This window comes from Pipra filicauda, unplaced genomic scaffold (genome assembly GCF_003945595.2).
Source record: "Pipra filicauda isolate LSUMZ 115617 unplaced genomic scaffold, ASM394559v2 scaffold168_size1973030_pilon, whole genome shotgun sequence".
In the NCBI taxonomy this organism is placed as follows: Eukaryota; Metazoa; Chordata; class Aves; order Passeriformes; family Pipridae; genus Pipra; species Pipra filicauda.
The window spans coordinates 1,205,897-1,324,563 of NW_024104195.1; the positions used below are offsets into that span (position 1 = coordinate 1,205,897).

At 38.6% G+C, this 118,667-nt stretch overlaps 1 protein-coding gene across 3 annotated transcripts; it reads right to left on the reverse strand.

Moving 5' to 3' along the window:
- Nucleotides 1–4,399: 4,399 nt before the first annotated feature.
- On the reverse strand, nucleotides 4,400–64,160 carry SLC12A2 (solute carrier family 12 member 2). 3 transcript variants are annotated; one of them, XM_027712559.2, is made up of 27 exons: nucleotides 63,296–64,160; nucleotides 44,379–44,498; nucleotides 42,569–42,644; nucleotides 41,871–41,966; nucleotides 40,230–40,369; nucleotides 39,477–39,587; nucleotides 37,152–37,260; nucleotides 36,571–36,698; nucleotides 36,398–36,482; nucleotides 32,233–32,381; nucleotides 27,627–27,734; nucleotides 26,901–27,024; nucleotides 25,618–25,719; nucleotides 24,237–24,392; nucleotides 23,156–23,255; nucleotides 20,372–20,483; nucleotides 17,861–18,001; nucleotides 17,555–17,661; nucleotides 15,789–15,868; nucleotides 14,331–14,468; nucleotides 13,613–13,660; nucleotides 12,147–12,269; nucleotides 11,877–11,988; nucleotides 11,312–11,398; nucleotides 9,231–9,366; nucleotides 8,116–8,183; nucleotides 4,400–7,402 (listed from the first exon to the last, which is right to left on the reverse strand). In XM_027712559.2, the coding sequence occupies exons 1-27, from the start codon at nucleotides 63,794–63,796 to the stop codon at nucleotides 7,267–7,269; spliced, it is 3,393 nt and encodes a 1,130-aa protein (XP_027568360.1). In that variant the 5' UTR covers nucleotides 63,797–64,160; the 3' UTR covers nucleotides 4,400–7,266. The 3 variants fall into 3 exon arrangements, with proteins under 3 accessions (XP_027568360.1, XP_027568359.1, XP_027568361.1); XM_027712558.2 differs by having other exon boundaries at nucleotides 14,331–14,471; nucleotides 63,296–64,159; XM_027712560.2 differs by lacking the exon at nucleotides 13,613–13,660 and having other exon boundaries at nucleotides 14,331–14,471; nucleotides 63,296–64,159.
- Between the last annotated feature and the right edge of the window lie 54,507 nt (nucleotides 64,161–118,667).

A 118,667-nucleotide genomic window follows, 5' to 3' on the forward strand; every position in this document is an offset into this window, starting at 1 on the left:
AACCCAGCTGATTCTATGAGTCTATGATTCTATGATTCTATTGTTCTTTATTTAATGACTGACTACATATAGTCAAAGCTACAGTAGGAGATGTTTTTTTATTTTTAAGCTTGCCTAATCCTGGGAAAGTGATAATTTCTTGACTGCGATGCATTTGGAGTGGTGGCACATGGATACATTTGCAAAGACAGACTCCAAACCATAAATTAATACTGGAATGTTTTGTGTCTGGACAGAATGAGTTTCCTGCAATGACTGAAGGGCTTCAGAGTTGGCCAATAGTATAGGATGGAAGAAGTCAGATCTGCTTTATGGCTAGAGGATGCTCAGTTCCCAGGGTTGGCAAGGAATCATAACTTTTTTTTTTTAATCTGTTGGAATTATTTGCAGTTCCAAGTCTCAACTGGGAATAAAGCCTTGTTTTTCAAAGTATTTACACATGTGGCAAGAACATGAAAGCAGGAAGTCCCAAACCCCACAATATAATTAATATAAAAATATCAGGGATAAAAAAGTGCTCAGCAAGGTTTGGCATGTTGAGCTTTCCTGATAAATCCTACCATGCCTGAATCACTATTACTATTAGTTGAAGGAGACAGAAATATTTAAATGAGAACAAAGACTCTTTAAATTAACAATGCTCCAGAAAATGAAGTCTGTGTGAGGTTAGCCAAAATCCCATATGGAAGCCCACAGTATTCTGTGGTTAGCTTTGATTTAATGTGTTAATACCATGAAAGGCTGTCCTTGGTTGACTCTGTAGTCATTTGCTCCCCTTGGCAGCCACTGTGCTTTGACCTGCCAAGATTTCTGGGTTACCTGTGATTAACCTACAAGCAGCAGTGCTTAATTTTTGTGCTTATAGTTTTGCACTTTACATCTGTTTTGATTCCATTTTTATTTACCCCCACTGCTCATCAGAGATGAGTCATATTAAATCGACCCCAATGTTTATGAAACACATTGGATTATCTGGCATATTCTTTTGTACATGTATTTTACCCCCTGCTTTATACATACTTTTTATCTTTACTACTACTCTAAATGTTAGTCTATGCAATCAGTCACAGTAGTACAACATTCAAGAGTCCCTATAATTTGCAACACTGTGGTTAAACCACCCAGACAAGCAGCTTGATCTGAAAAAATGATTAATTTCACAGGCCTGGGAGTGAGGATATTTCAAGGCTAATCCCAGCTCTCTTAATTTTCAGCCAGAGCCTGTGGAAATCCTTTGCTTGTGACTCTATTTTGCCATCTGTTTTGCAGAGATGAATCTAACTGCAGAGAGATGTTCCAAGATTTAGTAGTTGTAATACACTTCAACAGTGATAAAGTTATTTTCAAGCTTAATAAATTTGAAAATGCCTAATGCTACATTATTCAGTTTCCTGCTGAAGAAATATCTTGTTGGAATGTTATGGATCACTTTGAAATCAGATGGGACATGCCAATCTGTTTTGTTTTCTAATGTCTCTTCTCTCTTTGCCTGCAGCATTTCTCCTTCTGCTAAGGTTCACACAGCTGGAAATAGCCACTGAGAAGAGCCTCACACAGTGTGTTATGAAAAGGTGGTTACTCAGTGGTAAAAAGGCTGTTTGATCTCAACAGGCAGCACTTGTTTGGGAGATTTCTGCATCCCTTTGGAACAACCAGAGTATTTTTTCCCACTGCGGGAGGCAGAATTAGATTAAACTTTTCTCCAATCCACAGTCAAAATTATGAAAAAAATTAATGGGAAAGAATATTATCATGCTGATATGTGCTGTTTAGTCAAATTGTTCAGTCATTTAGTCCACGAAACCAAAGAAACAGTGCAAGAAGAGTGTATTCAGCAGTGCAGTTTCAGGCATCACCTGAAATGCTGAAAGACAGTAGTGCCACCTGGTGATACTATTTTAGTTTGAACTCCTAAAAAACTAATGGGATAGTATTTCCTTCACTAAAAATAATGTTCAATTAGCAGGATTTTGTTATTATTGCTGTGGAGGGGACTGAGGGACTATAAATATGAGATACCTAGAACCTCACACTGGAATTTGTTTTGGCTACACCTCACCAGGCTCAGTTTACCCCGGGTCCCCCAGGTGTGGGAGCAGGATTGTGGGGCACTTCTCTCACATCCAGGTGCTACTGTGACTGGATTCCTGTGAACCAGGGGCAAGGGGGTTGCAAAGGGCATAAAACAGAGTGTTTTGGAGAAGGATGGTTAAAAAGTTAAATTCAGCATTTCCTGACATTTTAAATCCTGAATGATCCCCTTTCTACTCTCCCTATTACATTGTGAGGTGCAGGCAGGGAAGAGAGGCAGGCCTGTCAGAGGGCAGGGTGAAGGTTCCTGGGGCTACAAAACCGGTGTTTTCTGGAAGAGACAGTTGGCAGATCAAGGGTGACAAAGAAACTGTTCTCAGGTTCCTTCTCCTGCTTCTTAATTCAGTCAGAATGGGGATATAAGAAGTCAGCAAGGTCTTGACTTGCATCTGGTCACACAGGTAGCCTCTGGTGGTGCATGTCAGCAAATCCAGCTGTCTGTCAGCATGAGATGGACCGCTGGATGCAGGAGGCTATCTATGTTTCCAGAGAAATGTCTTCCCTGCTTCTGTTTGGAGAAGGCGCTTGCTACTGCTTCTGCATTTACTCCTTCCACATTAATTCTCAAAACTTTGCACCAGCTTGCATCTCTCTTTCCTGAATGTGGCCTTCATCAACCTAATCCACAGTCCGGACTCTGGAAACCTGTGCACACCACACTGTCAAAAGGCAGAATAGCAAGAAGGATTTGATGATGCATTGTACCACCTCTCACTGCCTCTGTGGTCTCCCACTCCAGCTGGACACAAACCAGGTTTTAGTATTTACAAGATCACATAGCAGTGTTATTGTTTACTTTGGATGAACACCAAGTATCTCCTGGGCCTGCGCCCAGTGCCTCCAGAGGGAAGGGGAGGGAGAAGGGGGGAAAAGAAGGGAAAGAAGGAAAAATACCCCACAGAACTGAAGCTGCTAAGAAAGGGTGTTTATATTTACATAAAGAGGGAAGATATTATAAATACTAAATGCGCAGAGAAGAACCAAAAATAAGGATACTTCCCCACAACCGATGCTCTTGTCCCCCAAAGGAACTGCCCAACTGCTCCGCTCAGCTGCCTGGAAGAGAAGGGCCACTTGCTTCCTTCCCGTCTGTCTTATATCTGAGCTGACGTAACATGGTATGGAATACCTTTATTGGTAAAATACACATCAAATGACCTACGCTATTTCCGTTTTCTTCTCAGGGAGAGTAACGAACCCACTACAAGCCGCTACACAAGAAGCGTAACTGGACTGGTGAAGAACATGTACCATGGTGAAGGTAGTCCTGCTTCACTGTTTCAAAACAAAACCAAAGCACATTACTGTGCTGTATGAGCCTGTTTCTCTTAAATTCACTGCTGTTTCTGCATTTAAGTGATGAGATCAACCTTGGTCCAATTCTCATTTTTTTGCTTTGAAGTCACTTATCTATGAATTCAGCATATAGTAGTGTCATTATTTAGATCAAACACTTCTCCAGCACACATGAGGATCTAGAAAAAACTGCTACATACCTTCTCCTCTGCCTCTTCACAGAGTAAAACAGGTTACAGTCAACGCCACAGAAACTGGTAGTGTACTTTTAACAAGCTTTCCCTTCCAGTGGCCTTCACACCTCACTCTTAAGGCCTCGATTTAAACTAACAATGGATACACAGTAGAGCTCTGAATGAGGTTAAAAAATTCTTCAGTGGTTCTAAGTATGATTTTAATATGAGAAAAGAACTTGCCCTTTCTTACCATTATGCTTTTAAACTTTTGTTTTTCAACTAGTTTTTAGTTGAATGTACATTAGTGAAGTTAAGGCCAAACATGTCTTGCTTACAAGCAACTATGCAAAAGTCTTACCAGTTATTTTTCCCAACATATTTCCTCATGTCCCACGAGGGAACTATTTTAAGGTAGAAAGAGGAGTTAAAACAGCCCTTTACTGTATTCTGAGTCAAAACAAATTGCAACAGGTTTTCAGATACCAGTGTTGCAGCTTAAACACACCATGTGCTGAGGATGGGTCCATGCTGTCTGGCAAGTCATGACAAATTCTAGAGGGTAAAACAAGGTTTATTTGTTATGCTACCACTGCTGTTCCTAACCCAGCAGAGGCAAACCTTCCCCCCCCAGAAAAACCAACACACTTGTGTTCTTATACCAGACACATGAAGTGCTAAAGTTCTACTGGTCCTATCCAAATTCCACTGTAAAGCTAATTATCAGATGCATGCAATGAGCATACTCACAAATCAAACTATATTCAGCATTAATCTGTTGAACTATGGACTTTATTCCCTTCCCACCACCAAAAAAAAAGCTTTGTTAGACAAGACAGTTGTATTGAATTCACTTCCTTTTATTGCAGTGACATCCCCCAGTACAAAGTTTTAACTGCAATAATTACGTTAAAACATTAGAAAAGCATTTGTGTGACAGTTACAGTACAGTGTCAAATCTTACATCTTCAAACCAAGTGGGCCATGACCCACTGAACGCTCAAATCCTTTAAATTATTTTCAGTTATTTTTAAATATGCAATGTCAGAAAAAGCATATAAAAAGAATGTATGTAAAAGGAAACCTAAATACAGTGAGCAAATAAATAATTGATTTTTGCCAGCTATTACTATCTTTCTAAACCCATACCAAGGAACCTAATCTACAGAAGGTATGAATTGCCATGTGTAAGCGATTTGATTTTCCACGTAATTAATGATGATTGGAACATAAGTAAATTTGGCGTCAAAATCAAAGCAGAAGTTGGAGTGACTGCCGCTAACTGATATCTGTTGCAAATAATTACCATTAATTGTTCAAATTTTAGTGAGCAAATGATCTTGAAAAACTTGGCCTCCTGCCCAGCATTAGTGACTCCTGAGAGTGCATGTGAAAAGCATTCTATCTTATTTTGCAGACATTACCTTAACTATCCCCATATGCATATTTAGATATATTTTATATAATTTTATACACATATATGCATGTACACACACACACTTCATTTGGTTTCTGTGTTGTGTTACAGATCACAAGCAATGGTTTCGTGAATGGGCAAATAAACACCTTAAATAAGTGTACCTGTGCACGTTTGTTTTTTAAGATAGCAGCACTAAGTCCATGCCATACTGTCCATCTGTTCAAAAGAATGTTTCCCACAAACCAACAAGAAACATGGCAATGATTCCATATGCACAATGTGACAACCTCATCTCCTAAAAAAACACTGTAAAACCTGTGACAGATATGTTGGTAAATTTGATCCAAACTCCATCACCTGGAAGGAAACACCACTTTTACTGCAAACTGTCTTTGTCTTACAATGTTTATCATAACAAGCTGGGTTCATGCTGGCATCAGTTATCTCACACTTAGCAGCAAAACATGCATGTTTGTTTTTCTTAAGTTTTTCAAAGTGAAATGATTCCATAGTCTCAAATCCAAATGACAGAAACAGCAACAAAACCCCAATAAACAAAAAGCCAAACCAAACCAACCAAACAAAAGAGACTTTTTGCAGTTCACCAAGAACTTGACAACAGTGTATACTGCACAGTGTAGAATATTTTAATCTTTAATCACAAGTTGAAGCTCTACCTTGCCACACAATGATTATGCTTTGTCCTTCAAAAGGAACAGTTACATTTCAATCTGATCCTGCATTTAGCAAAACAAACAAACAAAAAACCCACAAAACACCTTTTCTGTGCATCCTTAAATGAAAGTCACTCACCCACTGGTAAACTGATCCAGTAGCATGTCCAATAATAATATCAAAAACTTGTGAAATGTTTTTAGGCAATCCTTTCTATCCAAAATATATTAGGAATTTAAAAAACAGTTCACATTACTAACCTTTATATAAAGGCTCAAGTGAAATTTCTTTTGCAGGTGTTCATAGTAGACTAAATTATGAAGTTTTCAAAATATACAATGAAAGGGCACACAAGACTGGCAGTTTTTTTAGTGAACATAGAAAATGTATAAAGTAAGATGTATGGAATAGATCAAAATAGCTGGACAATCAAACCTGAGTATTATTTAATAAGACTAAATGTATTTTCTGACAACTGAACAAATTGACCTAAAACATCTCCCCTAATAACTAGTGGTCCTTTTAACCATTTGTTGAAAAATGCGAGAGAACTGCAGCTTTTACATTTCATATTGGATAGCACAATTCCACATAGTGTTTACTGTTTTCTGTTAGATAGCATCACATTGCTTCTATTATCCCCATTCAAGCCTTAAGTTGAGTTTTGTTTCAAAAATAAGTTGAAAGTGACACTAAAACGTAACAGGCCAACAACTAGGACAGGTCTTTTAATTTTCTTCTAATTTGTGGTTAAGATAAAAAGCCTCAGCCAGCAAGATGAATTTCATTTTGTAGTAGAGCTAAGACTGACCAGTATTCTCTGCCAAAGTAGCTAATTTTAGTTCTCTGTCTCAAACTAGTGCCCAAGTAGTACACAATTGTCAAATTTGAGAAAAGGATGCTCTCTGCAAATAACATTAGTTTTATTTTCACAGTTACAAAACTTAGTAGAATGAAGTCTTGACAATAACATCAGGGATTTGCTTTAGTTCAGCTGACCTGCCCCAATTCTCACCTTTAAATCTAACAGATATAATAATAAAAAAAACTAAAAACTTTCTGACGATAGAAAACATACAGTGCTAAGAACTAATAGCTCAATGGAAGACTGAAAAGCAGCATTCATTTTTATTGTAATATGGAAGAGACTAGAAACTAAAGGAAGTCTGATCTAAACTCTTAGTTGAAGGCAGATTTTGACATTCTATATAAATTTAAAAAATAGGATGTATGGGTGAGATTTGGTTAATTTCAGAAGGCACCTCAAGGCTAAAAGGCTTTTATAAATCTATAATCCTTTCATTGATCAAAAATACAACATTTTATTGCTGCTACTCAAATAGCAAACAAAAAAGCTTGTCTTGTTCTTCAGTCTAAGAAGGAATCCTCCCCCATTAAGCAAGATTAAATTACAGAAAATATCGAATAAAACTGAAGATGTCACAACTTTAGAAATACAGTGACTTTCCTTGTGTGCTTTCAAGTCAGTGAAATAGTAAAAGAAGAGTCACTTTTTGCCTTTGTGATGTTAATGAACTACAGACCACGTCAGTCACTCTCCCCTGGTCACTGAAGTACCATTTCATCACAGCTGAGCCACGTGCAGTATTCTTAGGAATAGAAGGTGAGAACACTCTGATGATTCCCACGAACAAGAAGAACTGGTGGCAGATCTTTAGAAAGGGCTTCTAACCAGGCCATGTACAGTGCACTAGAAACTGCACCTTTTCGTGCAACCGGCAAACTCCTGCAATTCACAAGGAAAATAATGTTCAACAATCAGAAAAACATGGTGAAGTACAAGTCTGAGCATAATAAATATGAAACTATGATTCTGCAAAGAAGTCAAATTTGGTCAAATTTCTTAACCTTTTTAATTTATTATTTTTCCTTCAGAATTCAGTCAATGAGTTGAGATTTTGCATCTCAAGCATCACAGGCCTTAATACCTATTTACCCCTCACTTTTGGTCTGTTACCACCATTTTCTATTCAGGCAGCTTCATGAACAACTGAAGAGTCTCTTGAAAGACTCTTTCAAGATTTTAAAATACAGCACTTAAGAAACCTACAATCCACATCCTGTTCGTTTACACCAAAAGCATTTCTATGAAAATCTGTGACCAACTTCATCATGAGAGATCTCCTAGAAAAACAGACTGAAAGAACTGGAAAAAAAGGGAACAGGTGGCATTCAGGAGGCATGTGCGAATCCTGAACTGCACTGCAAATGTGGAGGTGATCAACTAAAACAGCACATCAAAAGCACATAACTCCACAGGAAATTTTTTCATTAGTATAGCAGGTCCATGCTTCTAATAAATAAATACAGTCAACATTGAAATCTCCTTGAGTATTTCTACACTTCAGTGACAAGGCACAGGGTAGTTCCTGATCTCTATTTACATCTTTGTATATTTCAAATTACAATTCCATATTGACACAAACTGAAGTAACTTACATGACAATTATGTTAGCTGTACTTGAATGTTCTTTCAGCAACTCATTTAGCCTAATCTGTCGGTAAGTCTGTAAATAAAATGAAACTTGTTAGGAAGATATTTTATTTAAAAACTTTATTTATTCAAGAAAAATGAAAAACAACTATGATCAATTGGTATAAGTAATTTATAAAAAGCATATATTTTCACCTCAGTGTGGGAACTTTTCCCCTTTCCAAAAAAAAAGAAAGAAAAAGGTTGCAAGGCTGGGAGAAAAGAAAGCAGTAAAGTGTGCAAATAAGTCAAGTACTATAACAGATAAATTTAAGATAGTTCCTCTTACAATACCACCATCCTCCACAGCTCCTGGAAGTGAAAGTCCCTTATCACAGGATCATAGAATGGTTTGCATTGGAAATGACCTTAAAAAGATCCTCTAGTTCCAACCGCCCCCCCCCCCCCCCCCCCCCCCCCCCCCCCCCCCCCCCCCCCCCCCCCCCCCCCCCCCCCCGCACATCCTCACAGAAGTTGTAAAAATCCAAACAGGAAAAAAGATAAGGGTGGAATAAACTCAGGACCATCTTGAAGAGCTTCAGATCAACGCAACTTTACCTAATCTTTCTTTAGGTATGTGTCTGTATCTGCATCCTATTATAGATGACATTTATTGTTCTCCCCCATAGAAGCACTTGAGAAGAAGCACTTCTGATGTCTCTGTAGTGCACAATAGCTTGGAAAAAGATATCAAACCTTTAACTGCTCCTTTACATCACAATTAGATGTGCTATGTTGCTTGGTTTTGGTTTCTGGTGGGGTTTTTCAAAAATAGCCAAGCAAAAAAACATTAGTTTGGTCAAAAGGGAAAAAAAAAAAGGAAGCAAATGCCTGAATACAAACTATATTATTCTAAACTAACTGCTGAAATACTGTAGGAAAAGTTTGGCCCCTGCTCATACTCAAGTGCAAAGCTTCTTTTTTCTTTTGTGAACCATCTAAATGGTTTTAGATGTTGCTTTCATCAGCCACACATAAAAACAGCTACAAGAGAGAATAACAAGAACTCATCAATATCACTCCCACAAATACCGTAGGAGAAAAAAGGATATCTAAGGTAACGCTCTAAAGAAAACAGTACCTTTGTTTTGTAAAGCTCAAGTTCATTATCTGTTATCCTCCATGGTTCATCCTCCTTCATTTTATCTGCAACTTCTTGCTCTTTATCATCCTCATGAAGTCGGAAGGGCTCTATCATTTCCTCAAAAGCTGCAATGCTTGAAGGATTAAGTGAACAGACATATTAAAACTGATGTGAGTCTGTATGTCAGCAATTACTTTTGTGGTGTCAGAAACTAATATTACTATATAAAAATAAAGTGAACTGAAGTTTTTTTCCCTGCCTGGTGCAGTTAGAACATCAGATCAGCTGTTTGCATTACAAAGACACTGTAATTCAGCAAACAATCTGTGGCAGCTGTAAGGAGCTTTCACTGTTCATTACCCAATTCAAGTTCTACCAAAAAACAAACAACCCCCACCTCAACTTTTCCTAGAGTTTCACTCTAATTTTGAAAGCTGAAGAGTACTACCCTTAGAAAACAGCCAGTAACTAACAGCAGCTTCTTCCGAACTGAATTTGAAAGAGGGGGAATTTACACGTCACACTCAAAAAACCCCAGCTATCAAGTCTCATGCTACTGCCATTACAATTTTGGCTTTGGTATTTTTATTTTTCTTCTTTTTAGTCTTACCAGTACACCCCAAGAGTCATATTCAAATGCAAAAAACCAGACACCTTATTTAGTCTTCCCGTTGCACTTGTTAGAGTAAGAACATTCTGAATTCACTAGAAAACCTTCTGAAGATCAAAGAGGCGTAAATACCTAGTAGCAAGAACAACTCGCATTACCCTACTTTTCTACTCACATTTCCTCCAGGAAATGCCCACATTACTACTAATACAATTTTTTATCTATCCTTGGTATTTTTTACTGTAGTTGACACAATGACTTCACCTTAATCAAAAGGAAGAAAACAAATTTGATCTGCTACATTTTGGCTGGACAAAAAGGAGAATTATTAACAATTTTATACTAAACATCACAGCAACTGTTAAAAATAAATCTTCCTGCGCTTGGTTTTCAGCTTCTACTAGTGCCAAATGGTATCTCAGAAAGGTTTTGGATATATTATGGGGAATGTATTCACACAAAGAAGAAAAAAATGCTCTCAGAAGAAATAACTCAGATCACTTCTATAAAACAGAACTATTTCCATGTAATTCTACCACCTCAAGTCTGATGCACAAACGGGCGCTACCTCAAAGTTTACATCTTTCACAGTGGCAGAATCCTGGGAGCAAAGACATCAGTGTGCCATAAGTACTATAATGTTTTAGTTGCTTGATGTATTCTATATAATGAAGAAAAGGTGATTAAAAAGCAGGGTATAAAAGAATGTGTATTAGTATTTAGCATTTGCCTGACTTGTAAAACAACCCTTCCCAATTTGCATGGCATGTCAAGTCTTTCAGATACGTGCATATCCATGTAAAAGACATTTTTACAACTTCAGCATACTCAAGAAGAATTGAAAGGAAGGAGGATAGTTTTTTAAATTGTACACATTCTGTTACAAATTTTTACTGAAAGTCATCTACAACTAATATTTTTTGAACTTGAAATGGAGAAGTATCAGATCTATGATCACTCCTGATTAAATTAAAAGTCCAAGCAATTTAAAAAAAAAGGAAAAACAAACAAAAAAAACCCAAAACCAAACCAACAATGAAACCAAACCAAACCCAAAAAAAACCAAACCCCAAACAAACAAAACCCAACCAAACAACAAAACCCAGATAAGGCTGTATTTCGAGACAGAGCTCTGTTGCATTAAACTAGGATTCCAAATAAGATTCAGACCATTTCAGTTTTTGTGAGCATTTCTCTTTATAAACAAGATTGCTCCAGACATCATGGATTTTTTTCTCTGTATTTGTCTCAGTTCAGTATTACAGTCAAAGGCCCACAGATCTAAAAAAATCATGATTTCTATATTCTTGGAGGTTATTAATTAATTTCCTCCATTTCTGTCAAACGATGAATGTCACAGAAATTAGCTGTGCCATAAATGCTATGTAGAAAAGAATGACGTGTTCTAAATTAATGAAACACATCATGAATTCAAATAACAAACACAATGTGGTTTTTCGAGACTTACTTTTCTTTCTTTGGCTTAGTATTGATATCCCCAAGAACCATAATATCTGAGAAGTCTATCCGAAACTTGCTCAGCAAAGTAGCCATCCTGTATCAGAAAAACAAGCCTTTATATATTATCATATTTTTAATTATTTCACAGGGTAAACAGTAGATGTTTGGTAATAAAAACACTGGTCTAAGAAATGAAACAAAAAAAGGCATCTTAAATGTAAGGAGGGGGAATCAACAGAACTGACGTATGATTATAAATCAACATCACGCTTTTGGAAAAAACTCAAAACAGTTTTATGGTTTTAAATAAGACAAACTCAGAAAATATTTGAAAAAGAAAATGTTAGCATCAGACAATACTGCAGAAAACTTAGTTTGAGGTATCTCACCCAAAACCACCCGGGGGAAACAAAACCTTTTCTGGATCAAGGGAATAGAATATGATAACACCTCAACCAAAGAACAACTGAAATAAAGCTACTAAGGAAGAGATAGTAATCCAACGAATAACATGCTCTTGAATGTATGTAACATTCAAGTAACATGCACTTGAATTTTTAAGGGAAACTTACGCTCTTCTGTCATGATCAATCCTGTTTATTTTCCCACCAATGAACACTCTGATCTTACAGTCTTTCCACTTCTTCTTGGTTGTGATAAGATATGGAATCAACAGTGTCAAACCTGTGTTTAGATCAGAATTTGAGACTGACTGAGAAAACAGCATCTTGCTAAACAGTACAGATTTTATATGAACTGACTGAAAAGTATCTATTGACAATTAATGCAAAATCACTTCAATGATTTTTTAATCCAGTTTTTTAAACTATAAAGTACATTACCTCCATCATCAAAGAGCCACCAGACATCAATATTGCTTTTGCCTTGTTTCTTCTGAAACTGAGAACTGGCATCAAGAAGTCTTTGGTCAGTCATATTTAAAGGAGAAGATGAGCTCTTTGAATCTGGAAAAAATTATGATAACACCCTGTTTTTGAACTGTTTTGCTTAATCACCTTGGAATTCATCAAATATAACTTCTTAATATTTTGTGGTACCTATAATTTTGAATAAAAACTGTTCCCCCCCACCCCCACCTCCCAATTCCAGATTTTCATTGACTGGATATAAACTGAGCTATCTGTATTTAGGGAGTCTAACTCACAATTTCAGCAGATGAAGTAGTTTAGCAGGCATCTGACAAATAAAGGATGTGTGAGATCTTTATATTGACATTTGCCTGGACAATTTAACTGACCTTGCTTCAGAGCATTAGGCTATGCACTGTTTTTACCTGTTGTAAATAACGAAACTTCCCTAAAATAGGTAGATAACTAATTTTACAAGTAAATACCACATCCTAAGCACTTCTTTTCCTTAAATCTGATTTTTAAGCAGGTGGTGAAAATAAAAGCTACTTATGCCCATTGGAATCCTGTCTTCTACAAATATCTTTCTGCAAGTACAAGACTCTAAAGCACAATACAGACTGTTCTGCATAACAAAATTATTTGATTTGCTGAGAAGAAAACAATGATGGCGTTTTCAATTAGAACAATACAGGTAATTTTGTTTTTCAGTATAGGAAAAAACCCTAACCTCTTCCTCTTAATTAGAATCTCAGACTGAACAAGAGCCAGGAGTTTGCCTTTTCTCTGTCCTTATTTTATTAGGAATTTTTAAATTTAGAGCACATCTGTGACTGATTCACATTAAATACTACTTTACTGCATACTGGACTTCTTCCAAACTGCCATCTTGTGCTTCAAGATGTAATCTCACTTTCCATTATTAAAACACAAAAGCTTCTAGCTGCTGAAATCATGAAGAAAATATCAAAACAGTGAGATGAGCTGTAGTAAAGGCAAAAATACCTGATTTAACTCAGAAGAAGTCTGAAATAAACCAAGAAGTAAAAACTGCTTAGTTCGTCTCTCAAATTGCTATGATTTGAACAACTACTTCAGGTTATTTCAGATGTTCACCTCACTCAGAAAGCTCCTGAACACATTTCAAATATTACTTAAAAACAAAAGGGTTGTTTGTTTTTTTTTTAAATTCCAACATTTATGCACAATCCTTTCTTAGTAGTAACTTGTTCTGGGAATTTCCATAATGCTGCTTTTTTTTTTCATAGCCTAATCCCTAAAGATGAAGCCCATTTTAAAGCAGATATGAAGTAACAAATTAACATTGCATGGTTGATATTTCCCTCTCCGGTACTAAGGTGTAGAAAGAAGTACAAAAGGAAAACTGAAATTAACAATGTGAAAGAATGATTTAACACAAAAAGGTGGAAAATGCCTGCCTTTTTTTAACAGTGGTTGTGCTGAAGTCTTTCCATCCTCGTCCTCCTCTGGAAGGTTTTTAAAGATACAAAATAAAAATGTTAATTTCCTTTGTGATATTAATGAAAACAATACAAGTGTATATATAAAAAAATTAGAAAATAAGATGTAGAATGAAGTGGATTTTCACACAAAGGAAAGCACACAATGCAGTCTACCAAATCCTGAGATTCATTTGTACTTTAAAAAGCACTCTACTCCCATTGCTCACTTAACTATTAGGCTCTTTTGCTTTATAAGAGAAGAGGAAAGTTGGTTATTGTCAAAGTATCTTGGATGATCTGTGTCTGCTAACATGCACAGAATATTTTAGTCCAGGATGAAAAAGCCTTCAGATATTTAGCAGCCTTCCAATCACATGTGGGGCACAATTCTCAAGCCCTTTTTAATGCCTGTCAAACTCAATAACAAAGAAAATCCCATTGTAGGTAATTGTCTACCACCTGTTTTATTTAGGCGACTAGAATCAAAAGATTCATTTCACATACAGGTAAGCTCTAAACCTAATCACTTAAATGATTAGACATCAACATCTGGAAAAGCATGACAGACTTCTGTTTCACAGATACAGAGATCCCATAAATAACCCCTTGGTGAAGGGAGAGAGGAACTGAAGAGGGAATGAGAGAGAGAGAGAAAGAGTGAGAACTCAAGTTTCACTACTAACTAGCAAGTTACCTTTACGTGGAGTGGGAGTTCTTTCACTAGATGATGGAGCAAAAGCTATAGAAGTGTCTGTCTCAGACTTCTTGCTATAATCCACTTTTACTATGACATCCTTGGTGCACGGAGATTTTTCTTGGGATGACAGTAACTCTTCTTTGAAAAAGCAGAGAAACACACTATAAACCACTTAATTGTTTCAAATGGTATCAACAGAGGTACGTGACTACAGTGTGCTGGTTCACAATTAATTAAACTCTACAGGAACTGCTATGCTTTGGCAAAGAGGGGGGGAAAAACCAGCACAAATGTCTTGTATGAACTGCTTCAGAGTACAAGGAGGCTCCTCCTTTGAGCAGAGCTGTAATTCTTTGCTACTTCCCCACATTGTGGTTATTGAATGCACTCCCACAAGCTAAACATAATAAAGCAGAGCTAGTTAACGCTGTGGAAGCACAACTAGGAGGAAAAAAAATTAGCTGGTGAAGTGTTTTCCATTTCCACTCCAACTCCAAAAGGAAGGTAAGCCTTAGACAAGGCACAGACCAAGTATGTCTCACAGCCAAATCTTTTTTTCCAAATTTGGCTTCTGTGGAGCTACTTGGCAGCTGTCAGAGTTAAAGCAAACTCACAGTCCTCAGTGGGCACTAAGATTCTTCTGACACCTCTGTGTTACACTGCCAGTTTTCTCAGCAGTGTTGTTTTCACAACTTGTCATCTTTCATACTCCTCTGCCCTCCTGCATGCAGTGTCAGGCTCTCTCTCTCTCCAAATTCTAAGACATTCACATGTTTCCAGTGAAGGAGCAACCCTCTCCTCTTCCAGGAGGGTGCCCCTCCTACCTAATTTGTGTCACAAGGATTCCTCCTCGCTGCAGCAGCTCTGTATGGAGCAAGCTACAAACAAATTACACATTATCAACTCAGCAGACAGTTGTCACCAAAGCTCACAGGCTTCTTTCATTATTGTGCTTGATGCTGAATTAAAATGATACCATTCATCTTAAGAACACTACCCACAAAGCACAACCACGCCTTCTACGAGGAAAACAGAAGACCTTTCCAAATTTGAGACAGACTACTCAAAAGCTCTAAACTAGTGTGTGTAGGGGTTGGCATCCCACACCAGACTCATGATATTCTTGCATCATTTGTTGTGATTTTCACAATTTCTAGGCTTGAGTCCCAGATACTTGATACCAACTTATCTTTAATTTGTTCCAGTAAAATAGTAAATCTTTGGGAAACAACTATATACAGCTTACAAATACAGAAAGCTGAAACACAAAAAACCAAGATCTATTGCTGAGTTATTCTTATTTTACAGTTCTGACTTGCTAATTTCAGTGAATTTTATTCCATAAGAAGGGTGGTGTTTTATTTTTTTAATAATTTTTCCTTTAGTATTTTTAGAAAGCAATATTAAAAGGGAATTAGAACAGCTATTCACCAGATAGAAAAAAATAAGTCTTACCTTGGCCCTGAAGATGAGAAATGTCCAGGCCCTCCTGTAGGCGAATGACAACCACACCATACTGAACATCAAAGGCATCACTAAACAAAAGGGACAAAACCAAATTATTGTACAGCTTTTTCCTTTCCAAAGGACCTACCTTATGCACCCTCCTTGAATAAATTCCAGTGATTAAACACTGCCATTGGAAGTCCCAAATAATAAATTTGCATTACAATTTCAGTTTTGATTCCAAAACATTAACTGTATCAGTAAACTGAACAGCAAATCCTGAAAAGTGATGTCTAAAGAGGATACCTATTCCCTCTTCTTCTCCCATCTACGTAAAAAGTGATTACACAAAAGCAACATGAACAGGTCAGTCAAGTTCTGCACAGATAAGATACACTAAGAAAATTGTATTTTTATCTCCCTCAATCAACAAAGAGATTTACTTTGTGTAGATCTTGAACTGAGAACTAAAACATTCTGACATCTTTTCAAAACATTTGGAGTATTAAAAACACCTATGATGTTGTAATTTAGAATCAAATTATCTATAGGTAAGCTATAGTGCTCCTAGTTCCATTACATCTGATGAGGTAGGAACTCACTCCATTCAAAAACAGAGGGAAAAACTTCATTATTGTAAAAACAACCAGAGAGCCTGAATAAATTGGTAAGTAAAACTGTAGTAAAATTAGTAACAATTTCCTCCCCTCCGAGATACAAGATATGAAAAACATGAGCTTAACGATATCATAGTTTGCATTAGCCACTAATCATCCTTTACTACATATAAATACCTCATTAAATCAGAGAACTCCCTCCCATATCCTTTCCACAGACAGAAATTTCTCAAGATTTCACTCAATAAACACTTCTTTTTGGAAGCACTAAGACTCGATTAGAAATGTTTGAAGTATCAATATATTCTATAGTAAGTGCAAGAAGAATTGGAGTTGATTTAAGAGGAAAACGTTTTGTGCATTAGTGAACATTTTAATTTAATTGTTCAATGTGCTAGATTTATACAGATTAGATGTGTTTCTATTCTGTGCTTCGGAAATTTTTAATTTTCCAGAAATATGCTTAACCTACAGTTATTACCTCCTGAGGTTTCTTTAGGGATGTGGAGAATCACATGACTTGTGGTTGAGAACCACAGGAGTTGACAGATCTTCCAGCAAAAGCCATCCCGAAACAAAATACGAAAAAAAAGAAAAACTAAGAACTAACTGATGTGTTTCCTTATTTTTCACTTCATTTGGTGCCCCTGCTTTTCTCTTAAGGACCTGGGTGTGACTTTTTTCCCCCTTTTCTAATTTCTGCCTGTAAACCCCCATCCTCTCTTTCTTTTAGAAGCTCAGTAAACAAGAAATATAAAGCACAAATGAAGAGGGTTAAGGGGCACTTGCGCTCAACAAAAAAATCTCTGTGCAAGCGAAATATGGAGGTTTTTTCCTTAAGTGTTTGTGTAGCACAAGTTATTTGTATTTTTCAGCCAGAACTGGTCTGCTTTTCAGTGCTGTCAAATTACACTGGGATTTCCTTTCTTATCCCCTTTATGGCTACTATTATTATCTTAGGGGTCAGTGCTGTGTTTTGTAATCTACTAAAGACTTCTTAGTTTCCACATCAGGAAAAAAACAAGGTATTGAAGACTGCCGAATCAGTCATATGGAAAATCTATACCTGTAGAAGACTCTGTGCAACTAAGATCTTGACTTACTACTAAACATACCGAAATGGAACACAGGACCTACAGCTCCACATTTTCTACTTACTGGAATAAGTTGATATAGGTTTCAACCTCTCTCATATCACCTTGCCTCCAGTTTTTCTTAAATCCAACAACAAGGGTGTTAGGTCTCATTCTACCCAGACCAGCAGCCTAAGAGGAACAAAAAGTATATTATAAAATAATATGTTATTGAAACAACTAAAGGTTCTATTATTCTCTTAAGCAAAAAACAAAGTACTTTTCATCAAAGCTATAATATTGCAAACGGAACATATTTCAAAGAATAAAGCCACTTCCAATTTTGATGTGTATCTTCACCACTTTAAAACGAAAATTGAAAGAGATGTACCTGCATTAAATATTGTCCTCCATCCCTTAAGTCCTCTGCATGCACTGGTGCATAGAAAGCTTTCATCTTGTTTTTAATTAGCCATCGCTGATACCTAGCCAAATCAGTCGTCAATTCCTTCATGGCTTGCCTCCGAGGACCCTTTCAAAATAAGGAAATAATAAGAGAAGAGTGAACAACAATTAGGAATATAAGTAGTGGGAGTAAAAAAGCCCCCCCACCCCACCTTTTTTTTTTAAATTTCACTGCTACAATACAAGTCAGACTCAGAGGACCTCAAAAAAAGCTTGCACCCTACCAAAAACACCCAAACCCCACAAAATACCGGGCATTATCAGCAGCAAAGGCTGAAAAATGTTATCATCTTTAGGAAGCTCAAGCTTTAACAAACTTGTCCCTGCAGAGCACAACACTTTTCCCCAGAGGGTGGCACAAGCTTGTCCTCCAAAGCATATCTGGGAATATCTGTTTCAAGCTGTACAAGTGTGCCTCCATGTGTACCAATCCTAATCAGAAAGCCTCTGTCACAGCAGTGTCACTTCTGCAGTTTTATCTTGCAGCCAAAGTCACTTCCTCTTTAAATACTTCCTTTATTATTACTTCCATCAGGATGAATCTTTTGTGTTCCTCCTAGACATCAAAATGCAGAATACAGGACAAGGTATAACCAAGAACACAGCAGCCCAGTTTTTGCAAAAGGACACAGACTCTGACCAAATATTCAGAGTTAGTGAAGAATGAGGTAGTGTCACCCTTCCTGCAGGAAAGGCATTTTAAATACAGATAGGATACTTCTCCCAAATAATATCTAATCAGAATTGCCTTCCTACAAGGATAACACCACCTTATTCTTTTCAGTACAGCCCTATTTTTTTCAAGGAGGATATTCCATCTATGATGGAATATCTATTACTCAGTTTCTGTCCTTTCACACTCATTGAAATATAAAGTTTGTATAGACAGAAACTGGAAGTTTCTGAAGACAAAATATGTACTGTGGATTGCATTAACTCAGTTTGCTCTATCTGTTCATCAGATCAGAAGCAAGTTATATTTAGTAAGCATAGTATATTCAAACCTGTTGTAGAGTATTTAAAGTTACAGAATCATAGAATGGTTATAGTTAGAAGTGACCTGCCAACCCCTGCCATGGGCAGAGACGCCTTTCACTATCTCAGGTTGTTCCAAGCCCCTTCCAACCTGGCCTTGGATACTCCCAGGGATGGGGCAGCCACAAGCTTCTCTGGGCAACCTCTGCCAGGGCCTCACCATGCTCTGAATAAATAATTTCTTCCTAACATATAATCTAAACCTGCCCTTTCAAAAAACATTGCCCCTTGTCCTGACACCCACCTGCCTGTACAAAATGTCCCTCTCCCTCCTTTTTATAAGCCCCCTTTTGGTACCGGATGGTGCTCTAAGGTCTTCCCAGAGCTTCTCTTCTCCAGGCTGCACAACCCCAGTTCTCTCAGCCTGTCTTTGTAGGAGAGCTGGCCCAGTTCTCTGAACATCTTCATGGCCCTCCTTTAGACTCCTTCTAACAGGTCCATGTCTTTCTTGTGCTGAGGTGACATATGTCAATTATATTTACACTTGCCTAAATGTTCTCAGTGATGTGACAAAGTCTGGCCTGAAGATATGAAACTAAACTACACAATCCCAACATGCTAATGTTTATCAGAGATGCCATGGCCTCTCTGTAGCTAGCTTAAGTTCTGGTAAAGATCGCAGTGTGACAGCCACCCTACATCTCAGCTAACACAACTGAGCATGATTCTGAGGAGTAATTACTTGAAGTTTGCTTCCTTCTCACCACCATGAAACCACCCTATAAGTATGCCATAAAAGACACTTTAGGTAGTAAGATCTGTTAAAATTATGTCCTTGCAGAACCACTCTCACAACACACCCCAGCGCAAAAACACCCACATTTCACATTATGATTAAAAAAACCAGAGATACTTAGTGAAATAGTAGGGGCTGGACAGAAAGGAAACAGGAAATACCTGTTCACATTACTGTTGCAGCTGCCAATGAAATGAACCTGATAATTGAAGAAATAAAAAACCTACTTGGGAGGTTAAGAGCAATTTTTAACTACTAGCTAAACTGCTATTGACTTCCCTGCTCAAGAAGGTTTATTTTCTCTCAGGTTTTGTAAGAGCTCTACATAGTAATCAGTCTCTCTGAAATAGTCACATTGAGAGGAAATTTAGCTCTGTACTGCAGATTCAAAGCATGAGACAGTATATGAGAGTGTATGATGCAGAAACAGAAAGAGGCCCAGGCTGTAATCCAGTATTAACTTTATTCCTAGAAAGGTTCTTCAGCATTTAGATGTCAAATGATCTAAAGTACTAACTTTGGGAAAAAAACCAAAACCCCTACATTTAAACAAAAAAGAGAAACAAAAAGCAAACAGGTTAAAAAAAAAACAAAAACAAATCCCAAACTAGACAGAAAAAAAAAACTCAACAAGGTAATTTTGAAGTAAAGACAGAATACACTTACCATATGCACATGGCCACAGATCATCAAGCCCACATTCTTGGTGAAAGCGTGGACAAGGTGAAGCAAAGCTGGACGTGCATTTGGAGCTCCTGTCATAATTAAGCACTGAGGTCTAGAATTATGAAGAGATGGGGGGAAAAATGGGAATTAATCTGGAGTTCTGGGGTGTTTTTATAAACACAAATGTTTCTTCTAAATATTAGCCATAACAACGTAATCATCACTGAAAATTATCTACTATTACAAAACTAGGTTAAATTGAGTAAAGATCAATTGTTCCAGAACTGTCAGTGGATCTATGACTAATTGGATAAAAATTTAGTACTCCCATTAAATCTAAAAATTTATACATTTAAAAAGTTCAAGAACAGATTTTAGACAAGACCAGGTCAGAGGGATGAATTTCCTCCCCCATTTTAAGTTCCATCCCTTTGCATTTTCTAGCTTAGATTCTTCTGTGTCCAACAAAAAAATTGGAATCATATGCTCTTTTTAAAATTACTATCATTCAGAAGGCAGAACCAAATTACTGCAAGTAAGTTATTAAAGACTACTTTCTCATCAATTTTAAAAGATGATGTGTCCAGACTTCAGAATTCATTTCAGATGAAAATTTTCCATATCATAAGAATCACCTAAAGTAATCTGTCTCAACCTCTGTAGCAGCTCCAGTTCATTTTTTGATGTTAGAATCATAGAACAGAATCAGAGTTATTAGGCTGGAAAAGACCCTTAAGATTACTGAGTCCAACCATAAACTTTACACTACTAAATCCACCACTAAACCTTGTGTTCCTGCCACGTTCTTCATAACCTCAGAGAATGTCACCTGTATTAAGAATCTCTCCCTTAACTAATTTCTTATTAAATTCTGCCCTAAGAATGCAAAGATAGAGATTTGCTAGACTAATTGCCAAGATTATAAATCCTGCGCTGGGCAAAGGCAGCATGTAGGAGGTAATGACAGGTCCATAGAATATCCAACTTTGGAAATACACAACACTTGACTGGATACGGCCCTGAGCAACCTGGTGCAACATCAGAGTTTGATCTAACTTTGCAATTGGACCTATGGTGAGTCAGTTGAGTCGGGGACTGGACAAGACCAGATGGAAAAGTTGCGTTCAAGGGAAAATGATCCGTCTCAATCTATAATTCCACTTATTTGGATGGATTAGTTTAAATCAATACTTTTTGTTAAATTTATTTGAAGCATCTTTCTTTTACAACAGCTTATCCCAGATAAGTGGCATAATTATTAATAGGACAGAAGACTGCCTCTTTGAGTAGGACCTTTCCTGGGGAGCCATGCTGATAGACAACAAATCAGTTCTGTTCCTCAGCTTCGTGAAGAACACCCATCCAGCCTGTTTGCCATTACTGAACTGCAATGAGAGATTTCTGAACCGAAACAGATGGTGTTGAGTACAACATCCACAGATACATATCTTCAGGATTTAAGGTTACATCAGATTCATCCCAAGTGAAGTGAATGCTTGTTAGCACTTTGGAGCATATCTTCCAACTCAAAGAGGAATACAAATCACAGTTCATGATGCAGACCACAAGACATCTAACAGCAAGCAGGCATCGTCCACAGCCTTGCTTCTGAAGTGCAAACTCTAACCACAAACAAAATGCTCACACAAGTATGTTCAGGGCATGTCCACAGTGAAGAAATTCAAAGCTGATATAAATCACAGGAGATGAACATGTACACGACAGACTAAATGTTAATGGTTAATGGCTCAGACAACTGGCCATTTGCAAAAGCAGTAGATGCTTTGCTGAGGATGTGCAAAGTAACAGCCCAGGTGCAGTGAAGGAGAGGATGACCATGACAAAACAACTTTTGTTTGGCAACAAGCTGGGTTTTGAGCCAGACCAGGAAAGAGTTCAATAAGAAACAGATCCTGTGAGATGGGACAGTGCTTTTTATCGTGGTAATGTCTTTCCTTACACAACTGGCTCAGGTGTAAAAATTCCCCTGCAAGGAGATACTGAGACATTCAAACCTAGGCCTGACGGTGTTCATCCCTTCTGATAGGGCAAAACTAGCTAAAACATGCTGATGTGAGAGGCAGCTGCCATCTTAGAAGGTGTCCTAAACCATCAAAGACTCACAAAGAGCCTCCAGACTCATTTCTGGGGCTTTCCACCAGGGGACTGCACATGATCCACAGTGTTGCAACAGTGCTGAACTCCCCGCTCAGCAGAAGAATCTGGGTGTTCCCACCTGAACCTAAACAGTCATTAACCAATGAACTTTGTGCCTTGTGGGCTTTCCCCAGCCCTGACAGACCAAGACTGTGACCATCAGACATCAAAACTGCAACGACACTTGTCACTTGATCCATGAGTGGTGATATCTTTCTACTGTTATCCTTTCTTTCTCCTAACTGCTCAAAATATATTGTAAACCAGTCTAAAAATTCCAGTCAATGCCTCAGTAAGTGCCTTCTTGTGTCCAGGTAAATTAAAGTTGGCTAAGTTTAAGCTTGCTAAGTTACAGTCTGTAAAGTGCTTTACTTTGTCTGGATGTTGTTTTAAAATCTGCCAAGTACCTTTTTCTACCTTAATGTTCTAAAGTTTGCAAGTGAAAGTTTGTTATTGAACCTCCTGAGGATTTTGTTGTTTCTCCTGTGCATGGCCCAGAGTGAATCAAACAACCTGCCGAGCAGGATAGGGTGTAACAGTGCATTTAATGGAAGCCACAACAGCAAACATTGTGACAGTGCTCTACTGAACACTGAATTTCCTATTTTTAATATTAACTAAAGTTACCTGAAATTCTTCACGTGATCTTCCACTCCTGAGAGCCGGATAGAATGCTGAAGTGCATTCAAGTAAGTCAAGGCTTGTGTAGAGGATCCCCAGTTCACATCTGTTGAAAAATTTGAAGTTCCAATATATTATTTATACATAAAACTACATAATCACAACATGAATGTTGCATACCAACTGAAAACAAGAAATTCAAGCTATACCTCTATACATTCTACACAATGTATACACAAACCCTACAGCTAAACAGGCAACTCTATTAAAGATAACTTCAGTAAAAACGCTGTGTTTTCTTATATCACAACAAAACCACTATTTTATTTCAAAGCATTTCCTATATAGTCAAGATATTTGCAGTGAAAAACTGCTAGATTAAGCAAATCCTTTTAGATTATTATTTTTATGAGGAAAAGAAAGATCCCACTATCCTCTCTTTTTGTTCCAATACACATCTTCTGATGGCTACAATGAATTATCACAGAGTCAAAGAATATCCCACAAGGATCATCGAGTCTAACCCTTTTCATCCAAGTACTTCATAGATATTCATAGACCCAGATGTAGAGTTTTCCTCATTTCCAACTTCAGAAACACCTTTTGGCTCAGTTTTGCTCCATCTTGCATTTACGACATACAGAGCTCTTAGAAGCACTAATAAATCGCTCATAGCACTAGGAATGGTTTACAGAAAAAGCATCCACCACTCAAATCCCTTTTCAATTAAGAACGGTAGAGAAGCATCCTCTCTCACTTCCCATCAAGATATCACATTCTTTCCCAGTGCCTTTTTTGCTGCAACCTGAGCTCTTTCCATATCACCCTTTTCCTCAAATTTTTATTCAGATACTTATATCTAAGTGAAAGGCACGCATCTTCATAATTTGGGAGGAGGGGAAACAGCACTGACTACACAGGCATAATTACATTCCTTTACAACTAAAAAGCCTGAAACAGAAATTTGAACTAGTTGCCCAAACAGAAAGAAATTGTTGGGTGTCTTCTCCCCACAAAGGCCACCACTTTTTCCCTTCTGCAACCCTCTTTCCCACTCACCACAACCAAAAGAAGTCCCTATACATACCTGGTTTCTTGTAAGTGACATAAATGTAAAGCCCAAGGACTATTACATATGTTAGAAGTGCTGCCCACCAATTAATGACAAACATTACAATGCAGCACAGAATAGCTCCAACAAGAGAAATCCACATATTGTAGTATTTGAAAGCAGGGCGCCAACCTAGTAAAAATATGATTTGGAGGACAGAAAAGAAGGGGAAAATTAATTTTAGCACTACTCCAAGAGAAGGAATCACTGTCTGTTTTTCCCTTCCCTAGTGTTCTGCATCACATTTCATGTGAATGTGTCGTTTTCAGTGATGTACAAAATAGAGATTGGCACATTTATGCTTTCAATTATCCAACACCTTTCAAATGAATTTGCATCTTTCTTAGACAGATATGTAAATGCTCCTAATTTTGCCCTCTAAAAGCATAGCTTAAAAGGAAAGTTCAAAGATGCTTGTGCTAGTATGCCTATTAAATCAGGCCACAGAAATCTTTTACAATGGCTTGTCTGACAACTGATTTTTGCAGTAAAAGGCAGTATAACATGAATCATTGGCTCATGACTTGGTCTCCTATATACTACTAACTGTTTTTAGTTGTGCATTTTTACTATTTTCAGATGGTCGTAAATTTTCACCACGTGAAAAGGACAGATATATCCAAGTAGAACTTGAGTATGTCAAAGTACTGGACTGTCACCGTTTTACAGCCTTATTTGCCTCAAGTTTATCCCAAATCAAGTAAATACACGTGCACACGTACACCCCCACAAACACATCCAAGATTAACAAGTGTATTAAACACAGAACTGTTGTGTAAACTCTGGAAAAAAAATTCTCCAACTATCTTTCAGTTCAGTAACTTAAGAAGCTTTTAAGGGTGTTATTTCAGTACAAATGCATGTGGACTAGGTATGATATACATCTGTTTTGCTAGTACTGGGTTTTGGCTTATTCCTATAAATTAACTAACCTCCCACAATACAGACTACAAACATGTGGCAATACCACCCGCAATTCCTGTTTCTTCTGGACTGGAAGATGGAATATATTAAGAGAAATGCAAAGACAACAAAAGGGTGGTTTGCCAACACCAAATTCTGAATAAGTAAGAAAGCTTTCTTGAGTAGTTTCTGAATAGACTCTGAATTATCTTGTGTTCCCTCAGTGAAGATGACAAAATTAGTAGCTCCCAAGCTCTACTGGATCACTCATTTCTCAAAATTTCAGAAGACCCAGGTACACAAGATATTACTCTTTTAATTCAAATGTGCCATGAGAATCAAGTATGTTTTCAGTAATTAAAGTAAACCTTAATTTATATTAATACTTTTAAAACTGCATTTATGCATAAAGGAATTGCAGGCTAAACTCCCACTCCCAAAATGTAGTTCCTACCTGGAGATTTTGCAAGAGAAGCATGGAATACAGAGAAGTTAATCAAGGCATATGAGGCCAAGAAGAAATTAGAAATAATTGGAGCAATGACATTCAGTTCAGCTGCAAAATGAAAAACAAAGCAGGCTGTTATCAAGAAATCATCCAACGGCTTTGTAGACTGTAAAGTAAAAATTCTGCTACAAACCATGTTACTCTGTAATATACTCTCACGAGATGCAGTTTAGTGCACCAATAAACTGGGTTCTGAAGAATTCCAGCAGAAATAGATAGAGCACTAATACATCTGCAGTACATCTCCAGGTCAATTCTCAAACAGCAAAGAACAAGACACTTCTAACTTTCAGACTTAACTACAGTGAATAGCAACAGTTGACAAAGTTAATGTGAGCAATATGATAAACATGTTCATCTGCCTGCATTTTAAACTGAAAGTTGTATCAATGGTACCAGTACAGAGCATTATTACACACCAACATCATTACAACAGTGATGCCTAAATCCTTTTTAGCGAGAGGAAAGAACCTGATGCCCTCCTTTCCTCGAGGCAGCATGGTACGAAACATTTATATGTGTACTCTCACCATCAAAAAACCCCCAAAGTACAGAATGTGCCATGCTAGCCTACAAGTTTCTACTTGTTGCAATTAAGCTTCTGTCAACATGGTCAGTAGGAACCTCATGGGTATACCTCTGCCTTAAGCAGACTTGGAGGAAAGAGCAAACTGGGCAAAGAAGTTCAAAAGCACTGGCACAGAACTCATGGGTGGACACAGCACAACTAGTTTGCCATCTACATAGAACACATGTAATTCTACCTAAATTAATCTTTATCTTTAGAAACAGCAGCATCAGCACTCATCTTTATTATTTGTAACTTAATATAAAAACACATTTTAAAAAATATTGCTCAGGCAAGTTTGTCCTTTACAGAAGCTTTTATAATTATTAAAAATCTGAAATAAACTTTTATATTTACAAGATGTAACATCTCTCTACTCAAGCAAAAGCTGTATTTTTATTGACTGATAGTAACTGAAGACAGATATCTGCAGTTATTAAGAAAGGTGCAGTATTCCTACAGTTAAAATTTACTGCAGTTCTAGACAGAGTTATATCTAGAAGATAGTAAAAATTAATCCTCCAAATAAACAGATTTAGAATGCTAGCTCAGAATTAAGCTTTGCATTAGATCCCTGTCATGAAGTCACAATTTGGACTTGGACTTGAATGCGTTCTAAAGGACAAAACGGTCCTGAGATTTATTACAATTTCCAACTAACCAATTAGTATGAATCCAAGAGCAATTAAAAATGTTAAAATATATCCTCTCAGTGGTTCATTGTTCTTCCCGTAGCCTTTAGCAAACATCTGAAATCCTGGGTAAATGCTGTCTTTGCACAAAGCCTAAGAAAAAAAATGAAAATCAAAAGTCAGTATGCATTTTGTTCAAAATATTTCCCTACTAATGCCATCTTCCATTGCAAATTACCTTCCTGAACAAAGGTTTATAACCATCATGTACTAATTCTATTTTCAATTGTTGTTCCATCTTGACATTTTGCATTTCCAACATATCCTTCAGTAATGTCTATTTATACGAATAGCAGCTCTGCTCTCCTGTAACTAACTGACTATTCTTTCTTTAGGGACTGTTTTCTCAGAAAGCAGAAAGTTGCCCAATACATACACTAGTACTTGTGTTTCTATTGTGCAACAAAATCCTTTCTACAACTGACTCCTACTGATTTTTTTTTAACCCAATTAAAGACAAATTTTAAGACAAAGGAGGAGACTAAGTAGTTAAAAGAAGGTAAAGCAAAATAACACAGAAACATCAAACAGTAACATACTGTTCTCCCATTCTAAACAAAAGGTTAATATTAACACAGTCTACTGATTTCAACTGGTATGAATCATGATGGCAGTATGTCAGGAGTCCCCTTCCAAGAATCATGACTCAAAATTAATTATTCTTTAAAATATTATGGTTCTGTTCCCCTACTTACCTGGAAGATCTTAGGTGCACTCACAAGAGATGCCAAAGCAGAAGACAGGGTGGCTGAAAAAATACCTGCAGAAATCAATGGTGCAAATCCTGATACCATGCTCATTACCTGAAAGAAAAATAATTTTTTTTAAAGAATGTGAAAAAGTATTCCACACAAACTGATGACATCATTAACTACACAAACAAAAAAAAATACTATGTACTCGCCACTTAAAAGCTGTTTGAATATCATGCATTCATATAAACGAATGAACTAGAGACAAATCAGGGGATATAAATGGACCCTATTTTTAGAACAAGAGAAGGTGGCTTTTCACACAATATATCGTCAAACCATGTAATCCTCAGATCAGATAATCAATGCCACAAGTCTTCATGGGCTCATAAGAGGTATAAAAAATGGTAATGGAAGACAAATATATTGGAATTTGTTTCATATTTTGACTAGCCTATCACTGACCCAGACACAAGTACAGACGAGGAGAAGAATTCACTGAGAGTTGCCCGGCTGAGGAGGACGGGCTTGTAGTGAAAACCTGCACAATTAAGATACAAAACTATGTATTTAAAAATATTCAGGGCTTAATAGAGCACTTCTCTTTATAAAACAAAAGCCTAAGTTGCTTTAAGACAGCCAATGCTTAAGAATTTTATACCATGCTTTTAGTCAACCGTCCAAACTCTAGTTCTCCATTATTTGCACTACTTACTTGCCTTTCATCCTGGCAAACTCAGCTAGATTAGCAAGAAAGTAACTGATGGAAGGCAAGAAAGATCATGCAGAAGTGTCCCATTTTAAAGTTATTGTCACCTGAAGTTGTAGAATCTAGCTGTTTAAAGCAATCTTACTAGGCAGGACATGTTCTCAGACACAATATATAGGTGACTGATGAAGTTTTGTTCACATTCCTAGGGCCAACTTCATGATGAAATTTAGTGGTTTTCCCCAGACCAAGCTAACAAAGACTGCTGGGCCTCTCCAACAGGCAACTGGAAGTCTACACTATATCAGCCTTCACTGGTCAATACAAGGTATGCCTTGCCTAAAAAGAGAAATTAAATAATTGCAGGTTGCAATATGTGACAGTGAAGTTACTGTCACAGTACTGTAATGAAAGGACAGAATTTCCTGAAGCCTATTTATAGTTTATAAAAAAAGGTATGCCAGGCCTTTAATCATAGATGAACAAAACTAACAACACATTTTTTAAGTTATGCCTCCTATGCCTGGGTTTAAGCTAGTTTTATGAGCAACAGAAAAAGTTACAGTTCTAAATGCCAATTTCTAATAATCCTACACTATATTATAGAAGAAAGCTTAAGGGTGTTAATGTTTTGCTGTTATTTTAGAAAGAAACTTTTGCTACAGCAACATAATAAACAAGCAGAGAATATCTTTTATAGAAGCAGCACAAAAGTTTTCTTCCCTGCAAGGATGACAGTCAATCTTCCCTGGTTACAGACAGAATTTATGTACGAATCTCCATCACTTTACTACACTTGCATCAACTTCTTACCATCTACTCATATTTTACATTCTCTTTCCAGGCTCTGTCCAATGCCTCCAATTATTTATGCTATGTACTTTTGATTATTACACCCTTTCACAGAAATAAAATATATAAAATTGAGAGATATCTGAGCAATATGTATGCAAATAACATTTGGCATTTTAAAAGCTAGCAAGTTATGCCTTAGGTTACTAATGTAAGAGACTTTAGGAAGAAGCTTTTGGAGGAATACAGGGGAAACCAGTTCCAGCAGAACCAGTATGCCATGGTGTTAAACACCCCTCCCTCCCACCTCCAGCACAGACCCTATAAAATCCAGACCTCATGACCATAACCAGGTAGTGCACACACTGCAGTTGGCTACAGAACCGAAATTTTCATCCCTGAAAGAACATGTAGAATTGGAAGGGCAGAATGGCCCTGTAACCAGTGGTGTGGTAACACAGATATACAGCTCCTGCTGATAAGGGCCTCATTATGTTTGCTTGGCATTTGCAGTTTAGGCAGTTTCTTAAATTCCAAACGTTTGGGATAATGAAATACCATATTTTGACTATAGTTTTAGTTCTTTGGTCCAGCCACTGTGAAGCAGAAAAAAATGCTGTATCAAAACAATGGTGTTTCATGCTACTTTCAACTTTCATCCAAAGTTGACCAGATTCTGCGTTTAAGTTACCCAAAGCTGTAACAATTTCTACAGAAGTCCTAGGGTGAGACTATAGAGCCCAATTACTCTTCTGCCAGGTGACAGACAGCCTGTGCACAGAATAACCACTGACACTGATCAGAGAAATGTCTGAAACCTGTCAGGAGGACTGTAATTCACTGGCACTGACTACAGCAGCAACTAAAGATGGTCTTCTAATGCACGTTTGACTAAGCCAGTCTGACCAACTGTCCTCATTTTAAGTTTCTCATCTAAGATTTCCATAAGCCATGCATTTGCTGTCCAAACACACTCAAAACCTGAGCTGCCTGAGCAGGAACTTCAGATCAGTTCTTTGCCAGAAGAACTTAATGCAGTACAGAGTGTACTGAAGCGATAAAAAGTCATCAGGCTGTGCACACAAACTGGCACTTTCAGCCTCAGAACCTGTATGTTTACAAGCTGTAAGACAAATACAACACTCTTAGCTCACCTGAGGGATTAATTTCAGTTTCTGAAGAATTTGTTCTCAAGTTATTTAAAGTAACAGAAAGAAGTTATGTTTGTATGAAGAGCTTGAGAGGTATACAAGCTCGGAGCCCCTGTGCCCACACACACTGTGCCCTGCATATGGAAAACAAAAAAAGTATCTCCTTACAGCTACCATACACACAGATCTAAAGTTGAGGGCGGTTCTTCTAGAAAATGGTCAAGAGTTTCTCATTAGGTAAACAGCCTCTCACACAACTTCCTTCTGACATCCTCTGAGAAGGCAGAATCATACTCTTCTCACAGATAAACAGCAAAAGCTATGAGGATGAGAGAAAAAAGAGCAAGGGAAAGTCCCACTGAGTATTAGGAAAACAAAATTCCAGAGAGAAGGTGGCTAAGCACTGCAGCAGGTTGCCCAGAGATGCTGTGCGGTCTCCATGACAAAGTTTTCAAAACCCCAACAAAGCAGGGGGGTGTGAGGAGCACTGCATTCTCTGTGCTGCCTCTGGCCTTGGAAGTGAGTTTTCCTATTTGGCACTCACTTGTTTTCCCAGAGAGAAGCAGGAACAATTTGGAAGACAGAAATACTCTATTGAAAGTACAAGCAACATTTATGGTAAGCAAAAGTTATGACTTAAAAAGACATATCAGAGGAAACCAGTTACATGCTATTTGCAGCTGTACATCTGACAATATGGTGGCTCTTCTGAGCTTAAACAGATGAGGAAAATCACCCGATTTTGCAGAATTATCATTCCCACCACAAGAGCAATTCTGACTTTCTCTAAACAAGAACAAAGTAACATTACACGAAATACTCAAATCATTCCACTATAAAAATGTATTTTATTGTAAAAGAATGGTCTGCACTGCAATGTTATTTCAGCACATATGAAACAGGTTTTCCAACAGTGCTTTGCAGATAAGGCTGTCAGCCTAACGTGCCAGCACATGTAAGGAGTACATGCACCACATACACTTCTCATCAAATCAATATCTTTTCCAGTAGTGGATTTCAGCTTAATCTCTAGTCAACGTTTTTTACACCTACTGGAAAGATTTAGGGCAAAGATGGGCTACCACAAACCAAGCTGAAAATCAACTGGCAGTAAGTACATTTTCCTTGGGTTCTTTCAAACACTTGCCAATAGTTCATGGACAGCACTATTACCTGTGAAATGTGTATTGAAGACTATGAATTACCCTGTAACTCTTCGAGGAGTTTTAAATACAGTAACATCAGCTTTAATGGAAATTCATGAGACTCCTACCATTAAAGGGGATACTGTGATAAAGATGTAAAACATTCTTAAGAAGTCAGCATATTTTCTAAGGTACTTATAAAATTAACAAACAAGTTATTGACAGAGGCTACCTATGATTACTATGCATCACTATTGAAAAAAAAAAAAGAATACATCTATCCCCATCAGTGAATGATGACATTCAAGGACCTAAAGAGAGCTGCAGTACCAGCTAACCAGTTTACTCAGAAGAAAAGTAAATATTTATACCACTTGTGTATAAACACCCAGAAGTTTGATATGCATACACTCTTCTTCTACATACCAGCTAGAGTGCACTACTTCACTATTCCAGATAAACTTTGTCTTTTTGGAGATGGGCATATTTAGCCTATGATTTTTCTTAATATGCAAGTAAAAAAAAAAAACAAACTAAACCCCAAACACCACAAAACCAAACCAACAGAAAACAAAAACAAAACAAAAAGCGAATACAAAACAAAAACAAACAACAAAACAAAAACAAACCAAACAAAAACCACACAAAACCCAAACAACAACAAACACAACCCAAACCCTCCAAACCCAAAACAAACAAAATCTCAAAACCAAACCAACCAAACAAGACCATCCAAAACCAAAAAACAAACCAACCAAACAAAAAAACCCCACCCAAAAGCCAAAGAACAGAATTAGGAGAAAGTTTTATACCTGGAAATTGTTCATCAGCCCATAGGGACACCCTGTCTGACAGGATGAGAAATCATAGTTTAATTTGCAGGCTGCAGCAGTGCAGTTTGTCAGCTCGGTGACAATGGTGTCATTAATGTTCCCTGTGGCATCTCGCACAACACAGGAACCTACAGTGGACACAACAATAAAAAAGGCATTAACAAACTGAACCTGAACTTAAGGACGTGTGTCAAGTTCAATTCTCTTTTTATGTAAACACTATCTCACAGAGCAAGTTTAAAATGCAGTGTTATTTTTAACACATTTCAGTACTAAGCACATCTTTACCATGAAGAAAACATACCAAAAAGCAAACTAACTGCTCTCTTGCCTGAGAAGACCTTCAGTTTTTTAATAAATCTGAGTCAATAAGAAAAGTTTCAGCACAGAAAAAACAATGTCAGACTTGCAAAAATTTAATGGCACAATTTCAGCTTAATATACTATTTCTTTGAAAAATGAGTTTCCACACAGCTCTTGAATTGAAGTGAGTATTATGCACCAACACTTAATTTGACAGGATTGGCACAGGTTGCCCAGAGAAGCTGTGGCTGCCCCAACCCTGAAAGGCCAGGTTGGATGGGGCTTGAAGCAACCTGGCATAGTGGAAAGTGTCCCTGCCCATGGCAGGGGGTTGGAATGAGGTGATCTTTAAGATCCTCTTCCAACCCAGGCCATTCTATGGGAGTGCATGTTTGTTTTGTACCTATAGATGTATGCAGACAGGTGTACAGAGTGCTGCAGTTACTTTTTTCCCCAGTCAATATGGCTCAGAAATTTTAAAAAAATTGAACAGTTTGTCATGAAGTCTGTTGCAAGTCATTTCCCAGCATTTAAACAAGCCATCTCCCATGTGACCATGGTATTTTGAGTTGGTTTCCTGGTGAAAAACAAAGCCACACAGTACCATTCCTTCCACATTTTTAAAATAATTATCACCTTAATTGCTATCTACAGTTCATCTATGATTATTTATAATTTCTGCTGGTCAAGAGAATGGTGAAGACACATTATTTCAGCCTGTAAATACTAAGAAAAATAACTAAAGGTACTAAAAGGTCATAAGCCTTCTACATCAAGGTTTCTTGTCTCATACAGGATAAAAATTAGAGCAGACTAAGTATTATTTAATATTTTATGGTTTAATAGTTGAGGCAGTCAAACATTTGTTTGGACACAGCAAATACTTCCAAGAACAGGAATTAAACAAGGAATTGGGAAGAAAAAGTCTATATAGTAACAGTCAATAAAATTCTCTTACTTTGATCTTTTAGCAACTTGAATGACAAGGAGGTTCTGGCAACCAGTACACCTGAGGACCTAAACTATTTACTTGCAAAATGGGAAGGGCACAGATGTGCTGCAAGTTTAACTTTCTCCAGTCATATTCCTAGATATCTATGTAAATTACCTCTCTTCCATTGGGAAAATTAATTCCTAATTACCTATACCATATTCAGGTTGCTTCTCAGCCATTAGAACTTGCTTAACAGTCCACAGTAAAACCTGGTCCCATTAGACAGATATTACTTAATCCTTCCACTCCTCAGATTTCTTTTTTAGTTACTTAATTAGGCTCAATTGGTTAAATTACAGTACAAAATTCTTATATTCATCACCTGTCTTATGCTTTTTGTAAGCATGTGGAGGGGTTGGTTTTTTTTTTGTCTTTTTCTGTTTTAAATGGAATTAAAAGCTCTGTAAAAGGAAAATGTTTCTTCTCCTCCACCACGCAAGTATTTGCCCCAGACACTCAAGCAGTATATAATGGGTGAGACAATACAGTTCCCAGCTGAACTATTTGTAGGTAACATTTTGTTGGTGACAGATTGCAGTGGCAGGCCCAGTAAGTTGAGCAACCTTTTAAATACCTACCACACACTATCACAACCCTCCTCTGCCTCATTTTTTCATAGTTCAGATCCAACTGGTTAGCAGGACTTTCAGACACAGATTCAAAGTGTGACAGAAAGGAATAATGGCACTAGGAATTAATGTGGGCCTTACTATGAAAGGATGTGGAACATAAGCCAGCTGGGCTGGCTCTGTTCTCAGCAGAAGACACTTAAATATAAGTAACAATCTGGACACTATAGTTAATGCTTTTTCAGAAAAGTTTTACTGATTTATACAGTTCTGGCAATATTTTCCATGAGAACCTCTAGGTCTTCTTTCCGGCAAAAAACAGTATTTCCCCTTTTCACAGGCATTTATAAGCACGTTCCTGCCAAAGTCAAATAAAGTTTTGCCATGCTATAAGTCTGAGAAGGTTAAAAGACCATCTATATCACATATTTCCTTAACTACATGAATTCCAGAGGTACCATCCTGAGTCCCTTAGAGTGTAGTTCAGAATTTTAAACTTCACCACAGCTACAAGCATCTACAGTTAGGCTCTTGTTAATTAGTTTTACTTTCCAAAGTACAGGAAGCACGTCTTAAGCCTACTCAGAACTTTGGCTTATTTTTTATTAGTGCTTCCCTCCCTTTTAAAGCAATTAATGTTGTTCTTTGAAATTGATCTTTCAAGAATTCTGATGCCAAATTTGCCTATGACATCTGCCTCCTGCCACTTGCCTGTTTGCACTAGTCCTTTGCTAAAATATGAAACTGCATACCTTCTCCTCACAGCTATTATCTTCTTGAAATAGCTGCCTAGTTCTATCAGGCAGGACTAGCAATTTTCCTTTTTTCAAGCCTTTTCTATTCAGTTTAAACCTCATACTTGCTACAGAGCATAAAAATACTGAGCTAAGTTCAGAACATCATCTTCTTCAGCTATGACTGCTCAGCAACCTCAGCCCCTTCAAAGTTTATGACTTGCTTACCACTACTCTGGAAAAGGGAGAGAAGTATTTGTATTTGTCCAATATGCCTAATTCAATGCCTTGAAAAAAAGCCAAATTTCACTTATAATCGCTGACTTCTGCTGCCCTTTTCTAGCGAGCATCCAACAATTCCACATTCAGTTGGTTTTGCAAACTGCTTTTTTTGTCACTCTTTTATATTGCATTTTTCATGCTTGGAAGATGATCAAAGTATTCCATTAACAAGTGAGTATTAACAAGCATTTTATTCTCATGTGGGTTGAAGTTCCAAAGTATTCAAATTTGGTAGCAGAGGTCTATGCAGTCAATCTAATTAGGCAATAAGTGTAGGCCATTATTGCTGCATAAAACACAATCACCACAGAGCAACTATTTGGCAGAGCTACACTCCAGTGTTAGCCAACAAAGGCAGGCTAGCAAGATTGGTATCTTAAAAAAGGAAATCTCATTAGTGGTAAGATCAGTGGTACTCTTATAAATGAGAATTTCATTCATAAGGCAGCACAGCTATGATAGAACAAGGTCTTTCATATAAGAAAACTGATTATTGCTGCCAGAAAGTAGTTTATACGATACAAATGAAAACATTTCCAACCACAGGCAAGAATCTTAAGGTTACTAGAATTACTTTTATGGATGGTTAACCACTGCTGCTCTAGAGTAAAACTGGTATCCAACTCCAACGCAACTTCTACAGAGAATTTCAACCCATTTTGGGGAGAGGAACACTGGGAAGAGAAACTGTACAAGACTCAGATTAGTCTATTACTGTTCCTCCTCTTTCCCCATGAAAATAAAACCACAGAACACGTTTCTGAACATGATGTTTCTGACAGTGGATGACTAAGGCATTAGTCTCCTCCCTCAGCTGGGGAACTACTGCTCAAGCATCCTCACGAAAGTGCTTCCTTCACTCCAAGGAAGTGGCTGACTACTACCATCCTCAAACCAATACAGGTGTTAGTTCAGTGAGTATTTCCTGAAAATACACTTTTTAACCCAGGGATTATTCCATTGCTAAACTGTAAATCCTTTAACATAAATAACTGCAACAAATGAGGAAACATCCATATGGAGTCTTTTGTTATCTTTAGTCTGAAGCAGTCACCAGTCTTAGGAAAATATTTCAGGAAATTATAAAACCAGCTGAAAACTGAATTTCCAACAGTAAAAATTAGAAACCTTTGGCTATTACTTTCCTGTGCAGGGAAGTCAATTACATAATGGCTTTATGTAATAAATTACATACAACCACATCAAAATACATCCTCAGAATGAACGTGAAAGGATAAAAGTTAAAAACATTCTCTATTTACCTACAGATACTGCAATTCCTACGTAAACCAATGTAGTGATTAAGATGGCCAACAGCGTTCCTTTAGGTATGGCTGACTGAGGATCCTGAAAGAAAAATGTCAGTGGACAGTGATGACAGAGATAAATGCACACTCCAGTGGTCGTGAACAGTGTTTGCTCATCCACTACTCACCGCAAGGTCCCCCGAGATATTTGCACCAGCAAGTATGCCAGTTGCAGCAGGGAAGAAAATAGCAAATACAGAAAAGAAAGTTTCATCCTCTCGGAAATCTGGTCCAAAATTCTCCATAAATATTTCGGCTGTAGGGAAAGATTTAAGTCTATCACTATTTTTATAGAAGTTACAGTATTAAACCATTCCAGCCATTATTAGACTCATGAAAAAAATGAAAGTCACAGCTCTATGACCTTCTTAAAAGTAAGTGCAGAACAGTTGAGCCCTTATTTATCACTTCGACTCAAAGTAAAATTAACACAGTAAACTTAAAGAGCTTTTATAACCAGAAAAAGTACTTACAGTATCATACAGTTTTTTTAAATTTAATATATTCAATATTAAGCAGTCAGGACCAAGTTTTGGCCCAACAGCTTTAAAGGACAAAACTGCAAAACTTTGAAAGAATCAGGAAACAAAAAAAACTCTATAGTAAATGGGACTATAACCTATATTAGATATTTAACTTAATTTTAACAGCCTATTTCTTTTTTGCAAAAAAGGTATTGTTTGCAATACTGTAAACTGTTCCAGCATACCTTTATAACCGAAGAATCCTTTGGGCTTCTTGCTATCCAAAGGAATAAATGTTCCTATGACGAAGTCTCCAATAGCAAGTATGAGGATCACCAGCAGGACTATCTGTGCCTGAAACATAATGATTGCAGTCACCCAGAAGAAACTGTTCTCTTCACAGTATCAAATGTTGTGCTCTAAAATGTAAATGTTTGCTTGATTCCAAATTCAGCTTAGTCTTATCAGCATGTTTTCCACAAATAAATAAGGAAAGCTGGAGAGAACTGGCACAAAGATTTTTAATGAACAAATAGGAATAATTTCCAAGTTTAATATCTAATCAAAAGTTCATTTTTACCAAATCCCTCGAAGTCATACATCTAAAAAATAGAATGCTTAAATAAATGAACTATTTTCTCTATATATAGGCCTTCCAGAACAAATTTGGCTATGAAAATAGCCAAATGCAACACAAATGCTACTACTGCCTTATAAACCGTGATCATAATACTTTGCCTTATACTTCAGTATGTGATATTTACTAAAAATTTTATTACATCTGGAATCAAACAGCTTTGGTTCCCTACTTTATGCAATGAACTAGGTTATTTTGCTACATTCTTATGTTGCCAACAGTTATTTATGGAATTGCAGACTACGACAAGTAGTTGTTAATTTCTAGTTTTCTTGAGGCTTCTTTGATCACAACCTAGATTTTTAGTCACTCTTCCACAGAACCCTACAAATGGGAAAAAAAGCACTTTAAACTATCCAACACCTCCAAAGTGTGAATAAAGATAAATACAGACATTGAAGAGATACTTCAGGTTCTACATTTAAGTAAGCAACCACACTGCTCTGTTATCTTCTGAGTTATTTTGATTCCTTGAGGCAGAAACCAAGACAAGCTTTGACTTCTGAACTGAGCACTGGATTTTGGAAAGCTACCCATTCCCTAGTAAGGATGGCACTGTAGTGATACCACAATTCGGGTTTGATATAAAAACACTAAACAGGGGTATTTCCATGCAAGCAATTGTTATATAATTGCTCATGGTATACAGCAAAAGCAAGATATTTCCTGTGACTTGAAGTTGTGCAGCGGCCACAGCGTTAAATAACAGCTAATTCGTTAAAAGGAAAAACTACACAGTTCAGAGTAAGGAGGTCAGCATTGTTCAAAGCTGGGTGTATAAAGACACCATTACAAATTCAAGGTTACAGACAGCGAAGGACTACTTGAGAAATGTAAACAGTTTTTACAGAAGTTCAGTTTAAAAGTACATGCCAAAGTCAATTCCTGCAAGTTTCTTTTCTACCTGTAGTAGATCTTCACTCACTTCTACGACTCCTATTTCTAGGGCTGGAAGTAACCATGACAAAAAACTCTCATTTGGTTATGAATATCATTATCTTCTTGATGCAGGAGCATAAGAAACTTTTAACACTTCATGAAGAAGTTCCTTCAGTGCAGAAAATAAGGGTTATAGTGACACAAGTATCAGTTGGGAAGGGAGACCCTGTGAGAGGCTCTTCTCAATTATTTTTGAGCACACTATGGACAGATACTCAGAAAAAGCCCACCAGGTGCAGGAAACAAAGCAAACTACACTGCCTAATAATGCCAAGAAGAAAAAAATCAGGCAACCTCTATATTAAGGTATTCTAAGATCTCTTAACTGTTTGTTTTCATGAACAGTTGACCAACAAAGAATTGACCTAAGACACTACAGCCACTGCAGCCACAGCAAGATGAAGGAAGTAGGTTTACCCTCCTACACATTCATCACCAAAAACATTCAAAACGTCTCTCATTGCTGGGCCCAGTGAATGCATCTCCCCGTCTGGCTGTTTCCAAGTAAAAAACAAACCAGGAGAGAATGGAAGAGAATGGAAGAACACTGGTTTTAAGTCAGCAGAAACTACATAGCTTTAGACTGGCTTCCTGTACTTTTCATCCATAGAACTCACCTGAAGTCTGTAGTAGGAGAAAATTCCCATGCTAAAGTTCTTACCTTTTCTTCTTGTGCTGTAGTTGCCCAGAAGAGGGTAATACCTTTAACTTACTTAGCAGTGTCATTAAGAGTAGGTCATGATAGATTTTAGGTTCTCATAGATGCTTAAGCTTCCAATGAAGGGAAGTGGTCTAAGAACTGAAATGCTGTCCAGACCTGCACATGCCAGTGCCAAACCAGAAGCTATTACATAAAAAGCAACTGACTGACTTCTAACATACCACCATGCAGTACCGAATACACTAAATATATTAAATATAAGTCAAATAACCGAGGTACAAAAATGGAATCATTATGAAGCAGAGAATAAAAGAAAAAGACGGGGTTCCTTACTTTTGCTTCCCATTCCATTCCTGCAATGGAAATACCCAGCAGTATAACCACTGTAATAGCCCCTATGATTCTGATATCATTCATTTCATCAATCATCAATGTTCCATTTTCCTAATGAAACAAACAAACAAAAAACCCACAGTCATATACTTCATCAGGTAATTATCTTCACATCTATAGAATAGCATTTTATTTACTATCATTTATTAGTAGCTAATCTCTATACCACAAATTCACTAATTTTAAATTCCCTTTAAGGTTACAAGTAAATAGCTTTTTTGCCTTGTGTTTACATCAATGCATCTTCTAAATGGAAATGATTGGGGTTGTTGGGGTCCTTCAGACTGGAGAAAAGAAAGCTCCAGCAATATTTAAAGGGGGCTTATAAGAAAGGTGGGGACAGAATTCTGGACAGGGCTTGTAGTAAGTGATAGGACATGAAGGAATGGTTTTGGACTAAAAGAGGGCAGATTTAGACTAGACAAAAGGAAGAAACATTTCACAGCAAGAGTGGTCAAACATTAGGACAGGTTGTCCAGGGAGGCTGTAGATGTCCCATTCCTGAAAGTTGGATCCAAGGCCAGGTTGGATGGGGTTTGGAGAAACCTGGTCTAGTAGAAGGTGTCCCTGCCCATGGAAGGGGGTTTAATGGGATGAGCTTTAAGGTCCCTCCCAACCTCAACCATTCTGGGATTAGATCACAGCTCAAACTTGCATAAAGTGTAATCAATACAAGTACTATCATCCGTGTACCTTGAGTAGCTCCACAACTGTCTCTGCAAAGCCAACAACATACATTGCTACTGCTACAGCATTGGCAAATGCAAAAATCAGACCTATAGCACCACCAAACTCTGGCCCCAGACTTCGTGAAATTAAGTAATATGCTCCCCCTGAAAAAAAGAAAAACAAAAGACAAAAAACCCCACATGACAGAGCCAAAGAACAGTCAGTCATCAGCAATTTAATGTTTACATGAACCAGAATCTACTTATTCTTGTACCTTCCCTGATGTATTAGAAAACAGCCCTAAACTCAGTATTTTAGGGACAGACATGCTTAAGTGTCAGAAATATATCTGAACCACAGTTTATGCACCACATCATATTATTCAGCTATGTAACCAGTTCTCTGGGTAAAAAAACAAATTGTAAAACAAACAGCAGTATTATTGGGTTTTTTGCTTCAAACTGCTGAAAGCCCTTCAGTGTACAGTTCTGCTACTAAACATCTTCTTTAGTTATAGATCAAGAAACTGGCAAAGCCAACTGTAATAAGGCCACTAAAGTCCCAAACCTCCAAGATCTGTTTCTTAAAGCTCTGTTGTGTTAAAGGAGTTTTCTGCATTAGAAAATGTAGCAAAGGCATATTCCTCAAATTTAGAGCTAAGCTTTCTAGAAGCAGCAAAGTCCTCCAGCTTCAGTCTGAAGTAATTGAGTGAGGAAATCATTAATTTCACTGCCTTACACTTCTTGTGCAAATCGTATGTATGTAGCCAGCCTGGCCACACTCTGAATGCCTTATGTAACATAAAAAAAAAAAATCTTACTGCAGTATAAGATTTTTATAGAAACAATTGTGATTTTATTCTACAGTGCTGCCCATTCAGCACTTCAAATTTTCCAATGAAGTACTTTATTTCAAGAGAGACTAAAAAAAGGCTCCCATAGGAATGGGAAAATCTGATATGCATAATACAATTAAAAAAGTAGAAAGGGCATTTAGAAACTAAGCTTGACATAATGTTAACACTCATCGCTGCTCTTTCCCATTATATCTGCTTACTCTGTGATACTGAGGCTTGTTCTCTTCATTCTTAACCTTAATGAAGACAGTTTTATAAGTTTCTATTTTAATTCCACCACATTTTCTACTAGTACCAGTCTTGTATGTTATGAAGCAGTCTGACCATGTTAGACCAACCACTTACAAAAATATTTATACGAATTGCTGACAACAGCACATAAACCATGAAAGAGAATGAAAACCATCAATCTCAGGGAAGCTGGAGGCAACCAAGCGTTTGAAGAGTTACTTGTGTGTAGATTTATTTTAAGACATGAACATATACAAGCATATGTGCACAGTGCAGATGCAGGAGACTATTAAGACCCCATTATTCCTGGATATGTATCCCTAAAAATCTTTGTATCCTAAAAGTTAAGAATAATGTTTCTTTCACAGTGGAAAAGAAGCCACTAGTCAGATCAAATTAGCAGGCTAACTATTGATTTTTTTGTTAGCATGACTGTTTATTTACGTGACTGTTTGGCTGATAAATAAACATTTATATGACTGTTTAGTCAAATACAGAAAGACTCTTCTCCTCGGCAACCTTTAAGTGTGCACTTCATGGTGAGGAAAGCTTTAAAAACTTTATGAAAGTTGGGTTACCTCCTCTCACAAACCCATTTGTGGCTATTGCTGAAGTAGAGAGTCCTGTAATAGTTGTCACAACAGTGGCCATTCCAATCACCAAGACAGACAGACCTTTTGGAAAAAGGGGGGGAGAAACAGTGTAAGCCCAATGGTATTAAAGAATACAGACTTTCAACTTAACTCCATTTAAATACCTGATCTTCCAAAAACAACACAAATTTACTGTGCATGATTCTACACATTCAGGTAAATGGCTTCTCCTCTCCCCTTTTGTAAAGAGAAGTTTCCAGGATACAAATAAAACTGGGTTAATGTTCTCTTAAATCAGCAAGGTAAGAGCTGCATCCCCGAGCTTCAAGAAAACATAATCCTTTTGCAGATCAGAGATTTTGTGCAGTCCAATACTGAGGCAAGTCTTTGAAAAGAACTGTTTATATGCTACATGGTCTATACTCAAATTTCAATAACCAGAGATCAAAAGTTTATCTCTACAGTTCACTGAAGAATTAAAAATGCCCATCCCATTTTAAATTACATGCCTTATACCTAAATGAAAAAGTCTAAGTGCGTGCCTCTAGTTTTGATAAGGGTAAATTACCATAAAAATAGGCAATATCAAGGTCATTTTCTACTCCTTTTGGAGTGTAAGCTCAGGATCTTTTGGATCACATTTAAAAGTCAGTGAAATAAAATAACAGCATTAGTACACGTACCTATCCCAGCTTGTCCTACAATCCATGATAGTCTGATGAAGAGCATCACCCCCCAAATATTTAACATGCATCGTACCTAATAGAAAACAGAAATTTTACAATGGTTAGGTCTTACATCTGCAGTCATTTTCACTAGGTTTTCATTTCAGTTTTTAACATTCTTGAAATTATCTTGCTGTCTTTCCTCACCACTTTTTAAATTATTTCACAAGAATAGACTCTGTTATTAGACAAGTTAACATCTGATTAAAAAAAAGGAACCTAAATAAAATTTAGAAGTTACTACCTTGAACACAGATAAAGTTAATTCAATATCTGACACTTGCAGTATGTCTTCACCAAACAATAAAAATAATTTATACCCCAACCTTCAGGATCCAAAATGCATACTACAGAACACATAATTAAAAACAAGACACAGGTCTACTATGACTGTGAGGTCTACAATCCCAGTTCAGATCTCCCACAAAACTCTCTCAAAAAGAAATGCACTAAAGCAATATCCTTAAACAACCGCTACAACTTCTCACTCCTAAAACTTATGTGTCTTACAACACAGCTGCGCAATAACAAGATGGAGGGTTGCATGTTGTTTTAATCCTTGCATTTAAAACTCTTAGCTCCCAATAAAAGTAGAGTTTGCACTGTGTAGATTTTAGACAGGAAAATAAAAACAAATCTTGGGTCTCTCTCTTACCTAAACAACAGGATATCAATCCTGCGAAGAGAAGGGAGACCTTCTCCAAACCACAGAAGTTTTCAAATCTTTTGCTAAATGCAGATCACCTGAGCTGAAAATATTCATCCAAGCAGCCTATGCTTATTAGGAAATATTAGCTATAACTTCCAAACCATTAAAAATGAGATCATCCATCTAGAAAATTTTAAACTGACTTCGGAAGAAACCTTCAGCAACATTTACCCTGTAACTCTTTAATATCAGAACATTGCTTACGAGAATAGTCCTATACAGAATTTGAGTTTCACAGCTACCACAGACACTCTCCTTCTTTCAAGGCAGGGAATGTAGCTACTTCAAGACTTGTTAGGAAGTTGCTAATGCACAGTGGAAATTAGCTGAACTAAAGTTAGGTATTCTGAATGCTTGAGTTCAGCATGTTTTAACCAACTGCCTTGTTTGCAGCCAGCACTATAAATTCTTAGAGCTTTGGAGAATACATATTAACCATGGTTTCTCTTTGCCAAAATACTAAAAATATATTAATATGTACTTGTAATAAAAAACTCCCATGCAACCCATAATTTTTCACCACTCCAAATCAGTTTTTTTCACTATTACTACATTGTATTTAGTGTCAAAGACTTCTACAGCTTAGAAGATGATTTTTTTGTAACATGCTCAACAAAATTTAAATATTTAACCCTGGTCAAGTTTTGTTATATACAGACAGGTATTCTCCTCAAAACATTATTTTTTGTTTCACGCAGTCCCAATTCAAAGTGGACACACATTAAGTGTATTCTCTCCATTTACATTTGTCACTTAAAATTCATAAATTTTTTTTTACTACATATGAATACTTAACATGATCTTTTTCCTTCTTGGAAATTATGCAACTTAAACTCTAAAATGTGCTAAGAAACCATAATCCCCTAAAAACTTGAAGTCCTGAAGTACTTACTTCCTTAAAATTCAGTAAAGTTGGAGCAACCCTTCCTAAAATTATTTTCACATCTCTCATACATATAATCTTTTGTTTATACTGCACTATCACAACACCTCTCAAAAAAGATGATTATTAGAAAGATTATATCTGTAAGAAACTTAAGTATAATACATCAAACTTACCAATACACCTTTTATCCATCCAAATTTGACCACCCCTTTGCTATCAGGTGTGTAAGTGACAGCTGCTTCCCCGGCTGCGGTGCCTTCTTCACCATTTGCATAGCCATCTTCAAAAGGCTCCTTGGAAAACAAACAAACAAAAAGTTAATATATTATGTGATTGAAAGAGCGGAGTGCGCATGTGATACTTATGCTGTAAAAAAAAAAAACCAACCCATCTACTTGTATAAATAGAAAAATTAAAGAATGACGCAGCTGAAGTTTTGAGCTGTTCCTTTATGTTCTTTGCACAACGCACATCTCGGATTTCAAAGAATGTAACAAACTTACAAGAGCAAACTGTTAGAAGCCACCGTAATAAGTATTTTCAAGAACCAGTTCTACATCCCCTAAAAAAACCAAACACTTAGTCTCTTAGAAAAATGGTTAGAAGATTTCAAATGCAGTGACTTCTACAGCACAAGAGGTTTTACTTCTTAATCTGGAAGCATTTACTGTTCTACCACAAGTTACTGATGTCAGCTGTAGCGTTTCCTGTAGTTCAGACCTACCTGTCATTTGATCAAATTTTCAGGAAATATATTATTCACTTCTCTGTAAACTATTCTACTATTCATTGTAAGGTGACTCTGGTGGGAAGAAGGGTGGGAGATTGGCTTTTCAGGGAAAAGGAGGGAAGAGAAATCTCTTCCCACTTTTCCCGGTTTAAATGGGAAGGATGATAGATGCAGAAAACATCAGTCCCATGGACAAACTCAGGGCTTTTCTTTACAATTTTACTCCCAACCTCACAATGCAGAAATATTAACTGATATATATTAAAAATTATGTCTATATACACTTGAAAGGCAGTTTTGTTTTGCCAAGCCAAGCAAACACCTGAGCATTTAAAGTCAAATGACTTTATACATTTGCTGTAAGAACCACTCTAAGCAAAGTATGTTAATTATCCAAGGCAACAAGTATTAAGAATGGATACCCTAGAAAGACTCTGAATACCATTTAACAAACCAGCTCAAGCAGTGTATTATGAAGCTGGATGCAAACCAGAGAGCTTAGAAAACATTTAAACCATTAGAGGTTCAATCCCAATGAGGTAAAGGGCAGAACCTACATTTGCTAAATAAAACACAAAATAGAGTGGACCCAAACAATGCTTTCAAGAAGTATGTGCCATGCTGAAGAAAAATTAGGGTAAAGTATTTAATAAATTATTTATATTCCTGATGCATTAATACCAAATATACTCTAAGTACAGAATCAAGAGAAAATATTTCTAAACCTGTCTATTATGAAGGATGCCACCTATAGCCCCTTATAACCAGCAGTAAACACACAAAACAGATCTAAAAAAAAAATCGGATTATGTCAACCTTATCCACTGACATATTCATGTCAGTGCTTCTCTCACTGACTCTGAATTATGAAATTCTCATAAAGCCATGTGTACCTGCAACACATCTGGAGATCCTGTAAGGCATCAGCTTTCCACCACTAGGCAGAATCACGATCGGTTTCCAGATCATTACCTTTAACAGTGAGTTTTCTCGAAGAGCACATTTTATCGACTCCAGAAGGGATTTTTAAAAAATAGACATATAAGTGTTTTATATATATGTGCGTGTATATACACTGTATTACATATATTAAACACATGACAAAAAGAAAAATAACCACTGGGAGTTATACAGTTTGCTGAACTGCAGCTCTTCTGGGCAAAAGAGAACTAACTAATGGCTGTAATTCTCTGGAGATTTGCACTGCCTTTGACCAGATTAATCTATTGATTTGCTGATTATTTGCATTCAGGCACTCAAGCCAAATCAAGTAGTGGTAGATTTAGATCCATTAGAGTGGTAGAAGAACAGTGAGGACCAAAAAAAAAAAGACAATTACCATGCTGCTACATTTCAGATACGCTGACCTGCCTAAACCAGAACCAAGGAAACGTAAAGCCCCCTACTCAGGCTCACAACAGAAGAGGATGAGAAGACCTACTGCTGTGATCTGGTGGCCTAGAAATGCAGGAGTAAACCATAAAAATCCTTCTAGTATGCATGTCTCCCTCAGATTCTGCTGTTTCCAGGAGCACTCACCAGAAGTTTCTCCCCACTTCTCCCCCACCCACTTTCAGAAGTGGGGAGGAAACAAAGATGCATTAGAACAAAGAAAAGATTACAAAACATGTTCACAACTACAATAAAACTGCCAGTCAAGCACATAACTGTATAACCACTCATTACTTCTTCATATAAAACACATTCTTATTTCTCACAGAAAACCATCACGTTATACCTGCAACAAACTCAAATCTACACTGTAACATTCATGTTACCTATGCAATTTTTAAGCTCTGGCCAAGAAAACTGACACTACTAGACAACATCTGCTATTACAAAAACAAACATAATGTCTCTAATAGAAACAACAAAGCTGTTCTTTGAAAAGACTAGTCAGGGAGGATCGAGGAAGGACAGAAGGAATTTGCATCTTGCATCTTCATGTCCTAAAATAGTGGTTTAGGACTAAAGTAGTTAATGGTTTTTTTTCTTTTTTCCTTTTTTTTTTTAAACAAGCTTTGAGTTTTTTTACTGCATGTTTATGTTCTACAAGAAGGTGGAGAATATCTTATTATCTAATGTAAGGAAGAAGCATATACTTGAGCATGTGAATGTGGCTTGCCAGGTGTTGGCAGAATCTGCACAAATCAACAAGGTGACCTCCAGAGGTCACTTCCAACCTCAACCATCATGTCACAGCTACATGTTTTACTGTAGTGTTCGAAAAAGCCCCATAGCTCAGCCTGTTGTACTCCGTGAAGGAGATAATGGCTCACAACTGGTGTTCTGAGTTATCAGTTACCAGATCAGCCCCAGGACAGCACACTGTGAACACAAGGAAGTTTTGTTCTGTATGTCTCATCTCTCCACACAATGCAATATTTCTTAGGAAAATATTTTGAAGCACAAGCAAAATGTAATAACTGAAAGGTTACTCCTGGTTATCAGTGCTAGTGGGCGCCCAATAAAGCACCAGTGAGAACAGATATTACAGAGTGTGGGCACAAAAGAATTCCACTACATAAGGCTCTAAGTTCAGCCCTCTAATGCAAGATTAAGAAAGCACCACTGTGGTTTCAGCTGTAAATCAAGCAGTGTAGTATTTTTCATGCTTGTACTCATGAGGATACAATGCTTCTACTCAAGTCACATACTGAATGGAAAAAACTGCACCAGAACTATTTTAGAACAGCAACACATGTACGATAAGATCTTCATAAACAGACTGGAGGACATCTGTTCATAAACAGATTGGATTTGGAGGAGGTGTAACAATAGGGGAAAGAAAAGAGGTTTTAGCATTTCAGATCAGAAATGCCCTTATTGACACAACTTTTAAATCAAAATAATCAGTCCAAAAATACTCAGTTACGGTGTTCACTTACACAGCTAAAGGAAAAGTAAGATACATTTACATGCTGACAATTTATCATACACTGAGAGGACTTCAGACAAGAAATAGTTAATTTCTGCTCCTACACAGAATTTTGCATTGCTGTTTCACAGTATCTGAAAAATACAAATAATCTACTATTTCATCTCCAGTACTGGATCATAACAATAAGCTATTTGTGCCAATTGTGAATAGCCTCGTAGATTAGTAATGACAAAATACTTGGTAGCCAGAAGTGATCTTTCACATACAGCCTGGAGTACAGCAGTACATGGGAAAGTTTCTAATCAGTAAAAATTGCCATTTAGTTTTACTTAAGAGGTCTTGATAGTGGTGTATGTCATGCAGCATGTTCGTAATGAACCTATCTGAATTCCATCTTAATGGCAACATACTTTGGCTATACTGAACTGTAGGAGGTAGTACCAGAATAAACAGACGTGAAGTCTTCTGCTCTTGTTTTCTTTTCAAAAATCACAACTTGGAAGCCCCAAGTAAAGGACAGGACAACAAGCAAGTTTGTGCGTAAGATTACTGGGTGGTACTTCAGGCAGACTACTGTCTTTGTGGACTGCCTGATTTGGTACGTCCCTAGTAGTCATTAACCTTTAGCTAACCCATCCAATTACCCTTAGTCCTGTGTGGAAAGAGGATGCCCAAGAAGCAGCTGAGACTAAAGCATTTAACTGCTTTTTCCATCTCTCAAGTGTGACCAGTTACAGGGTTACCACATGCCATACAGTACAGAGTTCTTATATAAATTCCTCAGAAAGGCTTCAAAACAGTAGCTTTTTCTCTCTTAGTAGGATATAGTACTGAGGCTGGTTCCAACAGCTTATGCTATCATGTTAAGGAAAATTAAGAGCCTTATATTTCCAAGCTCCAGTTCCTGCAAGGAAATATAAAAATGGCATTCCACCACATTTAATGAAGCTGCTTACATTTAAAACTGCTTTACATCTATGTATACTGGCACTGAGCACAGTGCTCTTACCATTTAACATGCTTGCTGAGAACAAAAAAATAAGAGAAGCCACCTGAGAACCATCTTTCCCCAAGAGGTACTGACAACAGTTCTGCACAGCAACGGGTTTCTCTCCCACCAGCTGCAGTCAGAGCCTCAAGAGCAGGAGATCTGAAGTCAGAGATGTTTGCAGGAACCCATCTTCACAAGGGCAACTTTCACACATCTTCTGCAGCCTTTCACTGCAGCTTCCAGTGTTACAGACAAGCTCTTTGCCACATCTTACCATGACAATTTCTTGTTTTCATCTCCCAAAGGTTAAATTTTGTAGGCACTGCCATTTTGAAATATTCCTTACTGTGGAAGGAAGAAAGCAGTAAAATGTATTGATCCAGATGTAGCATGCCAGCTGTCTGAATAGAGGAAGAATCCCTACTTGTAGAGATTATACTCTCAAGATATCCCAACTCTACAGCTGCACACCGTTAAGACTATGACTGCATAACCTGACAGAATACTTTCAGAATTAACACAGCTCAAAACATACACAGAAAAAGAGCTTATGAACATTTGGTTTTTTGCTTCTCTCATTCAAACACACTTTATCCAATGAAGCAAATAACAATGACAGATTAAAGAAAGTTATCCAAATATAGCAGAATTACTAGACATTTTGCCTCAGATTACACTAACACCATGATTTTTAAACAGTACCTACTATCTTTTCTTGAAAGAGCAAACCTTCCACTTTCCCTGCTGGAATGAACTTTTGGATTCTAGCTCCCACCACTTATGACATTTCTAATTATCTGAATAAAATATTTTAGAAGTGCTAGATGTATTGCACACATAGAGTAACTGCACTGAATAATTCTGCTGCACAGTTGTTTACTTCTAATATAACAATTACAACTTTTGCAAACAGTCTGTACCAGTACAAGTGTGATACTGGCTGATACAGTGGATACTGTGCGATAAAGTGTGATAAAGAATAATAAACTAAGAATTAAATGCTGTCTGAAGGACACCAAACAGTATCAAACAAATCTGTTCTTCAAACATTACTTTTGCAGCATGCTAATGCTTGCAGTCATGAAATCCCAGTTTTTGCCTAAGGGTCAGTTTGATAAACTGTTTTTGTTTTAATGCTTTTATCTAAGCAGCTGTGAAAGAAATCAAGAGCACTGAGCTTCCTTTCCAAAACACCTACATCTATTGAATGGTTTTAAGCAGACTGTTGTCCAGGGACACCAGACAGTCCTGTCATTAATGCTTTAACCCATTAACTTTATCAAGTAAAGCCTGGAATCTTGGTCAGGCAACAAAATTCAGAAGTATTTCAGTACTGAAATATATGAGAAGAAAAATAAGTTCTCGCCAGTCTTTGACTTGACCTGGTGACACTGACTACTGTTTGTAACCAGTTTTTCAAACAATCACTGTTCCTTTTTACCTTTGTTTATAGACTAACAAAAAAAATCAAAAAATCACAGTGAGTTTTTAATACTAAATTTGAAAAACACCTCTGCCAGGTCTGACAGTTTTCAAGTGGATTTTTTTTTTTGTGCATGTAAGGAAATTAAGCTCTATATAAGCTCTAAAAGGGAGGAAGTATCATAGGTAATGACTTTCAAAATATCTTACTCTACATAGCACTCTCTTAAAAGAACAGTCTGACTGGACAGGCTCTTCTGTAAATTAATAACACTTGCAATACCATTGTTGGCAAAGAGCTATTTTTTCACTACACCTAAGCCTCCCTCCCACAAAACCCCCAAAACTAAACCAATATCCAAACCTGACTGAAACGGTTACTTCTTGAGAAAGGCATTTGCTAACTGGACCTATCAAACAATGCAGAAGAATCTTAACATAGCATAATGTTTATTAGAACTAGGGACTGGAAACTGACACAACTGAAAGTCAGTGTCTATGAAAGCAAAGTCATAAGGAAAAAAAAAGTATGCTGTCTACATCTCCCACTACCCTTGAAAGAACTTTTTCTGACTAATCCTATCACCTTTCTACATAGTAACAGTTGAAAAGCCTATAAAACTACAAAAATAATCCTGTAATGAGTAAATCAAATGGGAAAAAAACCACAATACACATCCGTAGTACACACAAACTTTAAATACTGCATGCAATTCTAGTCATTCCTCACTGTTCCTACTTTGCTGGAATAAGGATAGTGGCAGGGTTATAATGAGAAAGTTTGGAAACGAAGAACAACTGTTAACAACTCTCAACTAATGCTTTGTTACAGCCCTCATTCTGATGAAAGTGCAATGAAAGCGTAAATTCTAAAACTGAAAGCAGGTTATGACTTTCTGCATCTTAATTACACCATTTACATCTTATCAACAGAAGTAAAAGTCTGAATCTTTGATGCTTCAAACAGCATTATTTCTCACTTAAAAACTGCTACTCATCAAGCCAGTATCTTTCACAGACACCTGGGACAGTTTACAAATTTCTGATAATTCATTAAAATAATAACTTAAAAATAATTTTAAGTTAAGAAAATAGATTCAGGTGTTCAGGTTTTTCAGGAGTTAGATGGGAAGCTGGACTGGTTAATACTGCTACCAGTGGGGAAAAACCCCAGTCAGGTAGCACATGCAAAGGAAAACATGGCAGAGGACATATTCATACCTCAGTCTGCCTAAGCATCTTTTCTGCATTTTCTTGAAAAAACAAACTCAAAAAACTATCAGGGAATACTGCTAATCATTGTTTGTTGACAGCAGCTCAGAAATTTCAGCGGTCATTTTTGGTACTTTACTATTTGGTTATAAAACAGGAGAGAATTACAAATTCTGTTAGTAAATTTTACCATAATTCCGACTCCAGCATCTTTACAGTCATAACGCAGAAAAAGCCTACTAACCTATTACATGGCATCCAGAAGTTACCTGGAGCAACTGGAGATAAACTGCCCAGACAAAACAGTCAGTTTTTAAAACTCGGGATTCCTTGGAATCAAACATGAACAGCTTCAATCATTGGTTACTCACTTCAATCAAAGGAAATCCTATGTCACCTTCTCTACAATTACACATTTAAAACATAGCAGCAAATGCCTTTGGCATCCACTTCCACAGATTTTAAAACAGATTGCATCAAACACAGAACATTAATGTTATCTTAAGCTGAAATTAAAGAGTGCTGTACTTTGATTACAGCAGAGCAATTTTAAACAGAAGAAATTTATAGTTGCAATTAACATGTCAACTGAAAAATTAGCTACGTCTCTGCCATCAGCTTGTGTTTCTCTGTCTTGCACTCAGTGCTTTTAACAGAGAAACATTAAACAATACTTTTTGTATGTATGCATATATATATATATACTTATTTTAAAAGCCATTTTTACTTTTATTCTTTTACAGGGAAAATCATACACTCATCCTTCCAACTCTTACAGTAGGATGATGCATTAACCAGTCTAGCAAGACTGTTAATCAAGAAATTTACTAAGGCAATTGATTTCAGCTTAGGAGTAAAATCCTTGTTCTTTCTAGGTGGTACGCTTACATAGATAGGAGCTTTGTTTGTGAATATTAGCCCCACTTTAATGTCGTACATGCACACAGTTTTCCTGACAAATCTCTAAGCTTACTACATGAAGGCTTTTCTCTTTAAGGAGATGATTACCATCCTTCTGTCCTAAAATGAGATGGATGCAAAATGCAATCTGGTAGACTTCTGCTTGAAGAAAAAAGTGTGGAATCAATTCAGAAGTGAAGTAACAGCAAAACTGCCCACACTTAAGAGTACTTTAGTTGGTGAAAGGGGCCCCCTGGTGGTCTAGTGGTTAGGATGCGGCGCTCTCACCGCTGTGGCCCGGGTTGGATTCCCGGTCAGGGGACTTCCCCGGGCAGATGGAGCTCGTCAGCCCTGTAAGGCCATCCATCTAAGAGAAGGTCACTCTAAACAAACCTACATCCTGAGGACCTCGCTGCCACTGTCCAAGCTCGCTTGGCCCCGGCAGATGAACCTTAGGATTAAAGGGTGGGCTCAGTTCAGCGCACACTGTGTCTCACCTAAAAAAAAAATCCACTGCGCAGGCTTGAAGGGTAATGACCTTTCCCAAATCTTCGTTCGCGAAGACTGGCCATGAAAGTTGGTGAAAATAGACAGAAGCTGGCTCCTGAGTGATCCTGATGACCTTGATTGCCATGGCAGTGCCCAACAGCCCCCCCCAACCTTTTATGTCACCCAACTAATCCAGGCATCAGAACATTGTGTAATACTCCAAGGGTGAGCTCATCCCTTCATCTGTATACTTTCTCTACTGGAATTTTGAGTTTTCAGCCTTTTCTAAGCAAAATGATTCAATGCTTTCCTAAGCATCACATCAAAATAAAGTCTCTCACAAGGCAGGTTACTAAACAGTGTCTCTGGAAACAGTGACAAGTGTCAATACCATTTGATCTGCTTGTCATGAAATCAGCACAGGACATTCAGAATCAAATCTCTGCAACTTTTCTGACGGGAAAGGACTATCCATATTTCCAAAAGAAAAGTTCCCAAGGGAAGCACTTAAGTCTGAAATTTGAAAGCCCACAGTCAGTATGGTGTGACCAGACAAATTCCTTTGAAGTAGTTTCTGCATGTGACACAGCAGCAAAGTTTTGTTTACATCTGCACATATGCAAGAGCACTATCCTTCCTATTTGAAATATACAGAATATTTTCATCCTCCATACCAAAAATATTAAAGAGAGCACTTAGCAAAATAAAGAAAACTCCCTACATCTTCACACCTTGATTCATACATTCCTCCATAGGCAGAGGATGATATGAAAACTCTGGGCAAGCTGATCATGAGAATTAGAGACAAATGAAAAAAAGGCCTCTGTTCAGGAGCTCTGCAGTGTGGACACCCCATGGAAGACCCACAATGCTTATGGTCTACACTCCCAGAAATACTATAGGCAAAGTCAGGTCTTTTTGACAAGAAATAGTCAACACAGTCTATCACAGTAAAAAAACCCACCACTAAATGAACACCCCCCCAAAACAACAACAAAAAACCCACAAAAATCAAAACCACTAAAAAAAGCCCAAGTCTCTCCCCAGAAAAGCCCAAACTTCTTTTCCCTGTCTCTCTACTTCTAATTAACAGAAAAGTGCACCACTAATCTGGCCAGAAGGAAGCATGATTTCCTGCACAAGTGTCGGGGCAATCAATCCATTCAGCTTAGAAGGAAGTCTACTTGTAGACTTCAGGTAGTCTACTTCACACCTCAAGAATGCACCTTCCCTTCTGCACTAATGTATTTGATCTGGGGCCTCTGGTGGTCTAGTGGTTAGAGTGCCTGACTCTCACCTCTGCGACCCGGGTTCGATTCCCGGCCCCCTGGGCAGGTGGAGCTCGTCAGCCTTGGTAGGCAATCCACCTAAGAGAAGGTCACTCTAAACAAACCTACATCCTGGGGACCTCACTGCCACCGTCCAAGCTTTGCTCGGCCCCGGCAGATGAACCTCAGGACTAAAGGGTGGGCTCAGTTCAGCGCACGCTGTGTCTCACCTAAAAAATCCACTGCGCAGGCTGGAAGGGTTAATGACCTTTCCCAAAAATCTTCGCTCGCGAAGACAGGCCATTAATGTATTTGATCCTTTCCAGAAGAACCACTGTACTCTGAATGATTTACTCGAGTAATTATTCCTTACTGCACATTGACTGCAATATTCCTTTTGACATCCATTCTCCTGAAAGGAGAAATCACACTACCAGGAAAAATGCATCCAGGCTCAGAGCACGGAAAGTTTTCACATGAGCATCTGAAACACATAAGCCTGAAACACCCCAGAATGAAGCAGATGCAGCACTTGACTGCACAAGGGCTGAAGTAAATCCAATTAGCAAGTCTCCTGCAGAGCAGTTTTGCATTCTCAATTACAGTCCAAGAAATACAATGTTCTGCAAAATTAAGTACAAAAGAGAATCCATTTCAATCTTGTCAAGAAGCTGTTTTGAGCACACCAGATTTGCAAGTTGTGGTATAACCCCAGCCAACACCAAGCCCCTCACAGCCACTCACTCTTACCCACCAGTGGGATCGATGAGAAAATGGGAAGGGTAAAAGCTGGAAAACTTACGAGTTGAAATAAGGGCAGTTTAACAGGGAAAGCAAAAGCCAAACACACAAACAAGGCAAAACAAGGAATGAATTCACTGATTCCAATGGGCAGGCAGGTGTCAGCCACCTCCAGGATAGCAGGGTCCCAGATTACTTGGGAAGACAAACTCCACCACTCCAAACATCCCCCCTTTCCTCCTCCTTCCCCCCACTGTACCATAGAATCATCGAATCAGCTGGGTTGGAAGGGAACTCCGAGATCAAGTCCAACCCTTGATCCACTATCGCCATGGTTACTAGACCACGGCACTAAGAGCCACATCCAGTCTCATCTTAAAAACCTCCAGGGACAGAGAATCCACCACTTCCCTGGGCAGCCCATTCCAATGTCTGACCACCCTCTCTGTAAAGAAATTCTTTCTAATATCTAACCTAAACCTCCCCTGGCATAGCTTAAGATCATGCCCTCTTTTTTGCTGATAGTTGCCTGGGAAAAGAGACCAACCCTCACCTGGCTACCTCCTTTCAGGGAGTTGTAGAGAGTGAGGAGGTCTCCCCTGAGCCTCCTCTTCTCCAGGCTGAACAGCCCCAGCTCCCTCAGCCTCTCCTCATAGGACTTGTGCTTGAGTCCCTTCACCAGCCTCGTTGCTCTCCTCTGCACCTGCTCCAGCACCTCAATATCCTTCCTGAACTGAGGGGCCCAGAACTGGACACAGCACTCCAGGTGTGGCCTCACCAGCACTGAGTACAGGGGAAGAATCACTTCCCTGGACCTGTTGGCCACACTGTTCCTGATATAGGCCAGGATGCCATTGGCCTTCTTGGCCACCTGGGCACACTGCTGGCTCATGTTCAGCTTCCTGTCAATCCAAACTCCCAGGTCCTTTTCTGCCTGGCTGCTCTCCAGCCACTCTGTCCCCAGCCTGTAGCGCTGCAGGGGGTTGTTGTGGCCAAAGTGCAGGACCCAGCACTTGGCCTTGTTGCACCTCATCCCGCTGGAATCAGCCCAACTCCCCAGTCTGTCCAGGTCCCTCTGCAGAGCCCTCCTGCCTTCCAGCTGATCAACACTCCCCCTGCAGCTTAGTGTCATCTGCAAATTTGCTGATGATACACTGAGCATGATGCCATAAGGTCTGGAATATCCCTCTGGCCACCTGGGGTCACCCATCCTGGCTGTGTCTCCTTCAAATCCCCATGCACCTCCAACTTCCTTGCCAGTGTGGCAACACAAAAAGCAGAAAAGGCCTTATCTCTCTGTGAGCTCAGCAATAACAAAAACATCTCCATATTATCAACCCTGTGTTCAGCACAAATCCAAACACATCCACTGGGAAGACAAATAATTCTACCCCAGCAAAAACCAGCACACAAGTCATATTCTATACTCCACCTCCAAAACCAGGTTAATTTCAGGCATTCTTGCTCTTAACACCTTTTTTTTTAATCCACTTCTGCAAAACAGAACGATGCACTTTGAGGTGGGGGATAGGGAGCCAATGACTCTTTGCAGCAATTACCCTAATAGAACATCCCATTTTTATTAGAGGTCTAGCTCCAAGTGCAGTCAGTTCCTGAAAAATTACATTTAACCTACTGTCTTACAACAGGCTAAAAAGCCAACTGAAATAATCCTAAAAATCTAAGTACTGCCTGAATTTTTAACGCCATGCCATGAAGTGGCAAATACAAGCATAGCACAGCCTCTGAGCCAGCACTGAGCAGAGCTGGTACATTCACACAGCACAGCACTCACTTGTACTGGCACAACCAAAGTTGCTGAACAGTTCAAAAGCAGCATTACTCAGAATAGTCTTAGGAGTCTCTGCCATGTAAACTGTCAGACTAAACTGAAACACTAATCCAGCACCACAGTTATTTTACAGATGAAACAGACATGGCTTTTTCTTTGAATTAACAAAACCAACCAAACAACAGAAAAACCCCCAAACAAAAACAAAACAAAAAACAACCAACAACAAAAAAACCCCACCACCAAACAACTGAATAATCTGAAATATAAACTGTTAATTCAAAGAAGGAAAGTTCACTAGCAAAATGAAGATGCAAGAGATAACTCTCCCTACTAAAATGGAGGGTAGGAATTTTTCTACTCTTTTAATCATCATATCACGAGTCAGTTAAGTTTGAAGACCACAGATAACGCATCCTAAGTTAGTTTTTATGCATAAAAAGGAATTTCAGTAAGGTGGTCAGGCATAATCATTATGCTGAAATGCACTTCCATGCACTTAAACTGCAAAACCCGGATAGCTTCCAAAATACTGAAAGGCAAACCATTCGAAGTCAACTACTTAAAAAAATTGTTAGTAGTGACAAGTGACCATAGTGTGACTGCTATTACCTATACCAAGAAGTGGGGGAAATAGGTTTGTGGTTGCTCATGAATGGATATCGTATGAGGCTTTGGAAAAAATCTGAAGAATTTAACAGAAGATGTGGTACACTGGTTTAAATTACTCCAAGATACTGATCTTGCCAAGCTCCTCCTCTGCAAGAATGAAAATTATCAGAGGTCTAATCAAGTGCAGTACCAAATGGGAAAAAAGTTAATATGAAGATGAAGATTTATTCTGCTGCACCTTCCCCTTTAACCAGTTCTGAAATACGTTATGCTGAAAAAAAGGCGTCCATCTGGAGAGAAGTTAGTGTTGTTCTTTCAGGTTCTTTTGCATGATGTTAATAAAGATAAAAAATATTTTTATTTCATTTTTATATAATTCTTGAAGTTTTACTTTGTATCATACACAATACTTGTACAGTAGTACATATATATAAAATTTTTAAGTAAATAAATACATGCATATTAGGAGTGCACACCTGAACTTTTTTATTGATGCAAGTGTGCAGTTGAAGGACTGCGGACACCACTGGAGTACTGGATCAGGGAACTGAATCACCACATCCAATGTAAGATTTTGCAGCTGAGGGGGTGCTGGCTTTCTATAAACCAGATCACCTCCTAGAACCAACTAAGATCTATGAGGGTACAAAAGTTCACCCCTTTCAGCAGGAGTCCAAACTTGTGCTCTGAAACTATAAACTGTGAGCAGGGTTCATTTATTTCCAGCTTCTCTGGGACAAAAACAAAGTAGTAAGAACAGTAGTAGCAGTTTGCTGAGGACAGTTTCAAGTGTTTCAGTATTCCACAGGTGTTTTGGACTGGAAACTTCTCACAGAGATACAAATATCAAGAAATGTAAAAATACAAATTATACATAGTCCTTATAAAATACAAGCAAAGTGAGGATTTTCCACATGGATTAAAAAAGTGTAAAAACATCACTTTGCATGGTGTCAGTAAAGCCTCATCTGAGTACAAGCACATTAAGATCAGTGCTGTTCAAAAGTGATTAAAGAGTAGAATTACAAATTATAGGCTTCTGGAATATCCCAAGATCACAGAGAGCAAGACTAAGAGTGTCTTGTTTTATTTTAGTACAGTGAAGTTCAGAAAGAAAGTCTGAATTCTACTCACATATATGAAGGACAGCAAGAAGGAAAAGCTATCAGAATCAAAAAATCACAGGGACTCAGGAAATAAGAGACCTATAGACACCAAAAAAGATTCAGCAAGGAAGTGCAGTAAAAACAATCTGCAAGGGGGTCTCAGTCTTATGGGTAAGGGGAGGAAGGAGCTTTTAGAGACAGACCTTACATAATTATCACGGTCAGCTAATCTGATGACCTAGAATCAGCTTTTAGCTTTTTATGCAGTTTTAGCTGAGTTCTGCTTTCTTTAGAGACCCAAGCAGACAAACCAAGAACTGAAATAAAAATATTAGAGGCGCAGCAGTTATTTAACATTTTCAAGACAGAATACACTCTGTTAAAAAGTAGTGCCATACAGAGCCTTTTCAATTACGTTAAACATTTTAAGTAAGATGGAAAACAGCAATGCTTGAGAAAATACTAATCTAAGCCAGAAAGACACTTTAAAGAATTTATAGTCATCCAACTTCAGTGAAAACAAACAAACACCCCCTCCCCTCAATTCTGCATCAAGACTATCAGTAATGCCTTCTTTCTTACTTCTGTCTCCAAATTCAGACGACAAATTCAGGTGCATGAATTTTTACGCAGGAGGAAGCAAAACACACTCGTGTTTTTAAATGCCTTTGGATTTCTTTTTGTTTTGCTTTATAATTTGAGGCGGGGGGATGGAGGTGGTGTGAAGATCTTCCTCTGAGATCACTACCTTGTGAGCCTGTCAGTGCCCTCAGTGAGTATTTAACCAACAACAGAGCAGAGCTGCCAGTAGAGGGCTTGGTTCACACCGGATCCACTCAACGCGGCTGCGAGGGCTGGCACAAAGCTCATATTAGAATCACTGACATACAGCAAAGCCTTAGTATTAAAAAAAAAATACCAAAAAGCACCACAATTCATTCAATCTATACAGAAAAATCATAAATTAAAGCACAGCAGTGGACGACACTGTGCAATTCTGAATACTTTATGAGTAGATCCCTTTCAAAACCAGGTCTGTGACATTATGCCATGGTAATTGACAAACTTAGGAACATGAAGGCAGGTGAAATGCATTCTACAGGCTGTATCTTTACATACATGTGTAGCTGACCCAGGCAAAACAGATATTTCTAAACTGTAAGACAGGAAAAAAGAAAATCCAGAAAAGGAAAAAATCCAGAAAAGGAAAAAATCCAGAAAAGGAAAAAAAAAAAAAAAAAAAAAAAAAAAAAAAAAAAAAAAAAAAAAAAAAAAAAAAAAAAAAAAAAAAAAAAAACCAGAAAAGGAAAAAAAATCCAGAAAAAGGGAAAAAGCAAGAAAAGGAAAAAAGCAAGAAAAGGAAAAAAGCAAGAAAAGGAAAAAAGCAAGAAAAGGAAAAAAGCAAGAAAAGGAAAAAAGCAAGAAAAGGAAAAAAGCAAGAGGAAAAAAGCAAGAAAAGGAAAAAAGCAAGAAAAGGAAAAAAGCAAGAAAAGGAAAAAAAGCAAGAAAAGGAAAAAAAGCAAGAAAAGGAAAAAAGCAAGAAAAGGAAAAAAGCAAGAAAAGGAAAAAAGCAAGAAAAGGAAAAAAGCAAGAAAAGGAAAAAAGCAAGAAAAGCAAGAAAAGCAAGGACGCTTCTACTCTTCCTACTGTCTGAAGGCAGATTCCCTCTGGAGGGCAGGGGACACCACAACTGTAACAAAAACCTGCCTGTCGTGTCACAGTACGCTGGTTCCCCTCCCACCTCTTTGCTAATAAACACCCTCTTACCTCTGCATCTCTGGAGACTAAAGCATCCCCCTCATCTATGACATAAGCAATTGTAACCCCATCACAAAATCCCCTCTATTTCTAAGGCAGAGTAAGATTAATGCACACCACCTGGGTCAGAACAGATTGATCATCTTGGCTATGACATACTTGGCAGCCAATGACATACTAAAACAAGACCCCCTCCCTTGAAATTTAAAATGATCTACCAAGATCAACATTATGCAATTCATCCACCTCAGAGTACTGCAGCATCACCCAGCCATGTTCACAAAACCAGATTCAAGAGCAATCTCTTTTCTGTTAGAACAGCCACTGTTGGAATGACCTATCCTGCTCGGACTGCAAGACAAACCCTTGAGAAACGGTACCCCTTGTGTACATGTACGTGCATCTTCCTCAAACAGTGCATCTTCTTCCAACAGTGCTTTTCTGTGAGAACAGAATCAGTAGAAGAGTTAGACATAATGAACAAACCTAAGTGAAAAAAAATTTTTTTCTTTAACTGGCATCAGCAGCAACAATGCTCCAACACTCCCTGACATTTATTTAGCTATTGAAAGCAAACAGAATAGCACAAACTCTAACTGCAAGATGAAATTGCTGCATTCAAAGCAGTGAACCACGTTGACAGTGAACAGTTTTGGATTAACACAAAGTCACTGCCAACCTTGATTCCCTGGGTCAAGAGCACAGGCACAACAATAGGTATTCACACAGAGTAAACTTTATATAAGGGTATGGAGATGTTTGTACCAGCTGCCCTTTACAGACATGCTGTACCTGTTAAATTAGTATGAAATCCACAGCTAAAGAGCGATCTTAACCCTTCCACTTACTGAAAATATCTTCTTTAATGCACTGCATTATTTAGCAGTAGAGACCACTATTGTTAGTCAGCAGGAACTGAAGTCACTTTGGGAATGGAGACAATAAGCCCCCTGAAAACAGCAAAAAAAGCACAATAGCTTTGTGAACATCTTCTACAGAGAAGTACAGTACCATCTTGATTTAGAAGTTATCAGCACTGTGTCCAGAAATCAAGTACATAATCAGAGATGTATTTCATACCCCTGAGATTGGGAGAAATGTAGGTATCCAGTGCTATTACTATGCATGACACACCCTTATTAAAAGCTTTTTTGTGTTCTTAACTTCACCTTGGAAAATGTCTTGCTAAGTTGGAAGCAAAAATAATGGCCTCTCCTCTTCATATAAACCTAAATTGCTGCCAATACATGAACTGCTTTGGAAATTAAACATCCTACAACAGAATAGCTGTGTTACTCCATTGAACTTCAACTCAAATTCTGAAGTTTATATTTGCGACCCTTTCTAAAATTGATACTAGACATCAAATGCAACCAAAAAATGCATATTCTATCCCCAATAATTTTTTTTGAGGTGGGGAGGACCCACAGCAGACAGGGCATGACTTTTAAAAAAAAAATCTTCATGTATACATTTATCCACATTGCAGAACAAATTCATGACATTTAAGAAATTAATGATTTGACTTAATTAATGCTCACAATGAAACTGTTTTGATAATGATCCTGTAATTAGGTTGTCTACCACTCCTCTATGCCATAAACTACAAAGAAAATTGCTTGCCATGAGTTTCCTCTTAGTGAAGATATCACCATTCTAGAAATTACAGTTTCAGAATACATTCGATTCTGCACTTGAATTTCTTAATGGTGTTAAAAAGCTTTCATGATTGCTGCAACCTAAATACACCAAAAAACCTACCTGCCAAGCTTAGAAATTTAAGCAATGTTCTGCTTACAGTGAGGAGTATCTAAACACCCAGGCGTCCCATCCCGGCCAGAAGTCAGAAATTCAGGGAAAGGGGCAGGAAATCGCTATGTTTTCACATATATTATGAGTGCACATATGTGTGTTCTATTTATAGCACACCTAGTCCATGCACAAGAGAGTAATTGCCTATTTCTATTTTATACTAACTTAAAATCAGACTACAGAACATCATTTAACTCCATCAGAAGGGGACCTAGAAGGCAGGAGTAACTTGTTACAGGTAGCAGTTATTTGGAGAACTAATCTTAGATGCCACAATGAAGTATCTCTATAATACATCCAACAATTATTCCTATCAAGAGTCAGTTTCAAAAAATGGACTTAAACAATCACCACAACCTCCTCAAAAAACAAACAAAAAAACCCAACCCAAACCAGTACTGAACAGCCTAATAATGGTGTGAAAGTCTGGCAAGAACAGACTTTCCCCATGGAACGCCACCTATAAGGAGTGAAAGGTGAGACGAAAAAAGTTCTGGCAACAAAATATTCTTCATTGGGACGTGGCCCACATGCTCCTTTGTCTTCTCTAAACCCAGCTGAAAAACCCCACTGGAACATGGGCTTCTTGGAGCGCAGCAAAAAACTAAGAGGCAAAAGCACTACAGTAGGTTTATCTGGCTTTAATTTAATCATGGTAGTTTAAAAAAAATGCATTAAGTTAATTCTACGTTCGGCTAAAGCTCGCCTTTTAGCCAAGACAGCCTGCAACACAAAAACAGCTTCCACTGTAACCCACCGACTTAGTAGTCCGAAATAGAAAAAGCTTGAGGTCCGAAGCCCTGACACCGACAATGGGGCCGCTCAGCACCCCTGGAAAGGCTCGTTCAGGATCTGTGCCTGTGCGGATCCCGCAGCATCTGATCCGGATCCGATCAGATGCAGATCTGCAGATGCTTGGACACAAACCTCCGGCCGCTGATAAACAGGAGGACCGTCCTTATTTTTTTGACTTTTTTTTTTTATTTTAAGCGTCTCTTCCGAGCATTTCCAGTCCCCTTCCCAGACTAATACCTATGGCAAACGCCCCATTTTCCCCAAATAGGGAATTAATTCCCTATCTGCCGGAGGCGATATGGAAGTGGAAAACCTGCTCGGCTGCGAACAGACCTACATCTCTAAATACCTCTCGCACTGGGGGGGGGGAACCATCTCCCAAAAACACGTGGGGATGAGGGGGGTGGCTATCACTGCGTCACGAAACGAAAAAATAAAAAATAATAAATAATAAAACCGAGGCGCCAGAGATGCATCCGCGTTGTCTGCGCCTCCCTGAGGCTGGACGAGATTTAGCTTCTCCTTTTTTTTTTTTTTTTTTTTTTTAGCTTTTTCTCGCTCCCGGGGGGCCGCTCTCTCACCTTGTCCAGCTCATCGTGCAGCTCGGCCAGGCTGGGCCGGAGCAGCTTCTCGCCCAGGTCGGCGGCCGTCTGGCGGTAGTGGTCGATGCGGGGCACGGCGTCCATGGTGTTGTGGCCAAAGGTGCGCAGGTAGTAGGTGTTGGTGTGGGTGTCATAGTAGTAGTGGTGGTGCCCGCCCGAGTGCAGGCTGCCCTCGCTCATCACCGTGTCGCCGCCGTTCTGGACGCCGCTAACATTGCCGCTCTCCGAGCCGCCCCCGCCGGGCTCGCCTGGGCTCTCGCCGCCGGCCGACGGGTCCACGAAGTTCACGCGAAACCTGCCCTTGGCTTCTTCACCGCCCTTCCCCGCCGCGCCGACGTCCCCGCCCGCTTTGCGGGGCCCCTCGGCCACCAAGTCCACCTGGAAGCGGCTCTGGCTCGGCGTGGGACCCAGCGCTCTGCCCAGCGCATCCTTGGCGCCCTCATCGCTCGCAGACGCCGGCGCCGCCCGCTTGCCCTCCATGCCTTCCTTCCCTCTCGCTCCGCTGCTCCGAACGCCGCTGCTGCTGCCCCCGCAGGCGGCTCCCGCAGCTTTATAGTGCCCGAGCAGCACCCCGGGGCTACTGCAGACACAGCGCCGCGGCCCGCCCCCACCGCAACGCCAGGTGACGGTGACGGCGCCGGCGCCTCCGGTCCCTCCCGCCCGATGCCGCTGTGCCCGGGCAGGAGCGCGCTCAGCTTGCACCGCTGGCGCGGAGGGAGGGATGCTGGGGATAAAACCGGCGGCGCCGCACAGGCTCCGCCCGCTCCCGGCTGCGGCGGAGGGAGTGGCGGCAGCGCGTCCCCGGGCGGACGGCGGCGGCTCCTCCCGCCCGCACTATGGCGGCCCCGCCGCATCCGCCCCGCGGCGCCGCTGGGAGGAGAGAAGACGGGAGTGGTGGGGGGGCCGCAACGCGCTCCCGCCCGGCACAGCCCCCCCGGCCGACGCCACGTCTCGCGAGAGCGGTGCGGCGGCGGCCGGTCCGTACGCCCGGTCCGTTACGCCCCTCTCGGATTCCTCAGACACACCCTGGACTCCCTCACACACCCCGGACCCCCTCACATACCGTCGGTCCCTGATACAACCCCGGTACCTCACACACATCCCCGAGCCCCCTCACACCGCCCGGACTCAACCTCAAGTCCCTCACACGCAGCCCGAACCCCTCTCACATGCCCGATCTCCCTCACACACTCCCTAGGACCCCTCAGACACCCCCGGTCCTCTCAGGCACCCCTCGAACCCCCTCATGCACCCCCGATCCCACCCACACCACCCCCGGTCCCTCACACGCACCCCGGACCCTTCAGACACACCCTGAACCCTCTCACACATCCTGGACCCCTCACACAACCCCAGTCCCTCACGCAACCCCAATACCTCACACATCCCCGGACCCCCTCACACCCCGCCAGGTTCCCCTCACAAAACTGGTTCTCTCAGGCTCTCCGTGAACGCCCTTGTACACCCCTTGATGCCCCTCACACACACCCTGAACCCCTCAGATGCTCCTAGACCCCTCAGACACTCCCAGACCCCTCAGAAACCCTCCAAACCGCCTCACACACTGCCCAGACCCTTCAGACACCCCCAGACCCCTCAGATACACCCTGAACCCCATCATGCACAGCCCAGTCCCTCACACACACCCTGACCCCTCACACACACCTGGACCCCTCACATACACCCCGGACCCCTCATCCCTTGGTCCCGTCACACCCTCATTCCTCACACCTCCCCCCATTCCCTCACACACCCCCTGGACCCTCACCCCCAGAACCCTCACACTCCCTCTGGACCCAAACCCTCCAAAACGGTTCAGACACTCCTGGATGCTCAGACACGCCCTGAACTCCTCACACACCCCCTGAAACCACTCATGCACACCCTGATCTCTGACACACACCCCCAGACTCTTTCACACATCCCAGTCTCTCACATACACCCCAGCATCTCCTCACAGACACCCCAGTCCCTAAAACACCTCTGGACCCCCAAACACCCCTGGACCCCTGAAACACCCCCAGGGCCCCTCACACACACATCGGTCCGTCACACACCCCTTGACCCCTCTCACACCCCCCAGGTACCTTCTCACATACCCCTTGGACCCCCTCACACACACCCCCATCCCTCACACACCCCGTGCTCCCCCTCAAACACCCCACGGAATCCCAGAATGGTTCAGGTTGGAAGGGACCACAGTGGCTCAGCTGGTCCCACCTCCCTGCTCCAGCAGGGTCATCCCAGAGCACATGGCGTGGGACTGTGTCCTGACAGTTTCGGAATATCTCCAGTGAGGGAGACTCCACATGCTCTCTGTGCAGTCTGTTCCAGTGCACGGTCACCCACACAGTGAAGTTCTTCATGTAGAGGTGGAACTTCCTGGGCATCAGTTTCTGTCCATTGTCTCTTGTGTTCTGTTGTTTGGCACCACCAAGAGGAGCCAGGCTCCATCTTCTTGGCAACCCCCCCTTCAGATACTTACACACATTGATGAGGTCCCTCCTCAGCTCTCTGCTTGAGGCTGAACAGGCCCAGCTTGCTCAGGCTTTACTCATAAGAGAGATGCTTCAGCCCCTGAACCATCGTCGTTGGCCCCAGACCCCCTCAAATACCCCCCATACCCTTCACGCACCCCCAGATTCCCTCACACACACCCCAAATCCCCCTTTTCACCTTCCAGCCTCCAGATCTCTGCCAAGTGTACTGTAAAAACCGCTTGCATGATAGATCTACTGTCAGTAATGTCTTTTTCTGCTGCAGTTTTTCATCCCTATCCTTTTAGAGCTCATTCTTTCTTCAAAAGTATACACAGTTCTTTAATTTGAAAAGTGGGGTCATTCTGCCTCCCTGCTCTTACTGGAATAAAAGTGCCTGGATAATCCATTAAAGCATAGAAAGTTGGCTCTGAGGGTGTGAAAAGAAACCTCAGATGTGAGTCAAATGCTTCAGCTTCCATAGTCAGAAATTAAGCAGGGACTCACCAATGATTTTCATTGTGTATTTTTTTGTATTTATACTTGAAGGCAGTATCTCACAGAATATCAGAAGGGGGCTGTGTCTTCAAAACTCTGCTTAGGTGGTAAAAATCATTTAGCAAACGTTCACTTCAGTTAGGCCTCTAGAGCAATGGCACCTCTTTATTTCAATGACATTATAGTTGGTATTTCTTGGTTCCAAACCTCTTTTTTCCCTAGTGTGCAGTTTTGTATATTTTCCCCCTCTGCCTAGCAAAGTCTGAGTGCCAACATGCATTTTCTAACTCACCACTTCTCTGCTGTTTTATTTCAATTAACAAACCTGGTGACATAATCCAACAGAAAAGGACTAGAGCTGTAAAACAAAGCTTGCTTTTCCGTAACAGTTAATTAGAGGAAGAAGTATTTCAATTTTAGGGATGTGTATATGCCTAAAAAAAGCTGAAGATGCCTTGGCAGATTTTTCGAACACTCTTCTAGAAAAAAAAAACAATAAAAATCTTATAATTCAAAATAATTTGAGAAATTCCTTGATTCACTCAAAATTGAAAAAAAAAATAAAAGTTTTAAAAAATGCAGAATTTGGCAAATTTTCAGAATGTAAAGAAAAATAATCTGTGTGTGAACTGGAAAATAAAATATCAAGCTGTGCTGACGTTTTCACTACTTTGTTTGGAAAACAGTGGATGATGAAGAGAACCAGAATAAAAGATTTTTGTTCAGAGCTGAAAGCAAACAGCACCCAAACAGCAGATGAAACACAAACAAAATCCACTGGAACATTTTTATTGGCAGACTAAACACTTCTTGATCAACATCTGCATAGAATGTGCATAGATAAGGTGTTTGGAAACAGTTTAGACTTGGAAACGGTGATTTCTGTCAGTTCCCTGTATATATAAGGAAAGAGGAGGAAAGCAGCTTGTGAAATCCCATGGATTGTTGATGATGGGATTATGGCATTTAGCTATTTTAAAGAGCATTCTACATGTGTGTTGGCTGTGTCTGCGTGGTGTTAGTTCCTCTTTGGTCTGCATTCATATCACTGCAATGCAATGCTCAAAAGTTTAACATGTCCTACAGTTGTGAATCCCCAGATCCAGTGATGAGGTTGGCTGTGCTCATGCTGAGGACGATCAAAGCTTTACACTTTAGGCTTCAAGAAGAAGTTCCTCCTTAGAAGAAGGAAGAGGGAAGTGGGTGCAAAGAGTGTGCTAATGGGAAGAAAATGGTGCACAGAGAAGCCCTGAAAGAGGGGAGCACATCATCCAGATGGAAAGACAGTAAGAGAATCTGCAACTATAAGGGAGAATAAAAGGCACATAAATTCCCATTAACTGCCAATTAAAATGTCATCAATACTAAAAAATACACTTTGAGAAAAAAAAAAAAAGCTCATAATTAAATGGTTTCTGACATACCACTGCTTAAAACAATATCACGGTAGAGTTTGGGTATTGTTGGTGAACAAAACAAAAGGATAACACGTTAAATAAAAGTAAGCAATAAATTACTCTTGTTCTGGCCAAGATTATTTACCACAGAACGTTAGCAATTTTTTGTTTCTAAAAAGGGAGGAGAGAGGAGCTGTAGAGGGTTTCAGTGTCCTCTCGAAGATGCAAAAGCATTACTGAAAATCCCAGACTTGGTTTTAGTCACCAGGCATCCTTTTCGACTTTGAACATGCCATTTGCCAACTTCAACTGATACACTATAGTCCTCATTTGATAACCAATGTAAAACACTGGAATATCCAAACATTTTATGACACTGTGATTGTGGTAATCATTTAGGTCTTGACTAGATCTCTCTCCCATTTGCCTCTTTTCCAAGCAGAAGAACTCTAATTTTAAGTCCTTGCTCCTGCGGTCACTGTTCCTCACTTTGCACCTCTTTGGTTCTAACAGATCCTTTTTGAGCGGTCTCAGACTCAAAAGCCCGTAGATCCACAGGTCCACAGGTCTCCCCTCAGATCATTAAAACTGGGTATCTGTTTTCAAAGTTCATGTCCTCAGGCACAAAGCTGGTTTTAAGATACTGTGCATCAGAGTTAATAATTCAGCAGGTTCACCCTTGAGTTCCTCTAGCACTTCTGAGTGTCATTTGGACGTATTGCCTTGTTACTGTTCAGGCAGATCCCTCCTATTCATTCCTTGCAAAAAGGCTCCATCGGAGGAACGTCTCCTGCCTCTTCCAAAGTGCAGGCAGATGACAAGAATTCATTTTGGTTCCTGATAGGGCCTTATCTTCTCTGAGAGCTCTTTTTATATCATTGTCATCCATTGGCCTTAGTTTCTTGACAGGCTTGCTATTCCAGATGCTTCTAACGGGTGATTTCTTACAATTTTTTTTTTTTTGTATGTTCTGTTTGGGCAGTCATCTCATGCTTATGATGCGTTCTGGTTTAGGCTTACTATATTTTGACACTTCAGGTTTTCCAAGGAAAACGTTTCTTCTTGTAGCTTGCCTTATTCCTCCTGTTTGGTTGCGCCAGTTTCCTCTCAACCTTTCTTAAGACATTCTTGGTTGGTGATACAAATTTGTCATCTCTCAAAAATTATTTTTTTCAGCAATTGGCACCTGTAAGTACCTAGCTGGTTTTGGTCTCCTTGCCAGCTTTGTCTTTGATCAGCTTACTCATTTTGGGGGTTTGTTTTTTGAGCTTAGGTCTGCTGGATTCTGCGGTTTTGTATACTTCTTGTGCCTGCAGGGCAAGCTGTAGTCCTTGTTGCAATGCAGTTCTTCAGTGCTAAAATTTTAGAGCAGATCCTGTGCTGCTTAAACCATAATGAGGGTTATTTCCCCTTTTGTGTGTCACCTGCCCAGGTGTTCCTTGATACAGTTGTTGTTAGCATCTAAAATTGTTGTTTCTTCATCTCGATCCCATGTCACATTTCCCCAGCCTGCACACAGCCTGATACATCATTCCTCTTTTTCCTTCCTTCATTTTTCTTCTTTTATATTCTTCCCTTCCTTCTTTTTTTCCTTCCTGTTCCATAGCAAATAGAGGCAGAGTTAATATTTGTATTGTCCTCCTGCACTGTTTATTGCATCCTTTATAATTATTACAGGTGTTCATCCAAATCAGTGTTTAAGTAATACTGTCTTTCTTTTCCAAGAAACCTAGATGAAGTCCTAACAAATACTGTATTGTCATGTGGCAACTTACTTGTATTTGTATTACACTAATCCTAGCTTACAAGAAAAAAAGGTAATTGCAGCAACACTTTTGAGAGGCTGCCAGATAAATCCTGTGATTAAGACACTCAGAAATTAAATCCATTTGCTGGCAGCCAGATGTGGTGGTGGAAAATCCTTTCCAGGGGGCCTTTCTTGTTCCGACCACGCTTTTGCTCCATCCATGTATGCTGTCAATATTCCACTGTTTTTGTTTTTATGGACCTGGTGGTAGTGGGACCACCTCCATATTGATGCCATGCCTAAAATTTCAGTATTTCTAACATTCTCTGAAGGCTGATTGCAAGATAGTTTTTGGATGACTTCTTCAAAGGACTTCAGTTTTAATACTCTGTCAGCAATGTATTTACTTAGGAGTGAGATGGAGGGTATATGTCATCTAAAAATGTAAGGTTTTGCATTTTTGGTAGCTGGAGGAAGGATATTCAGTACCTGCTGCCTGCTCTGAGTTTGTGAGTTTCTGTGTCTAGTTTTAGGGTGCTGGTTTATCTTTAAAGTTCTGGTTGTCTTCATATCCAAGAGACTGCCTTTAATTCTGTGCCCATATCAGTCCAGTTGAGACCAGTAAAGCCCCACAGGCTCTAGAAACCACTGCCAAGGTGTACATGTGACACAGTGAGATTAAATGCAAAGACCTTATAATTATGAGCTTCAATTATCACATATCATTCAGAGCACTTAATGTCTGACTCATTCCTTTTTTTTTTTTTTTCCCAGCATTTGAAAATTGTAGTCTGTATGTACATGTGTTAGGAAGAAGAAATTATTCAAAGAGAGATGGAGTTCGTTATCTTAAACTGCTGCGGTTATAGGCAGATACACCAAGAATAACTTGGGAATATAGATTAAGTAATTGCAACAATTCTGGAAATGTAAATAAATATGCCAACAAACATGTTTTTGTGCAGTATAATGTTTCTTCAAAGCAAAATGATACTCTTTGTGATTTTTTTTTTTTGTGTTTCTAGTTTTAGTAATTTCTACTTGTCTCAGTCTCTAAGGAATTTTATAGTAGATGAAGCTGCAGGGTATCATTGAGGTAAAGTGGGCAGTCTGAATGCTCAGTAACTGTTCAGTCCAGACTACAGAGTACTAACTTTGATCCAAACCGTGCAGCCAAGTATCTCAGGACAGAGCTCACAGTCAATCGCACGACAGATCATCCTATTTCATTTCTCTGTGAGGTAGGAACCTGTCCTGATACTTTATTCCTGACACCTCTGTGTGAATCAAGTCTATTTCACATGACTCAGTTGCTTCTTCAGTTCATCTCTCCGCTCTTTGGATCTACAGGCAGGAATCTGTCTCAGACATAAAACTTCTGGAGATTGTAGTCTGGATACGGTCATGAGATAGCCAGAATACAGGGATGAGGAAATACTTTACCCTCCAGGGGTGTAGCTGTTTCCCATTTTTCCTTTTCAAAGAGATGTATTTTGGGTTTGGTTACTTAATCATGTTTCTTGAAGATAGAATAGCTTCCACATCTTTGTTTCCCTTTCATTATCTTCTGAAATGTGTGTCCTTTGGAGCAAATACCCATTTTGTGAAGAAGCTGGAGGAGGGGGGTTGGCCAGCAGCCTGCCAGTATCCACAGATATCTGTATTTCCAGAGGCTTAAGCCAGCCAACCACATTCTACTCACACAATTAATTTTCAGTCCTTTTCTTTTAATTCTGCTTGCATTATGACAGTCAGTCCATTAATATTTTTTTTTTATTTCATGTTCTATAAACACTCATTATTGAAATGGAGTGGAAGTTACCAATCATTTATGCTACAGTCATCCTTTTGTAGGTTTTTTTTTTCACCTGACTACTTCATTCACTGTTTTGAAAACTCTTAGTTTTTGTCCTGCCTTACTATAATGTATTATTTTAGACACTTTTTCCTGCATTTTTGTTACGAGGAACCATCTATCACTATTTATTGTTTAATGACAGGTTGGTGAAGGTTCAGAAGACTAAAAGAAGTGTAGGAAACCAAGTAAGTGAGCAAATACAACCTGCTGGATCCAAGAGCCTGGAAGAGGGAGAGGTGAGGCTGCTCAGCTCCGTCTCCCTGGGTCTCGCCAGCACTGACGCCAGAGACGTGATCTCAGCAAGCAGATGCACACAGAGCTCAGCTATACACCGTGGACATACCTGCTGATTTAAACGTGGATCCATCTGAGGACTATAAGACAGTTTTCTCAAAAAAAAAAAAAAAGGCAGCAAACCTAGAAAATCCTAGTATTTCAAATTAAGTTTATGCTTGTAAACAATAATCCAGAACTAATGGAAACTACAGAAATTAGTAGAATGGCATTTTGCTTTCACAGCCTTTGTAGTCCAAGTGATGCTGACAGGTTCATATTGACTTATCTTACTGTTCTTTGACCACAGCTGTTCAGACTACCTCTCATGTTACAAACTATCATGATTTGCCTCTAAAGTGTAACTATCAGCTTGAGTGTTTATTAAAGAGTTTTTTATGGTTACTGCCTGATGTCACTTGATGCCAATCTTGTCTCCATGATACCTTATATGCATTATTTCATGTGGAATCAGTGGATTCCTTATACGTAGCTTTACAGCAGTTTAAACTTGCAAAGTCTTGTATGCTGACCTTATAGAAGTTAAATCAATTTGAGTCAGATTTGGGATCTACCACTCATCAACAGAAGTTCTAACATGCATTTTAACAAGAGTGGGAACCTGAGCAGGCACTGCCAAAGAGATTCATGTGTGCTACATGTCCCTGCAACGAAAGAATTTTTCATTCCTTTCTACTACTGAATTTGCCAGAAAGAGATTTTAATTAATTCTAGGATGTTTTCTAAGGTGGTCAGAAATCTAAGAAGAATTTAGCTTCAGAGTCTTTCTGGTAGGTGCCATAAAGCTATTTAGCAAAGTAGAGTAAAATATCTGCTTAAAGTAAGTGGTTCAGACTGGAGGGAGAAGTCTAATTGTTTGGAAATCTAATATCTTCCTCCGATATGATAAACTAAATGTCTCTTTATGCCAGCAGCATAAAGTGTTGTTTATCCATTCATTATATATTTTTGCATGTTACTTTTTGAGTTTGTAGAGTTTAAATGTTCAGGAAGTTAAGGTGATGGGAAAGGAGGATTACACTACTTCTATTATATACCACCAATGTCCTCTCTTACCCCTTTAATTTCAATTAATATTCAAATACTTGGGGAGGTACGGTATGTAATTGTGATGCCTATGGTGTATGATTGGCATCAGAGGAGAGGATCCTGGGGGACCATGCAGGGAAGATCCATCTTTACCACATCTTTGAGGGTGTCTGCACAGGAGAATTGTGTCCCACACACATACCCAACCTTTGGAGTGCAGCCACTCGGAGGGAATCAGGTAAGCTTGTTCATAAGCACTTTTCATAAGTATTTTTCTCCTTTCACTTTCAGAACAGGAAATTAGTGTGGGAATAAAAAGGAATTAATGTGGTAGAAGATATCTAGTAGAGACAAACCATTTCACAAATGGGAAAACTAAGGCATAGAAAGATGACAGCTCAAATTGCGTCTACTGTATAAGAGTGGAGGTGGATTATCCTGAACATACAATACCCTCTCAGTTTTCATTTCCACATTTTTGTTCCACCCACAGATTCATTTGGGAAATTATTAATAGCAGAGGCAGTCAAATCCATTATAATCTTATAAGTAGTGGAAGCTGAAAACACACGTTTGTAGCAATGCACTTGTTTTTCCATTGCTTTCAGACTTAGAACTACAGACTGCATTATAGATATTAGTTGTAGGTCCTTTGTGTAACTTTTAAAGATGTGTTGCCAGGATAAGTTGCTGTATATTGTATTCCTGAACAATGCTAAATATTCAAGTGTTCTTTTTTCTTGGGGTATTTTTGTATATGCTATTAAGTCTTTAAATGCTAACACAGTGACTCACCTGCATCCTTTCAAAGAGTTTATCACTAATCTCTGAAAATCATTACACCGAAGTACTATTAAAAGAACCTTATGTAGGGCTGGAATCCAAATGTTTTTCTTTCTATCATTAAAAATGGTTTTGAACTTTTTTCCCCAGGATAAGATCAGGGTGACCTGAATGAATAGTCCCCAGGAGATCTAAGGAAATTCAATGTTTATGAAAATTAATTGGTAAAGACAGCTGTACATGATACTTCTAAGTAAGCATGAATGATTCAAAAGAAAAAAAATTATGATGAAAAGCTCATCATGGTGCTGTAACAGTTAAAAAAGGGATAAAACCTGTGAGGGTAGTGAGGCCCTGGTACAGGTTGCTCGGATAAACTGTGGATGCCCCATTTCTGGAAGTGTTCAAGGCCAGATTGGATGGGGCTTGGAGCAACCTCGTCTAGTGGAAGGTGTCCCTGCCCATGTCAGGGTTTTTGAAAAAATATGATCATCTTGGTCCCTTCCAACCCAAACAATTCTATAATTTTATTATTCTATGAAATTGTTATAATAATAATAATCAATCAGTCACTCATCTCCATTTGAAATCATACAGACAGTTCTGATTGATTAGTTTGCATAAAAGAAAAAAGAAGTAGACAAAAAGCTCCAGTTTGAGAGGAATGAAAGTGTTTATAAGTGGAAAAATAAGAAACTGAAAAGGCTGTGGTTTTTCAGAGAGGACAAATAAGAAAGGGCTTAGCATATGTGTGTGAAATGCCATAAGGCGCTGGAAAAAGGAAAATAGGGGGCTACAATCAACAACTCCACTAGAATGGGACAATCAATTAAGTTAAAAATAATGGCATACAGCATAATAAAGTCATTGATGCAGATGCCATAGACTTAAGTAGGTGGGAAGAAGGGAAGAGCCATTCAAATAACCAACAACACGTCAGCAGTTTTCAGGCAGAGGAAGATTTTTTTTTTTAAAAGCTCCTAATCTGTTTCTGTCAAAGTATATGTGAACTCTCAACAAGGATTAAAAAGAATTTCTCAGCAAATCAATGTACTAATTGCTATCTGAATTTTCTCCCTGCTTGCTTCTGGCACAGGTCACTTAAGATTTCCAGATGATGTTTGCATTATCTTACTTTTGTTCCTAGGAAAACACCTCTATTCAGAAATAGCTGGTGGAAAAAATGGACATCAGGTATCTTTATAAATACTTGGAAACTAAACTGGCAGCACAAAATCTGATGGAAATTCTGGTAGAAATATTCAAAAGACAATCTACTCTTTCCATTTTCTTCCCCCTTAATGAAAGGTACCTACAGCACCAGCAAAACAGAGACCGACTTGCTCCTGCTTTGGTCAACTAACTGGTTCATATTTTCAAAATGTCCTGTAAGCAGTTCATTTAGACCAAGAGGGAGAACTTCTACTGTAGCTACAGCTCATTCCTATCCTATATGTCATATTGTAAAATTTGTTTTATGCAGTTTCAAAAATAACTACTTCAACTGTGTCAAAAAACATATGGGAAGCATAACCCCCACACGTCGCAGCCTATTGTCATCATGCATTTATGTCAAAGGGAATTAATATCATAGGCACTGCTTCATCTTCTCAGTGGCTGGAAGAAAATGCATCAGAAATACTGTCCTGCAGCTGTCTCTGCACATCCTCTACTTGTGAGATCTGGTTATCCTTCTCAGCTGGAACATCAAAATGCAAAAATAATTAAATCTGTCTTTTTGCAGTGCTCAGTATTCCTTCTTATGTCTTTACTCTGTCAGTAAGCAGCAGTTTTTCCTCCTATACCCTGTATGGTATGATGTCTTCAAAGAATGTTTTTGTTTTGTTTTGTTTTGTAACAGAAATGATAACTGATTTTCATTACTTTTGTCCTTCAGTTTGGCCCTGTAATGGCAAAACCTTGTTCCTTGTGTGATCAGTCACCTTCCACAGCAAAGACATAGACAAGGATTTGCCACCATTCCGCCCATCTTGTCTCATTTACAAGTGAAATTCTGGATCCCTATCTGATTGTTTCTCCTAAAATGATGGCTAGTACTCTGTTTTATATTCCTTGTCTTGTTCTGCTCTGTCTTTCCTCTTGGCCTTCATCCAATAATACAGCTGGAGTTTTAGCAGGTTGAAAAGTATCTCATCCCAGATTACAGTTTTCAGTACTCCTCTAGGCCACTGAATTTTAAAAACTGCTTAATCTCCTATACTGTACTGGAATAAATATTCAGTTGAATACCTATATTATATACATAGCTGGACACCCAACTTAGCAAATTATATAAGTATGTGTTTATCTCCTTTGCTATTCAGCAAGCCACTGAAGAATTCATTTAGCATTCAACTTGTTCAGGTTCACTAAGGTCAAGCAGTTTGTTTAAGACACATGCCAAACAGAGGTGGATTGCTAAAAGAGATCCCTTGTTTTACATTTTAGTACATGAGAAAAGAAAAAAAAAGGTAAAATATATGGACACAAATGAGGAGGTTTAGAGATATGGATTGAAATACTTCACCTCTCGCCAGATATGTTTAAGTATTGTGACTGAGGTTATTTATTTGGTTGCTCTTTTTTTTTTTTTTTTGGAAAGAAATGTATTTGATGGAAACTGGAAATAGAATTGAGTAATGATATTTACATAGAATTTCTCTGCATTTAATTTTCTAGCAATTGAGCCTAGTTGTGAGCCACAGACTGAACTCCATTGGAGATTCTTTTATGATTCATATGGGGTTTTTCCCATATGAGTTTTTCACTGCTCAGGTGAACATATACTCTGATCCATCCACAGGCATTGTAACTTGTTCTTGTATTAAATATAAGGAAAAATTCTGTGTATGATTTGGGGGAAACTCTTGGTAGATTTTAAATTGTAATTACAGCTTTTGCAGGAAATAACACACAGCATATTTTGTGTGAAGGGAAACCGACACTTCAGAAATGTAATATTAGACAAAAAAGTGTGGAGGGTTTTTTCTAGATTTCTACTACTAATAGAATATGGATGCCACCATTACTTTGCTAATTTGACAATTATTTCTGTATAGGTAGGATATTAATGCACCTACTTTCATGTTCCAACAGGAGAGCAGATGTTTTCTCTTTTTGACTAAGTAAAACAGTTAAATGCTGAGAATGACATTTAGGAAGGCAGTGCTTGTCGCTCCAATCATTCCTTGATTCTCCGTCAACAGATTAATGAAGTGTTAACATCTCAAGCATTTGGCAACTGGATGTAATTAAATGGTCTTGTCTACTTATGAATTATTACCATAACTAAAATGTAGGTGTTATTAAATATATAGAAGACACTAGAAAGGCCTTCCCTAGTAAGATTACCTGAAAACTTGTACTTAACAGTGCTCTGTGAAAACTGCAACTTTGATTTAATAATCTAATCAGTTTTCATGCATTTGCATCTTCAACTGGATTTCATTAAATTGTTTTTTGATTAAAACCCCATAATATTTCAATTTTTCCCAAAGAAAATGAATGGCTTCTCTTGAAGAAACCAGGGTGACTTTTTAAATATTATGTAATGTAATGATTTTACCAGTGAAGACAATGAAATTAGAAAATAACTATACATTAAAACTGTTGTGTTAGCTATGAATACTTCACACAATATAGTCCTTACAGTTCTGTAAAATAATTAGTCTTTTGATAAATAATATTTTAGTGGTTGAATGAATATTCCTTTAAGATAACTGACTCATGAATACAAATGTGATTCACTGAGAGTTCACAGTACAAATTACGTTTTCTGTTTATCCAATATGCACAGGAAGGAAAGGTCGGGGCTAAAGGTAGAAAGTTTAGAAATCCAGGATAGCATGTTACAGTACATACTAACTTTTAAATTTTTGCAGCTGTTGCTGTACTATCCAGATGTACCAAAATTCTTGTTTTTAGTCTGGATAATGTCATATTGAATGATAAACATTTCACATACACAATTGAAGGCACTCTTGATTTCTTCACCTGCATTCTGACTTGGACATGGGTCAAATTTCAGTCCTATTTTTTAACAGTCAAGTCATTCTGCAGATATTGGGGGAAAACATAGTACTGAGAAAAACCTTAGATTCTACTGGATCATTTTTCCATTGTTCTCTGATGTGATTGTTTCTAACTTACATTTATGTTGTACTGCTTTTTTAAATGTAATTGATGAACATTGAATGCAACTGAAATGCTTAGCTAATTTATTATTTCAAACAAACAAACAAACAACTCCTCCAAAAAAACCCAAACCCACAAAACAAGATCAAAATGTGTTATCAATCTGTTTATTTTAGTCCTGCCCTGTTACTGAAATATTGCAACCTCTATTCAAATTCTTGTCAGGTTTGGAGACTGATTTAGTAGTAGACACTCTTTTGTCTTGTTCTGAGTCTAGTTAGTGGGTTTGTAAATTAGTATCTTGATGCCAGTTTTATTTTCCTAAGATTTATTTTCTAAAACATGAACTAGCATTTCTCAAAATAGTAGATTTTCAGAAATAGCTCTAGAGTTTCATCATAACGATGCATTAATTGAAATATATCCTTGTAGTTCATGGGAACTATGGATACATAGCACTCTTGCATGAAAAGTTTGCTGAAATGCAAACTGAAAATTCACTTATTTATACTTTTTTTTTTTTAACTTATTTATTTACTTATATATACAGGAAAGTAGGTGTTCTTTAGTTAAAGACGAATTAATTATGACAGTTAGTCTGACTTAGGCAGTACAACATTAGAAAATTACATATGTACTTCTATATATTTGACAAAAATATTATATGCCATATATATTATATATATAAAATATTATAAGCCATGTGACTAATTGGGTCAATAATTTGTTGTCCTCCTAATTTCACAAAAGAAATGCTGTACTTCAGTTTTTCTTGCCTGGTAAATACGGGAGTAACTGCTTTGTACATTAAATTATTGCCAAAGATTCAAGGGTGCAAACAACCTTCAGAGAAGTAACTCAGATGCTTCCTCAGTGGTGTTCCAACTTGGGAAAGTATGCAGGGAAAATTCTTTCCTCTCCCTCTCACCATTGTTTTCTTGCCAGGATAAGGCTGTTCTTTTTCTTCCTTTGCTTCCTCCTTCTCCCTCCCCAGTTAGTAAGAGCCAAGTCTTTCTTTTGCTCCTCACCTCCAGGTTTACAAAGCATAAACATGAATTTTAGCAGGGAAAAAGCCATTCTCAGTGAATAAATTTGCTGCTTTGATACCTCATTTCTGCTATGCAGGACTAGCCCAAATGGGAATTGCCCAAAGACAGGAATAGAACAGCCTCTTCCAGAGCTCCCATTTAAACTACCTTCCAGTGCCAACATCCTACAACCCGGCTGTGCCAAAGCACCTTGTCTTCCTCTTCTGATGGGAACACTAGGAGCTTACCTGCCCTGGGTATACAAAACACTGGATTAGTCATTCGAGTTAAAGGTTAACTCCAAGAGCCCTTCAGTTTTGCAATCCTATTCTCTGAGGAAAATCAGTTATGGTGCTGCACAGAAGCCTCGGTTCACAGGAAATTAATGAATCCGTTCAGCTGATGGGCCTTGTCTTCCCAGAGTCAGTCTGAAACTGGTGGGGAGAGAATTTCTAGAAGGCAACTGGCCTAGTCAAGTTCCAGTCACCTCACAAAGGGTCCTAACTCCTTCTACTGGCTGTGGAGAGCAGATAGGCCAGCAAAGTTCTAAAAGTTTGCAAAATGAGGGAGCTGGCACACAACCCATGAGATGTGTGGGGCTTGCATCAAGACTCAGGGCAGGGGTAGGGGAGGGGAAGCTTTTGTCACCCAGGCTATGAGAAGAGAACTGTTCTACACTGGATTCTCTAATTGGAGAATAAAATCTTTGCCTCTAGATGCAGTATGTCTAGGTCTCTTCTTGATTCTTTTTCTCTCTTGAAAGGAAGCAGTAGAGTTATTACAGCCGTCTATGACCTAGAGAGGCAAATTTGACCAAGAAAAAAGTGCAATGGCCTAAGACCATGAGAACAATAATGGGCAGGGTGAGGAGAAAGGAAAATAGATTTTCAGAAGGTATGTAACTGTAGCTTTGGAGTAAGACAAATCAACTGCCCCAATGGCATTTACAATACATGCTTGCCTAACAAAACCTGCAATGGTAGATTTCCCCGTCTCGTCTCTCATCTAGGGTTTGACTGGCTCTGGTGTTCTGCCCTTGGAGAACGCATTTGAGCAGATATTTCTGTCTGCCCTACCCTCACACACAAAGTTCTCCAGCCTCTCACATGAAAGTCCCATTGTCAGTGTTTGTTCTGCCTTTTCATATCCAGACAATCTTTCACCTAGCCAGGGCAGGTGTAATGTCAGGCTTATTCCATGCCAAAAGTGGCAGATACATGTTCCTGGATCAGTCTTTACATTCTTATCCAACTTGTCAATTCATACGTAATATGTTTTCATGAATTTTTTTTTAATCTCTACCACGAGCTGCAACATGTAAATGTTTGTGTCTACAGTGCGTACGTAGAGTACGTTCTTTTCAAGGACATTTCTGAAAAAACAGGGTAAGATTTCTTAAAAGACTATCACCTTGTTATACAAAAAGAACAATTAATTCAATAGTATTACTTATATCATAATTTTAATATTTTATGAATACTGTGAACTTTAAAATATCTGCTTTTGGTGTAGCAATATTCCATCTCCTGAAGAGATCATTCCACAGCATTTTCAGCTCTCATTTACATCTTCTTACTTTTCAAAATATATCTTGTATTTTCTGTTGGAAACACTCATGGGGAAACAGGTACTTTACTATGCGTCTTCCTCCTCACAGGTGTAGAAACAGAGGGGACTTAACAGTGATAGTGGAAGAGAACATTTGTGCTCCTGTCATATGGACTAGCTGTCAGTGGTCCTAAAACTGGGGAGAAATCTTACATGCATATGGTCCTTCTTTAGATTCAGTCAGTTCAGTAAAGCTGAAGAGGCAAAACAAAAGCAGACGTGAGCTTTTGTCAGAACTTTCTGAAATTCAGTATTTGTTATCAGAAGACTGTGTAAATATTATAGCTCCACAGTTTCAGGTTTTGGTATGGGGTCTGATTGCACTTGAATTGTTTCCGAGTGATCAAAAGAGAAATTAATAGATGCCTAGTAAGAAAGTTCACTTTATGCTGTTTACAGTCTGGTCTAATCTCAGTGCGTTCAGATAGCTATGATAAGCATCCCTTTGAACTGAACCTCACCTATTCCTAAAGGATTACAGAACACTGAAGTCTATGAAAGCACTAAATACAACTACTGTCTCAGATTAATTAGTGTTCTGCATTTTTTAAGGGCTCACAAACCATTTCACAAAACTTAGAGATCTACACATTGTGCATCCACATGGATATTCCCTACATATGGGAGAGCAGCAGTTTGTTGTATTTTATTGAGAGTAGGTGATTTAAAAGAAGGTGACTGTCTGTCTTAGCTATGGAGAGGTTGGACAGGAAAGAGGGAGTTTTATGCTTTCCAAAGCAGGCATCTATTAATAGAAATCAGAGCCTGGAATATATCCTCCACTGTAGCCATAAGCAGTTCAAAAACGTAATTAACAAATATCCAACGGATGTCATTTGTGTTCTAGGTTGTTAATGCCAGAAAGCTATAATTAGAGCTATGAGGTACTTTGATAACCTACCCTTTGAGGAATACAGCATTTTCCTTGGAGTATGCGATGTGCTGCTTGCTAAGTTTTGGTGGAAATTAGATCAAAACAGTATCATCTACATTGTTAAAAGTTAGAAATCTGCATTAGACAAAATCACCACTCACTATGAAGTGGACTGAAATATGTTGAGGAGTTGGTGGTTTTTTTGCATTTAAAATTTAAATTTAAACATCACGAGTAACTGATAGAAAAACTGATTAATTTCAGTAGAGTAATCTCAAACTAAGTGTTGTATGAGTAATGTTAAAATCCCCAGAGTGAAAGAGGTCAGCTTCTGTTTAACTTATGAGATTTACATTCAGATGATGTTAAATTCTATGCCAGAAGATCAGTGGCTTTGAGCAACTCACTTAAACTTACAATTTTTATACATATTTAAATTCTGTTAGAACTGACTAGATGTTTCATTAATCAGGAATAGAACTGGTTGGTGCTAAAATGCTGGCATATGCTGAAAGACTGTTGCACAGGAGTTGACTCCCTGCAGAAACAGTGATTTTAATAATAGCAAAACCGGAGATAGTGCCATCTTTTCCACGTGTTCATCATCTGATAAGTACTTTCACATTTCTTTTCACCTTTGAGTGCTGAGTTTAGCTGAAATGTTAAAAATGGAACAAGATATCACACATCTAAACAAACCACTTGCAAGTACCTCTCAGGCAGATTTGTGGAGGTTTTATATGCATTCTGCTGTGTTTTTAATCTTGGTTTAGATTTGCTGCATTGCTGTGATCCAGATACGAACAATTTACTTGACATGTCTTGATAAAATCTTACATACTCCAGCAGAGCTTAGAGTTACAGTGCAGCATAAGTATTTCCAAGCACTGTTATATTTCATTGTGCGGGAATATCTTTTCTGTAAGTCCAATTTCTATAAAGTGGATTACTGAATTTTGAAAGGGTTTTAAAAAGTATTTTTCATAGAGTAATCAGGCATTGGAATGGGCTGCCCAGAGAGGTGGTGGATTCACCATCCCTGGAGATTTTTAAATGCAGATTGGACGTGGCACTGAGTGCCATGATCTAGTAAATGGACTGGATTTGGACCAAGGGTTGGACTCGATGATCTCGGAGGTCTTTTCCAACCCAATCGATTCTATGATTCTATGATTCTATATATGTCAATACATTTACAGTATTATTAAATTGCATCTAAATTATAAAGCACTATGAGGTTGTGACTGTATGGATTTTTGCATATCTTTGTGAAAACACTCAACATGCTGCACAGTGATTTTGATGTCGTGCAAAACATTTAAATAGCTTCTAACAGCATTCACAAAGTGTTGTGTGACTATAAGGTAATGGAAATATAGACATCAGGATGTGTGCATGCTTGTGTCAACTGGACATTACGCTGTGAGACAGTAATTAAACATTTACAGAGGGAGACAAAAAATGTACCTAAGGCTGAGATCTTTCAAAGTAATTTTGAAAGTACTAGACTATTCAGGAGATGCCCAGTAACAGGAGAGTTGGAAACAATATTCATGTTTCGACAGTGATATTGGCAATAAAATAGTCTTGGAGTCTTGCACCCTTGGTCAGGTGGTTTCCTTGCAGCAATTTGCCAGTATCATTTCTGTCCCCGTGCAACTGTCTTGTCTTTTCAAAAGTAGAGACAAGTATTCTGAAAATTTGCCTGAGCAGCAGTGAGTGAGGTTTTTATTCCCATTGTAGTGACCCTTCCAGGAGGATCAATCAAGTGTTAATCTGAACATGGTGGATCTGAAGAACCACACCACACAAGGTGTTGTTGAGAATTTTTAAACCTAAAACTTCCTTGGATTATGCTGACCTGCATTAAATAGAATGATTCTGGTCATTTAGAGTTTGTCCTAAACTTCATATCATTTTACTTCCCCATTTGCAAGTAGGATCTTTCTTATTTGAGGATATGCAGGTCTCCATGCTGGTAAGTTGCTTTCAGCCTAATGCTTAGGAGGTACAATGTTTTCAGAATGTCGGTTTTGCATAGCACAGAATTCTTGATCATCTCCCTGACTGGCTGGCTGCAAGCAGGACAACATGTACCTGAGAGCCTCCAAGTGTACTTTGGACATAAAGCACTAAAAAAAGCGACAATATACATTGCTATATATTTAATTTTGTACGATGATAAGTGAGACCCTGTCCATGTTTACTCTTGAGTCATTAGTGGAACAAACACAATAAATAGACAAAGAGAGGCTGATATGCAAGTTATGACAGCAATTTCATGTTTTGTTCCCATCTTGATCCAGCATAAAACCCCCGAATTACTCAGATGACAGTCCCATTTATTCTGCTACCTTTTCACATTTAGAAACCAGTGTGTGTCTCCCCAGGACTAAAACATCACGGAAAACCCAACTTCTAAGAATCCCAAGACCCTTGAAGTGGATTATTTTGTTAGGCTGAAAATGTACAATTTCTTAAGCCAACCTTCCTGGTGTTAAGAACCATCTATCCAAACGTTCACAGAGGCTAGACCCCAGAGAGGCCAAAAGAAGAGAGCTCTGTGGGGTTCAAGGCAGATGACATGAGCTTCCGATAGATTTAGTTTGGATGTTAACTGGACTGGAGTAGTTGAGTCGCATGGTAACCTTGTTCCTGAGGTTAGGATTAGGACTGCCCAGGAGTTTTCAGTCCAACAGCACGTGAGGTAGACTGCTGTGGGTGCTACAGCTGAACTGTTCACAACATGAGCCTCAGGCAACCTTTCCTTATCCTTGGCACTCCTACAACATGCCTGATAACTATTACTTAATCATGAGAGAAGAGAGGTCCCTAATAGGCGAGAGACAGCAGAGGACTCCTGCAGAAAGCACTTGGAATTTAAGGAATACATGAGGAAGCCAGTGCGAGTGAATTACAAGTACAGGGGTTTAGCAGGTCCAGTCTAAGCTTCTTGAATGATTACTACCACCAGAAAAGGATTGGAGGCTGATTATCTTGGGAAAGACACATGAGCTGGCTGAATCAAATTACTCATAAGCTCCTCTCCTAAGCCTTTCTTTCAAGCTCCTGCTCTTCTGAAAGGCCGTTTCTTTGAGAACCAGCTTTACCAAGTGGCATGTAGGAATGAACCTCAGCTCCAAGGGAAACAGTGCCTGAGTCTGTGCTGTGGGCTTGGGTTATCCTTATTCTGAACTACAACCTGGAACATAAGGATGTGGATTTAGAGAATAGCGTCTGAGTATCTGTGAGCAGAATTTTAAATAATAAAAGACTAAAGTAAAATTTTAAACTGGTACTCAAGCAGATGAACTACAAACCTGCTAAATATAATAACATTTAGTTATTCTAGTTTCTGAAAAGAAAAAGAAAGTGCCACATAGATAATTATCCTTTTTACAGGATGTACTTATGTGCAAAAACATGAGCAAAAAAACTACCCAGCGTCCAGTGCCCTCCCACTTAATACTTCTTTTTGGGATGTGGCCATATTTACACAATGCATACACTTAGCTGTATTGATTTGGGCCTGTTTCCCAATTCTTTAACTAAGTCATGGGAAACATAAACAAGATACTATTTAACTTTATACAAATCTGCAGGTGTTTCATGTTACACACATCCTCCAATTATCTCTCCTCTCAGTAATGTTCCAGACCAAAAAAAAAAATTAAAAAAAAAAGTTACTCTGATGAGTACAAGGCAATGTGTAAATTGATCTGAAAACTGAATTGCTTGTGAAGTCTCATGAAAACTGAAAAGCAGAAAAGGGAAGGCTACAGGGTAATAATAACTGCATGGTGCACTTCTCAGACGGGTGCTCTCCCTTTTTCATGGCATCTAAACCTCTACGTATGTTGGAATAGATGTTCTATTTTAAAACACTAAGTAAATATTAAACTTCTACACTCTCTGTCTTATTGTTTGCATTCTTTGACACTTGGCTGTAACTGGTTGCGCATTTCTCAGATGAAGTCACTTTGTAGGAAGATGGCAGATAGCTCCAAATAACACAAACAATGAAAACAAGTAAAGACAGACATTTCCTAAATGCTACAGTGCTTCTCTCTGAGCGCAGTCCTAGTGATCAAGTGATGGTAACATTCTTCCAGCTACCAGAAGGACAACATTACTGCTCTCTCTGGATCAGCTGGGCTCAAGGAATCAGCCTTTCTCTTGCTCTTGTCCTTTAAGAAGTGGGGAAACCTGCGTCAAGCACATGCTTTGTGCTGGTCTGAGAGGTCACACTGCAGAACTCACTGCTGATGCTCTTCCTCACTCATTTCACCTGCCAGCCACCTTCTGAAGGGACATGCTGGCTCTGTTAAATTTTCTGTTCCTTGAGTCCATGGGCACATTTTGGTTATGTAACCCTGAGTTTTTGCTTTGTTGCCTGAACAAGGTCATGAGTAAAAGTCACGATCAAATAATGTTTGCTTTTTTTCATTATTGTAAGAAAATAATTCTTTCAGTTAATGATTTACAAAAAAGAAAAAAAGAAGAGAGAAAATGTATGAACTATGGAGGTATGAACTTAATTACACTGATTTGTGAATGCCTCTGGGAATGTAATTCATGCATCTAGGGCTCCCTTGAATACATGATGCATTTAAGGCACAAGATTTTGGTACTTTATAATTATAATTACCTGATTTTGTAGTAGAACAGTAATTCTAAAAACCAGAAAAAAAGCAATATTTGAAACAACAGATTTGAAAATAAGTAGGCTTTGTTCCTAGAATTATTGATGTCTTTGGGGGTCACCTTGAATTATCATTCCTATCAGAGATTTCAAAAACATCCCCTGATCCTGCAAAGTCAATTAAAGATACCTAGGAACCATTTTTGCTGTGATAATCGAGGTTCCTGTGCACTTTGGTAGAGTATGAGAATTCAACATAAGAAACACGGCATCCTAGGATAGAAACATAGGAACTCAGAAACACGGGAACACAGTACCAGAACTCAACACAGGAAAACTAAATGGCATGCATCTCAGATGGAGCACTACCATTAAACAGGGCTTTGATTTAAAAATTATTATATTCCCCTTTCTAACTCTTGACAATATAGACAGAATGGTCCTAACATTGACAAGAAAATTGTTTAGTCAGTGTACTCTGAACATCATCTGTACATTAATGTAGTTAATGACAAATACCTTTAAGAAAGAGTGTTTCGCCACAATGTTTTTTTGAGCTGTTCACTAGAAGATTGGTTTATATGAATTGTAGGCAGTACAGTATATGTTATAAATTAGACTCACCCTGCCAAAACTAACTTCATCAAAACTGACTTTTAACCAAAGCTCTAACCACATACTACTTCGATATTAACTGTTATAGATTTAGTATCTGCAGCTTAAAAACATGGCCTCTTCCATAAGACATCAATCAGGTGTACTAAATTTTGCTAAAAGATTCAATCTACAAAACAATGCTGATGAAGATTAAGGTATCTTCTGTTACAGGAAATTGTCCCAAATCAGTATTCCCTTCTGTCACTGAATGTCAGTAAAATTTTCCAGGGAACAAAAAAATTTCCAGCCAAAAAAATTTGGCTTGCTTTTCCTGTTCTCAACAAATATTTATAATCTAGTTTCACACCTGATTACTTTGGGATCATCTGCAAGAAGTGTGTGGCTCAAGTAATTAGAAATCCTCCTAAACTGTTCTCATTTGGAAATAGAGAGGTGTAACTCAAGGTGCTGTTAAAGTGTCAAAGGGTGGGATTCATCATACCTAACTTTAGCCACCTAACTTTAAACATCAAGTTTAAATTACTTGTCTGATTTCTCACACTGCTCTAATGGAGAGAGATAGGCACCTCCAGTGGATGATTCAGCCACTTGAAGATAGAAATTTAAGATAGATGGGAAGCACCTGTCTTTCCATTAGAGAAGGCACCCAGATTTTGAATTTATGGAAGATATCTGACTTTCAAACAGGTAAAATTAGTTGAAAGAAATCCTCCACAACAGGAAAACCACCGAAGAATTTGTCAGGGATTACAGGGAAATTACTGTCACCTGACTATGGAGACTGCTAAACTTAAGCAATAAATTCAAAAACAAATACTGAGACTATCCTTGAGGAAAGAAGAAATATGATGGTTTTTTTCCTGTTTTCTTTAAAAAATACATTGATTTCAGTGTCTAACAATGTGGAAGGAACTGTATTCATGGTAATTTTGTGATTGCTTTACTGTATTGCTTGTATTTATTCTTGGTTTGAGCTTTTTGCATATACAGTCGGTGGCTAGAGACAAAATGCAGTCAACTGCTATCAGCCATCTGCCTTGGACTTCTGGCCCATATGGAGGAGGAACCATGATAGAAAGGGATTCATACAAGGATAAAATGTCCTGCATTGCCCGGAAAAGGAAACAAATCAGGTGTTGAAGTGTGACAAGACTGACACTGGGGCTGAGCACTGGAAGTAGAAGAAAAAGGGGATGTTGAAGTACCACTTCAGTTCATTTCCTGACCAAAAAAATGTTGAAAATTTATTAAGCTGTTAGGTCTGGCATGGAAGGGATGGAGATAACAATAAAAGCATTGTATAATTGGAAAATATATTAGCTTGTCTTTCTTTTCCCATGTCTTCTCAGTTCCTAACTTTGGAGTCATTCCAAAGAGACTTTTGGATGTAGACAGGCTCCCCACAGCTTCTTCTGCTTGTTTCCTGCCTCTGAGTTTTTCTGAGATCCTGCCTTGTAATCTGCTCTCCTCCTACACTTCCTTATGGCACTGTCTTAGCGCTCTCAAAAAATACTTGTGTTCTATAAAGAAACTTCCTATTTGCTTGGAAATGGTACCAGTATCCTGGGTCTTGCCAGATTGTACCTTCAACTCATTAATTTCCTTCCAGAAGAATTCTTTTCCATTGTAATGATCTCAGTTCAGTGAGTCATTCTGACAGCCAGTTTAACCCAAACCACACAGAATTGCAGAGTTCAAGCAGAACTGCATCTCTAGGTAATCTATGGTTGATTTTTTTTCCCCCATGAATTGTTACACATGGATGCTCATGGAATTAAAACAGTCAATGACATTATAAGAAAATTACTTCTCAGGTACACTAAGAAGGCGTGTTTTGGAGCCAATCTAGTATACAGAAGTATCAGATTCTTCCCCTGCTTACCCAGTTTTAGCACTACTTGGGGTTGCACGGCACATTCAAAGCCACAGTCGGGTTTGTGCACGACTTACACCAGGCTGCATTTCATTTTGCCAGTGTTCCGTAATGCAGAAAGGCATTGGCCAAAGGTGCACAGAAGCTTGATCTGGAGTTAGAGAGAATTCTTGAGCTTCTTAATTTTCCTTCCAGTTTCAGCCACTTTCCTCCTTCTCCTTCGGCATTATGCATGCAGACAGGCACGCTAATACCTTTATTACATGACTGTTCAGAAATGCTTCAATTTCACAGGAAAGATGCATCTCATTCACACACCTTATGCAAACAAGATATAAATTGCTACACAAGTGAGGACATGCAATGTCTTGCTAGAAACAACTACTGAGGTGCAGTCATCATGGCCCTTCTCTGAGCCAGATAGTGAAACCCTCCCTCTTGTTTTGGGGCTGACAAAAATGCTGCTTCTTCATCACTAATGGGGAAGGGCTGCGCAGTGAGAAACAGCCCCCCTCTCCATGTTCAAGGTGGGGTTGACCCCTGCTGAACGTACCCTTAAGCAGCAGATTCGGTGCCAATTGGGCAGTTTTTGAAATGCCAACCCAAATGACAGGAATCGCATGGATAAGCATGTGGGTGAGCTTAGGCTCCTGGAAATGTTTGTCATCACCTTTACCACAGTCTGATGAGGCAGTGGAAATGCAGACTGAGATGAACTATGGTTGATATTTACAGAAATGTGTGTTCCTCCAGCTGGACGCTTCACACAGCTGCAACACATAAGCATTTGCCTCAGATGCAGATCTGTAGTAAAATCACAGGGTTTTTTTTTCCCTTGGCTAGAGTTACTGTCCTCTCAACAACCCTTTGAGAAATCAGTCATTGAAAGACCTCTGCTGACTGATAAATTTGTGCAAAAGCTACTGAGGCAGAAGCAGATGATATGATTGTGTTTTGACAAGAGACTGGACCGTGATAATTCCTAAAGATTTTGCTTTTGGTAATACTTCGATGAGAGGAGCTGAAAGCAAATTATTCCCAGATTTTCAGACACTAAAATACTGTGATCATTAATTAAAGTTTGATAAACACTATTCTCCAGGAGAGTGCTAAAGCAATAAAAATTGTCTCAGCCAGGATTGGAGTGGTAAATTATTAATATTTTTGCAAGCAAGGAATAGGCAAATTGAGAAAGGAGCCATCTTCATGATGGCTCTAGTGAATTACTATTCACTGTTCTTAGTAGTTCATTATTTCTGAGTTCCTAAAGTTCATTATTCTAAGGAAGTTTCTGTATGCAGCAGAAGATGTACTGGTACTCTGTGACTTGAATTAATTAAAATTTGAATTAAATTTAAGCCTATTTAAATTTACATTTATTGAAAGAAAAGAAGAAGTACGCTGAAGTAAGAATGGAGAATAGACACAGCAGGTAAGATGCTAACAGCTGCATTTCCCTATTCCCAAGCTATTCCCCCTCCCCCTGTCTAACTCTGGTACTTTTCCTGTAATGCTTCTCACTGCAGGGCAGCTTAGGAGTGTTTTGGCAGGGAACAGTCTGCTTATTCTCCCTGGAGACTGCACAGAGATCATAAATCCTTTTGGAGTTCTTAACCCTTATATGTAAACTGACAGCTTTAATCTTCTGCTTTACTAAATTTAAGCAAGAGGCAGTGCAAGCACGCGGAGAGAAGAACACAAGTTCGAATTACTGGCGAGCCAGTCACACACTTTCTAATATTGTTATTTAATGGGTTTTTTCAAGCAGAATCTGCCTTGCACTGCAAGTGATCTGTTTGAGACACACCAGTGTCATAATTAATACTTATGATAGAAATGGGTCACTGAACATTCTTTAGTTAAGCAATTGTTTGGTTTAGCTATATTAGTGACTTCTACCCCCTTTTCCCTATGTTATTATTTGTCTTACACTCCTTCCCTTCCTTCTTTCCCTCTTGGCTTCTGGTGCTTCTTTTATGCCTTCTACTGTTAAGAGTAAGAAGGAACCAGGTGCCAATATCACATCAGGGTGATATGTGAATGCTGATGACATTCTTGCAGAAAGGAGGAAATGATGACCCATTAAGGCAACCAAGTCAACTGTTTGGATGACAGAACATTCTGCGCAAATCTTTTTCCAGATGTCTAAATGCAAGAGAGAAATCTAGTCTGGCACACCTTACTTCTCACTTTATCATTAGACCATTACAATTGTGATACTATTCCAATAATGTTTTTCAGTGACACAGCACAGCTCCATGTATATTTCAGAGCATTTTAGTGCATGAGGGAACATTGCTCCTGCCTATAAGACAGAGAAAATAAATTAGATGTCCCAAGTGGAGTATGATTTTATTGTTGCAGATGGGGAGAAGATTGATGTCTTGTGTCTTCTTGTCACAAAGCTGCAGGAACCATTTGTGAAAGATACTGCAATGCTGACGTACAAAGCTTGGGGTTTTTCCACTGTTTTAGCAAACTTGCTGTTAGTGTTTGACTGACTGTGTGTTTCTAAAGATGACAGAAAATTGTCTCCTTTTTAGTTCACAGGGTTTTTTCACCTCTTTTACATAAGGAATACTTTCACAGCACCAATTGCTTAAGGCAAGTGCTATCTAAATGTGTTTGAATGTATGCAATCATCAGAGGCATGTTTTGCAACTCTTTGTCAGAATCCAATAAATAAACGGCAATTAAAAGTGAGATTATGACAATATAGTAGGTGGGTAAACAAGTTTCTAAAAAGAACACCTTCCATATTTAAATATTTGCCAGACTAATTTTTAAAAGAATTTAGCAGTTCATGAGCTGCTGTGAAGCTCAGTTGTGTGTTAGATACTATAAAAACATGTTTTATTCAGAGTTTGAAGATCCAGAAAAAAACATGTGAAAATTGGTGCAGTGGTGGTAAGGTTAGATGTCACAGTTTTACCAAGATCTCACATTTCATTTGAACACACAATGCCCTCTGAATGTCAACGAAACAAATACAAACATCACAATGTTTAAACAACTCAAATTCCTTTAGTGGCAAACTGAGCTGGCCAACTGAGTAGTGCCCAATGGGGGAGCAGAAAGGGGTACAGTTATAAACTCACCATCTTAGGCACTACAGAGATCAGCTGTCAGATCATAGAATATGCTGAGTTGGAAGGGACCCAAGGTTTATCATCCAGGGAAACAAATAAAGCATCTATGATCTATGATTCTATGATCTAATAAAGCAGTGTTCCCAAGAACAGTAAAGACACAGAGGAACTTAGAGTTCTCCAGCTCTGATCCAAAAACTAAATTGTGCCTTTTTTGGTATTATTCAACACCTGATACAGCTGTTAATTCATTTATTTATACTGAGTGCCCTCAGGGTTCTCAGAGTTCAATTTGCTTCTGGGTAACTGTCCCCACTTTTCATGTGGAGTTACTGATGGGGAGTTGCCAACCAGGTCCAGTTGTAGCTCAGTGGCAGTTCTGGGATGTGTCAAGTATTTTAAGAATATTTCATTCATATTTCATCACTTAGTGCTTATATAAAAAAGTTGAATTCTGGTCTGGAGAAACATGTGAGTTATTCACCATGTACCAGAATAGCAGTGACTTCCCATTAATATCTTGGCTTTCTCAGAAATGTGTATGTTATTAGGAAGGTGACTCCTACCTGTTTCAAGGATTTTAAGCTGTTACTAGAAAAACAGTGCGAAATGTTATATTATTTGCCACATATAAGGCTCCTTCCTGCAACACAAAGACAACAGAATATCCGACAGTAACTCCAGAAAATGGGTAGGATATTTACAGTATATATTTATAAAGGACCGTTCTTTACAGGGTGTATGTAGGAGGTTTGTATATCATTCAGGATGACTCAGTTTGCAAGGCTTTTCATGACAACTGAAGTGATAAATATGAATTATAATCATAACAAGCCAATGCTGTATTTCAAAGTCTCCACTGTGCCTTACAACACTTGCTTTACCTTATGCAGCCCAAGTATCCTTAAGATACTATTTCTTATTCTACTAAACATCTTACTGATACAACAGTCTTCAGTCAGAAAGCTTGTTTGCACATTGCCAGCAACATTGTAAGTGATTAAATCAATCCTATTTCTTGTCCCAGAATCCTACCACTCCAGTTCATTGAGTTTTCTGAAGGTGAATATGTTGCTCTAAGCTCATAAGGACCCTTTAAAAAAAAAACAACAAACCCAACAAACTCCTCAGTGAATGCCTCTCCATCCATATAACCAGAATGAGAGGAAAAAAAACAGCCAAAAAGTTTTCCAACTCACATACACCACTTAAGGTGCTCCGGAGAAAATAAAAAGTAGTAACTGCAACAGGATGCTCTGCCTGGAGTAGGGGTGCAACAATTGTAAAAATACCCCATCAATTGTGAGTGGAGAAGGGGGTGTCTGTGCTTTTTTGTTTTGAATAATGTGAAATCAGCCTGATTCGTCAATGCCAAAGTTAAACATCCTGATAGTGAGGTGAGGATGTGGCAGAGCTCGTAAAGTACCCGATAAAGGAACAAACAAGTCATACTGCTGATAACTTATCCAAAGGTGGCCTGGAGACATCTGACTGACAGTCAGTCACCATAAAATCACTATAAAAGCCCAGTCCCACTTTTTAATGGGAGGATCTTCTAACACACCCATTCCTGGAGTGTCTGAGATCCCTCCCTTGACTGGGGACACCACTCAAAGTTACCTCTTTGAGAAGTTCAGAGAGAGATTTGCACACAGTCCTTGGGTGAGCAACACCCACCTCTACTTGATAATTGTTTTTTGCTAGCTCCAATATAATTACTTCAATATTGCTCGAGAAACAGCACACTATGCTATACTATACTAGTAGTTAGAGCTACCTATACTGTGCAGTAAATAATTCTTAATAAGATCTTTTAGGTTAATCATTATAATAAATTATGTCATGTCATGTCATGGCTAGGCTTTGCAAACAAAGATTTGGGAAGGACTCTACCCACATTTGCTACAGGCACGCTGGTGGCTAAAGAGGCCAGTGTGAGATATACAAGATTGGTTGCAAAAGTCACAGCAGAAAGACTCCTTGGATGGTATCGGCAGGATACGATTCTTTCTGCGTTGTCTTTTCTCTCCTCAAGGGTGATCCTTCGTGCGTTCTCAAAGGAAGCAGCAGCATTTATGGATAGTGTGTCTCCAGACCCACCCTGGAGGCCAGGGTAGACCAGCGATGAATATCAAGGCTGAGATGTTGCTTCAGGGAGTCCTTGTATCTCCTCTTTGGGGGTCCTCTTCTGCGGTGGCCAGTGGCAAGTTCACCATAGAGCATGATCTTGGGGAGGTGGTAGTCCTTCATCGTGGAGACATGTCCTGCCCAATGCAGCTGTGTTCTCAGCAACATGGCCTCAATACTCATAACCGCTGCCTGTTCAAGAACAGACATATTATTTACATAATCTGACCAGTGGATGTTTAGGATTGTATGGAGACAGTGTTGATGGAAGCGTTCTCGGAGTCGCAGGTGGTGACGGTAAATGACCCATGATGTGTACCCATATAAAAGAGTAGACAAGACAATGGCTCTGTAAACACTGATCTTTGTACTTTTCTTCAGGTGTTTATTTTGCCAGACCCTTTTATGGAGTCTTCTGAAAGCACTATATGCCTTTGCTAACCTGTTGTCTATCTCTCCATCAATTTTACCATCCAAAGAGACGATGCTACCTAGGTAATTAAACTGCTGGGCTGATTTGACCTCTGATTTGCCAATGGTGATATGGGGATGATGGAAGACTTCCTGAGGTGCAGGTTGATAGAAAACTTCTGTCTTCTTCAAACTGACTTCCAGCCCAAAAAGCTCAGCAGCCTCAGGAAAGCAAGATGTTAAACGCTGCAGAGCTACTTCTGTGTGAGCGACGAGGGCGTCGTCGTCAGCATAAAGCAGCTCATGGATGTGCTGGTTTAAAGGTAAACCAGCAGGGGAAATGAACTCAACTCAAAGGAGAGATTATAAATCAGAATAACAATTTAATAAAATAACACAATAAATACGATTATACAGACAAACAATTGGTTTTAACCCACAAAACCCGAATGTATAACCCAGTACTCTGGGGCATGAACAGAGTGGTGTTCGTTGGGCACCCTGAGTCCAAAGTAAAAGGAGAGGGAAAAAATGTGTTGGTGAGAGTGCTGTTGCAGTCTGGTCAAGAGTGGTGATTGCAGTCCAGTTGAGAGTGGTGGTTGCAGTCTGGTTGAGAGTGGTGGTCTGCAGTCTTCCTCTGGATCCCACGAGTGGTTAAAAAAGTCCCAAGACTCCAAGATTATATATCCTCCAGTTCAGGCAGGAATGCCCAGTACCTCCCTCAGGGCGGGGAGTTCCACAATGGGTATGAGGACAGGAGCATCCTCCTATCTTGCAGGCCTCTTAACACCTAGTTTATAGCCTGCGGAGTCAGGCTGCTCTGGGCAGAGGGTGTAAATAGTCTATTGACAACAGTTTCTGGGAAATGGCATGGAAGGCTATAGAATACACAGTTTTCGATTACATCCATACAGTGATGAACTGGTCCCAGCTGTTCTAACTAGGACAATGGACAAGATGGCTTAAGGTCTTAGTATGGGTCTCCAGTCACCTTAGGTTGAATAGGCTTCCATCGGTACGATATGAAATGTAGATACCATCTTCTTCATCGAGGTCTACCATGGCCCTTTGGAGCATCATGCTGAGAAAGATTGTGAATAGGGTTGGTGCAAGAATGCAACCTGTTTCACACCATTGGATAGTTGGGGCATATATACTAAAGAGGACATGTTGTTTGTTGTGTAGTGGAAGGTGTAGGGAGATAATGTGATCAGAATGACCTGTCAGCAGATTTTCGAGTTTAGGAACAATAGAGTTCTTAATCATGAAGCCAACTCCTGAAAGATGCCTTTTGGTTCTGGGTTTACCTGACCAAAAGAGTGTGTAACCAGCATCATGTTCTCTGAGGCTGCCTTCCTCGTGGAGACGAACTTCACTGAGAGCAGCATTCGTGGAACTGGACTCACCCTTTAATCCTAAGGTTCATCTGCCAGGGCCTAGCGAGCTTGGACGGTGGCAGTGAGGTCCTCAGGAGGTAAGTTTAATTAGAGTATCCTTCTCTTAGATGAATGGCCTTACAGGGTTAAGCGAGCTCCATCTGCCCGGGTTTGGAATTAGAGTTGACCTTCTCCTAGGATGACTGCCAGAAGGCTAGCAAGCTCATCCTGCCCATGGACATATTTTATCCGACCCTTCGGTTTTGACCTGTCTGGCATGGGAGACCCTACTGAAGGCACGTACCATCACCAGCATAGCTCGCAACCACATGGGGTACACAGGCTTCTTTCCCACTAAAACAGTTAGGGCAAGCCTTTCACTCCCTACTTTTCTGCCACCCATCTATACTTAATCCCAGGGAAATACTGAGAAACATCCCTTTGTTCTGACTGCCCTTTCAGGACACAATAAATAAATCCAAAACAAACTGAATCTGGACAGTAACCGCAGGTGAGCCAAAACCAAGCCGTTCTGGCCCCCACACCCACCTGGGGCTCAGGTACCTCCCAAGACCCCAGCCCATCCAAGACCCCTCAACCCCCCAGAAGAACCCATTATCCACCCTGACCTTATCCTCCCTCCACCATGTTACCACAGATCTTCCCTCACACTGCTCACCTGCAACACTCCATACAGGACTGCCCCGCCAGCCCTCCCGCCAGTCCGAGGACCCCCACTGCCCGCCTGACACCCCTTCCCTCCCCCAAACTGGACTGGCAAACCTCTGTGTGCTCCGAAGCTCCCCCTCTCCTCTCCCACGAGGGCGCAATCCCTGTCGGCGAAGCTCCCCCTTTCCTCTCCCCTGCCGGCGGCAGTGCCGCGCAGCCGGCGGTAGCATGGCCCAGTGTGGCCAGCATCCAGCGCCATACGGCTGGTGGCAGCCATCTTAATAAATAAATTACTTTTATATACCCATACTTTGGTGTTATGAGATAAAATTTCCATAAAATTTTTTTGCCTTCTGGACTGTGATATACTGACATCATGGAGGAGCAATTTCTTTATCATCATCTTATAGATAAATTACTCCATCTGAACACTGACTGTGAAAAATTAAATGCCTGCATCTCACTTTATTTAACAGCAAGTCTGAAGGAGTTACAAAATTTGGAATTCAAGTTCCTGAAATTCCAATGTAAGAACAAAACTTGAAAATTTGAAATAAAAAAATAGGTTCCCTTTTCTTTCAAGGTGTAACCAAAATCACTGCCAAAAGGGCTTAGATTGAAAATTGTGTTTCTTCATAATTGTGATAAATTTCACAGATTAGATGGACCTTGGAAATGGCCCACGAAGAGTGTACTGATGAAACTGCAAAACTGCTTTGTGATGCAAATGCTGAAACAAATTGGTCTCATCAGTGCTGATGTAGAAATATGTTTCTGGCCTGATCCATAAGAAATGCTCACGTGGAATTGAGACAGACTGTAAAACACAAAATTCAACCTCACCCCTCCTCCCTTTGCTTTGTTTCAAGCAAAGACATTTCTGATGTACTCCCTGGACTGGAAGGAAGCTGGAGTTTGTTTTTAGAGCTTTTGCCTTGAAATCTTTCTGTCCTTCCCCAGCTCCCCTTCCTCTTTCTCAGTGCTATGTCTGCAATGACACGAGAAGTTCAAAAGACTGGTAACTGACAGTGTATGAAACAGGTGGTGTTTGTGATAAAGGCCTGGCATTTTGTTTTTTCTCCTGTATGCCATATATCAGCAGTCGCTAACATGCTTGGAGTCAGATATGCAACTGCTCTTAATAGTTGAGGTTAAAAAAAAATGCTGTGATGACCTTTTGCATGTAAGGACTTCAAAGGAATGTAAAAGAAACCTAAAACTGTTTGACACGTATGAAACATGAATTTAAGACATCAGATGGGCTTCCCTTCCCTGTAAGTTCATTAAGATGTTAATAGAGCAGTGCCATTTATCTTTTCAACACTCTGTATATTCTGAACATCAGGATTCCAGCTCCTCAGTTAGTTAAAGAAAAAGATTTTTAATCACGTGTCCATTCAAAATACCAAATTATGCCAAGTAAAAGAACTTTTTCTGGCTCTGGAAGTGGAAATCTGTGTAGAATGCTGTAGAAATGGTCACCTTTGGAGAGGGATTTTAAATACTTTAGAATCACAAAATCATGGCTAGGCTTTGCAAACGAAGATTTGGGAAGGGCTCTACCCACATTTGTTACAAGCGCGCTGGTGGCTAAAAAGGCCAATACGATTTTTTGCAACGTCCGGTTGCAAAAAATCACAGAATCAATATATAGGAAACATATATTGTTATCTTTTCTCTTCTAATGCTTACTCTTGACACAAAAACAGTAAAAGAGGTACACTAGACTTGCAGATGGTTTGAGGAGAGGATCTGCCCTCAATGGTCACATTTTTAAGGTAGTGCTTGTGCTTGTACTTGGCCATGTTCTGTAGCCACCATGGGGTGGAAGAATAAAGCACGAGGCAAGTAAGTTTTAGATACACGAGAGGTAGGAAAAAAGAAGAGGTAGGAAAAAGCAAGCAAAACCAAGGAACTCATTAAAAAAAGGTGATAGTGTGGTACAATAACACACTATAGCTTTGGAGCATCCCAAACACCACAGTTCCACTATAACAGTCCACTTGACAGCACTCCATCAGTGTTACCACCATGTTTAAGGACATCACCAAAGAATCCTTCTCTTTGTCAATGAAGGCAACCTTTAGTTCAAGTCATGTGTCTCAAGATGTTGCACAGTTCATGTTTACCTTGTATTCTAGAAGCTCCACACCTCCTGTAACTGAAGTGGTTAAAACAAAAAAGAAAAGTTTTTTTTCTGTAAAAATATTTTCTGATTTTCATTCCAGAACATTATTATTTTAATGCAAATTAAATGTTTGAGGTTTTTTTCTTTCTCTTTTGCAATTTAGCATGTGGCGGAGTAGGTAACTCTCAAGCTATACAAATAGGAAAATTGGAGGAAAAAATACAATGAATCTGTTTCTTTCACTGAACTTTCCTCCCTTTGTGTCCTTCTTTCTGCAGGAAAGTTTGATTCACAGACTACTGTAGGTTAATTCTGAGTGACTGATGTCCCAGGTGGGCCTCCCTCAGCCATGTGCAACCCATTCTGTTTTCTGTAATGAAACCCACAGTGATGATATTTAGAAAGTTAATACGGTCCAAGCAAGGAAGCCATTGATTCCCATCCAAGAATTTAATCAACAGGACACATTTTCTTCAACTGTGTGATGTCTCCATGAATTAATTACTGCAATTCAAGATTCTTGAATTGTTGTGTTGAAAATGTGCTTGGTTATTTACAGGCTAAAGCAAAACACTTCTCAATGAGGATAGATGATTTGCTTTGCTAATCTGGGGCATGGTTAACTCAGGGTTTAGCCCCTAAAATAAATACCACTCTAATAACTTCCTGCACAGGAGGTCAGGAAGAATATATCTTTTTCTTTTTTGAGTCTAGTACCTTAATTCCAGAAACACAGCGCCTTGTCATCCAGAGAGAAAATGAAGGTGTAATAAAACATGAAGTGACAACTTTTGTGAATCATGGATTCCCTTATTTTTCTGTCTTAATTTTGTGGAAAACTCATGTTTCCAATCTTGCTTTCTCCTTAAAAGGCATAAGGCCAAGATGAATATAAAGGATTTTAACTTCTAATTTTTGTAATTATTTCCAGCTGCACAGGTCTGTCTGGTTTACCTTTTATGACAAATGAAAGTCATGTTCCAGTAATGCTGTAATAATGTGAGAGTTTTAGGACTCATACAGTACTACTCTTAATAAGTTATTTAAAGTTGAGCTCAATGTTTTCAGGCTTTTTTTGGTAACAAGCTGGATAAGCATCTTTTAATTAGTTATCTGTAAAACAGGTTCGTTCCTTTGACAGTTGCTGCTGACAAGAGAAGGTCTGTAACTGGTCTGTATTACAGACAGTGCAGGTTATCATATTAGTAAAGTTTCTACAGATGTGGTTATTATATAGGGACAATATATATAACAAATAACAGTGCAACAAGTAACAACTAAGCTAATGACAGGTACATAAACACATTAAGATAATCAAGAGCTAGGCATATAACAATCAGATATCAAACTTTTTTCTATGACCTTTTGTCTTCTCTTCATGGCTCTATGTCAGACTCAGGTTAGACCAGAGGTTTTCAGTGGACAGGTTGTTTTTGCTATGTTTGCACAATCTTCAGCAAAATAAGAACTCAGTACTTCATGAAGTCCTCAAATACTGCTGTCATATTAAAAAAACCTTATCAGTATAAGCAAAGATGATCCAAGAAACTCTACTAGTGCTTATTCATACAGTTAAAACTACTATATAACTGTCTTCCCTCCTCACTACCATATGTAAGCTGTACACAGTTATTCAAGTGATCAGCTCTCTTTACATTACTTTCTGGCCTTTAAATTAGACTAATAAAACAGAACATGCTCTTGATTCAAAGGTAAAAAAAGAAATCTGGCACCTACAGGAATTAAGACTGAAATATCATAATACATGGAAAGTACTCCATTTCAAAGGAGATGTAAAGAAATTATTCTAAACTTTGTAGATTTTCACAGTTAAAAAGGCAAAAATATTGGAAAAATATGACCTTAAAATAGATATTCAAACTGAATTTGGCTGACAAGCTTCACCTTGTGAGAATTTAGAAGGTAAAATAAATTCTATTCTCTGTGGAAGAGAAATTTCAACAGCACCTGACCTTTACAAAGAAAGCTGTACCCATTTTGCTCAATCCTGTATCCTGAAAGTTCACATGGTAGTAAGAGCACCTTATTATGACTAAACTGTTGAATGTATTTATTGATAAGCTGATTCTTTTCTTTCTTATCCTTCTCATTAATTAATTAATGAGACCTATTGTTGTTTCAGCTACATGGCTGAAAGAACACCATAATCCGTGACATTTATTTAAGGAGGAGAATTCATGAAATACTTGGCTTAAATAGGACTTTGACTCCTTGCAATTGCATTTGCATCCACGTGTAGATACAAATGTGTCTTAAATACTATTCAGAATTTTGGAATTAGAGGTGCAAGCTTACATAAGTGTATTCAAAATTAATTATAAAAAAAAGTATTGCTTGTAATCCATAGGCAATCATCAGATTGTCATAGTTTTCAAACACATTCCAATGATGGCTAACTAATCTGATAGCAGAAAAAAATTATAAATATTATCCAAAGGTAAAAAGTCCAAGATTTAAAATGTTTATTCATACATTACAGGAATGTATTTACATATTCATTAAGTGAATTAATTACATATATGACTTACTGCATGTAACCAAAGGTGGGTAGCAAATCAAGAAAAAAAATCCAGAAAAACTCAAACAGTTTCACATTCATAGTTCTTGAATGTCACCTTGAATAATAAGTTAGGATGCAATGCTGACCAAGTCACATTTTCCCAGATGGTGAGCATTTCCTGTATTGTAGGGGCTTAAAATATATAGGGCCTGATCTGCAATAAACCGCCATGACTGTTGCTGTTGAAGTCAAGACTTCGAATTTCCGATGACATGCTAAACTTTTTTAAAAAAAAGTATCTGATAAGTATTATAAATATGTCAATTCTGAATTAGTTTTAAGTTTAATGTTTTCCTATTCTCCTCCCCAGTTAAGAAAATTGTCAACTAACTTCATGGTTGTTATTAAGCAACATTTCTAAACAATCAAGACGCAGATCATTAATGGTAATAAGAACTCAAAGATGAAACAGAAATATTAAAAACTCATGAAAGCAAACAGACACAGAACTTTGGAGGGAGATTAAATTATGTTAAAAGAAGTCCTAAAATTGTTTGACTACTAGAGGAAAATCTAGGAGGAAATTAGTCTCTCTGCATGTGCAACATAATATCAATGATGGACAGTAAAATAATGCACAAGGTCTCACACAAAATGATTGCATAACATTATTGGCTGGTGATTTATTTTTTGATTATCACCCATTCTGAGGATTGCAAGAGAAGGGATTGATCTGTTCTGATATAAAAATTCTCTAAGTATTTCTTTTCCATTAATAATATTTAAAAGGTAACACAGACTATCTAAAATATAGGTTACCTACCTAAAATACTTCTCTACAGCTTTGGGAAGACTGAAATAACCTAAGAAGAGTACAGAGAATCAATTAGATAATTTTCTGCCTGCTTTGCCAAATCATAGTCTGAGACCATCACACAATAGTTAGTTAGAGTCATTTTTATGTTATTTTAATGGAAGAGCAACTCTGGTTTTAAACATGTGTTTTGTGGAGCAACAGCAAATATAATCATAAAACTTTAACTTAAGCAGGCCTGTGTTAAAAAAAAAACCAAAACAACAAAACAACAAACCATCCAATAAAAAATCAACCAAACTATTAATCATCTGTGTATCCTTTTTCTTAGTATATAGAAATGTACTGTTCCTTAGAGCCTGTGCTGCCATTTGGGCTGGCTTTTTTACTGCTGACATGTATACCTAAGGATTACAATAAAAATAAGTTATGGGTACTATACAAAAAAACCTCTGCATGTGAGATTTGATTGACATGTACTTCTTTCTTCCAGGGAACCACCACCTTTTCAAAAAGCTTGACAGTAATGATTTAGAACTGTGGATGTTGGTACTCTCTTGGGGCTAACAGAAGGAGATCAGTTCCCCAGTTGATTTAAGTGAATGGATTTGTGGGCTGTGAAGCTATAAGCTGACTTATTAAATTGAAATAAAGATGTCAGACTGGGGTTGATTAATCTTAAATTTTTAAAGCAAATTACAACAGTTTAGTTGAAAAACATTCACACCCCTTTCTACTTCCAAATCTTGAAAAGGCCTTAAAAGCAGCTGCTCTCTGTTCCTCTATACAAAGGAACTGACCAACTTCTCTGTAGGGCAGTAATGATTCTACTGCCACTATGCCAGTAAAACTTGACTACATGGACCAGTGTGGGTTTTTTAAATTAATTAGACTATATGGAAAAACGAGCCCTTTCTCTCTGGGTTCATGTTCTTGGAATCATAGAATCATTTAGGTTGGAAAAAACCTCTAAGATCATTGAGTCCAATCACTGACCCAGAACTGAACCATGTCCCCAACTCCCACATCTACAAGTCCTTTAAATACCTCCAGGGATGGTGACGCAACCACTTCCCTGGCCTGACTCTTCCAATGCCTGACCACCCTTTGAGTGATGAAACTTTTCCTGATGCCTAATTTAAACCTGTCCTGGTGCAATTTCAGGCCATTTCCTCATTCTATCACTTGTTACCTGGGAGACTGACCCCTCCCTGGCTCCACCCTCCTGTCAGGGAGTTGCAGAGAGCAAGAAGGTCCCTCCTGAGACTCCTTTTCTCCAGGCTGAGCCCCCGCCAGCTCCCTCAGCCACTCTTGGTGCTCCAGATCTTTCCCCAGCTCTGTTCCCTTCCCTGGAAATGCTCCGGTCCCTCATGTCTCTCTTGTCTGAGGGGCCCAGAACTGCCCCCAGCACTCGAGGTGTGGCCCCAGCAGTGCCCAGCACAGGGACGGGCACTGCCCTGGGCCTGTGACACACCATGGCTGGGACAGCTCAGGGACCATTGGCCTCTTGCCCACCTGGGCACACCTGGGCTCATGTCCAGTCACTGTTACCAGCACCCCCCCGGTCATATCCCACTGGGCAGTTTTCCAGCCACTCTGTCCCCAGCCTGTAGCAATGCAGGAGGTTGTTGTGACCCCAGGTCAGGAACCAGCACTTCCCCTTGTTGTACCTCACACAATTGGCTTCAGCCCACAGATCCAGTCTATCCGGATCCCTCTGCATAGCCTTCCTGCCCTCCAAAAGATCAACACTTGGTGTCATCTTCGAACATACGTAAGTGAGAATTTGTCTCACTTGTTTAGTAAAACAGCACCCACAGTAATCTCCTGTCCTTCATCCACCTCAAATTTCTGACTAGAATGCAACTTTTGTCACTTGGTCCCAGCAAGAGTCTCATAGACTCTTTAATATCTCTTGGATAGCAAGGCAAGGGAGAGAGTTGAGAATATAGAAAGACATCCATCTCATTGCTGCATGCAAATGGCAAGTAATCCTAAAAGAATGTACTGGATGATGCTATTGAAATCTTGTGTTCCTCAACTTGAAAGCCATTCCTTTGAAATATCAGCATTTAAAGAATGTTATTCAGTGATTGTTTTCGCTGATACCTTCCTTATTCTTTCCATGAACATTTTGGATTCCTCTGAGCACACAAAACTGTAGTTGCCACATACCAACCATTCTATTATTCTGCTTATCATATGACAATGCTTTCTGCATTGCATATGAAAAGCTCCTGAAGCAGCTTTCAGAAACCTTTTCTCAGAAACCTTTTCTCTGCAGTGCTATTGATATTTCCAAAGAAATTCAGAAGCAGACAAAATTACTTATTCGACTTCTATTTGGCATCTGCATCAGGAAGCCTTTAAGATACCAAATAAAGCTAAAAATTTCTCTTCTTTGCCCATTGGTGCCTAGCACTAGAAGTTTAATACAAAGTTGGTATGCAGCTAAGAAGGAAGTTAGGAATTTGTGATTTGTAACTCCTATTGATACATTTCCCCTTCCTTTCTCCATCTAAAAAAAAAGCTTTGGACATTTTTTCAGATGCCTGTAAGATAGCTATTTTTTCCTGAGAATCCTTACTCATTTCCTATCTTCCTGTAAATAATTTTACCCAAGAATTTGTCATCCAGTGTTCTCCCTACTAACAAATCTTCAGTCTGTTTACATTCAGAAAAATTGCAATATGCTAAAGCTTGAAAGTAAAGAGATAATTAACTTAGTGATTCTTTCTGAAGTATTTTATTCCATGTGCTTTTCTGAAACAAAATGATTCAGTCCTGCAAAAGTAATGTTCTTAATTATTTAATTATACATCAAGATAAGGATTCTGTCTGCCTTCTCGGCTTAGTGTCAACAACTGTCAGAAAGGAAATGATGGAAAATAAGAGCCTACACTGTAAGGTTTAACTAAGGTCATGGATGCATTTAAGAACACCTATTACATGACTGTCCACATGAAATAGAAGATAAGCACAGCTTTGATTATATGTGAGTATATATATAATTTTTTTTAAGGAAGTGGATGTTTAGAGACTAATCATATTTCATCTGGCGATGTGAAGCATTGTGGTTTACACCATTTTGAAAGGAAAATGCAGTATGGGAAATTTTCTGCAGAGGAATCTACATGTTGGCAATATTTCTCTTTTGTGATAAATACCTGTCATAGGCATTGTTATGTATTTTGGAAAGTTACACATGAAAAACCGCTTTTAGAAATAGAAAGTAAACAAAAAGCAAAATAATACATGTTGTGCCTTTTGTATTTTAGTTCTCTGTCTTACACTTAGAAAAAACTACCGCAAAGAACTTTCTTGTTCACCATATCACATCATATCTCATTTATTTACTACTTTGGTTTCTGCTCTGTATCAAACCCCTTGCTAGACTGCTGCAGCAATTTTAACCTAATAAAGGCATTAAGTTACTTGAGGAAACAATCCGAGTTCACACACAATAAAACAATTCTGGATTTTTTTCAAGTTACCCTAGGAATTACATTTATCTCTGTTGTTGCCTTAATGGGCCTAAAAACAAGAATGTAGCTTTGGAGCAGCTTCTTGCATCCTATGGTATGTATTCACCACATGGAAGTATTCCTTAGTACAGAGGCCTCGTTTAAAATACACGACAGATTTTCTTACACTCCAGGTACTTGAAAGTGATTTTTTATATCCACAAAAATAGCCAAATCAACCTTACAGGTATAGAGAGAAGGGTCCTTATTTTTTTACGTCCTGTCTCTTTTTTTATCTTGTTTTTGAAATGGCTTGTGAATGGCTGATCCTAAATCCACACAGAATAAATCTGATAAATCTGATTAATTTGGAGGATAATACAACTTAAATAAAGCACAAGCTCAGATTGCCAGCAATGCCATTAGTTTTAGAAAATGCATCTCTAACACATGGAGGCTTGCAAACATGCAGGCATAACCCACTTCTGTAACTACCAGTTTATTTGAAACCATTCATACAGAGTTAATATATTCTGATATCCCTTTTGTGGTGCAGGACAACTAGAGATATTATTCTGTATTTAAAGGTAATGAATGGAACAATAGTGAAAATCAGAGATTGCGCCACACAGAGGACAGAAATATCAACATGACTCACCTGCATTAGAAAAATTCTACACTTTATATCTGCCTCAAACATGATTTAATTTCCCTGATATGCAACAGCTGTCAATTTAAAAATAAAACAAAACAGGCTTAGCACAGCTACAATCATAACAAACAATGACCTTGGCTTATATCTCGTAGCCATGGTAGCAACTGAAAGGACTCTTCCCACAGTGTGTTAGAAGGGGGGGGTTTAATCACAGTTTCCCATGACTGGGTGTCTCAGCCACGGAGCAAGGCTGAAAGCTGAAACAAAGAGTTCTGCAGCAAAGGAGGTTATTCTGAGGCACAAAATAATTTGTGATCACACCATAGAAATTTTTCTTCTGTCCTGTAGGGTATATGCCTGCTCAAGAGGCTCAGCTCCTTTTGGAATCATAAAACTGCACCTACAAATGGTGGTGAAGTTTTAGTCTATTTATGTATATGCATGTTTGTCAAAGGAAAAGAATAATATGTTTGTGAGAAGGTTTTCCAGTGTTTCCTGTTAGTTTGAGCAGGATTGTCAAGTCAAAGTCAAAACTGGAGTTTGTTCTCAGTCTGACTCTTGGATATATTTCTTTGTGTCCTTTTCATTAAATGTAGGAGTGCTACAACTCCTTACTTACAAGAATGTGGAAATAAAATAATTAATCTCTTTCAAACCCCAAAAAAGTGTGAGGAGGCTTTTCTGACTTTGCCTCTGGGAGGTTAAGTGAATGGCTCACTCTTTAAAGTGCATTTTTTCTCGTATCCTCAGGAGATGCAAAAAGCACAAATACAATGTGAAAAGCTTGATTGCCATGTTCATAGTTGATGAAAAGAATCTAAAAAATGGGAAAATAGCAACTGAGGAGTTGCACAGAAGTTTACATAACATTAAATGTGGAATTTATTTATTTTCTAAAAGATCTGTTTATTTTTGATCTAAAAGGTACTGTTGGTTGGGCAAGAAAACTTTCAAGCCAATATGTAGTTGAGCAGCAATACTGCACATACCACAGGCTGGCACAGACACTGGTGTGCACATGTTGTGCTTGAAACACCTAGACCCTCTCCAGTCACTTTGGACATACTTTCAGAAGTCTTTCCTTAGCCTGTTGCAGGGAAACTCAGAAGCTTCCCTGTGTCTCCTCTCTGTCTTTACACTCAGTAGGTTTTGGTGTGTGCATGGGAAGTGGTGAAGGCTCCATGGTGTAAGCCACCTCACTTTCTCATTTTGCCACCCTATTTAATGTAACTCTCAGGGCCTTCCTCTTTCCAGGATCCAGGGCTCCATGTAAGCGCTCAGCTGAGGTGAGCATCAGCATCAGCCAGAATTTTTCTACTGACAGGTGCTCTGTCACACAGCTCACTCAGCCCTCCTGGCAGAGTAAATTAGTGGGATCACAATAAATACCAAGTTTAATTGGACTGAATTCCATGGTAGCCTCTCAAACAGCTTCCCTCCAGACTGTGAGGAGTGGAGGCTGCCAACAAAGAAGCAAGGAGGTAAATTCTGGCTGCACTCTATCTGCAAACAGGAGAAAACCCACTATGTAATATGTAAAAGGAAATGGCTGCTTACATGGAGTCTTTTAAATAATCCTCTAAAACGTGTAAGAATAAATATGCTAAAGAAATTTAGCTGGATTTGTTGTGAAGGGAAGCTAGTACATAACTGGTGCAGGGTTTGCTTCACTGATTTTGCCAGATAAGAATAAAGCAGACAAATATAGAGCACCACTGGTGTAGCAAAATGGAGGAGAGAAATGGGGACTTCTCAGTTATTCTGAGGTATAAGGCTGGTTGTTGCTGAAGGAGTCAAGTGAATCAAACCTGCACTGTTGGGAATCCCTCCTGTTTGGGAAAGAGTGTGGTATTTAATATTCCTGCAGCGACAGAGCACAACAATCACTGTGGTAGATGTACTGATACTCGTGGAAATTAAAAAAGAAAAAAAATGACAGTAACAAGCAGTGTCAGTGTTGTCTTTTCAAAATCTGCAGAAAATCTTCCAAATAACTGGAGTAATAAAGGAAATGGCTGCCAACACTGGATACCTAAAATAAGAACAGAGGACACCTAGTAACAATATTTTTCCAGAAAAGTCAGGGCCTCCAGTAATTGCCACTCCAAGGACTCCTCCACTATATTTAATCACTCTTGCTGGATTGTTCTTCCATTAAATTTTTATGGTTGCTTTTTGAATACATGACAGTTTTTATCTTTCCTTTTTGTTTTAGCTGAACGTGGAAGACTGCAGTTTTTTTTAGATGTGTTGTTAAATGTTTCCTAATTCTTGTATTTGAAAGGCAATCAAGCCATTGCATTTTCCCTGTCTCAAGTGATTTTCATGGAGTGCTGTCTGGGCCCTTTTTCTGACTTTTCCAAAGAGAGGAGCTCCAATGTACATGTTCCCACTTCCATGCCACTCCTGTTCATGGATCATACGCTTTATTTTGATTATGTGAACATTTTCTTGTACCAGTGCTTTGCGATATGAAGCACTCAGAGCTACATATAGAATTAAGTGTGTGGCAGCTCCTGGCTTCACATTGTGGCACCACGATGCTTTTCGTGAAAGCAGAGAATGGTGGAGATGGTGTTGGGGGGACCAGGCTAATAGTCCCAACTGTTTGCTTTTAAACTCATAGCTATGATACTCAGTTCCTGGATTCTGACTGCCTGAGAATTTAATGAGTACGCAATGCCACTTGTAAACATTCACCCTTAAAACTGGTTTTACAGCCAGTCTTGCAGAATCCAGCTAGGTAGGACCACGCATTGTCAGTGGAACAAAGCTACTGTGAAAGCTAAACGAAAGGCCAAAGAATGTGGCTTCGTTCCTTATTGGGAAATGCACAGTGAGTATGTAGTAAGTGTTGTCAGCAACTGGGGGTGGGTGGTCTCTTGAGAATGGAAGCTGCATGGAAATTCCCATGCTTTGGGCAAAGAAGTAAAAGACGGAAGAGGGACCTATTGCCTTACAAGACAGGTAGCCAAGAGAGAAGTGTCTTTATTGACTTTTGCGTGTGTGACTGAACTGTGTGACACTACTGATTGAAGTAAAAATCATCTCACATGTATTAGGATAAAGTGGGAAATGATCATTCATTCAAGGTGCCATAGTACCTGCACTTTTCAAACACAATATATAGAAAATCCATAACTCATTGAACTTCATGTGTGGAGAAGTTTACAGACAGACAAGTTGTTCTGAGAATTACGAGACTGTAACTGCAGATCCACAAATATGACAAGCAGAAATAAAGTTCTCAACTAATGGGAGCTGTTTGCTTAGCAGTATTTCATCCTACATTGGGAAAAAATGCCAGGCTGAGCCTTTCTTCTTGCAAGAATTAAAAAAATAAAACTTAAGTATTATTCTGTATATTCTCCATGTATTGCCACATCATTTTAGTTTGAAGAAATGGTAGTATGCACATTTCAATCATTTGTATTTGATAGTAGTGCTTAAGTACTTAGATGTTAAATCACCTTTGAAACACAGAGGTTTTATTTTCTACATAATCTGCAAGAGGCAGCAATCATACAAACCTCTTTGTTTTTCCCACTCTATAGCCTGAAATGACCTACCTGTTTTAGCCGGAAAGCATGTGCAATAAATGTCACAAAGAAATGAGTTTTGTTCTACACAGAGAGCTTATTACTTCCTGGAAGGATGTCCCTGAAAGCCGATACTGATATTTATCAAGGTGGTGGTATTTAAAGGTTTTAAGGGTATTTAGAGATTACATACCTACACAGAACTTGCAAAACCCCTGCACATCTAATTAATTTTAAGATGAATGTCAGCTTTTGAAAGTCGTGCTGAGGTTTCTATCCACATCTGGAGTTATTTCAGCAACTTAAAAACAAAACTGCAACATCCTGAGGTGATAATTGCCTTGAAAGAAAAACAGCAATAAAACTGGCTAAAATATAAGTGGTTGGAGCTACTGCATTGATTATTCCATCGACAGTTCTATAAGAACTGTACTTTTGTACAGATGACAGTGAGCAAACTACACTACAGAAAGTTGTTGCAAACACTTTCCTCCAGAAGAGTGTGCAAACCCCTAAAACAAGTTAGAAATGGTCTAGGAGAGAGCCTGTAATCAAGGCTTTTCTCCCGCATTTGCTCTTCTATACTCCATGAGATGAATCCAGTGAATACAAAATAAAAACGGAAAAAACTTTGCATCCATTTCAAAATCCCTAAGATCAGGCCCTATTTCCTTTAATAAAAATACATAAAAATGAATAAGTTATGTATAAAAAAGTAATTCATACCATCAGTGGTGAGCAGAAATCCACCAATATGAATCTGTTGTTTTCATAGGATCATACACAGGTTTGGGTTGATCTTAAGGTTCTGCTAGTTCCAACTGCACTGCCATGAGCAGGAGTACCTTTCTGTTAGATTTTATTGCTCAAAGCTCCCTCCAACCTGGCCTTGGACACTTCGAGGAATGGGACACCCATGACTTCTCTGAGCAACCTGTGCAAAGGCCTCACCACCCTCACAGAGAAGAATTTCCTCCTAATATCCAATCTAAATCTACTCTCATTCAGTTTAAGGCCATTACTCCTTGTTTTGTCACTCTATGCCCTTTTCAAAAGTCCCTCTCTCTCCTTTTTATAAGCCCATGAAGTGCTGGAAGGGGCTCTATGGTCTTCCAGGAGCCTTTGGCCACAACCCCATGCAGCGCTACAGGCTGGGCACAGAGTGGCTGGAGAGCAGCCAGGCAGAAAAGGACCTGGGGGTACTAATTGACAGGAAGCTGAACATGAGCCAACAGTGTGCCCAGGTGGCCAAGAAGGCCAATGGGATCTTGTCCTGTATCAAAAATAGAGTGGCCAGCAGGACCAGGGAAGTGATCCTTCCCCTGTACTCCGTGTTGGTGAGGCCACACCTTGAGTATTGTGTTCAGTTCTGGGCCCCTCAGTTCAGGAAGGATATTGAGGTGCTGGAGCAGGTCCAGAGAAGAGCAACAAGGCTGGTGAAGGGACTGGAGCATAAGTCCTATGGGGAGAGGCTGAGGGAGCTGGGGTTGTTTAGCCTGGAGAAGAGGAGGCTCAGAGGTGACCTCATCACGGTCTATAACTACCTGAAGGGAAGTTCTAGCCAGGTGGGGGTTGGTCTCTTCTCTCAGGCACTCAGCAATAGGACAAGGGGGCACGGGCTTAAGCTCCGCCAGGGGAAATTTAAGTTGGATATCAGGAGAAAATTCTTTACAGAAAGAGTGATTAGGCATTGGAATGGGCTGCCCAGGGAGGTGGTGGATTCACCATCCCTGGAGATTTTTAAACGCAGATTGGACGTGGCACCGAGTGCCATGATCTAGTAAATGGACTGGATTTGGACCAAGGGTTGGACTCGATGATCTCGGAGGTCTTTTCCAACCCAGTCGATTCTATGATTCTATGATTCTATGATTCTCTTCTCAGGCTGAACAAACTGAGTTCTCCCAGCCTGGTTCCATAGGAGACCTGATCCAGCCCTCTGATCACCTTTATGGTTCTCCTCTGGACTCCCTTTTTTATACAAACAGATCATTTTTTACACACTTCAAAGCAGTTATTAGTCTTCTTCTTCCTCCCTATCTTGCCTTTGTTCTGTTTTCTCACAATTGATACATGCTTGTTATATTTTTCTTTAGGAGGGGCCAAAACACAGTAAAGTGAAGTTATCTGCGTCCTTGTACAAACATATCCTTTCAGGGACATATTCTCTAAAAATTAACAATTCTTTTATTCCAGGTTCAGGAAAAGCTTAATAATTTACTTTCTACATAGTTCTTACACTTATCTGGCAATTTATTTAGGACTTTAATATTAATGATGTTAATTTTTCAACTCAGACAAGAACCTTTAAGTTTTAGAGCATCATATATACTTGCTTGTATGTCTCAACTACCTTTCCCATATGTTTGGTTAGATCTTTGGAAAATGGTGCTTTTTCATTATGCTTAAGTAAAAAGACTGGTCTAATACTTTTCCAAAGTTAATGATAGAACACTCTCGTTCTCACTCTTGCTCTCACTCCCTTGCAAACATGTAGGAATGAAATTAATGAGCAAAACATTCAAATTATGAGCCAAGAATTGATGAAAAGTGTTTTTTTCCACAAAGCTATATTCATAGCTACATTGCTGTAGTTTTGACCTACTGCCAAAGTCTTTTCTGTTCATGCAATTCTTCCATTTGAGATTTTCTTCCTTCAAATGTTGAAACTAGTCATTAGTATGTATGTATGTATGGGACGATGTCATCTCACACTAAACATTTCTGAGGCAAACAGATATAAAAAAAATAGTTAAATTATTAAGAGAACAATTGTTTATCCTAAATATACAAAACCTTATATCACGTGTTTAGCTAGTTATGCCTGTGAAATAAATTACTGGTAGAAGTGCTTAGCTTAACTTTTATGGGTTTTTATGAATATATTTTAAAGATATTTCTAAGTGTCCTTGTTGGTTGGCATTTATATTTTCTATAGGAACTATAAGGATGCAGGGGTTTATTGTGTGATTTTGGTTTGGGTTTTTTTTCTGTATGTGCTAGCTAAATCTTTAGCTTAACCTGCTGAATTTTTATTAAGTGAAGCAAATATTGCGCTAGACTCTGCTGCAGAAGCAGTTACTATCACAAACTCATACATTTGTTTTCTAAATCATAGGAAAAACAAAATGAACATTTCTACATTTAAGTAGGATATTACTTTCATGTAATTGCTCCAAAGAGATTTCAAAGAGTTAGTGATGCTCCAAAGAATAAGCCATGTTTAAGAGCACCAAATTCCTCTCAGGATCATATTGTCACATACATTATATTGTATACACAGGATACCAGCCAATAAGTAGTGTGATATGATGCTGCTTTGGATTCTTTGAACAAGTTTCATACTTCTGGACTGGGTAACTAACGATATGAAACAACCACTACAGTGTTTGTATGCAAGTAAGCAATACAACCAACTTAGACTCTGTTTTGCATCAAAAAACAAAATAAAGGGTATGAATACAAAAAAGCAACTGACTCAAAGCTCATTCAAGTCAAAGGGATTAGCAGTGATGCTTAAACTCTTTGCTTCATCAGGACTTAGGTGATAAGTAGTGATAATCCATTCTAAAAATTTAAAATATTGCACTTTGGGATTTTTTACAGTCTTGCTGTACAAAAACTACATAGTCTGTCCTGAACAGTTCCTCAGGTCTCCTGCAGCTGGCTAATTTCTGATGGGAAACATCAGGGCTTTCAGGGCATATGGGACCAGAGCTGTTTTTCCTGCTTCATAACTGCCCGTCTAACCTCCCCCGAGTTAGTTTTGTGTCTGTCAAACAAAAATCTTAATGCTTGCTTGTCTCTGTAGAGTGCCTAGAAATGCAAAGATCTGTTTGTGCCGTACATTTCGCTCACTTTGGGTCACAGTTTTTCAAGATTCCCAATAGGAGGGAATCAATATGAGACCCCTCAAATGAAGTTGCAGGTTACAGCCTTTTGTTACTGTGAGTATCTGGATATAACTTTTGGCTTTGAAAATAATAATTTTTCGATCCAGAAGAACTGACTCTGAAATAGCTTTTACTTTCCTTTAAAAGTAAATTTACTTTGAATTTACTTTATTGTGGATTTACTCAATTCTTACATGACTACAGGGTGTTTGTTCTATAACTAACTGAAGTTATGCGCTTCTTTATGCAAGATTACAAATCTCGCTAATTATTATAGTTCATGAATTTATATTTTCTGTCATAAACTTAATTATGCCTTGTCAGAAAATTAGTTTTCAAGCTCATGGATACTTTCATATGTCTGGAAAGGCCAAATTGGATCAACGTAAGTGTTTTACTTTAATAAATGTGAAACGTTACATTTGGAATTCAAATTCCTTTGAAACACTGTCAGAAGTTTCAAAAGCAAAAAATTACTTTGAAATTATTAATATAAATTTAAAATGTGAAAATGGGCTTTTGGATTTTTTTAAACATTTTCCAACTTTTTTTTCTTAAAAGATCAAAAATGCTATGATTTGTTTAACAAAGAAATTTCTATCGCAGCAGTTTTCTCTAATGGAAAATCAATTACGTCATATTTCAACCAACCTTCACTTTGATGCTGTACAGTATCAGCAGCCTCTCAAAGTCCAGAGGGGGACAATGGGGCTTACGGATATGTTGTCTCATGGCATGTGACAAAATCAAGCTGTCTCATGAATGGGCCCCATTCAATATTTCGATATCTCTTAACGTCCTTGGTCATACAACTCAATTTCTGTGTCCTAAAATGGTACGAAGTCTACCCAAACATTCTTAATCATTCTATGATTAAATGGTCCATTAAATGAAATAAGTTATGGGTCTTAAAGAAGTAAAAAAACATTTAAATGTAATCCTGAGTGGCAGCTGGGAGAGACTGTGCTTCAGCCTCTAGCAGAGACTGCAGAGGAGACTGTAGAGACTGTGGGAGACTCTCTAAATCATCTGGAACCTGTACAGCACAGACTGCAGCTGTGGTGAGAAAGGATTGCTCTTTGTTAAGTTAAAAGCTATCCCTACAGATTGCACAGAATGAATGAGATTTCATATTGTAGTAATTTTTATACTGTGCCACTAAATGGTAGAAACAAGAATCAAAAATCTTCCCTGAACCCACAAAAAACCACCTAACTTTGCAAGAAGTAACATGCCTCCCCTTTCCTCCACTTTGAGCTGCTGATGAACTGTGGTCAGGACCATACCTCTGCCCATCCTGTGGGATTTAGTCATCTGAGGAAAAAGGGCGAAAAGTGCTTAGACTGCAGCTCTGATTGATCCATAACATTTGTGAGGCTGCTGATCAGCTCACTGGCATCCTGTACAGGGGTTAGACACTGTGGTTCTGGATTTATTGAAATTTCCCTTTCCACTTAAAAAAAAAATCTTCCCCCCTTAAGGATTACTCCCACCATGCTGTATGACAAAGGTAGAACACTTATCGGTATTTCCATTTCCTTTTTTAGTCAGCCACAGACATGAGAGAAAGTACGGATCTTGTGCTTTCTCATGCAGTTTTGTATTCTCAACATCCTTATGGAATTTGCCCACTTGACTGGAATTATCACACCACAGTTTGCCCAGATCTTCTTTTTTAGCATTATAAACATTTATGAAGTGTTAGTGAAATCTGTTCTAGACAAATAAAAAGCAACACCAAAAAACCTGAGAAAACAGAGAGAAACTTCAAGCTAATTTACTGTTTAGGAATAATTTTGCAGTGAATTCAATAGGTAGGACACCCAAAGAGAAATGCACAATCTGATATTTCTGCTAAGTAGTTTTGAACTCCAGTATTTCTGTTTATTTTTCAGTGCTTTCCCTGATGAGTGACTGCTGCAGTCCTTCCAATTTAACTAATACTGTGTCTCCCTCACCCAAGGTTATTCATATCTTGCTAATTATGTGATTAAACTTATCGTTAAGACTCAGCTTCCTGATTTGGCTTTGAAATTTGTCGGGTTCTATTTCTAAGTGATATAACTAAGCAGGAAGAAGTTCTGTTTATTCGTGGGAAACATGCTCTTGTGTATTTTGCTTCTGAGAACTGTGTGGACGTTGGCTGATTTCATAACACATTATAAACTTAGTGGTTTCAGTTAAGAAAATCCCAGTTCTCAGAAGTTTCAGTGAGATTTATCCTTACATTATTGCCATTTGGTACCTCTGATAAATACTTCCAAGAGATTTTAGCAGTCAGAATAGCCTTGGACCCCAAATCTGCTACCAGCTGCTGCATCTTCTTTTTATTTTGCTCTGAAGCTTGTTGCAGTTGCTTTATCTTCTCATGCTACAGTGAAACTCAAGTAGATGACAGCAGAATGAAACAAAGCCTAGTGTCTCTCTTCCCAACTGGTGTGAGATCTCTACAGACCCATCTGGCAGGCTTTCCTTTAAAATAAACTTTTAAAAAAAAGTCTGTTCAATTTCACTTGGCTTAGGGGAGAAATTTCCTTTTCCTCTGGTCACTGTATTACACAAATTCTTAGAAAAGTAAAAACAAACAAATGAAAAAACAGGTTAAAGAGTTGTAACTGATGTTGACAAGTGTGGGTTCCTGCTGGAAAACTTCTGAAATTGAACTTATACCAGCTGTATTTGAAGAGTTCTTATTTCCCTTTATCTGAATTTTTTACCACAGCATATTTTGATACCAAGTAAGTGAAGACAGATTACTATCACTACTGTAAACAGCTAACAACCATGATAACACTGACAGAGAGGAATTTGGAACAGAGTTTGAGGCTCTAGGGCTTACCATAGAATGAGGTAAAATATCTGATGATTTATTAGCTCCTTAAGCAATGACAAATGCAAGGATCTTCAAATCCAGTATTCAAATTTTTCCATACTCTTGAAAGTCATTCTTTTCCCTAGAGGAAAGAGATAGAACAAAAAGAGGAAGACAGCAGGAGGGAAAGCACATGAAGTATAGGATTAACAGAAATTATATATCCTGAAGAACTTCTGAAAGAAAATGCAAGTTGAAAAAGAATGGGTACAAGTGTTTTGATAGCTAAGACTGAAGACAGATTCCGAACAGGATTTAAACACCTAAACCAATGAGAGTAACACATTTTTTTGGCTGCTGCCTTGGTCTGAAACATCTGAATCACCTTGAAAAATGGTTCCTATCACAGCAGGTTTTGTGAGTTCTTTTATTGGTTGGCACTTGGCATTTCTGAATTTTTTACTTCCCTGCTTATTTTAAAACAACTTTTTATTTATTACTTGAAGAAAAGTGAAGAAACCTGTTCTGACTCCGAGGCTCTTTAGAACAGCCTCATGCTGGTGTCTGAGCACAAGATTACTGTGAATCTAATGGAACTAGTTTGTGCCACATATAAGTATCCCATGAACCTGCCAAATCAGTGTGAGCCCACAGTTTATGTCAGCCAGGGCAAGACTGGACAATCCACAACACTGTTAACGTATGTGGTACAGTCACAGCTCTTAGTCAGGTACAGCAGAAATACAAATGCTTGGGGAAGCTAAAACCAGAAAATCCCAATAACAAGAAGAAAGCAAAAGCATAAGCTATATTACTATTTCTTTTTGAAGTCACAGGCTACTAGAGTAGTCACATGGGATAAAGGAACAATATCTTCAAGTATATTCTACAGAAGTACATCTTCCCTCAGTGTACCAGACATTTTACTCTTACATTTCTATATACAATTACTTCTACCATTCAATTATGATGTTTCAGTTTACCATTTAAAAGGGTGCTTCACTAACGCTTTGTTTTCGTTAATACAAACAGAAAAACCCCCATACACCTACGTTTGAAATCTGCTTCAGTGGTAAACTCAATAAAGTCCATGCTTCTTGTGCAATTTATCTGTTTATGTAAGGTTATCTTTCAGACACAGTATTTGAAGCAGATCTTCATAAAAGAAATGTTGAACATTTCACCACACAGCATACATGACTACAAACCATAAATAAAGGTCAATGACACAAAACTTCCTCCTAAAAAGCTCCAGGCCCTTCCAGACGGAACTGGGTTTCTCCATGTTGCAAATCTGTGACCTTCCCTGCATACGCACCAAGTCTTTATGGTAAACATGCCCCTATGTGGCCAACATTTCCTGTTTACATATGTAGTAATAAACTCTTCTAGAAGTTTTCTTCTTTACCTTTGATATCTTTCAGCCCTTTTTAAGGCAAATTGTTTTGGTTAGTTAATTAAATAATAGTAAAAATACTAGCATTAATTGAAAGCACAAGTGAAGCTTCTCAAGTTACTCAGTGAGATTTACCAGTTTTAGCAATGCCTTAATCTCTTATTTTTATCAAGTATGTTCAGAAGACTGTCTACAGAGGAATACTCTTCCACAATTAATAATTTAAAAGAAAACATATATGAAAAATTGAACAGTTATTTCTATAGTTTAATGTTTTTGTTATTTATGTGATTTGATTTTCCTTTCATCTTGAGAAATGAAAACAGATAATTTCAATGTTTTCTATTTCCTATTGTTCAGCACAATGCTGAAAAATTATATTGTCTGTACTAGAGCAAATATCAGAAAATATATTCGTAAAAATATTTGACTCACATATTTCTATTTAGCTTTAATTTTACTAGAAAACAGACCACAATTTTACCTAATAGTTTTAGAAAAAATATCAGATATAGCTTACAGTGGTTCTGTACTGACCCATGGTTCATCTAAACAATATTATTTGGGAAAGCTTGAAGCTGCAAGTGAAGGGCCATTTATTTCCTAGAGTAAAGGTAATAAATTGGATGATTAGTTGCAATACACTTGACAACAACTTGAAAATAAAATAGCAGTTGTGGCTAATAGAAAATTAATTTGTTTCCATGAAAGGACCTCAGCAAGTTCTAAAAATGTAAGAACCATGACTATCTCTCATTCATCTAATCTCAAATAAAGTTTCTTCTGCTAAAACAAAAGACAGTAAAAATGACATAATAAAGCTCCACTGTCTTCTCATTTTTAGACATTAATGATTTTTTTCCCAACCCAATTATGCTTAGAACAAAGTTATGGTAATAACGATTCATGAAAGAGAAGAGTAATGAACAAAGGACAAGACATGAAAGCAACACAACCATTACAGAAAGGGTGATGTATTTCCAAGATGGTCACAATATGTGGCTTCATGAAGATGAGAGAGAAGGAGCTGCCTGATGGGAAAATATACAACAATGTCAGAAACCACAGCATCACTACCTCCTCACCAGAGAAATGCTCTTCTTTCAGATCCTTTAATGTCTGAGTTCTCAAATTCTGTTTCTCTGGCTTTGTTTTTCTCTCTTTAATTAAAAAAAAAAAAAAAAAAAAAAAAGACAATATTTCAAAACCAGCTGTCAGAGAGGCTGTTGTTGTAATGCCTAGCCTAAATCCAGCTCCTCTGGCCACCTAAGGATTAACTCTTCAGTCAGAAAATAAAGAACTTCCACCCTTAACTAGTGTAACAACTACATTTTGCCTTCCAAAAACAGACTTCTGCTCTCTGAATCCCCATCTGCATACTTCTTAGTCTGCTTCCTTAGTAGAAGTTGCAAGCAAGGGTCTATGACCATTACAAGGCTGTAGAATTTCCAGATTTTTTATAACAGATGTATTTTAAAATTGGTGTAGCTATTTTAGCTCAAAAGCTTCAAGATTTTGCAACCAGGACCATTGTAATGCAGTTACTTTGGAATCAGCATCAGTAATGCATAGGAGGTAATATCATGGTCGAGGCTCA

Excerpts from the sequence above, each read along its gene's own strand:
- SLC12A2 (XM_027712558.2), bottom strand. The coding sequence starts at position 63,796 with ATGGAGGGCAAGCGGGCGGCGCCGGCGTCTGCGAGCGATGAGGGCGCC. Across the intron at positions 32,382-36,397 it reads AGGAATTGCAGTATCTGTAG|GTTCCTGTGTTGTGCGAGAT; the intron begins GTAAATAGAGAA and ends TGTCCACTGTAG. Across the intron at positions 27,735-32,232 it reads GGCTGATGAACAATTTCCAG|GTAATGAGCATGGTATCAGG; the intron begins GTATAAAACTTT and ends TTTTTCTTTCAG.